We start from the raw sequence: 144,179 nt of genomic DNA, 5'->3' as shown, positions 1-144,179 counted from the left end.
CATACACATAACACATACACACTGAAGTGGAACAATCTAGCATTCCTACACTGCTGCTGATATTGGTGTGATTAGAGAGGAGGTGAGTAAGAAGAGTGAGGCACTAGAGGGCTGGAGAGAAATGGAGGTGTAGATCCTTTCCTAAGCCGTAATGAAAGATAGTGCTGTGTGCGCTAGCGTGTTTGCACCACTTTAACTTTAACACATCAGTGACCACGCTGGAATGAAAATTGAATGAAACACATCTGGTGCCTTAAAATGAACAGCTTCTGCTGCACACCAACAGGGCTCATCAAAATGACTTCAGATATATGTGTGGACACTGCTGAATAAGCCAAAGCATGTGTAAATTAGATGTGACAAACTTATACAAGCAAATAAGTATACAAAACACATACCCTGTGTCCAAAATCGCTCACTCATTCACTACTTCCTATATAGAGGACTATATTTATTTATTCGTCACATGCACACTTCAAGCACAGTGAAATTCATCCTCTGCATTTAACCCATCTGAAGCAGTGAACACATGCACACACTCAGAGCAGTGGGCAGCCACACACTCAGAGCAGTGGGCAGCCACACCAGAGCACCCGGGGAGCAATCAGGGGTCAGGTACCTTGCTCAAGGGCACCTCAGCCCAAGGCCACCCCACGTCAACCTAACTGTATGTCTTTGGATTGTGGGGGAAATCGGAGCACCCAGAGGAAACCCATGCAGACACGGGGAGAACATGCAAACTCCACACAGAAAGGTCCTCGCCGGCCCCTGGGCTCGAACCCAGAACCTTCTTGCTATGAGGCGACCGTGCTAACCACTACGCCACCGTGCCGCCTTAGTGAGCTCATTGGTAAAATGAAAAAACACTTTCAGACATTTGTCTGTCGTGTTGGTATTTAAGGCCTGGTCCCACTGGCCGATGGACACAAAACGTATGCAAAAAGGACACAGTGGACGAGCAAAATTTCGGAGGTGGCTCTATCCGTTTTCATCCGCTCCAGAAATGGACAAAATTGGTGAAAATTTGCGAAAACAGAACGGAAAAGAACAGACGTGGGTAGTATATAGCGGGGATGTTAAACGCATGTTCATAGGAAGCCTAGCGGATGAAAGTGGATGGAAGTGGATGACAGCTCCGAAGGGGTTACCGGTGATAACTGAGAAGCGGACGCATAGCAGAAAGAGCGGATGCATAGTGGATGAAGGGGATGCATCACGTACGCCTAACGGAAACAAAGCGGATGTTGCGCGGATGTATATCGGATGCAGACCGTTCACTGCGCATGTGGGGGGTATGAATTGCGTCTGCTCCGCGGATATAAAGGGATGCAGCACGCACGCCGTCAGCATAAAGCGGAAAGACGTGCTGGCGGCTACATCGATACATCTCTACTACTAGATGATTTTCTCCCCCTTTTTATACAAAATATCGATTGTCCGCTAGGTGTCCTTCTACATACTCTAGACATACTCCAGACATCCTAAATATACGAGATACATCCCAGATATAAACGCTTTGTCCGTTTTGAATACTTTATATACGAGATGCATACGCTTACATCCTTTCTATTTCCGTGCTACTAAGGATGAATAGACGTTTCATGTACCTTATCTTTCCTCCCTCTTTCCGTTTTCAGCTGCAGCGGATGTGAGTTGCGAGGATGCCCAGAGGATGCAGAGAGGATACAGCAGACGTTTAACGGATGATAACGGACATAGAACGTTTGTTGCTCGTATATGTCGCGGATTTACATCGTACACAGCGGAAAGTTCATCCGTTCTAAAAGTTTTGTGCAGCTCAAAACTTTTTGCGCGGATGAAATCACAGTGGACGGATGCTCGATGGATAGAGCGTATGAAGCACGTATGCAATGAGTACACAATGGATGCATAGCGTTTTCCAACGGATGGCAAAGATTTTTTTACGTTTTACATCCTCTTTGCATCCGTAAGTGCAGTGGGACAGGGCCTTTACATCATTACTGTCGCACAATTAAAACGTGCCAGATCGGGGCGCTAGTGAGCCATGGCGTGGTAGGTCGCTTCCCTCGATAGCTCTCACATGGTTTGATTAAAATGTTATTATAACCTGATATCTTCGACAATATTTCGCACAAGTGATACTTAAATATACCCTAGACGACGTTTTCACTCATTGGGATCCACGATGAAAACAAGCAAACAGTCTCAAGGCAGAAAGAAAGAGGGAGCTAATGCAGATGCCGAGCAAGCTAACACCACCTCGACAAACCATGCTACAATCCTGGAAGCTATTCAGTCATTACGCTTTGATATCCAGTCCACAAAAATGGAAATATGTCAGACTATTGACACTCGAATTGCGGAGATGGCTTCTACGATTAGGAGAGAAATGTCTGCTTTCCAAACGGAGATTCAAGCTGATATAGCAACCCTGCAGACTTCCACTGCCCAACATAGCGAAACAATCGCGGAGTTAGAGCAGTCAGCCTCACACAGTTCTGATGCTATCGTCAAACTCCAGTCAGACGTGAAACGTCTGTGTACAGAAGTTGACCGTCTTACAGACAAATGTGATGATTTGGAGGGACGTTCAAGGAGACACAATGTGAGGATTGTGGGGTTGAAAGAAGGTTCGGAAAAGGGCATGGATACTGGAACGTTTGTATCTGGGCTCCTGAAAGACACGCTGTCTTTGGAAGATCAACCGCTAGTGGATCGTGCACACAGAGTCATGCGGAGGAATGCCAGCAGCGGAAACCCGCCACCCCGCGCACTTATCGCACGACTTCACTATTACCAGGATGTTATAAAGGTGCTTAAACGAGCAGCCGACTTGAGAGAGCGTTCTTTCAATGGACAAAGTATCCATATCTTTCCTGATTTTACTCCTGATGTGGTGAGGCACAGGGCCGCGTTTAATAGAGCCAGGGAACTTCTCCGGGACCAACCAGGAGTTAGATATGGAATGCTATACCCGGCGAAGCTGAGAGTGACTTTCAATGGTACGGAGACTGTATATAAGGATGCCAGGACCGCCTGTGAATTTGCCGAGCGCCACTTCGGAAATAAGACCACAGAAAGTCAATCGCCTGATCAGGACAGCCCGGATGGTGGGACAGAAGATTAAGGGACAGTCTAGATCTGGCGTCCCATTCTCTGATGACATGGTGACTATGTGTCTACTTGTTGGTGCATATACTTGTGTAGACTAGGCTACTAATGTTTACTGTATGGTTAGAAAACATCATAATTAGTTGTGGAGCTATTTTACTTCTTACTAAGAAGTGTTAGGTTAGGGAGGTATTTGTTGGGTATGTTGTGTTTATTACTTAAATGTTTTTTTCTTTTTTCTATATGTAACTTCCCTAGAGGGGTCGCGCCTTACTATGAGGGGTTCTTTAGTATAGGCCAGACACTGAGGCCCTGTCCACATGGCAACAGATTCAGGTGACTCCGATACAATTGCTTATAGTTTAGGCTTGGCGTCCACACGGCACCGGTGTTTTGGGTGCCCAAAACGCAATCTTTTTGAGAACGGGTTCCACAGTGGAAAGATCTGGCAACGTTGGCGTTGTGAAGTCGTCTGGATGAGTAGAACGGATTTGTTTACAATGACGTCACAACCACATGACTGTCAGTGCTTCATGCCGGGTAGAAGTGTAACGAACTCGATGCGAGTTGTCAACAAATCCTATAACTTGGTTCATGAAACGCGCTTACAAAATATTTTCACTGTGAATATTTATTGTGTAATGGTGCAAAGTGAGAGAGAGAGAGAGAGAGAGAGAGAGAGACTCTGCCCTTAGGGCAGAGTCAATCCCGCCAGCAAAAATAGGGGAAAAAAAGGAGCGATCTCACCTATTCAGATGTGGGTTTAAGTCCTACAATACATTCCTCAAAAAGGGCGTAAAAGAGCAAATTAATCCATCAACGTGTAGTATTCAATTTATTCCGGACCATTAAAGACGCCGCCTTCCGCGTAGAATCATACGTCATCCTCGCCGCCATATTGGATAGGTCAAAGCGGAGAATAAAGATTCATGTGCTGCGTTTAACTGTACCAACAGGTTTACCGTCCAAATGAGATCATATAGGATTACCTTTCACAGGTGAGAAACAACAAATTAATTCCATCAACGTGTAGCATTCAATTTATTCCGGACCATTAAAGACGCCGCCTTCCGCGTAGAATCATGTGTCATCCTCGCCGCCATTTTGGAGAGGTCAAAGCGGAGAATAAAGATTAGCTGCGTTTAACTGTACCAACAGGTTTGCCGTCCAAACGAGATCACATGGGATTACCTTTCACAGGTGAGACTGGAAAAATACTTTTCATTGTATTTGGTCATTATAATGTAATTTTACGAACAGATTTTCCTGACTTTGTGGCTAATATGAAGTCTCGCGCATAATAGTTTATGCGCATGCGTCCTTACTTCTTCTATTGTTCTGGTGTCTCCGAAGGGACCGTCTTACAGCGCCCCTAGAGGTGTGGCATGTGTATTGCATCGTTTTCAGCAAGCGTTGCGTTGCCATATGGACCTGATATTTTACTGATCGTTGCCCATTTGGACGCGATATATTTTTAAATAACATCTCGTTGTCGTTGTCGTGTGGATGTAGCCTGAGTTTATGGGGTGGGAGGGATAGGGTCTTCCTTAAAAAAGAAATGGACACTTTGATTTTGTTGATGAGGCTGAAAATGTTTTTCTTTGTGTTAGAATTTCACAAGATAATGTGACACAACTGGGGAAGGGGAGACTAATTACTGTAGTTACCTGGAATGTTAAAGGTCTGAATCAGCCAGTAAAAAGGGGCAAAATTCTAGCACATCTAAAAACACTATCCAGTGACATAATATTTTTGCAAGAAACTCATCTGAATAGGAAGAGATATATTAAATTACGATGTAGATGGATTGGCCAAATGTATCATGTGACATGCGCAGTAAGAGCTAGAGGTTTAGCCATTTTATTTAGAAAAGGTACTTCATTCACCCACAAAACCACTATTGCTGATAGAGATGGTAGGTTTCTTATATTAGTAGGTGAATTATACTCACTCCCAATCACTCTGGTTAATATTTACGGACCCAACTTTGACTCACCTTCTTTTTTTAGACATGTTTTTTCTCAGATTCCTGATATCTCTCATACTAATCTGCTTATAGCAGGTGACCTGAATTTGGTTCTAGACCAGGGGTGGGCAATTATTTTTTCCATGGGGCCACACGAGAAACAGAAAATTTTGTGGAGGGCCGGACCAAAAGGATGAACTAAATTCTGCACAATATTAATTATATTTCTTTATATAAAGCAGTGAATAACATTGTTTTTACAAGCTGCTAAGACTGGTAAGAGTATGGAAAAAACGAGGTTGCCTTACAATAAATGTCATTTATTCAATCAAATTTCCCAAAACAATGGTTAACAAAATGTGAACGTTTGTACCATTTTTTTTTCAGTCACATTCACCCCAAAACACAATAAAGACATCACAATATTGTCTTTCTACTCCAAATATCGAGCAAGATACATCATATTATAATAATGATGCCCACATTTGTAGTCTAATCACCTCATTTGGTGTTTTTCAGTTTTTCGGATCTGCTCTCCGCAAACTAAACACACGGCTTTATCTCTGACTTCAGTAAATAAATACTTAGCAGTCCATGTTTTGTTGAAAGCCCTGCATTCGGCATCTACCTTTCTTCTTTTTGCGGACATTTTGGGGGCTAAAGTCTTCTTGTGACCTGCTCGCAACAACGTCGATTCGGTGTAGGTATCAGATCTACAGATCGGCTCGGGCTCCGGCGCCTGCTGGTGACGTCACACTATGTGATTGGCTGGACCGTTTGAAGGATGATGTACAAGTCTGTGGTTGGTCTGGACAAATTACGGAAGTAGTTATCGCGGGATTAGGTTTCGTGGAATTTCATGTCATGTTCATGTCGCGCGCATTGCGTTTTTGTTGAACACAACTTCAAAATAAAAGCAATGCACATTCAGTCCATGCATGAGGTAAAATTAGAAAATATGTTTATTTTGTAATTTCTAATTAACCTTACGCGGGCCGGTCAGAATGAACCAAAGGGCCGGATGCGGCCCGCGGGCCGGAAAATGCCCAGGTCTGTTCTAGACCCATATTTGGATCGCTCATCAAGTCGTAGAGCACCATCTTCAAAATCAAGCATATTTTAAAAGAATTTTTGAGAAATTCAAATATTTTTGATGTATGGCGAATCTTTCATCCACAAGAGAGGGCTTATTCTTTCCACTCTAATGTTCACAATGTGTATACACGAATTGATTATTGCCTGGCAGACTCTAAATTAATATCACTAATAAATAAGGTTACATATCATGATATAATTATTTCAGATCATGCTCCCGTCTCACTTTCTTTAAAGCTTAACGACCTACCTAAGCGTGATAAGATGTGGCGACTTGACCCACAACTTTTGAAGGAGCCTGAGGTTTGTGCATATATTGGGTCACAAATTACTTTCTTTCTTGAAATGAATGATTTACCTGAAACATCCCCATCTATATTGTGGGAAACACTAAAGGCTTATGTTAGAGGATGCATAGTATCTTTTCTGGCTGAAAGAAAGAGAAAGAGACGGACTGAACTGGTTGAGCTTGAAAAACAAATTAACCAAATGGACAGAGAAAATGCTATACGCCCTTCCAATGACACATACAAGAAAATACTTTCACTGCGGTACAGATACAATCAGATACTCTCAGACTGTATAACCAGGGCCTTTTTGTTCACACAACAAAAGTATTTTGAATTTGGGGAAAAGCCTCATAAATTGCTTGCTAGACAACTTAGGAAGATGGAGAGTGATCGCACGATAACTCAAGTGAAATCAGAACAGGGAGATATATTGGTTTCTTACAAAGATATTAATCAAAGGTTTCAAAATTTTTATGAGGAGTTATACTCTTCTAGTACAGCAGTAGATTGTTCTATTATAGACAAATTCTTGGACAGCTGTGACCTTCCCGCTTTAGAACAACAAGACCAGGATTTCCTTAATGCAGACCTTTCCATTTCAGAAATACAGGACACAATTAAATTATTGAAAAATAGTAAGACTCCAGGGCCCGATGGATTTCCAAACGAGTTTTATAAACAATTTAGTGATCTTATCTCCCCTTACCTGCTAAGCATGTATACACAAGCAAAAAAAGATGGCAGTCTACCTCCCTCACTGAATGAGGCCATAGTAACAGTATTACCCAAAAAAGGGAAGGACCCAGTGGACGTGAGCAACTATTGAGGTATTTCACTCACGTGACCAAGTCATGTGACGCTGCCATTTTGGACGGCACGGCTCGAATCGGTTTGAATGCGAGGAAGGCGACAAACGAAAAACATAAAAGAAAAAGGAGCGAGATGCAGAAAACACCTTCACTATCCAGCGACGTAGGGCATTTACAGGGCGAGCAGAGGGAGAGGTATTTGCAAAAATTGAGGTTAGCAGGCTTAGAGAACGACGTTTACCTGCTTCCACCAGGATTGTTCACTGACGTACGGAAGTACACGAAGCCCTCGTCTTTACCTGACTTCGGCCCACATGATCTGTATACCTATGTCGTTAAAAACCCATCGCCATACACAGGTATTGATCTGAAAGCGTATAAGAGTTTGGATGCCTACAAATATTTTGTGTCAGGCTGGGTAACATGCCTACATCAGCGGGTCGTCCCTGGAGCCGGTGGTCGCCATCTGATTACAGCTAAGGTTTGTTCACATTTTCATTTACTTTCGGTCCTCAGGATAAACAAAATGTTATTAAATGTCATTGAAATAACTTCTTAGTCTGTTGAGACATGGCCCGTTATAAATTTGCTGTTACCAGGCAATGACCAAGAACTGTATTATTAGGGTCGGTGTAGTTGTAGCAGTGTATTAGCAACTAGCTGTTAGCACTAGCTAATGTCAACAACATAGTAGCTGGTATGTTACTGTAGCAATGTTTACGTTCAGTCATTTGGATGACTGTTAAAACCTTTCAGTCTCAAGTTTTTCCTTTACTGGATTTACTAGTTTACTGAGCTAGCGCGCTCGGCCAAGCCGGGAGCCATCGCGCGCTCTCCGGCCGAGCCGGGAGCCATCGCGCGCTCTCCGGCCGAGCCGGGAGCCATTGTGTGCTAGCTCAGTAAACTAGTAAATCCAGTAAAGGAAAAACTTGAGACTGAAAGGTTTTAACAGTCATCCAAATGACTGAACGTAAATATTGCTACAGTAACATACCAGCTACTATGTTGTTGACATTAGCTAACTTGCCGTCCAAAATGGTGGACACCGGGGCGTCACGTGACCCTGTGACGTCAGGTGAAATACCTCAATAGACCCATCTCACTTTTGACATCTGACCAAAAGATACTAGCTAAAGCCCTGTCTCTCAGACTTAATTCTTTAATTAGTAAACTTGTTCATCCTGATCAGACAGGTTTTATACCAAAAAGACACTCCTTTTTTAATCTCAGACGCCTCTTTAACATAATTTACTCCCAGAAAAAGAATTCTCCTGACTTAGTTATTCTGTCATTAGATGCACAGAAAGCATTTGATCAATTATTGTGGCCTTATCTATTTTCTGTGCTAGAAAGATATAACATTGGCAGTGGTTTTAAAAAGTGGTTGATGGTTTTGTATGACAGACCTAGTGCCAGAATTTTAACTAATGGCATTCTTTCTCCACCTTTTCTATTACACAGAGGTACTAGGCAAGGTTGTGCCTTATCACCTTTACTCTTTGCCCTGGCCATTGAACCTTTGGCACAAAGAATCAGGTCTGAGGCCCGCATACAGGGATACAATGTCAATAACACATTAAATAAGATTTCCCTTTATGCAGATTATATATGTGTCAGAAAACAGAATCCAGGGACACATGTCCGCCCGGGAGGATTTTGAGTTATTGACAGATTCAGGAAGTACAGTTTCTAAGCTTTCCAATGATGCCTTCCATGTGGAGATCTGACAATATTTGAAGAATGTGTGGCCTTTTGAAAGTGTATATTTCTTAAAACAGGAAAGGGAGAAAATCGCCCTCAAAGTTTTCCATCTCAGCTACTCTGGGTGTAGGGCGGGCACATAATGGTGCTCATTTGCATGACATTAAGGAAAGCCCTACCCCCTACTAGCTAGCACGATGCTACTTTCATGTAAACAAAGATCACCACGTCAATTTTCCTTCCATGCAAAGTATGCCCAACACAATTATGAAGTACAAAAATAAGTCCTAAAGTATACTTTAACGTTTTGTGGTTGAAAAATTACTCACACCGTAAGAAAGAAAGATAGCACGATGATGACACAACTAACACAACACTAGTTTCATGTAAAGCCTCGGTCACAACTAGCCGTATGTGCTCCTACGGCCGGTCTACATGCAAAAAACGCAAGAAACACACGAGAGCGCACATTAAACGCACGAGAGCGCACGTGTGACGTGCTGATTTTTGAGCCGCAGACCGGCCACAGAGGTTCTTTGTCATGTCAAACAAACTCTACGGGCGCTTACGTTTTTTTCAGGTTGCAAGACAAACTTACAGCCAATGTGCGTCTTTCTCCGTGAACAAAAAAAAAAAGCAGCGATTTGGGAAACGCCAAAAATTGCACGGCCAAAAAATCGTACGTCCGGTTGTGACCTAGGCTTAACCAAACCACAACACTCTCCGTTACATGCAAAAATAACCACACAGCCTTAGATTAATAAACTTACCCCATCAGAAAGAGAAACGGCGCCTTGCACACACCAATGCCTCCGATGGAATGTAATCCTAGAACAGTCCGTGTATCATCTGATCATTCAAGTATTCCATTCAATCTGGAAAACGAGGTTGCGGGGTTTTTTTGCTAGAAATGGTGATCTCTGATGTAAATACCGTGTGTCTGTTTGCTTCGCGGTGTTATCAGCTCCTCTGCGCTCTGTTTAGTAACTCATTCCATAGTGAAATTACACGCCTGTATGCAGGTTAAGTAGCCATGCGCTCAGCTCATATCATACAGCTGATTCACGAAAAAAAAACAAAAGACTTAAATCATCATGTGAATGGCCCATATGGTAATTTACCCACACCCCCCAGCAGGCTACAGTCCTGACAAAAATGAGACAATTTGCAACAAAAAATTTATGCTTTTCCAACAAAACAATCTATTATCTGAAATACTGATTGCATTCTTCAAGATCTCAACTTGCACATGATGGAAAAAAACAAAAATCACAAATTTCGAAAAAAAAATGCTTCTTTTGCAATTATCTCGGATTCGTTTCGGCCGACATGTGTCCCTGGATTCGGTGAGGGGTCACATATTATTGTATGTGACTAAACCTTTGTCTTCAATACCAATTATACTAGATCTGATATCTCGTTTTGGAAATTTCTCTGGTTACAGGATCAATTGGTCGAAGAGTGAATTAATGCCAGTAAAAACACATGATCTTTCAGCCTTACAGGGGTTCCCTTTTAAAATATCACTGCAAGAATTCACATATTTAGGTATCAGAATTACCAAGGACTTTCAGTCACTGTACAAGTGCAATTTCCCTCCATTAATATCTAAGCTGCAGAATAACATTGAATTTTGGAAATCACTTCCTCTTTCACTAGCAGGAAGAATTAATGCGATAAAAATGGTCTTTCTCCCTCAAATTTTATATCTCTTTCAAAATATCCCAATTTTCCTCCCTAAGAAAGTCTTTAAACAGCTCGATGCACTTATAACTCCATTTTTGTGGGATTACAAGACACCTAGAATAAAAAGAACACATCTTTGTAGATCTAAGACAGATGGTGGGATGGGCCTCCCTGATTTCTTTACATATTACCAGGCCTGTGCTTTCCGCATTATGATAATGTGGTTGGATCACACTTTTACAGATCCAACCTGGATTGTAATGGAAAGAGCAGACTGTGCTCCTTATGATATTGGCACATTGGTATTAGCGCCAACAAAAATTCAGAAGTCTTGCTATAATCTCATCTCATCTCATTATCTCTAGCCGCTTTATCCTTCTACAGGGTCGCAGGCAAGCTGGAGCCTATCCCAGCTGACTACAGGCGAAAGGCGGGGTACACCCTGGACAAGTCACCAGGTCATCACAGGGCTGACACATAGACACAGACAACCATTCACACTCACATTCACACCTACGCTCAATTTAGAGTCACCAGTTAACCTAACCTGCATGTCTTTGGACTGTGGGGGAAACCGGAGCACCCGGAGGAAACCCACGCGGACACGGGGAGAACATGCAAACTCCACACAGAAAGGCCCTCGCCGGCCATGGGGCTCGAACCCAGGACCTTCTTGCTGTGAGGCAACAGCGCCACTACACCACTGTGCCGCCCTTGCTATAATCATAACTGTATAATCTACAATGGCATTCGCATATGGCAGCAGATTAAGTCAAGGTTCAACGCTAAATCTCTGTCCTTCTCTTTACCTATAGCTAAAAACCCATCTTTTCCCCCATCCTGTACGGACTCTGCCTTCTCACAATGGAGAGAGCTGGGTATTCTGAACATTGGAAACCTTTTCGTAGATAAAAATTTTGCCTCTTTCAGTCAACTTCAAAATCATTATGGTCTACATAAAAATAATGTTTTTAGATACCTACAAGTAAGAGACTATGTGAAGAAACATGTACCTAAATTAGATGGTGTAGAACCCACAACTTTGGATGTGTTGTTTATATTTCGAGGCGGAGCTGGACATCTCATTTCTACACTTTATTCTGCATTATTAAGCAGGTCTGTACCATCTACCCAGGGGATTAAAATTCTCTGGGAACAAGAATTTGGGGAGGGAATAAGTGAGGAACTCTGGGATGATGCTTTGGAAAACATACATAAATGCTCAGCTAGCTCAAGACACTGTTTGATTCAGTTCAAGATAATCCATAGACTGCACCTCTCAAAAACAAAACTACACAGGATATTCTCAGAAATCTCCCCACTGTGTGATAGATGTATGGCGGATGAAGCCTCTTTGCTTCACAGTTACTTTCTTTGCCCTAAGCGGTTACCATTCTGGGTCCAGATATTTAAATCAATATCAGATATGCTAGAGATCTCACTGGAGCCAGATCCAATTTTGGTGGTGCTAGGAGTATCAGATAAGTTTAATTCACTCCCAGAATTCCAGCAAAAATTGTTATCATACATGTTAATTAGGGGCGACACGGTGGTGTAGTGGTTAGCGCTGTCGCCTCACAGCAAGAAGGTCCGGGTTCGAGCCCCGGGGCCGGCGAGGGCCTTTCTGTGTGGAGTTTGCATGTTCTCCCCGTGTCCACGTGGGTTTCCTCCGGGTGCTCCGGTTTCCCCCACAGTCCAAAGACATGCAGGTTAGGTTAACTGGTGACTCTAAATTGACCGTAGGTGTGAATGTGAGTGTGAATGGTTGTCTGTGTCTATGTGTCAGCCCTGTGATGACCTGGCGACTTGTCCAGGGTGTACCCCGCCTTTCGCCCATAGTCAGCTGGGATAGGCTCCAGCTTGCCTGCGACCCTGTAGAAGGATAAAGCGGCTAGAGATAATGAGATGAGAGACATGTTAATTATAGCTAAGAAACTAATTTTACAATTTTGGAAGAAAAGTGAGACCCCTTCTGCTAAAATGTGGCTAGACGAAATGATCCGACTGTTGCATCTAGAAAGGATACGGTATGTGTTATCAAACAGACTGGAGAAATTCGAGAAGATTTGGTATCCCCTTCTCCAGCACATTCATTGATTCTGTCAAGATTTTGTTTTGTTAATTCATATTGATATCTGATTGCCTCAACAGTGTAATAGATCAGGAAGTCCCGGGGTGGGTTGGGTGTTTGTGTGAGGGTGGGGAGGGGTGGGGTGGTGTGTGGGTGGTGTGGGGTGGGAAGGGTGGGTTGTGTTATTTGTTATCTGTTGTTATATGTGGGTTAGTCTGTTTGTTGTCTTCTACTTAAAAACAAAACTTTGAATGTGTATAAATGTGTAATATATTTTTGAAATACTATTCACAATAAAAAAAGATTTGAAACAAAACGTGCCAGATCAGTCGGCTGGTGGGTTTTCAAAATAATAAATACATGCATGTATTTTTTGTGATAAATCCATATTATACTGAGTGTATTTCCCACATGAATCAATACAAAGTACCTGCATCTTTCAGTTTTTTTTAAATCAAGGCTAAATACTTCTTTCTTTGCCGCTGCCTTTTACGGTATTAAATCAAATTTGAGACTTTTAATTTGAGTTCTTTCAGCGCATATTGCTTTGGTTAGTGACTATCGGTTGTACACTACTTGTCATGATGCATTGTGGGATACTTTGAGTGCACTATATAGGATGTAAATAATCCTCACTAAGGTTTCGGACAGCACTACAAAATGGCGTCTTCACTCTATAGTGCCCTATATAGTGAGTAGGGAGCGATTTTGGACACAGGGATAGACTTATATCTCATCTCATTATCTCTAGCCGCTTTATCCTTCTACAGGGTCGCAGGCAAGCTGGAGCCTATCCCAGCTGACTACAGGCGAAAGGCGGGGTACACCCTGGACAAGTCGCCAGGTCATCACAGGGCTGACACATAGACACAGACAACCATTCACACTCACATTCACACCTACGCTCAATTTAGAGTCACCAGTTAACCTAACCTGCATGTCTTTGGACTGTGGGAGAAACCGGAGCACCCGGAGGAAACCCACGCGGACACGGGGAGAACATGCAAACTCCGCACAGAAAGGCCCTCGCCGGCCACGGGGCTCGAACCCAGGACCTTCTTGCTGTGAGGTGACAGCGCTAACCACTACACCACCGTGCCGCCTGGGATAGACTTATGTCAAAGAAAATTTGGCTGGGTGAAGAAAAGGTGGGCTTCTGTTGCGTTGGCTTAAGGTGGGCTTTTGGAGGTGGGGTACAATCCGTGATTTATACTGATCACACCATTTGACTCATTGTTACACTACACTTTAAAAATGTGGAAGTGCTGTTCGGTTTCCAGGCACCCTTTTTGTAACATTTGATCTTAACTAGATAGAAGAGACATGAAAGAATGTCACCCTTCTAGTGTTTCAAAGGCCATCAACAGTATAATGACAGAATGTGAATATGTATGAACACCTGATCCAGCTGCGTCTCAGAATTGTGTTGAATATAATATTCTCTTTCTCTCTCTGTATCATGACATTCTGACTGTGTAGTCTGTAAAAACCCATCAGATAAATTCTATGAGAGTCAAAAAAGACCAAATATGATTTTTCTAGGAAAAAAAAGACTTTACTACAAGAAAACCACATAGATTATTTTTATTTATTTTAATGGAGACTATAATCTAACCTTGCGGGCGGCACGGTGGTGTAGTGGTTAGCGCTGTCGCCTCACAGCAAGAAGGTCCGGGTTCGAGCCCCGGGGCCGGCGAGGGCCTTTCTGTGTGGAGTTTGCATGTTCTCCCCGTGTCCACGTGGGTTTCCTCCGGGTGCTCCGGTTTCCCCCACAGTCCAAAGACATGCAGGTTAGGTTAACTGGTGACTCTAAATTGACCGTAGGTGTGAATGTGAGTGTGAATGGTTGTCTGTGTCTATGTGTCAGCCCTGTGATGACCTGGCGACTTGTCCAGGGTGTACCCCGCCTTTCGCCCGTAGTCAGCTGGGATAGGCTCCAGCTTGCCTGCGACCCTGTAGAAGGATAAAGCGGCTAGAGATAATGAGATGAGATGAGATAATCTAACCTTGCCTTAGCTATTTTCTTATAAACATAATGTCAGGTAAAAAGCCATTCTATGAAATGTATTCTATCTGTAGATATCTGAAACCTTGCTAAGTGTGCAGTTTTATTATGATTTGATCGTCTTTTTGAGAAAAACACTGTAATTCATTTCAGTTTAATTATCTATCATGTCATAGTGATTTTATGATCAGATACCAGCTGACAAACTGCCAAGAGAAGAACACTAAAGTCCAGGGTCCGGTTGTTCAAAATCTGGTTATTTTAACGGCAGGTTTATCTGTAAGGCTACTATCACACTGTCTCGTATCTTGCCATGTAAGTGGTGTGGGGGTCAAATGCCAAGAAATGAGGCGTATTTTGTCCAAAATTAAAGTCCTGTGATGTACACAGTGTTTGTGTGGCGTTCCTGTGGAGTATCTGGGGGTTTTATGGGGTTCAAGGGATGTAAAGTTATGGTGTACTGAGGCATATGAGTGGCGTATGATGCGTTGCCATGGCATAACTGTTTCGTTGCTTTTCTTGGTGTGGCATTTCGTTCTTACGTGTGACATTGCTTCTGCATACCTGCGGAGTATCTGCGGTGTTCACAGGTGGGTATAAAAGGGGCCCCATGCTGCGTTCATTGTCATTCATCACAGTCAAGAAAGCATCATGCCAGTGAAGAAGTCAGGACCCAAGAAGGGCAAGGGAAGAAGGAAGACATGAGCCGCATCCAGCCAGCCCCAGAGCCACCTTCATCAGACTTGTCAACTAAAGCGTTCGCATGGCATAATAGGTGTCCGAGCAACATTCCCACTGCATCACTACTGCGTAGCTTTTGTTTTTACGGCATACACATTACGTATGTGTGACATATCAAAGCTGCTATGTATGTGCTATGGATGTTTAAATGTGGACTTAAAAATACATCACGCCCTGGCATACAAGGAGATCGTGTTATGCATTCTAGAGTGTTAGCTACATAAGCTGGTGATGCTGTGACATTGCTTTCTTATTGCCACATATCCTGATATGCCATACATACGCAAGGCTGAAACACCAATGTGTGAACCAAGCATAACCATCTGTTAAAATTTTAACCTGCCGTTAGTTAACCAGCCATTAAAAAATCGTTTCTTGAAGCTAATTTAACCATACCATGAGCAAAACAATTAGTTTAGCCCTAACCAGTTGGTTATGACATCACACTGTGTCAAAATCAAGCCCACAATGCCACACCCACCTTTGCGACAAGATGGCTAATTTTACATCTGCTTCACTCGACTGTTCTTCCATGAAGAATGAAAGAAGAGAAACAAGAACTTTTCTCCGGATGAAGAAAATTTGATACAGGTAATGGTGGAGGAGAATCATAAAATCCTCACTTCTGAACACAGCAGCAATGTAACCAATAAGAAGAGAGCAGCTTTATGTATGTTGTCATGAGGCCATGTAATGTATTGATTGGACTTGGACAAAAGGGCATTTGTCACTTCATTAACCACTCTGCTAACAGTTCCTTTCTCGATGCCCATTGTATCGCCGATGACTTGGAAAAAATTGCCGCTTGCATAAAATCTAAGGGCACTGAGCTCCTCAACGGACAATGCATGGCTTCTTTGCGTTGGGCGTTCCAAATCTTCTCGCAGCAAATCAAAAATGGAGAGATCCTCTATCAAATCAGTACCAATGTCAAAGTTCTGTGTCATTGTATCAAAGTAACTCATTTGGTCCTTGTCTGAATTGTTTTGGACGGCGTGCATTAACAATCGGGAACATGCCAGCAGCGTTCCCCTGAAAGATGAATGCTATTTTGATGTTTGCATAACCACTTGGTTAAAAGCTAATTGAGGCTGGGAGGTGTGTTGACTTTAACCACTTGGTTAACTTTTAATGGAGTTTTGAACAACAGTTTAATGGTAGGCTATATTTAACATAATGTTAGATAGTGATTTCACCATTGGTTAAAAGATAACCATGTTTTGAACAACTGGACCCAGATAACACCTGGCACTAGCATGCATCAACCTGGGTGATCCGAATATACCTGGACAGCAGTAAGGACAGGTCTGAACAGGGTCCAGTGTGTCTTGTAGATACATTGTGATCCGATCACTCAAACCACCTCTGATGCATATGTAGTGCACCTGTAGTCTGAGCCAAAAACTCCCTTAAGAGTAGGGTTTGTACATCAATAAAAAATAATAATAAATTGCAGACAATTATCAATATATATATATCAGCATTTTTCAGATAGACATAAATAGGTGTAAATAAATACATGAAACCTTAATTACCGTATCTAAATTGTGAAGGCTTATCAGTGTTCAGTGTCATATCAGGAAGCACCACTAGATGGAGTTGTATTAGTCTGCCAATTGTAAATTTACATACACCAAAACCACATGCAGCACAAAACATGGGCGATTGCTCTAAGACAACGAGGGAGGCTCAGCCTCCTCTAAAAATGACGAACATCGTGTAGGATGAATTGCGCTAGGCTTATGTTATAGCCGACCTTATAACATTGCAATTTCAGATCCAGAATCATAGAAATATGTGCTCAACCCACTACAGTGCGAAATCATTCCCTTATAACTTTAATGTGTGTGTGAGTTTTTCCCCCTCGTGACAGCGCGATGCAGCGCAGCCTCAGTGGACTTCAATGGCATTTGGGAGCTCTGTGCTTTTCAATCTCAAAATGCAAGACGATTATTGGACAAATACTGTGAAAACGCCCGCCCACGGAGTCTCACGGACTCCCAGCCTCAATGGACTTCAATGGCATTTGGGAGCGATGCGCTTTTCAATCTCAAAATGCAAGACGGTTATTGGACAAATACTGAGAAAATGCCCGCCTACGGACTCCCAGCCTCACATGGGAGGGACATGGCAAAGCTTTCCGCGAAGAGACTGGTGATTGGTGAAAGCGGCCGGATATTTTCTTTGATTGACAGCGCGTTTCAACTATAGACAGGCAGCGGTGAATTTCAGTTCAGTCCCATGCGGATTCGCAAGTGCTGTGGTGTATTGTAAGAGATCGGCTTACATTTCGATTTCATTCATTACATACGGTTTCTACCAACTTTTTTAGTTTGTATATATTTTCATTGTAAATAAAGTGTAAATATAGTGTTGTCAAGTTTGCTATCTTAGTTCCAGAAATTTCGTTTATTTGAGTGACTGAACTTGAACTTGAGGGGGCTAGTCAGCTAGCAAGAAAGCTGTGCACGGATGCCAAGCATTGCTGATTTAATTTTGGCGAAGCCATTTGCCAGTCTTCCTTTCGAGGAAAAAATTAAAATTAAAGAGCAGGGTAGACCAACGCCTCAAATTGACTTGGTGAAAAAGGTAGGGAATAATACTCATTCCTTTCAGCTCTCCTGGTACGAGAAAGTGAATTGGCTAACAGCAAGTGACCCACATCAACAACAGTAAATAGGCTACTTTAGTAATATGTCATGGATGGACCAAAAATATAGAATCTATTTAAAATGTTTATGCTGAGTATATTATATTGGAATATATATTTTTCTGGATATGAATTAAACACAGCTACAATTTGGAAAACATTTTTAAACAAAAACACAGCCGAGAACATTTCACACTACAGATCTGGATTAAAAGTGAAGGGTTATCAAAATTGTCAATAAAATATTTCTCAGTCAAAATAAGTAAAATATAGGGAAAGTGTCATTGAATGAAATGTGTGGCACCCAGCTCTACTGCTGAGGTTCCTGACAAAGAGCTGTTTTCAATAATTATCAATTTTTAAACAACATGCCACAATTTTAAAATATAAAATATTAAAATATACCCCTCCCCCCCAACACCACCATCATGTATATTGGACAGTAGGCTAATGGGCCAAAAGAACCTGTTATTTCACAGTTTGTGACGCTGCCAACAATCAGCCAGATCAGAGGCAAGAATATGGGCAAAACTGATGTTTTTTCTTTTAAAATCTGGAAATATCGTAACCTACCAGCCTCCCCTGTTTGAAAGACTACCAGCCGCCACTGGCACAAAAGTAGGTGCAAAAGAGGTGAGCAAGGTAACTTAATAATAACTGTACAAGGCCTATAGGGGCCTTTCACTGATGTCACATGGTGTCCACCATATTGCCAGGCAAAAAAGAAGCACTGGCACGACAGTTAATAATGAAAATCAAGACGACTGCAGTCAGTACAATCTCTCTGAAATGATGAAAAATTTATATTATACCAGCAGATCACATTACATCCAAAAGCTGGAACATGCAGGCATCACAGATCCATATAATTTACCCAGCACATGGTTAGCACTGTTGCCTCACAGCAAGAAGGTTCTGGGTTCAAGCCCAGCAGCCAATAGGGGCCTTTATGTGTGGAGTTTTCATGTTCTCCCCGTGTCTGCGTGGGTTTCCTCCGGGTGCTCCGGTTTCCCCCACAGTTCAAAGACATGCGGTTAACATGGGGCAGCCTTTGGCTGAAGTGCCCTTGAGTAACTGCTCCCCGGGGACTGTAGCATAGCTGCCCACTGCTCTGGGTATGTGTGTGTGCTCATTGCTCACTTGTGTGCATGTGCATCTGTTCATAGCTTCTGGTGGGTTAAATGCAGAGGATGCATTTCACTGTGCTTGAGTGTACATGCAACAAAAATAAAGGCTTATTCTTCTTAATTTACCCACAAATGTATTTATTCCCCTTCAAAAGTGGACAGCAAACCAGCTACCAGATTTGGGACACGACGGCATCCTGAACTATTTAGTATTTGGGACTTCTCGATAAACTGGAGACATAATAAAGGCATACAAAAGTACAGATGCCTACCAGTATTTCGAGGCAGGTTTTATGCCGGAATGTTAAGGGAAATTCCTGATAAAGGAAAATGCCTTATTATGACAAAGGTAAGTTCAAATATGGAGTTCTAAGAGTAATAAACAAGCCAGGGCCTAGCTCTAGCATATTTTATGATGTTTAGCTGAATCTACATTATCGGTACATAACAAACATGTTGCTAGTCCAGCCAAGCATTCGATCTAATAAAATATAATGTGACCATGCAAACTAATAAAAGCTTTACTATCTAAACCACATTTCTGTCCACATTTCTGTTACGCCAACTTACAGACTTGTTGAATGGTAACTTGAGGATACCAAGGTGAGATCTAGATCTATGGGATTTTTATAACTGAATAGCCTTGAGCTAGAAAAAATGTGAGGAGAAATAACAGGTGCACAGAGCTTTCATACGAAGCGGATATAAAATGTTCTCCATACACACGGGAATGCTTTGTTGGCATCCAGGCTTTCCGCTTAACTGCAGCTTGCCATTTTGCTCGTCTTTCTGGGTTTGCCTGGAAGCAGTGAAAAGTTAAACCAGGCTTATCTCCACATCTGTTATTACATCCAAAAGCACTACAGGTCTCTGGCATTGTTTTTTTTTGTTTTTTAGATGTAACTTTTAAAAGTTTCTGTACAGTGGTGCTTGACATTTTGTGAACCCTTTAGAATTTTCTATATTTCTGCATAAATATGACCTAAAACATCATCAGATTTCACACAAGTCCTAAAAGTAGATAAAGAGAACCCAGTTAAACAAATGAGACAAAAATATTATACTTGGTCATTTATTTATTTATTGAGAAAATGATCCAATATTACATATCTGTGAGTGGCAAAAGTATGTGAACCTCTAGGATTATCAGTTAATTTGAAGGTGAATAACGGGATGACAATCAGGTGTGAGTGGGCACCCTCAGGGTATTATGGCACGAACAAAGGAGATTTCTGAGGACCTCAGAAAAAGCGTTGTTGATGCTCATCAGGCTGTAAAAGGTTACAAAGCCATCTCTAAAGAGTTTGGACTCCACCAATCCACAGTCAGACAGATTGTGTACAAATGGAGGAAATTCAAGACCATTGTTACCCTCCCCAGGAGTGGTCGACTAACAAAGATCACTCCAAGAGCACGGCATGTAATAGTCAGCGAGGTCACAAAGGACCCCAGGGTAACTTCTAAGCAACTGAAGGCCTCTCTCAAATTGGCTAATGTCAATGTTCATGAGTCCACCATCAGGAGAACACTGAATAGCAATGTTGTGCATGGCAGGGTTGCAAGGAGAAAGCCATTGCTCTACAAAAAGAGCATTGCTGCTCATTTGCAGTTTGCTAAAGATCACGTGGACAAGCCAGAAGGCTATTGGAAAAATGTTTTGTGGACGGATGAGACCAAAATAGAACTTTTGGTTTAAATGAGAAGCGTTATGTTTGGAGAAAGGAAAACACTGTATTCCAACATAAGAACTTTATCCCATCTGTGAAACATGGTGGTGGTAGTATCATGGTTTGGGCCTGTTTTGCTGCATCTGGGCCAGGATGGCTTGCCATCAGTGATGGAACAATGAATTCTGAATTATACCAGCAAATTCTAAAGGAAAATGTCAGGACATCTGTCCATGAACTGAATCTCAAGAGAAGGTGGGTCATGCAGCAAGACAACGACCCTAAGGGCACAAGCCGTTCTACCAAAGAATGGTTAAAGAAGAATAAAGTGAATGTTTTGGAATGGCCAAATCAAAGTCCTGACCTTAATCCAATCGAAATGTTATGGAAGGACCTGAAGTGAGCAATTCATATGAGGAAACCCACCAACATCCCAGAGTTGAAGCTGTTCTGTATGGAGGAACGGGCTAAAATTCCTCCAAGCCGGTGTGCAGGACTGATCAACAGTTACCGCAAACGTTTAGTTGCAGTTATTGCTGCACAAGGGGGTCACACCAGATACTGAAAGCAAAGGTTCACATACTTTTGCCACTCACAGATATGTAATATTGGATCATTTTCCTCAATAAATAAATGACCAAGTGTAATTTTTTGTCTCATTTGTTTAACTGGGATCGCTTTATCTACTTTTAGGACTTGTGTGAAAATCTGATGATGTTTTAGGTCACATTTATGCAGAAATATAGAAAATTCTAAAGGGTTCACAAACTTTCAAGCACCACTGTGTTCTTGCCACTCACAGATATGTAATATTGGATCATTTTCCTCAATAAATAAATGACCAAGTGCAATATTTTTGTCTCATTTGTTTAACTGGGTTCTCTTTATCTACTTTTATGACTTGTGTGAAAATCTGATGATGTTTTATGTCATATTTATGCAGAAATATAGAAAATTCTCAAGGCTTCACAAACTTTCAAGCACCACTGTAGATGTTTACTGAATTGGGCTTACAATCACTCGTGTACACTTGTGGCGGTTGTTGTCCAACACAAAGCTTGGCCGGCAATACGGCCGTATAAACAAATTTGCAGTTGCAATAATGTCTGAGAAAGGCCCCTATAGATTTTATATCACCCCTGTTTGTCTCTGAAAGCTATTATTCCCAACTACAGATGGCCAAATGAATGAATTGGAAAGCACACATATTATGCATATAATTTAAATGTTTTAATACAGGAATGCCTCATATTGATAAAATAATGTGGCAATAAATAATCAATATATGGATATTTTATGACCTCCATACTGATGAGCCCCAGACAGCAACAAAGGACTGCCTAATGGACTGCATCATTGCCCTTGCCAGAAAACATTGTGAGACTGTTTGGAAATCATGCTGATTGGTATAGATCTTCACTGCTAGGCTAATGGATAAAGGTGATGCTATAACAGCAGTGATGAAAGCAGCTGTTTTTTGTAGCTTCTTTCATCATCTCATCTTTTTTGCTAACAGACCACATGATCGAAACATCTGAAACAGCCGTATAGGTACACGAGATAGGATTTGCAGGACATTTCAGCCTGAAAACAAATGCAGCGGTAGACTGATATACTGTAATAAATGTTTGTGACACCCTTCCTCCAGTGGAAATGATGCATGAAATCTTATCACTAGAGATAGTGGTCACTGGAGAGGCTTTCAAAATGCCAAGTGTGTTTCAGCTCTTCACTTGTGATCGGATCACTAAAGGCGGATGTTGATACCAGATGTGAACAGCACCTTACCCTCTCACACCAAATGATGAAATGTTTAAATGACCTAATAAAAAGAGATGAATAACAAGAAATTTTACTTCACAGAACAGATACAACTATAAGCCTAGTGTTTAAATGCAGAAAGTGACTTTTACTTCAGGTGATGAGAGAGAAACTGATGTGTTTGATGCTGATAACCAAAGTGAGAACTCATTTCCGATTTTCCTATCCATACATTCTCAATACCAGTTTTCTGTCAGGGGAAGCTGGAGCCAATCCCAACTGCCTTTGGGTGAGAAGCGAGGTACACCCTGGGCAAGTCACCAATCTATCACAGGGCTACCTAAGACAACTGACCATTCACACTGACATTCACAACCTGTGGGCAATTCAGAATAGCCTGTTGACCTAATCCACATGCCTTTGGACTGTGGGAGGAAACTGGAGCAACTGGAGGAAACCCAAACGGGCACTGAAAAAACATGCAAACTCCACACAGAAAGGCCCCAGCCAGGTACAAGTTTCAAACCCAGAACCTTTTTGATATGAGTTGACAGTGCAAACCACTGTACCATGTAGAGCTTTCCCAGTTTGCCACACATATTGGAAAAGATGGTCATTGTGCATGTATTGACATGGATTACATTACATTACATATATTTAGCAGGCACTCTTATCCAGAGCGATGTCCAAGAAGGGGGTACATGACATGACACACTGCAGGTTAAGGGTTAAGGGCCTTGCTCAAGGGCCCAACAGTGGCAGCTTGTCAGTAGTGAGGCTTGAACCCATGACCTTCTGATCAGTAACACAGCCTTAAAGCTAGACGGCCTTTTGATTTCATAAAATCTGTGAAATTTAGTTCCCTCTGAAATTTGGTCATTGTGATATATCTCAAATAAAGGCCATTCGATGGCTGGGAAGTTATTTAATTTAATTATGAGGGGATTCCTGAGCAAATAATGTGCATGAAATCGCTCGCTTCGCACAGTCAAGCAGACAGAGGAAGTCCATGTGCGCATGTACAGATTTAGCTTATTCTTCTTCTTTTGGGTTTTACGGCAGCTGGCATCCACGGTGTTGCATTACTGCCATCTACAGGTTTACCTTTGACTGTGCACTGACAGTTCCATCATTCTGTCGCTAAACAAATAGCTGATCACACGGAGGTGCTCGCTGAGCGCCAATATTTATTAGTTTGGTCCTGTGTTTCCTTTCCTTTGCATATAACATTATGTCTTTTCTTCTCACTTTCCGTTACTGTCGTCAGTCTTTCATGTTTCACTTGCACACTCACGTCCTCCATTTTTCTCTCCTGTTTCAAATTTATATCCCACAATACCTTGTGCGAACGAGTAAAGCCCACCATTTATTTATTTTTTATTTATCTCATGTTTTACCAGGGTGGCACGGTGGTGTAGTGGTTAGCGCTGTCGCCTCACAGCAAGAAGGTCCTGGGTTCGAGCCCCAGGGCCGGCGAGGGCCTTTCTGTGTGGAGTTTGCATGTTCTCCCCATGTCCGCGTGGGTTCCCTCCGGGTGCTCCGGTTTCCCCCACAGTCCAAAGACATGCAGGTTAGGTTAACTGGTGACTCTAAATTGACCGTAGGTGTGAGTGTGAATGGTTGTCTGTGTCTATGTGTCAGCCCTGTGATGACCTGGCGACTTGTCCAGGGTGTACCCCGCCTTTCGCCCGTAGTCAGCTGGGATAGGCTCCAGCTTGCCTGCGACCCTGTAGAAGGATAAAGCGGCTAGAGATAATGAGATGAGATGTTTTACCAGGAAGGTCCCATTGAGATACAACATCTCGTCTTCCAGGGAGTCCTGGCCAAGATAGCAACTTAAAAGTTTTATACAAGAAATACAGACTAACATAAACCAAAACACTAGGACAAAACAGTCAACAATCACACATAGAACACAGAGTAAAAAAAAAAAAAGAGAAATGAGACACAAGTAGTATAAAATGAAGAAGCAGTAGCCTTAATTAAAAACAATGACACTCTTCTGTAAGTACTGACTTTAAACAATTTTTAAAAAATGCAATAGAGGGTATTGTCACAAGATTTAGTGTATTTTGTAGCTCATTCCAAGCACATGGTGTATATGCACAGAAGGCTGTTTTACCAAGTTCTGTTCGTGACATTGGAATTTGAAAAAGTATTTTCTCTGATGCACGAGTGCTATAAGTGTAAGTACGCCATACAAGCAGACGAGATATATAGAATGGCAACTTACCTAAGATAGCTTTTGCAACAAATATTAAAATATGACTTTTCCTTCTTATAGACAGAGATATCCACTGAACCATATGATAAAGGTTACAGTGATGCGTCCTTGCGTTTGCCCCTGTTATGAAGCGCAGGGCAGAATGGTACACCACATCCAACTTTTTCAGAAGGGATGTGCCAGCATGCATATATATCACCATAGTCTATAACTGCCATAAAAGTACTTTGAACTAGTTTCTTTCTGGCTGCAAAAGGAAAAAAAATTTTCAAACGAAAATAAAAACCTAACTTTGGCCTTAGCTTTTTTAAGAGACTATCTATGTGGGTGCCAAAGGACAATTTGTCGTCAAGCCATATACCTAGGTATTTGTAACAGGTAACCCTCTCTAGATGACTGCCATCTAGTGTTGATGCATGATGTTGTATCTTGTATTGGGTCATGGCGAAGCAGGAAAAAATAGCAGAGAATTTAGGGCCACGTTCTATTAAAAAAGAACCTAATAAAATTGGAAGTCTGTAATTCAAATTCAGTAGCTTTCAGTCCACTAATCAAAAATAATTGAGTGTCGGGGAAAATTCTTTTTATGACCCACACTTGAAAAATCTGAAAGGCAGTCTGTCTTTAACCATTGAGCCACTACTGTCCTATAACACACAGATTCCAACATATAGAATACATAGAACACAGCATACTTTTAGATCAAGTTTTCATTTTAGTAGAAGAGCTTGAATAGAATATAATGCAAGAAATAATAAGGCTAATCATTTTTTCTTCTCACTGTTTCATAATTAAAGCTATCAAAGTGCTTAAGGAATACCTTAGCCTTTTGCACTCCTTTTCTTTGTGTAAGCACAACTGATATCTGCCAGCAGGGGCTGGGATTAGTGGAGAAGCAGTTTTCTCTTTCAGAGCCCATAAAGCATTGAAGGTGTTACTGTAATACAGAAACACACCCCTCTCCCTTCTGCAGCCACCTCCAATCTGCCTTACACTCCACTCAGATAGTCTACTCTGGAAGTCTTCGAGACTGTTTCACTTGATGGATTAGGCCATCAGTAAGAAATAATTAAGAATGTGCCGCAGGCTTGTCGGACCGAATACAGCATCAGTTGGGGAGCAAGGGTCAACTCCTCAAAGCCACATCTTTCTGTTACACTCTCTTAAAGTGTAATAGAACTATATCCATTTACCGAAGTCTAAACACAAGGTCAGGGGGTAATGGGCTTTGGGTGGAGTGTAGTAAGCAGTCACAGATAGCATTGTATACCCTCTACCCTCTAAAGCCTTTATTCCCTCGAGATATACTTGAGCAATAACCGTGTCACTGTTAATAAAATTCCTATTGTATACATATCACAAATAAGCTCACCAAAAAAAAGTCTAAATTTAGGCTTTCACTTGTTCATTTTTAACTGTTCTGGTTCATGATCTCCATACAACACAAGTCTACACTCCCTGTGTCCAAAACCACTCACTCATTCACTACTCCCTACTCCCTATATCGGGAATTACTATATAGAGGACTGTAGATTAGATTAGATAAAACTTTATTGATCCCTTTGGGCGGGTTCCCTCAAGGAAATTAAGATTCCAGCAGCATCATTACAGATAAACAGAGAAAATAAATAGAGAAAACTTGTAGATAAATTAAAATAAATTATTTACATATACAAATATAAAAAGAATAAGATATGGGGAAGGGGGGAAGGAGGGGGGAAAAGGAGAAGGGGGGTGGCGGCAGGAGAGATATTGCACTTTATATTGCACATTATATTGCACATTGTCCGGTATTGCTTATTGTTAGGCTAGGCTACTTCTCCTTCCCATCCTCTGGCCTCCGGTTACCCCTCCCCCCCCCCCCCCCCCCCCCCCAGAGAGGAGTTGTACAGTCTGATGGTGTGAGGGACAAAGGAGTTTTTGAGTCTGTTTGTCCTGCACTTCGGAAGGAGCATTCTGTCACTGAACAGGCTCGTCTGGTTGCTGATGACGGTGTGCAGAGGGTAACTGGCATCATCCATGATGTTCAATAGTTTGTCCATAGTCCTCTTCTCTGCCACCATCACCAGAGAGTCCAGCTTCATGCTGACCACAGAGCTGGCCCGCCTGATCAGTTTGTCCAGCCTGGATGTGTCCTTCTTGGATGTGCTGCCCCCCCAGCACACCGCGGTGTAAAACAGGACACTGGCGACCACAGACTGATAGAACATCCACAGGAGTTTCCTGCAGATGTTAAAGGACCGCAGCCTCCTAAGGAAGTATAGCCTGCTCTGTCCCTTCCTGTATAAGTGTTTGGTGTTGCAAGTCCAGTCCAGCTTGCTGTCCAGCCACAGCCCGAGGTACTTGTAGGAATCCACAGCCTCCACCTCAACTCCCTCGAGCAGAACTGGTCGTGACCTTGGTCTGGACCTCCCAAAGTCAATGACCAGCTCCTTGGTCTTTGAGGTGTTGAGCTGCAGATGGTTCCTGTTGCACCACACAGCAAAGTCCCTCACCAGGCTCCTATACTCCTCCTCTCTGTTGTCACTGATACACCCAACGATGGCTGTGTCATTGGCAAACTTCTGAATGTGACACAGCTCTGAGTTGTAGTAGAAGTCCGCGGTGTACAGGGTGAAGAGAAGAGGGGCCAGCACCATGCCCTGGGGTGCTCCGGTGCTGCTAATCACAGTGTCAGATGTGATGTCCTTCAGCCTGACGTACTGCAGCCTGTCAGTGAGGTAGCTGGAGATCCAGGTGACCAGGCAGGGGTCCACTTACATCCTGTTCAGTTTGTGAAGCAATAGGGGCTGGATGGTGTTGAAGGCACTCGAGAAGTCCAAAAAGAAGATCCTCACTGTGCCATATCCCTTATCCAGATGCAAGTGAGCTCGGTGTAGCAGCTAGAGGATGGCATCTTCAACACCGACACCTGCCCGGTACGCAAACTGCAGACAGTCCTGGGCATGTTGTACCTGGGGTCTGAGGAGGCTGAGGAAGAGCTGCTCCAATGTCTTCATCAGATGTGAAGTGAGTGCCACCGGTCGGAAGTTGTTCAGCTCGCTGGGCCGATTTTTTTTTGGGAACTGAAATGATACATGATGTCTTCCAGAGGGTTGGCACTCTCCCCAGCTGCAGGCTGAGGTTGAAGATGCATTGGAGTGGTTCACCCAGTTCAGCAGCACAGGTCTTCAGTAGGCGGGGGGACACCTTTTCCGGGCCTGCTGCTTTCCTGGGGTGAAGCTTCCTCAGTTGACCTCTGACCTGGTCTGCAGTAATGCATGGAGGAGTCTGTGTTGAGGTGGGGGAGGAGGGGGCTGCTGTGATGACTGGGGGAGGTGTGTTGAGGGAAGAAGGAGAGATGGCTGCAGTGAGGGAGAGGGTGGGGGGGACGTGGGCTGGTTGAACTGATTGAAAAAGTCATTCAACTCATTTGCCCTCTCCACTGTCCCCTCAATGACTCTGGTCTTTGTATTGTGGCCTGTGATGGTTTTCACACCTTCCCAGACCTCCCTCATGCTGTTCTCCTTCAGCTTCTGCTCCACCTTTTTCCTGTAGCTGTCCTTAGCTTCCCTCATGCAGTGTTTTACCTCCTGCTGTGCTGCTTTTATCGCCTCCCTATCCCTGCTCCTGAAGGTGGCCTTCTTCCTGTTGAGGACAGCTTTGACTTCCTGTGTTACCCATGGCTTGTTATTAGGGTAACACCATACAGTCTTAGCGGGGGAGACCACATCTGCACAGAAGTTGAGGTAATCCGTCAGACAGTGTGTCAGCCCCTCTATGTCCTCACAGTGTGGGCTAAGCAGCACATCCCAGTCCATGATGTCATAACAGTCCCTGAGGGCATCTTCCATTTCAGGGGACCACCTCCTGATGGAGCTAGTTGTTGCAGGCTGCCTTTGAACTGGGGGGTGTACTTGGGCTGTAGAAGAACCAGGTTGTGGTCAGACTTCCCTAGTGGGGGGAGGGGTGTGACTCTGTATGCATCCCTCACATTAGCATACAGCAAGTCAATTGTCCTGTTGTTCCTTGTTGGACAATCCACAGCCTGGTAAAAAGCAGCCAAAGTAGAGTCCAAAGTAACATGATTAAAGTCCCCAGAAATGATGATAAATGCCTCAGGGTGCTGTGTCTGCAGCCTTGCTGTGACAGAGTGAATCCCCTCACATGCAGCAGCTGCGCCTGCCCTCGGAGGGATGTAAACACAGATGGTGATCACATGACTGAACTCCCTTGGCAGATAATATGGCCGCAGGCTAACAGCTAGCAGCTCCAAGTCTGGGCAACATAAGACTGTCTTTACGGAGATATGTCCCGGGTTACACCAGCGATTGTTCACATAAATGATGATTCCCCCAACTTTGCTTTTCCCGCATGTGTTAGTGTCTCTGTCGGTTCTCACAGCAGTGAATCCCCGCAGGTCCATGTTAGCATCCGGTATGAGGTGTGTTAGCCATGTCTCCGTAAAGATAAATAAGCTGCTCTCCCGGTAAATCCGCTGGTTGTTCAGAGCAGAAAGCTCGTCAACTTTATTTGGCAGCGAGTTCACATTCCCCATGATAACGGAGGGAATGGATGGTTTGTAGCACTGCCGGTTGTCCGCTAGCTTAGCCTTTAGCTTAGCTCCAGCTTTGCAGCCCCTGGGTTTCCTCCTCAGCTCGGCCGGGATGGGGTGTCGTATCCTGGCTCGTCCCATTGTTTTCAGGGCCAGCAGCTCTTCTCTCGAATAAGAGAGAAAACTGGCTCCTAGTTGCATGTTAAAGTTAAATATATCCATGTTATATAGTAAAACACACTATGTCTTCGTAAGAAGAGCAGAAAAGTAAAAAAGGTGGAAAAAAAAGAGGTTTAAAGAGCTAAAAACTACAGAGCTACCGGAGAGGCAACCGTCTCACACAGCGCCCATACGTGAGAAATATATAGTGAGCTCGTTGATAAAATGAAAAAACACTTTTGGACACGGCGGCACAGTGGTGTAGTGGTTAGCGCTGTCGCCTCACAGCAAGAAGGTCCGGGTTCGAGCCCTGTGGCTGGCAAGGGCCTTTCTGTGCGGAGTTTGCATGTTCTCCCCGTGTCCGCGTGGGTTTCCTCCGGGTGCTCCGGTTTCCCCCACAGTCCAAAGACATGCAGGTTAGGTTAACTGGTGACTCTAAATTGACCGTAGGTGTGAATGTGAGTGTGAATGGTTGTCTGTGTCTATGTGTCAGCCCTGTGATGACCTGGCGACTTGTCCAGGGTGTACCCCGCCTTTCGCCCGTAGTCAGCTGGGATAGGCTCCAGCTTGCCTGCAACCCTGTAGAACAGGATAAAGCGGCTAGAGATAATGAGATGAGATGAGACTTTTGGACACTACTCCGTCGCGCTGTTATTTATATCATAACTGTTGCATGATTAAAACGTGCCAGATCAGTTGGCCGGTGGGTTTTCAAAATAATAAATACATGCATGTGAGGGCGGCACGGTGGTGTAGTGGTTAGCGCTGTCGCCTCACAGCAAGAAAGTCCTGGGTTCGAGCCCCGGGGCTGGTGAGGGCCTTTCTGTATGGAGTTTGCATGTTCTCCCCGTGTCCGCGTGGGTTTCCTCCGGGTGCTCCGGTTTCCCCCACAGTCCAAAGACATGCAGGTTAGGTTAACTGGTGACTCTAAATTGACCGTAGGTGTGAATGTGAGTGTGAATGGTTGTCTGTGTCTATGTGTCAGCTCTGTGATGACCTGGCGACTTGTCCAGGGTGTACCCCGCCTTTCGCCTGTAGTCAGCTGGGATAGGCTCCAGCTTGCCTGTGACCCTGTAGAACAGGATAAAGCGGCTACAGATAATGAGATGAGACATGCATGTGATAAAATTTTTGTAATAAATCCATATTATATTGAGCATATTTCCCACATTAATAAATACAAAGTACTTTGTTTCTGCTGCATCTTTCAGTTCTTTTAAATCAAGGTTGAATACTTTCTTTTTTACCACTGTCATTTATTAAATCAAATTTGAGGCTTTTGATTTGATTTCTTTCAGCGCGACCACAATGCATGATGGGATATATTGCTTGGTTAGTGACCATCGGTTGTACACTACTTTTCGTGATGCACTGTGGAATACTTTGAATGCACTATGTAGGGTGTAATAATGCTCACTATACATTCGGACAGCACTACAAAATGGCGAACTCACTACAACCCTGGTTCCAAAAAAGTTGGGACAAAGTACAAATTGTAAATAAAAACGGAATGCAATGATGTGGAAGTTTCAAAATTCCATATTTTATTCAGAATAGAACATAGATGACATATCAAATGTTTAAACTGAGAAAATGTATCATTTAAAGAGAAAAATTAGGTGATTTTAAATTTCATGACAACACATCTCAAAAAAGTTGGGACAAGGCCATGTTTACCACTGTGAGACATCCCCTTTTCTCTTTACAACAGTCTGTAAACTGTAAACGTAAACGTCTGTAAACGTCTGTAAACGTCTGGGGACTGAGGAGACAAGTTGCTCAAGTTTAGGGATAGGAATGTTAACCCATTCTTGTCTAATGTAGGATTCTAGTTGCTCAACTGTGTTAGATCTTTTTTGTCGTATCTTCCGTTTTATGATGCGCCAAATGTTTTCTATGGGTGAAAGATCTGGACTGCAGGCTGGCCAGTTCAGTACCCGGACCCTTCTTCTACGCAGCCATGATGCTGTAATTGATGCCGTATGTGGTCTGGCATTGTCATGTTGGAAAATGCAAGGTCTTCCCTGAAAGAGACATCGTCTGGATGGGAGCATATGTTGCTCTAGAACCTGGATATACCTTTCAGCATTGATGGTGTCTTTCCAGATGTGTAAGCTGCCCATGCCACATGCACTAATGCAACTCCATACCATCAGAGATGCAGGCTTCTGAACTGAGCACTGATAACAACTTAGGCCATCCTTCTCCTCTTTAGTCCGAATGACACGGCGTCCCTGATTTCCATAAAGAACTTCAAATTTTGATTCGTCTGACCACAGAACAGTTTTCCACTTTGCCACAGTCCATTTTAAATGAGCCTTGGCCCAGAGAAGACGTCTGCACTTCTGGATCGTGTTTAAATACGGCTTCTTCTTTGAACTATAGAGTTTTAGCTGGCAATGGTGGATGGCACGGTGAATTGTGTTCACAGATAATGTTCTCTGGAAATATTCCTGAGCCCATTTTGTGATTTCCAATACAGAAGCATGCCTGTATGTGATGCAGTGCCGTCTAAGGGCCCGAAGATCACAGGCACCCAGTATGGTTTTCTGGCCTTGACCCTTACGCACAGAGATTCTTCCAGATTCTCTGAATCTTTTGATGATATTATGCACTGTAGATGATGATATGTTCAAACTCTTTGCAATTTTACACTGTCGAACTCCTTTCTGATATTGCTCCACTATTTGTCGGCGCAGAATTAGGGGGATTGGTGATCCTCTTCCCATCTTTACTTCTGAGAGCTGCTGCCACTCCAAGATGCTCTTTTTATACCCAGTCATGTTAATGACCTATTGCCAATTGACCTAATAAGTTGCAATTTGGTCCTCCAGCTGTTCCTTTTTTGTACCTTTAACTTTTCCAGCCTCTTATTGCCCCTGTCCCAACTTTTTTGAGATGTGTTGCCGTCATGAAATTTCAAATGAGCCAATATTTGGCATGAAATTTCAAAATGTCTCACTTTCGACATTTGATGTTGTCTATGTTCTATTGTGAATACAATATCAGTTTTTGAGATTTGTAAATTATTGCATTCCATTTTTATTTACAATTTGTACTTTGTCCCAACTTTTTTGGAATCAGGGTTGTATATAGTTCACTATATAGTGAATAGGGAGCGATTTCGGACACAGGGACTGACTAACATAAAGTGCATCATGTTGACTGCAATTTTTGTTTGAGATCGGGGTAACCTTTCACAAAGGTTCGACATCAAGCCTCAGAAGAAGTATAAAGGAATATATAGTGTTACCATAAATAAGTAAGTGCTACTATATATTTTAAAGTTAAAGCAATTTGACATTGAGATTTAGGTGAAAGACATCTGGCCCCAACATTCACCAGATGTCTCACCAGTTAGACCTATAATTAACTTTGCCACTGCGTGAAACGTGCACATACTCATCTCATCTCATTATCTCTAGCCGCTTTATCCTGTTCTACAGGGTCGCAGGCAAGCTGGAGCCTATCCCAGCTGACTATGGGCGAAAGGCGGGGTACACCCTGGACAAGTCGCCAGGTCATCACAGGGCTGACACACAGACAACCATTCACACTCACATTCACACCTACGGTCAATTTAGAGTCACCAGTTAACCTAACCTGCATGTCTTTGGACTGTGGGGGAAACCGGAGCACCCGGAGGAAACCCACGCGGACACGGGGAGAACATGCAAACTCCGCACAGAAAGGCCCTCGCCGGCCACGGGGCTCGAACCCGGACCTTCTTGCTGTGAGGCGACAGCGCTAACCACTACACCACCAATACTACTGAAACTCTATGAAAGGAGCCTTTAAATATGTCAGAATATCAATAAAGCTGAGCGTATCATTTTTTAGATTAATTTTTAATATAAGAAAAATACAGCTCTACTGTCATCAGTGCACAAATTTATCATTGTTTACAAATAGAAAAATCACAACAGTATGTTAAGGTCTTTCCACATCCAGAGTACCATGAATACACAAAGCAAAAGTGCAAAAAACAAAATAATAATTTAAGAATTTAACACAGCATTAATATTCACATTAAACGTGATGGTATCATGTGAGCATTCCACCAAAAATTAAAAATCACATGACAATGGAGTGGACAAGTGATGATGAGCTGGTGTTTATTCTTTTACAAAAAAAGGTGTGTAGATGACAATATCGTGGTTTAGTCCGGTTAATGCACGTGATATTTTTTTGTTTGGGTCCGGTTTTAAATCTGGGTTTATCACATCAAACTTAAAGGCTAGACGAACACAGCTAGCTTGTTCATTTCATGCAAATGGTGCTGAGGTGTCATGTTAGTTTGTTTTAATCATTGTGGGATACCACTGCAGTGGCGATAAGGGCCAAAATTTTGTAAGTAGACAAATCTCAGTTTGTAAGATGCATTTAATTGCTATTTACTTCATTTTCTGTATAATTTGTAAGCATTTTGTGAGATCTATTTATTATCCCATTGCATTTTCACAGGAAAACCATGTCACGTGATTTCAAGCACTCACAGTTATCAAATATTTTTGAAACTACAGGTTCTAAAGCTCATATTTCTATTGCAGTGTGTCTTACCAGATGACAGTAGGTACCATTTTTATGATGGTCTTTGGTATAACCTGACCGTGAGTAGAACTCACGGGCTCCTGATTGAGAGGCGGACACACTAACCACTACTCACGGTCACCACAAACTGTACACCCACTGTTTTCATTGCTAAGCTCCTCTTGTGTTTTGTTTTGTTTTGTTCAAGACAAAGTCTTTAACCCTCTATGGTACACATTATGTTCACAATGGGCAAAAAGATATTTGTAATTTTTTTTTTTCCTGCTTAAAAATGGACACAAACAAAATCAGTCAACATTTTTTATCATATTTGAATTTATTTATTTTTTAAAATTGTGTTGCCTCAAAGCAACATTGTACCATAAATATAAAACTTAAACTTAACATAAAACTTAACATGAATCCACAAACTTTCTACGGCAAGCTGAATTGGACTAGAACACAGGTGGCACTGCCAGTTGATGAAAGTGAGGATGAGGAGGTGTCATAGAGTGATGAGGAAGATGAGGTTATTCCTCATCCTCACAAAATTTGCTATATATGTGCAAATTTTAAATGCAGGACATGAATCCACAAACTTTCTATGGCAAGCTGAATAGAGGTGGCACTGCCAGAGGTGGCACTGAATAGAGGTGGCACTGCCAGTTGATGAAAGTGAGGATGAGGAGTAACCTCATCTTCTTCATCACTATATGACACCTTCTCATCTTCACTTTCATCAACTGGCAGTGCCACCTCTATTCAGTGCCACCTCTATTCAGCTTGCCGTAGAAAGTTTGTGGATTCATGTCCTGCATTAAAAATGTGCACATATATATTATGTGATTTGGACATTCTTACAGGTCCATTAGAAACTCTTATTCATGGAAAATGCATGTACATAATTCGAAATCTTATCTCTTCATAATTCAAACTGTATCCTGACTCAATTTGCCTGGTATGTCCTTATGTGTAGTGAAAGTTCATTATGTCTAATTATTATAACTATTCTTTAAGTTCGTTTCTTAAGACACGTATTTTTTAGGATGTTACCTCGTTTGTTGACAGTTTCGGCGAACACTTCCGCCTTCTTCAAAACAGTCACCAGATGTCGAGTGGTGACGTGCCTTATCAGCTGATGTACTCTATGGAGGCGTGAACGTCCCACCCAATTTGACAGGTAGTCCACGCCTCCTGCTGTCAGGTCGCTGCCCCAGGACTGCGCTCCAGGTGTGTGACAGCGCATATGCTCCCTCATCCCGGTTCATCATCCTCTGCACCCGCTTACGTATCTCCACTGCCTCCAAAATCCAACGCTGGTATCTATTCTCTTCAGCGTGAATGACTCTGGCCTCTTCCCAATTCATAATATGATTTTGTCGTTTGCAGTGGTCTGAAATGGCTGATTTTAAGTTTTCTTGGTTTGCTTTTTGTTTTTCGGATCTTGTGAGTCAAATTGGGTGGGACGTTCACGCCTCCATAGAGTACATCAGCTGAGAAGGCAGGTCACCACTCGACATCTGGTGACTGTTTTGAAGAAGGCGGAAGTGTTCGCCGAAACTGTCAACAAACGAGGTAACATCCTAAAAAATATGTGTCTTAAGAAACGAACTTAAAGAATGTCCTTATGTGATTCTATTATGGTACAATGTTGCCTCAGGGCAACATGCAGGTTTTTGTAATTTTCTGAGATATATATATATATATACTGTATATAAAATTCTTGAAAAATACATATTTACTTATGAATGAATGAATGAATGAATGAATGAATGAATCCTTTTTTGTCACTTAGTCACAAGTACCAGCGAAATTAGCTGTCAACCCGTCCGTACATATACATACATACAATTGACACAGGGGGAGTAGACAGGACAGGAAGACAGGGATGAAAAATACAGAGTAACATGAGGGGAGGAGAAAAAAGCAACCTCCACACTATGCACCTGTGGGGAGTACAGTGTGGGAACATTAAAAAAACCACCTCAGCACATAAGCACAAAATAACAGTACATTTTACAACATGGAAACTTGGGACTCGAGGGGGAAGGGGGAAGGGAGAGGGCAATCATGGGAGGGGGAGGGGCAGGGGCAGAGGTATAGGTAACCCAGCACAAACAAGCAGTCCGGTCCTGCAGCCAAAGACGGCGCTTACCCACTTGTCACACTGGGGATAAAAGCGGCGACTGTGGGAAGTGGGGGAAGGAATACGAGAGAGTCTGACTGCAGTGATCTTCAGGGGGAGTTGTTGTCCCAGTAATGCCCTTGGCCAAGGCAAGTGCTGGCCGAGGGAGCCGAAAGCAGATGAGATTGGAATTGTTTGGTCTTGGGACGAGTAGATGCATTCTTTTACACGACAACTCTGTTTGTCCATTCTGGTCTCCGAATCGATCCATTTTCCTTTGCAAAGCCAAAAGCTTCTCCATGATGTTATCCATGTTGCGGTTCAAGTTCTGAATAGCCACAGTCTGAGTGCTGACAGCTCTGCCCACCGCTTCAATCATGTCGGGCAGCTTTATGGGGCTTTGGACAACTGTCACCGTTTTCTGATTTCCTTGATAAACCAGGACAATGCCTAATCCAATCAGCAAAAGTCCTGTAATCATGGTTCCAAATAGGTAGATGTCTTCAATGTCCTCCACAGAAAGAACTGCCAGGCACACGACCCGCCACCTCTCCCACGCGTCCATCGTGTAGCCAGCTGCGAACGTTCCGGCAGGACAGGCTGGTTCCCCCAAACCCAGGCTTCTCGTTAAGAAAATTGTGTCAATTGCTTGAAGAGACCAGTTTATCATCTCATCATCTCTAGCCGCTTTATCCTGTTCTAAAGGGTCGCAGGCAAGCTGGAGCCTATCCCAGCTGACTACGGGCGAAAGGCGGGGTACACCCTGGACAAGTCGCCAGGTCATCACAGGGCTGACACAGACAACCATTCACACTCACACCTACGGTCAATTTAGAGTCACCAGTTAACCTAACCTGCATGTCTTTGGACTGTGGGGGAAACCGGAGCACCTGGAGGAAACCCACGTGGACAACATGCAAACTCCGCACAGAAAGGCCCTCGCCGGCCACGGGGCTCGAACCCGGACCTTCTTGCTGTGAGGCGACAGCGCTAACCACTGCACCACCGTGCCGCCCCACCAGTTTATCAATTCTATGATTTTTAGTTTGTAGAGCAGTGCGGAGAGTCTCTCAAAAGTATAGACCCCTTTCACTGACGTCACCCGAAACCGGAAGTAAACAGACCCTGCGCCATTTTGGAAGACCAACAAACTCGTGATAAGGGGATAATAACGGCAGCGGTATGTGAACCCACGAGAATAAAGTGGAGTGGCAAACGACTTAAACAAACAAATCTGAGCTGTTTTATTTATGATTTATTGGCCCAACAGTAGACTTGAAAGAAACCTGTGTAAGACTTGGCAAAAAACTGTGGATATAATGGATAAGTCTGTGCATGATCTGCGGACACTTTGCGGTAAGCAAACGCAAGAAATTCAGATTTAAAACATGCTAAATTAGCCCCAAGTTGATAACTGTATGAGGAGCAAGCCTCCCAGACTTCTACAATTTAATAATAATAATAATTTAGGATGGTTTGGGGCTTGCTCGCTGCTGCCAGGTTGGTTGTTGAGTAGCCTGACTGTTTTTTTTTTTCTTGCATGTGGTATCATTGTTGACGCGAGGTTGTTTTTTGAACATGCCAATGCGGACACGATTTCCCCTGATGAGTTATGACTTCAGACGCGATGCGTGTGTGGATGTGTGGAGTCCGTGTGATATGTGCGTAAGATAGGCTTCTCATGTGTTTGGAGATCCGCGCTCCGAGACAAGCGCAAGCACACACACCCCCAAGGGAAAAAAAGGGGGCCCCCGAAAATATCGGCATAGTTTGAACACTGAGTGTAGGCACTGGGTGTAAACAACAAATAGTTTACAATGTCTGGGTAGCAAACAGATGGCAGAATTGGTGTCAGGTCCTCCCTATGTTTCCATTCTCCCTTGCCACGAGTCTTATCATATGGGTCAAACCCATCAATCACAGCCAGTTTCTCCACATACCGTGCCCTTTCTGCAGCTGGTAATGTACTCACATAACCAGAATTATCATCCATCGTGTCACTTTACTCTCGCTCGTACTTTGTTTTATATTGTGAGTGCATGTACTTGGTCTTCCAATATGGCGCCTAACAAAATCTCGCGGCGCGGTGACGTCATGTGAAAGGGGTCTATAGACAATAGACAGACGAGACAGCAGAAGCAGGAAAGATAAGGGAAGGGAGAGACAGAGAAATGCGACCGCCTTCCGTGAGAGCACGGAGAAGAAAAAACTTATCAAAGAAGGATGGTGTTTTTTTTTGTAGAGAAGAACTGGAGGGAAATTAGTGAAAAAGACACTTTTAGTCAGAGAAAATATGGCACAGTGCAACACATACACGTGCTGAAAGATGGTCGCCTATGGATCATGTGACCATTGTTTTGCATTTTCACTGGTTAGTAGTGGGGTGTCCAGCTCTTAAGTGGTATTGACCAATATAAGGGATGTCTCATTTTCTTTAAACAAGGTATCTATGTTTCCTGAAGCCAACACGGTACCATAGAGGGTTAAAGTTGTTCTCTTTATCATTTTTGTTGCCCTTGTCAAACAGCGCTGGGTTTTGAGACACAAATTGAACGAGAGATTCCTTCAAGCCTGCAGCAGTGTGATGACATTTCCACAATCTGCACCCTAATTGGTTGAATGCATTCCTTTCACAGATGAAATATTAGAAAAATTGAACCTGCTATAATGAAAAGAATAAATGCTGCTTTTTCACACACGAACATTCACCTTTGATGTGAACGTGTTTATTTACAGGAGAGTGATTCAAAAAATATATATTTGTAGACAAAAAAATTATAATGACAAATCATACTGTATGTATAAAGACCTTAAGACTTCAGCTTTCATGAAATTTTTAGCACTGTATGCAAAGAAAGTTCAAAATTTGTACACAGTACAAATTTCCCAAATGTTCTTATGTCAGTTTAAATGACTTGGTTCTTATTTAGTTGAGTTTTAATGTACAGGGTGTTTCAAAAAAATTGATATAATTTAACAATCTAATAACTTTGCCAATTCTCGTTCAATTTTAACAGCATGTCTGGAAACAGGTCAAAAATTTATCTTTAATTTTTTTTTTTGTTTTATCTTTTTAGGTATAGAAATGCCATTCACTGGAAAAGAAAAGGTATGTTGAGTGTTAGAGTACGCTCAAATACAGTCGAACAAGACTGTGCAGCGTGCATTTATGAGAGAATTCTCTAAAAATGCACCAACTGCAATGCAGATTTGGACATGGTACAAAAAGTTCAAAGAGGAAGGCTGTCTGTGTGTGCAGGGCAAAAGGATCTGGACGACCACCAGCATCGGAAGAGACGGTCGAGCGAGCGGGTTCGCGAATATTGAAAATTTGTGAAATCGTTTATGGAATCCACATACCTTTGAATTTCTCGTTCAAATTTTGAGGAATAAATCTTATATTGCTCAACATTAAGCATGTTCAGTTTCATTTGCCTAGACTACATAGTTTCTGAGATATTTACATCTCAAATAATATCAATTTTTTTTTTTTGAAACACTCTGTATTTTATATGCTTTGGGGATATCTTTACATCTAAGGCTACGTTCACACTGCAGGCTGAAGTGACTCAAATCCGATCTTTTCACCCATATGTGACCTGTATCCGATCTTTTATTGACAATATGAACGACACAGATCCGATTTTTTCAAATCCGACCCAGGCCGTTTGGATATGTGGTCCTAATTCCGATTCCTATCCGCTCTTTTCATATGCGACTTCAGTCTGAACCGCCAGGTCGCATTCATCCGACTTACACATCATCAACAAGCCACAAACGTCACTATTCTGCGCTGAAGTAGGCGGCGGGTCTCTCAAAAAAAGTTACAACAACATGGCGCATAATCACAGGCGCAGATAGAGGGTGGGACTCGTCCCACCCAGATTTAAATTCACCTCGCTCGGTCCCCCCCACTTATAGGGAGGAAAAAACGTCTATGCTGTCTTTCTTTGCATAAGGCAAACCTCACGGAAAAATCAAGACTAATTACCATTCGGTTTATTGAGGTGCACGGCAGTGTATACATAGTTGCAACAACTCACATAAAACAAAACAAAGACTGATATTCGGTTGGTTGAGCTGCGCAGACTGCACAGGTTGCGAGCTCGAGCTTGGTTGCTATGGTAACCCACAACAAGTTTGACAGGCATATCGGGGTTGGGGTTGGTTTGCTGGCAGCTTTGTCCCCCCCAGTTTTTTGTCCCCCCCAGTTCAAAAAACGTATCTGCGCCCCTGCGCATGACATCAATGCGAGGGACGCTTCGGGCTGTGAAGGTTCTGAATCTTCTCAATGGAAGGACGCAGAGGTTAGGGAGCTGATTTCCATTTGGGGGGATACAGCTATTCAAGCTAGATTGGATGGGTCATACCGCAACCGGGCGGTTTTACTTCCGTAAACACTGGCCATGCTCACTGCGTGTGACGTCGTCGTATCCTGCAGTGCGCATGCGGAACACTTTTAGGTCGCTTTTCGTTCATACTGAGGATCACATACAAGTCGCATATATTTGTTAATATGAACGACCTCACAAAAAAATCGGATTTCACAAAAAAATCGGAATTGAGCATTAAGCCTTGCAGTGTGAACGTAGCGTAAGAATACTCCGACTATGGAAAACACATCTAGACAAAGAATTTGAAAAGCTGCCTCACATTTACTATATTCTACCTTTCAGTCCAGATTATAAACAGCTATGTTCAAATACTGTATTGCTCTATTGTATTGATTTGTAGAGATGTGCAATAAGTAGCAATAAACAGTGGTGCAATCGCTCAGGCTTTGTACTAGATAGACACAGTATGTGCCCACTCGAAGCACTCCTTCTTATTTTTAGCCTTCTATCAGCAAGCAACACTGCTTCATTTCTGCCCTACAATGACAACCGGGAGTGAGACACATCACCGACTTCGAAAAACATGCCTGTTCTTTTGGAAATCTCTCCTTCTGTCAAGCAAGGCTATCATATCTCGCTCCTGCTCTTCCCCCGTGGCACTGTGTACCTACTGATAACACTCAAACTGGCCTTCGCTCGTTCCTCCTGTGGTCAGAGGAATAAAAATAAATAAATAAATAAATAAATAAATAAGAACTAAATAAAAAATAAGACCATTTCAAGTCACACTTACATACATATCAGCCATGAAACACTGATATGGAGATTATACCTCTTCAGAACAGAACTGTAGAAAGCTGCCTTTTAAATGACAGAGGTGGCGAGAGATGCTCATGCTAGCGAGTGCAGTAATGGATGTGAGAGCTTTGGGATAGAGGAGTGTTAGCATGGATGATGGAGCAGAGCACAATCCTCCACCTACTGTATGTTTCACACCTACTGCACAGGGACCATCTTTCAAGCTCTGGAGATAAAACCTCGCCTCTGCTTTATGCAGCTCAACGAATACACACACACACACACACACACACACACACACAGAGAGAGAGAAACAGACAGGTTGGAGCAGTTATAATAAATTCCGGTTTTAATGACCAGATTTGATATTATTATTAATATCAATATATATTACAGAATGCCATTTTGGACACATTTTAAAATCCTTTCAGTTTGAAACCACACAGCTATGACGAACACTGTCAGTCATCTTTTGTGATCTCTGAAGTGGAACCAATGCGCCAGAGCAATGAAATGAAATCCCCTTTGAACACAAGCCTATTTTCAGTTACATAAAGCAATGTTAGACTTTTGATAGAAAATATTTCCATTTACAATTCTTCTAAATCCAGAAGGATTTTTTATTACAGCTTGACATATTTTTCTGGACAAGCCTCATGCCAGTGTAGACAGATTCAATTTACTGGGTATGAGATGGATTATTTATTTATTTGTTTGTTTGATTAGAATGTAAATGGTTGTTCTAAAATACAGACAGTAGGCGAGAGCAGGGAGACTTGGGACAAGTTTTCAGATTTGTAGATTGTGTGAAATTCTTTGTAGGTTGCGTCACATTCATATTGCATGAGAGAGGATTTACTGTACCCTCTTGTCACATATACTGGCCTTCAGGCTTCGTGTTTTCTGTCATTATTTTTTGCAGGGAGACGTTAAGGGGAGATATGGGATATCATGTTGGGAGACTTGGGACATAGTGGGGAGACATTGAAGAAAATACCTAACCCTACATGTTTAATTTATATTTCTTATCAAAAGTCGTATCATATGAACTGTATGAACACACAATGCTGGTACAGCGATAGAAAAATGTGGCAGATCACAGAATCCAGGGACACATGTTGGCCCGGGGGCATTTTGAGTTATTGACAGATTCAGAAAGTACAGTTTCTAAGCTTTCCAATGATGCCTTCCATGTGGAGATCTGACAATATTTGAAGAATGTGTGGCCTTTTGAAAGTGTATACTTCTTAAAACAGAAAAGGGAGAAAATCGCCCTCAAAGTTTTCCATCTCAGCTACTCTGGGTGTAGGGCGGGCACATAATGGTGCTCATTTGCATGACATTAAGGAAACCTCTACCCCCTACTAGCTAGCACGATACTACTTTCATGTAAACAAAGATCACCACGTCAATTTTCCTTCCATGCAAAGTATGCCCAACACAATTATGAAGTACAAAAATAAGTCCTAAAGTATACTTTAACGTTTTGTGGTTGAAAAATTACTCACACTGTAAGAAAGAAAGAGAGCACGATGATGACACAACTAACACAACGCTAGTTTCATGTAAAGCCTCGGTCACAACCGGCCGTATGTGCTCCTACGGCCGGTCTACACGCAAAAAACGCAAGAAACACACGGAGAGCGCGCATGAAACGCACGAGAGCACGCGTGTGAAAAGCACGAGAGCGCGCGTGTGATGTGCTGATTTTCGAGCCGCAGACCGGCCGCAGAGGTTCTTTGTCATGTCAAACAAACTCTACGGGCGCTTACATTTTTTTCAGGTTGCAAGACAAACTTACGGCCAACGTGCGTCTTTCTCCGTGAACAAAAGAAAAAACCGCAGCGATTTGGGAAACGCCAAAAATCACATGGCCAAAAAATCGTACGTCCGGTTGTGACCTAGGCTTAACCAAACCACAACACACTCCGTTACATGCAAAAATAACCACACAGCCTTAGATTAATAAACTCACCCCATCAGAAAGAGAAACGGCGCCTTGCACACACCAATGCCTCCGATGGAATGTAATCCTAGAACGGTCCATGTATCATCCGATCATTCAAGTATTCCATTCAATCTGGAAAACGAGGTTGCGGGGGTTTTTTGCTAGAAATGGTGATCTCCGATGTAAATACCGTGCGTCTGTTTGCTTCGCGGTGTTTGCTCCTCTGCGCTCTGTTTAGTAACTCATTCCATAGTGAAATCACACGCCTGTATGCAGGTTAAGTAGCCATGCGCTCAGCTCGTATCATACAGCTGATTCACGGAAAAAAAAACAAACGACTTAAATCATCATGTGAATGGCCCATATGGTAATTTACCCACACCCCCCAGCAGGCTACAGTCCTGACAAAAACGAGACAATTTGCAACAAAAAATGTATGCTTTTCCAACAAAACAATCTATTATCTGAAATACTGATTGCATTCTTCAAGATCTCAACTTGCACATGATGGAAAAAAAACAAAAATCACAAATTTGGAAAAAAAAAAATGCTTCTTTTGCAATTATCTCGGATTCGTTTCGGCCGACATGTGTCCCTGGATTCGGTGAGGGGTCACAAATGTCAGTTTACCCAAAACCTGACGAGACAAAACAGTTCCATTCTCAAGAAGAAATGAAATAAGCTTCATCCTCAGGTACACGCCCACATTTTTAACCAAAATTTTTTAACCAATTTTATATTTGTAAACCAAAAGAAAAAAAACCTGCAACATGAACTGTCCCAACTCTCCCCATCTGGCCATTTTGGGGGGGAAAAAATCCTTAAATGTTTTTTCTTCAGAATATAAGTTAAATAAATATTACTATATCTGGCAACTCTAGGCTACATACTTTAATTCCTAACAAATCCCAAATTCACCAGTGTACATTACACCATAGAATGGAGGTGGAGGCAAAGTAGAAAATGCAAGTTTTGGTTGACAAAAATATTGAACTGCACAGACCTTGCTGCAGTGTCCAACTTCATGGCTCCAAAGGGAGTAGGGGAAGCCATGATCTAATGGTTAGAGAAGCAGCTTTGGGACCAAAAGGTTGCTGGTTCAATTTCCTGGACCAGCAAGAATGGCTAAAGTGCCCTTGAGCAAGGCACCTAACCCCCAACTGCTTCCCAGGCTGCTCTGGGTATGTTGTATGTCACTGTATTGAATAAGAGCATCTGCTAAAAGCCTGTAATGTAATGTAATGAAGTAGGTTACTCTCAGGGACAACATCATTGGTTGAAATTAATTCATGGGAATACAAACAGTCCCAAGTCTCCCCACTCAGCCTACAGTTTTAGATAATGCAGACAAGAAAGTAATATCTAATACTTTTAGACCTGATATTTGGTGGCAAGCAAATAGCCAAGCAAGGAGGACCATTTTCCCAGGAGGAATGTACTTGTCAATCAACATGGCTGTGTTAAATCAGCAGCAGAACAGCTCTAACAGGAGCACAGTAGTCCTTCATTACTTTTCCTCAGAGGGATCCCACAGGTTACCATTCTCACATCACTTTGATAAATGATTAACGATTTGTCTCAATCACTTGCATCTTGGGAAATTGTACAAGGCTAAAGTAAACCTACTTTTAAGGATGATCTTCCCCTCATAAACCTCGAACAAAATGCTCTTGATCCTCAGATACTTATCAGTTAGGGTAACCGATTTGTCTTTTCTTTTCTAAATGCGTACATATTGAGTTACTTTTAGATTTCTAAGAAGAATTTACAGAATAATGAATTGTTTGGGGGCGGCACGGTGGTGTAGTGGTTAGCGCTGTCGCCTCACAGCAAGAAGGTCCTGGGTTCGAGCCCCGTGGCCGGCGAGGGCCTTTCTGTGTGGAGTTTGTATGTTCTCCCCGTGTCCGCGTGGGTTTCCTCCGGGTGCTCCGGTTTCCCCCACAGTCCAAAGACATGCAGGTTAGGTTGACTGGTGACTCTAAATTGACCGCAGGTGTGAATGTGAGTGTGAATGGTTGTCTGTGTCTATGTGTCAGCCCTGTGATGACCTGGCGACTTGTCCAGGGTGTACCCCGCCTTTCGCCCGTAGTCAGCTGGGATAGGCTCCAGCTTGCCTGCGACCCTGTAGAAGGATAAAGCGGCTAGAGATAATGAGATGAGATGAGATGAGATGAGATGAACTATATAGTTTATATTATATTAATAATATAACACTATAATGTACATTGTATGATAATATTGATATGTTTCAATCAATGTGGAGAGGGGATACGTACATATTAGATTTTATATTTTTTTATCTAATTCCTTATAAGTAATTACTGTTTTTTTTTGTTTTTTTCATGTAAATTCTGTTTTATATCCCCAAACAGTTGTAAAAGCATTTCACTGTATGTCATATTGTGTGTGATTGTGTGTGTATAGATAGATAGATAGATAGATAGATAGATAGATAGATAGATAGATAGATAGATAGATAGATTAATTTGATTTGGATGCAACCAAATACAGATTTACTCAGAATGAATGTTGTGTTTTAAACAGATATGAATACAAATACAAATCATAGGTTCTTATTATTAATAATAATAATAATAAATTTATATTTGAGGGCGGCACGGTGGTGTAGTGGTAAGCGCTGTCGCCTCACAGCAAGAAGGTCCGGGTTCGAGCCCCATGGCTGACAAGGGCCTTTCTGTGCGGAGTTTGCATGTTCTCCCCGTGTCCGCGTGGGTTTCCTCTGGGTGCTCCGGTTTCCCCCACAGTCCAAAGACATGCAGGTTAGGTTAACTGGTGACTCTAAATTGACCGTAGGTGTGAATGTGAGTGTGAATAGTTGTCTGTGTCTATGTGTCAGCCCTGTGATGGCCTGGCGACTTGTCCAGGGTGTACCCCGCCTTTCGCCCGTAGTCAGCTGAGATAGGCTCCAGCTCGCCTGCGACCCTGTAGAAGGATAAAGCGGCTAGAGATAATGAGATGAGAATGAATGAAATTTATATTTGTGACCTATTGTAAAACTGAAGTGGAGTAGCTGAGTTTGAGGAATTGTAATAGCCAGAATTCACATACGCTCATGATCATAATATATATATATATATGTGTGTGTGTGTGTGTGTGTGTGTGTAAATTGTATTTTGGTAAGATAGTGCCAAACCACATTCTTCATGTATTACAACCACATGGCTCTGTAGTAAAAGAGTCCAGGTGCTAAACTGGCCTGCCTTCAGGCAAGACCTGTCTCCCATTGAAGACATATAGTGTACTATGAAGATTTATATATATATATATATATATATATATATATATATATATATATATCCATCCAAAGCTGGAGCCTATCCCAGCTGACTATGGGCGAGAGGCGGGGTACACCCTGGACAAGTCGCCAGGTCATTGCAGGGCTGACATACATATTTATCTGAACACAGATAGAGACATGAATATTTAAAGCATTGAACACATACAGATAATGCCACTGTGTTATACCTCTAACCTACGTAATATATATCATCTCTATAATTTTTTAAATCAAAATAAACATTATGTTTAATTTATTCAAAGTAATTTTATTAATTGTATAATCATTTTTTATTTATTTTATGATGTTGACTGAGGTTATCAGTTATTCACCACCTGGTATGCAATTCAGTGAATGAATTCCATGCAGATCAGGCTAACCTGTGACATTCTTAATAAACCCATTTCATGGTGGATGATCAGGGATTAGAGCTGACATAAAACACAGTTTTGCACAGACCAGAAAGTGTTGAGGGTTTTGTCAGACTTAGGAGCATTTTAAATGCTTTAAAACATCTACTGGTGGAGATTCTGGATGTTTTGGACTTGTAGTCATCACCCAGAAAGAAACATGGGATGTTTCTTACCATTTTTTGTAGATTAACTAGCTTTCTGGTAGCCTGTTCAGTGAAGAGGAAGTGTCGTTTAGGGTTTAATAGCTAACGTTATTATTTGTAGTATTCTTTCCAAGATATATTGTTCTCCTTTAATGCCAAACGAAAATGAAAAAGGCAATTACTGAAGATGAAGGAATGAGTGAATAAGAAATTCCTATATGCTACTAAAACAAGCACTACTGGCCATATAAAGTCTCCTTTCAAATATAGGATTTTTACCACTCTCATTGAGATCTGTTCATTACTGTATGAATGTATTTCATATAGTCAGTGAAACTCTTCACACATTCTCATGATAGTAATATATTACTATTTTGAGATATATTACTATTATGTTAATATATACTGTATATAAGCAAACATGACATTTTTAGCACCTTGATGAAATATCCATTGAGGGAAATGGCACGTTTTCATTACTGATTCATTAAGAAACAGCCTAATGTATGACATCGCTCAAGAATTTACAATAATGGACTTGATGTATGACTTTAATATAAAGTATACATGTTTCGGAAGGGACATACAGTATTTTAGCTTGGCCATGTATATTCAGCTGCTGCATTGCATTGTTACAAGAAATGTTATGCTGCTGAATATTATTGCTACAGTAAACTAAATCATAATAAAAGCATTAAGCATACTAAATTTTCAGAAAGCAACCAAAAATAATTGATTAGACATGAGTTTGGAACTCCTGTCTGTTGGAAATGATCTAGAAACACAAACTGTACAGTAAACATAAACACAACAGCAGAAGAGTGCATTGGATTCCATTCCTGTTCGCCAAGAACAAGAATCTGAGGCTGTCTTGGGCAGCCTCACTGAAACTAGACAGGTGAATACTGGAAAAAGGCCAGGTGATTCTTTTATTGGCTGTCAGGAGTGAAACCCAATGTGGTCTTCTACTGTAGCCCATCCACCTTGAGGTTCAAAGTTTTGTGCATACCAAGATGTTTTTCTGCACACCACAGTTGTAAAGAGGGATTATATGAGTTACTATATCCTTCCTGGCAGCTTGAATCAATCTGGCTATTTTTTTTTTTACTTCTCTTATCAAATAGATAAAAAGTTTTCCAGTCTACTTGTACATGTATCCCTGAATTGAAATATATTTCTCTCGAGCACAAATTCAAACATTTTAAACACTTCTTACACCCTAAAGTTAAAAGGACAATGAATATATTCAATAACTCAATTTATATTGCACTGAGACACATGAAATGGATACAAAATTAAAAATTCACGATCATGAAAACTCTCTTGAATATTGTCTGAGAAGACAGCATTAATGTCAAATGATATGTAAAGGTTTTGGAGCAACATGCTGCCATGCAGATGACATCTTTTTCAGGGACGGTCTTGCCAAACTGCATTCTTCATGTATTACAACAGCATGGCTCTGTAGTAAGAGTCCAGGGGCTAAACTGGTCTGCCTTCAATCAAGAACTGTCTCCTATTGAAAACATATGGCATATTATGAAGAGCAAAATATGATAGAGGAGACCCTGAACTGTTGAGCAACTGAAATTGTATATCAGGCAAGAATAGGACAACATTTTACTTTCAATACTACAGCAATTGTACTCCTCAGTTCCCAAACGTTTACAGTGTTGTAAAATGTAGAGGTGATGCAATACAGTGGCAAACATGTTGCTGACATCAAATTCAAAATAAGCATATAAATTTTTCAAAAAACAATACAATTTCTCAGTTTCAACATTTGATATGTTGTCTTTGTACTATTTTCAGTGAAATACAAGATTTCTGGTATTTTAAGCATTTTAAATGCCTCAGGTCATCATTAAAAAGTTCGGACCCAGAGAAGGCAGTGGTGTTTCTGGATATTTGCAAATCATCACATTCTGTTTTAATTTACATTTTACACAGCATCCCAACTTTTTATTTTTTGAACAGGGGTTGTATTTATTTTGTCCTAAATTAGATGTATCAGTATGCTTTCGACAGAAAATTAGTAAATAAGTATGCTTTTGACACAAAATTTGGTCTAAACCTGCATTTTTAATTATTCACTGTTTGGCCAGGGCAGAACTGTGGCATCCAACAGGTTTTCCCAGACCACCACACTATATGCACTTATTCTTTTGCACTTTGATATTAGGGTAATAATTTTGGGGCACATAATATCACAGATGGTCAGTAAATATGCATTTGAAATACATTATCAGGCCACATGTAAAATGGCTGTCCATCTTGGCTAACCATTTGTGATTGAATGGTTGGGTCAAGAACAAACTAACTCACCTAAATATACGTAGCTCATCTGATTTCTTCCATCACAAGTTTTAATGCACAGCAAAGAAAAAAAAACCTAAGGCATGTTACGGTATATATAGTTTGTTTTCTGATTAAAATCCCTAAACATACTAACACTGCTTGACCAGATTTCAGGCCATATGGGTGTAAGATTTTGCTGAACATGATAAAAAAAATTCTCCATAGAAAGTAGTACTGCACATCCCCTTAGGTATATCTGTAATTGCTTGGTTTGGTGCAAATGTGTTTGATATTTTTATCACCTCTGGACCCTGGGGTGTTTTGTATAAAGCTTCACATTTTACCTCTTAGTGAACCACATGGTGTGGTAATTAATTGCTGTAAATTAATTTTTAATGCTAATCGTCCCACCACGGTTTCTCAAGCTTTACAGAGAGCACAGCTTCAGGAGCTCAGTGGTGCCAACCAAACCAAGTTGTGGTAAAGAGGTCAAGGTGAAGAAGTTAGTCATTGTTTGCATATGGAGTTGCCCTTCAACATTACTGATTGATGATCATTTGCTCTATATCTCATTTCCTTTCACTTAAAATCTATGGCTTATTCTCAGACAACCTAAATATGTTAAAAATGGGCCTAATACCTGGGCTAGGATTCAGATCTACCATAACCCTGACCAGGATAAAATGCTTACTGAAGATGAATGAATGATGTCCATTCAACATGGTTTTTGCCTTTTCTTTCTCCAACAATTACAACCCCAAATCGGAAAAACTTGGGACGGTATGGAAAATGCAAATAAAACATTTGATTGCAGTGATTTCTAAAATTACTTTGATGTGTGTTTCGTTGCAGACAGTATAAACCAGTGGTTCTTAACTGGAACAGTCTTGGGACCCACAATTTTCCATGGTCATTAGGTCGCGATCCAATTTTTTTAGCGTTCAAGTCAATTTAATGTAATTCTCAAAATATAACCATAATATGTAATAATAACTTATTATTATTATTATTATTATTATTATTATACCTGTGTTTGCATCTGCATGGCCATTATATGCTGTATGTCTGATCAATAAACATAGGCAAAACGACGGCTTCATGCTCTCATGTGCAAGTGTCTCACCACATACTACACAGATGGGTTTCTGTACCATTTTGTCCTCAACACAACTAAATCCATATTTCAAATATTCGGGGTCGTACCGTCATTTCAACATGTTGTTCACCACTCAAATGACTAGCACGCACGTTATGTCGCACGTTATGTCGCATAAACATCTATGGCAACAGATGACGCGGAGCTGGAATCTCATCTCATCTCATTATCTCTAGCCGCTTTATCCTTCTACAGGGTCGCAGGCAAGCTGGAGCCTATCCCAGCTGACTACGGGCGAAAGGCGGGGTACACCCTGGACAAGTCGCCAGGTCATCACAGGGCTGACACATAGACACAGACAACCATTCACACTCACATTCACACCTACGGTCAATTTAGAGTCACCAGTTAACCTAACCTGCATGTCTTTGGACTGTGGGGGAAACCGGAGCACCCGGAGGAAACCCACGCGGACACGGGGAGAACATGCAAACTCCACACAGAAAGGCCCTCGCCGGCCCCGGGGCTCGAACCCAGGACCTTCTTGCTGTGAGGCGACAGCGCTAACCACTACACCACCGTGCCGCCTGGAGCTGGAATCATCTATCAAAATAAGAGTTGTAAATTGTCGCAGAAAAAAGTTGCACTTTTTTTTAGTGACTCAATGAATTAGCATTTTTTTACACCACAGCTCCGCGACCCACCCAGGACCCCTCCGCGACCCACTTTTGGGTCGCGACCCACCAGTTAAGAAACACTGGTATAAACCCATGTTTCATCTGGTCAACTTCGTTTAATTTGTTCATATTCATCCATTCCTGCGTTTCAGGCCTGCAACACATTCCAAAAAAGTTGGGACGGGGCAATTTAGGGCTAGTAATAAGGTAAAACAATTAAATAACAACATGATCTGAAACAGGTGAAGTCAACAGGTGATTGTAATCATGATTTGGTACAAAATCAGTATCCAGGAAAGGCCTAGTCTTTGAGGAGCAAAAATGGGTCTAGGATCTCCAGTTTGTCAACAAATGCGTGAGAAAAATATAGAAATGTTTAAAAACAATGTCTGTCAAAGAAGGATATGAAGAGATTTGGATATTTCACCCTTTATGGTGCATAATATCATTGAATGATTCAAAGAATCTGGAGGAATTTTGATATGTAAAAGGAAAGGACACAAACCTAAGCTCTCTGATCTCTGATCCCTCAGATGGCACTGCATCAAGATTATCATTCATGTATTGCTGATATAACCACATGGGTTTGGGATTACTTTAGCAAACCTTTGTCAAGCTCTATAATATGGAGTTACTTTACTGTGCAAAAAGGAAGCCTTATGTTAACTGTGTCCAGAAGTACCACTGACTTCTCTGGGCTCGGAGGCATCTGGGATGGACCATCACACAGTGGAAACATGTATTGTGGTAAGATGAATCAGTATTCCAGGTCTTTTTTTTTTTTGAAGAAATGGACACCGTGTGCTCCAGACCAAAGATGAAAAGGACCATTCAGACTGTTACCAGGAACAAGTCCAAAAGCCAAGGTGTGCCATGGTATGGGGTTGTGTCAGTATCCTTGTGAAAGGTAACTTACACTTTTATGATGGAGGATTAATGCAGAAAAGTACATTGAGATTTTAGAGCAACATATGCTGCCTTCAAGACATCTTTTCCAGGGAGATTTCAACAAGACAATGCAAAACCACATTCTGCGCACATTACAAAGGCGTGGCTGTGGAAGAAGAGGGTATGTTCTCTCTGTCCCCAATACATAGTTTTCACTGACGTCATGGCATTCCGGGGAACGCCCTCCAGCTGCCATCTTGTGGGGCAAACAAGACGGACCATCGTCATTACCGGCTACGTTATCTCGGACGAATTTATGAAGTTATATAGTCAGTTTTCTAAAATAAAGATCAATGTCGGCAAAATCAAGCAAACAGAAGCATATAGATGCATTAGACGACATCTCACGACAACGGTATGCAGCCAAACTGGCCTTGATTGGGGGAATTGACCCCTACGAAGTGGACAAAGATGCATTTTCAAGTGACTATGCAGGGCTGCCAAAGCCTGAAACTGCCAAAGCCTGCTCCAAAGCCTGAAACTGACTTCATCAAACTTTAAAGGCTGTCTGATATATACAACTTTATATATTCTACAGCGCGCCTTTTGGCGGATGCCGCCTTTTTCACGGCTGAATTGCGCAGATCCAATTTTTTTTTTTTAGGGGGGGCATTGGAGTGTCTGATTATAATTTCAAAGTAAATTCTGTATTAAAATTACTAAATAAGCAAATCCGTTACAGTCCATGAAACATAGGAAGTTTAAGGATGAGAAAAAAACAGTTTAAATCGGAAAGCTGCGCACATTTGCGCGAAGCTGTGCAAATGTGCGCAGCTTTCCGATTTAAACTGTTTTTTTCTCATCCTTATACTTAAACATAATTGATTGCTTATTTAAACAACTTACCACTTATAAAATGATTGGAGCAGACTTTGCTGTGTTTGGAAGGCTGATAATCCTTGCGGTTGATTCTCGCAAGCCATAGATTTCTCCTTTGTATGCTGACTTTCTTTGTTTGCTCGCCTTCGTGCTCCCGTACAGTGGGAATTCCATAAAAGCTCCGCTTGATGTCATCATCTGACCTATTACGACAGCCGTGAATACAACAGGTGTGCACCATTGCTAGCTTTAAATAGCCTGCTTGGGTTCTTTTGAAGACTTTGTACTCACGCGTTACAATGTGTGCTCAGTCACCCGTACGGTAAGCTTGACCCACAAGATGGCCGCCACTAGGGAATCCCCGACTCTGTGACGTCATGTGAAAACTATGTATAGATGACTTGCAACCACGTGATCAAAATGTGCTATGTCATGAGCGTCCGCCATGATGGTGGATATGCAAAGCAACTAGGATGGCAGCCCCTGAAAGCTTGTCTGTAAACAATGCTGAATTTTCTCAGTATTACCATGATTTGAACGGTCGAGCAAAGATTCGATACAAAGAGAAGATAGATATGTGTGGTTTTGACCCATATTATTTAAAAAGTTAGACTTTTCTGAAGATAAGACACTTCTACTGACCCTCAAGTACCCAGATACCATGTTCTATCTGGTTTGGCTGCCAAAGAATCAAATCCGACCTTGGACGAAACATAGCCTATTTTCTGAGTGGGTGCCCAGTCTGGATTGTTTCTATTGTATAATTTTGCTGGCGCTCCTTGGAGCGAAATGGTAATACACATGTTAAAATTATAACAACAACTGAGTTAACCACGACAAAAGAACGCTCATTTTATAGCAACATTCTAGCAATACACAATAAAATTCTTCCATGATATTGCCAAGAAAGCTTTTGAATCTCACCTGAGATAAAATGAATACTGCAAACACGAGCTGTTTTGGTTTTAGCCTCTGTTAGATCAGCCCTGCTAATGTTGTTTGTCTGCGCTTGTTTCCTCTCTGTACTAAGCCTCAGAGTTTCCTCGCCCTCTTTCCGAATCACGGACGAAATTCTAAAAAATCAGAACGTGCCACGGTCACGAGTACTGTTGTGACCACAACCATATACAGCACAAAGATACGGCAGAGCTAAAAGAACACTTAAAGCAGTGGGAAAACAAAGAGAGTTGCGCACGCGTGACTATGTTTTATATGGAATGTCACTTGGCCCCAGACGTCCAGGTTTCTATTTTGTGTGCACTTAATGTGTTCAGTCCTTCAAGATCTCTGAAGTTTTGTGAGAATTAACGGTAATATTATAAAATGGGGGGCGGCACGGTGGTGTCGTGGTTAGCACCGTCACCTCACAGCAAGAAGGTCCGGATTCGAGCCCCGTGGCCGGCGAGGGCCTTTCTGTGCGGAGTTTGCATGTTCTCCCCGTGTCCGCGTGGGTTTCCTCCGGGTGCTCCGGTTTCCCCCACAGTCCAAAGACATGCAGGTTAGGTTAACTGGTGACTCTAAATTGAGCGTAGGTGTGAATGTGAGTGTGAATAGTTGTCTGTGTCTATGTGTCAGCCCTGTGATGACCTGGCGACTTGTCCAGGGTGTACCCCGCCTTTCGCCCGTAGTCAGCTGGGATAGGCTCCAGCTCGCCTGCGACCCTGTAGAACAGGATAAAGCGGCTAGAGATGATGAGATGAGATTATAAAATGGTAAATGCTTTACCATTTACAACTTTTTTTTTTAAATGTGTTGATTTTGGGGGGAAAAACATTCATGAGGCAAAACATCAGATAATGTGCTGTTGTATTGTTTTGAGTGAAGTACAGGTCAAAGATTATTCAAAATCATTGTTTTCAGTTTTAATATCAATTTTAACACACCCTCCCAACTTTTTCCGATTTGGGGTTGTAACACTTTCATTCACTTATCTTCAGTAATTGTTTTATCCTGGATCCTGGGCCAATCACAGGAAGAGTGACACTGCACACACTCATTCACACCTAGGTGCAATTTAGCATAGCTAGTCCACCTACCTGCATGTTTTTAGACAATGCAAGGAAACCTAGACGATCAGGATGAAACCCTTACAGACACAGGGAGAACATACAGTACTGTGCAAAAATCTTAGGCACATGCAGTGAAATGCTGTAGAGCAAAGATGCCTTCAAAAATAATTAAATTAAATTAAATTAAATTAAATGTTTCTACATTTTAAAAAAATACCATAAATATCTGTAAGCAGTAATGCATGAAAAAATCAGTGTTTCATGTGACAACGCTTTGCTTAAAAAAAAAAAATTGCAGTCTCAGGTACAATGAGTGCAGTTTTATAAGGAAATGAGCTGTAGGTTTTACTGAACATCTTACAGAACCAGCCAGTTCTTCTGGACACTTTGACTGTCACACTTGCTTCTTAATTTTCCACCAAAACCCAGTAGCCTTCATTATGTTTTTGCCTGAAAAGTGGTCTGTTATGTAATATGCTGCTTTCTTTTCCTGACATACAAATGTTTTTCTGTAACATTTAATTTTGTGCTGGAAAACTAATATTTGGAAATCTAGAGGGTTTTTGTACTGGTTCCATAATGTAGAAGTCATAAAATAAGTAAAGTATGTACTAAATAATAATAATAATAATAATAATAATAATAATAATAATAATAATAATGTGCCCTAGACTTTTGCACAATACTGTAAGCACTGACACTAAACTGAACTTAGGATCGATTCTGGGACCCTATGATACTTCTAGCCATGACATCAGATGTGCATACTCGGTTAGAAAACTGGAATGCACTATAAAACCAGTGTGTATCTACTGACCCCATGTGCCTTAGGCATGAAACAGCAGCAGGGGGGACTCAATAACAAGTGTTTCCAACATGCTGAATGAAGCTTAGGTTGGAGTTGTAATTAAACATCACATAACTGTCCTGTATCACTACTGAGATACAATCCTCTGACTTTTTTTTTAATGAGCAGCATAAATTTACAGTGGTGCTTGAAAGTTTGTGAACCCTTTAGAATTTTCTATATTTCTGCATAAATATGACCTAAAACATCATCAGATTTTCACACAAGTCCTCAAAGTAGATAAAGAGAACCCAGTTAAACAAATGAGACAAAAATATTATACTTGGTCATTTATTTATTGAGGAAAATGATCCAATATTACATATCTGTGAGTGGCAAAAGTATGTGAATTTTAAGGTGAAATTAGAGTCAGGTGTTTTCAATCAATGGGATGACAAATCAGGTGTGAGTGGGCACCCTGTTTTATTTAAAGAACAGGGATCTATCAAAGTCTGAGCTTCACAACACATGTTTGTGGAAGTGTATCATGGCACGAACAAAGGAGATTTCTGAGGACCTCAGAAAAAGCGTTGTTGATGCTCATCAGGCTGGAAAAGGTTATAAAACCATCTCTAAAGAGTTTGGACTCCACCAATCCACAGTCAGACAGATTCTGTACAAATGGAGGAAATTCAAGACCATTGTTACCCTCCCCAGGAGTGGTCGACCAACAAAGATCACTCCAAGAGCAAGGCATGTAATAGTCGGCGAGGTCACAAAGGACCCCAGGGTAACTTCTAAGCAACTGAAGGCCTCTCTCACATTGGCTAATATTAATGTTCATGAGTCCACCATCAGGAGAACACTGAATAGCAATGTTGTGCATGGCAGGGTTGCAAGGAGAAAGCCACTGCTCTCCAAAAAGAACATTGCTGCTCATCTGCAGTTTGCTAAAGATCATGTGGACAGGCCAGAAGGCTATTGGAAAAATGTTTTGTGGACTGATGAGACCAAAATAGAACTTTGTGGTTTAAATGAGAAGCATTATGTTTGGAGAAAGGAAAAACACTGCATTCCAGCATAAGAACCTTATCCCATCTGTGAAACATGGTGGTGGTAGTATCATGGTTTGGGCCTGTTTTGCTGCATCTGGGCCAGGACGGCTTGCCATCATTGATGGAACAATGAATTCTGAATTATACCAGCGAATTCTAAAGGAAAATGTCAAGACATCTGTCCATGAACTGAATCTCAAGAGAAGGTGGGTCATGCAGCAAGATAAAAACCCTAAACACACAAGTCGTTCTACCAAAGAATGGTTAAAGAAGAATAAAGTTAATGTTTTGGAATGGCCAAGTCAAAGTCCTGACCTTAATCCAATCAAAATGTTGTGGAAGGACCTGAAGCGAGCAGTTCATGCGAGGAAACCCACCAACATCCCAGAGAAGCTGTTCTGTGCAGAGGAATGGGCTAAAATTCCTCCAAGCCGGTGTGCAGGACTGATCAACAATTACCGGAAATGCTTAGTTGCAGTTATTGCTGCACAAGGGGGTCACACCAGATACTGAAAGCAAAGGCTCACATTCTTTTGCCACTCACAGATAATATTGGATCATTTTCCTCAGTAAATAAATGACCAAGTATAATATTTTTGTCTCATTTGTTTAACTGGGTTCTCTTTATCTACTTTTAGGACTTGTGTGAAAATCTGATGATGTTTTAGGTCATATTTATGCAGAAATATAGAAAATTCTAAAGGGTTCACAAACTTTCAAGCACCACTGTATATTTATGTGAAACAGTTTGTGTACCTTTTTAATCTGGATTTACAGAAATTACATCAAGAAAAATGCATTTTTTATTTAGAGAAGCTGTTGTGTACGAACTGAAACCTGACTCCAGAGTACCACAGGGCAGCAATAATATGTATGTACAATCACAATGAAACATAGTGCAATGGCCAAAAACACAGTCAAATACAAACAACAAGGCCAAAGGGTCATCCAAGAGTAGTCAAGGGGCAGCCATGGCCTGAGGTTGGGCTGAAGTACCCTTGAACAAGGGCACCTAACCCACAACTGCTTCCCGGGTGCTGTACCATTGCTGCCCACTGCTCTGGGTATATGTGTGTGTGTTCACTGCTTCAGATGGGTTAAATGCAGAGTTTAATTTCACGGTGTGCTCAAGTTTGTGCTTGAATATACATGTGACAAATAAAGGCTTCTTGGCTTGGCTTCAAATACACAAGTTAACAAATATGTCCAACAAACTATAAGACAGAGAGCATAAAACTGGCTAAGAACTTACTCAACACAGATAATGGGCAAGACTTTGCAAGTTCATTCATTTCAGTTGCTTAAATACTCCTAAACCAGGAAGTGATGCAGAAATACTTGGCAGAGGTAGTGTTAGTATTCCAGTGAAGTAAAGTCAGAACAAAATGTGCTACATAAATCCAGATTAACAGGCTGTGAACTCATAAGCTTCAGTGAATATACCCAACACATGATATATTGAAATCTTCTTGGGTTATAGATATGTGAAGAGGAAAAAAAGTTTCAATAAGCCTGGGCCCACTGAAACCGGTTGGTTATTGGATGACCGACTTGGAATCTGATATGGTCTTCTGTTGTTGTAGCTCATTCACCTCAAGGTTCAGCGTTGTGTATTCGAAGATGCTTTTCTGCTCACCATGGTTGTAAAGTGTGGTTATTTGAATTAATATAGCTTACCTACACTGTCAGAAATAGAGGTATAGGAGTCCATTTCTGTCCCCCAAGGTACAATTTACACTAGTGTACCTGCCAGGGCTCATTACTGGACCCCAAGGTAACTAATTGTACCTTTTTAGGTCCAAAAAGGTACGTACATGTTCCCATGCAGTATATAAAGGGTACAAATGAGTATCTTACACTGCAAAAAATTGAAAACTGAATTTGAGGAGAAAATTACTTAATACTAGTGAAATTATCTTTCTGCATGGACAGATATTTTTTCTTGATAAGACATCTTAGAATCAGTTGGTTGTAATCTAGAACTAGGTTTAATAATCTCAGAATCGGTGTCTTGTATTCTTCTAATAGCAAATGCTAGATTGTTTCAACTATTTTCAAAATATTTTAACTTGCTAAGATATCATTTTTTTTGCAGTGTCAAGGGTACTGCACCAGTGACAAGCCATTGTACCCCTAAAGGCACAGTCAGGTACTTTTATTTTCTCAGAGTGTATCAGCTCAGACCAGTCTTTGATACTAACTGAGATTGAGATGCTGACCTCTTCTGCTCCTCAGACCTACCTGATCCATCCTGATGCCCTACATCTGGCTGGAGTCTCATCATATTGCTCCTGTGGAGGACGGCCCCATATGCACAGTCAAAAGTCGCACTTGGAAGATGCTCTGGACACGGGCGCAGATAGAGGGGGGGACGGGGGGGATTCGTCCCACCCAGATTTAAATTCACCTCGTTCGGTCCCCCCCACTTATAGGGAGGAAAAAACGTCTATGCTGTCTTTCTTTGCATAAGGCAAACCTCATGGAAAAATCAAAAGACTAATTACCATTCGGTTTATTGAGGTGCACGGCAGTGTATACATAGTTGCAACAACTCACATAAAACAAAGACTGATATTCGGTTGGTTGAGCTGTGCAGACTGCACAGGTTGCGAGCTCGAGCTTGGTTGCTATGGAAACCCACAACAAGTTTGACAGGCATATCGGGGTTGGGGTTGGTTTGCTGGCAGCTTTGTCCCCCCCAGTTTTTTGTCCCCCCCAGTTCAAAAAACGTATCTGCGCCCCTGGCTCTGGACACTTACTTTTATGGCTGAGGACTACAGTTGACTTGCTAACTTTAGGACTGCAGTTGTCATGAACAGTTTTGTACTCAAGTTTCCATCAATGAAGAGTTTATAACATCAACAAAACAGACTTCATGTTAAAACTACAGGGTTAGTCAAAATTATGTTAACACTAATGGATTATTTTTCTCCTGCAGATAGATGTACCCCATGGGTGACAGATTAAATTTTACTGCTGCTCGCTGGTTTTCGTGTGTTGAACACGATGTCGAACAGGTTGAGACCATCCTGTAAATCATCTTGCACATATGATGTATGCTTTGTGAATAAATGGTTTCTACCATTTAAGTGTTAACATCATTTTGACTAACCCTGTATAATGAATTTCCTGGTTACACAGTTATACTTTGTGACTACATAGGACACTGTTATAGAAGCAAGTTATTTATAATCATGTCTGTTATCACCCAATGAGGATGGGTTCCCTTTAGAGTCTGGTTCCTCTCGAGGATTCTTCCTCATGTCGTCTGAGGGAGCCTTGCCACCATCACCCCAAGCTTGCTCATTGGGGTCGGATTAGGGATAAAATTAGTTCATGTTTAATGTCTTTAAAGTTCTGTAAAGCTGCTTTGCGACAATGTCTATTGTTAAAAGCGCTATACAAATAAACTTGACCTGACTAACTTTAACGCCAGCTCTTGCCTTGTATATGCATGATTGGCTGATTGGATTAATGCAAGAATGTGTAGGTTGCTCTGTGTGTATACCCTTTACCAATTTGACCACAGAATTTTTGCATTTGCTCAATTAAAAACAAGACAGGCTTTCTGCTAACGAGAGAAACTAATAAACAAACCTCCTCATCTTTTCCATGCTCATACAGGGTTTTGCCACCCTGTTGTTTTTCTAGTCATTGAACTACTGTGATGAAAAAAATATAATGATTAAGTCAAGCATGACTGCTGCTTTATTTTCTGCTTATAAACTGTCTCCGGGGAACAGTGAACCGAGACCTCCGAAGACACAAACATTCATTAAAACCTAAGAACTAAATCATTTAAATTAACACTGAAATGAAGAAATGACAATTGTGATAAAGATTAATAATTGTAAATAACTACAATTGTAAATCATAACATTAATGGTAGTGAATACAGGCAGTAATTGGAGTTTAAGATGCAGACTATTTCCCCTTGCGTTTACTGACCGATTAACTAATTATATTTATGCTTCTGAGACCTTGTTGGTGTACCGTTAAGGAGATAGTTCATCTTTTCTCATGTACAGTGTGTTTTAATCATCCTCTAGCTCTTCATCAGTGTTTGGTTCTGGGAAGCCATGGCCTAATGGTTAGAGAAGCAACTTTGGGATCAAAAGGGCACTGGTTTGATTCCCTGGACCAGCAGTAATGGCTGAAGTGCCCTTGAGCAAGACACCTAACCCCCAACTGCTCCCCAGGCTGCCCTGGATATGTTGTATGTCACTCTAGATAAGAGCATCTGCTAAATGCCATTAATGTGATGATAACTTGATGCTTTGTGCAAGACATTTGTTAGCCTACAGGCTGTTTCTCAAGCCAGAAATGATGTTAGAAAGTGTTTAAAATCAAGCTGACTGATGCAGTTGTATCAGCATAACAGAGAGAGGTTATGGTGATTGTTGCTCCAGAAATTAAAGTCCACAAAAAACACCAGGTGAGTTGCTTTAAGAAATACAAGCTAAACTGATTTCAGTAGAGAGGTCTTTACTCTTGTACAGATTATGTTAAAGACAAGAGAATTCATGAACAAGCACATTTATGATTGAATATATTGTTCAGTCATTAGCAAATGTAAATAAAATTCTAACTCAACACACCATCCATCCATCCATCCATCCATCCAATCAGGACCGTAGTGGAAGCTGGAGCCAATCCCAGCCAGCTTTATGCAAGAGGCAGGGTACACCCTGGGCAGGTCGCCAAATCTATCGTAGTGCTAACACAGATGAACAACCATTCACACTCACAATTCAACACACAAATAAAAAATTATCCCTTCAAAACAAAGGCAAATTATGTCATAATGGAGTCTGTTGTGAAGTACAGGCAACGGTGGTGAAGCATGAAATCAAATCTGCATATGTAAAATGACACATGCCATTAAAACTGTCAAAATGTAAAGTTTACACTTCACAGTAGGCCTATTTAAGATTTTTTTTTCTCCCCAGGGTGACCATTTTCAATTTTTTTTTTTCCTATGGCATCCCTAATAAACAAAGTTAACCTAAAAAAAATGGAATCAAATGCAACTGGACTTGGTTTTAAGTCTTTGAAGACGTTTCACTTCTCATCCAAGAGGCTTCTTCTTCAGTTCACTTCATCAGTTCACAATCACTCACTACGTTTACATGCACATAGACAGAATCGAATTTCTGCCGTTGCTCGACTGAAATCGAAGTTCAAAATGCCATGTATACACCTTAATTCGGCTGAAATTGAACCGAACTTGATTTCTCAGAATCGAGCTACACGACCTAGTTTATGCGATTTCTGCCGAGTTATTTTGCGCATGTATACCCTATCGAGCTAGTTGTCGAGCTACTTCCGGAAGTGACGAGTGACGAGACCACAAGTGGGAAACACAACAGCCTCGGTCGGCATGACAACGAATCATGACAATGGCATGAATCTTTTCTTTTTGTGGCATTGTTTGCACTGTTAAAATTTAGCTCACTTACTGTATCACCAAATACATCTGTACAGCTGTTGCATAGCTGTGAATTGTGTACATAAACAAGTCATTGTATTTGTGTGTGTGTATATATATATGTCCAACATCTGAAGAATGTCAATAAAAACAAAACAACTGAACTTTTTGTGTGTTTATTAAGACATAAGTTAAATTGTAAGCAAAAAAAAAATTTTTTTTTGTAAGCAAAAAATGGACTTTAGAAAAATATTATTGTGCAAAATAAGTTGTCTTACAAAACAGTGGTCTGCGCCGGACAGTTTGTAGCCATAGTCTGTCAGAGCAAGCCTAACAGCTTGAACACGGAACTCTAGTGTTGCCAGATTGGGGGTTTTAAGTGCATTTTAGCGGATTTGAACATGTTTTGGGCTGGAAAACATCAGCAGTATCTGGCAACACTATAGCTCTTCTTCATGACGACAACCGGAAGTGTACCAACACGATGGGGCGTGTAGCGCCACGTGTGGCTCGGGTGCACAATGCACCTTGCACAATAGCCCGATTTCACTTGTGCATGTAGGATTGGATTTCTCTGGCACCCCTACTGGGACCCTTTGCTTGATTACCAACAGCAGCTCGATTTGGACGTGCATGTAAACGTAGTGACCGTCTGATTAGACTGGGCTAGTCTGACCAGCTTGTGCGAGTATCCAGGTATTTAACCTCTGTGGAGTCGTTCTCAAGGCCACTGATGCCGTTGTTTCTTTAGTGCTCCAGGGTGTGATGAAGTCTTTGGAGTCAACTTCGTTCGTGCTCCATTCTGTTGTAACGACAGTCATTTGGGGTCGTTAAGAGCTGCCAGAAATCACGAGACCATTTGTGAATGACCGTTGTTCTTGGAGGCGAAGTTGTGAAATCTCCTGGGTAGGAATGAAAGGACAGCATTGTAAGTGGAAGTTCGGTGGTGTTGCAGACTTCCTCCTCTGTTGAGGGATGGTTTTTCCAATTTCACATAGATGGCTTCTTTTACTCCTCTTTCAAACCATGTTTTCCCTGTCCAAAATGTGTACATTGCTATCTTCAAAGGAGTGTGCCTTCTCCTTTACACTGTGTTCCAAATTATTATGCAAGTGTTTAAGAGTGGTAAGGTAAGATGTTTTTTGTTTGTCAGTTAAACTCATGAATGGTAATGTGTATCAGGGCTCTGTATATCACTGAAACCAATTGAAGACACCTGTGCTAATTAGTCTGGCAGGTGAGTCCAATTAAAGGGGAAACTACTAAAGAAGGTTGTCCCACATTATTAAGCAGGCTACCATTTTCAACCAAAATGGGCAAGAAAAAGGACCTGTCGGCTGCTGAAAAGCAACAAATAGTTGAATGTTTGGGTCAAGGCATGGCAACAATCAAAATTGCCAAGATACTTCATCGCGATCATTGCACTATCAAGAAGTATGTAGCTGATTCAGAGCACACACGTGTGCGTGCTGATAATGGAAAATCCAGGACTCTTTCCTACAGGCAAATACGTTGGATCAAAAGAGCAGCTGTAAAAATGCCCTGTCATAGCAGCAGACAAGTTTTTGAAGCTGCTGGTGCCTCCAACGTGCCCCGAACAAGATGCAGGGTCCTCCAGGGGTTTGCAGCGGTGCGCAAGCCATCGTTTCGACCTCCCCTATCCATTGGACACAAGCAGAAACGGCTCCAGTGGGCCAGGCAATACATGAAGACTGACTTCAAAACTGTTCTGTTCGCCGATGAATGTCGTGCAACCCTCGATGGTCCAGATGGATGGAGTGGTGGATGGTTGGTTGACGGCCACCCCATGCAAACAAGGCTACGGCGCCAACAAGGAGGTGGTGGAGTGATGTTTTGGGCTGGAATAATGGGGAGAGAGATTGTCGGCCCTTTTAGGATCCCTGACGGTGTGAAGATGACATCCATAACGTATGTGGAGTTCCTCAAAGAACACTTCCTGCCATGGTTCAAAAGGAAGAATCGTGCTTTTCGAAACAAGATCATTTTCATGCATGACAATGCACCATGTCATGCTGCAAAGAATACATCTGCATCTCTGGCTGCAATGGGCATCAAAGGAGACAAACTTATGGTGTGGCCCCCATCCTCCCCTGACCTCAACCCTATTGAGAACCTTTGGAGCATCATCAAGAGAAGTGTTTATGATGGTGGGAGGCAGTTCACATCTCAACAACAGCTCTGGGAGGCTATTCTGTCCTCATGCAAGGCACTTCCAGCAGATACTATCTAAAAACTGACAAATTCAATGGATGGAAGACTTGAGAAGGTCCTTTTCAACAAGGGGTCCCATGTTCAGATGTGACTTCACTTGTGATAATGTTTTGATTTAAATAGTGTTTGATTTCAGTTACATTTCAGTTAGTCATGACCTGCTAATGTTTCTAATTTCACACATGACCATTTTTTGTTCTTTATGACAATAAAATGTTTGGAAACTCAATTGTGCGTAATAATTTGGAACATGCATTTTGGGTGCATTTGTGTTTTTTATTTCTTAAAAATTTACTGTTATTATTGGGAGGTTCGTTCAAAAACATTTGAATTGTACTCCACTGGTTGATGACTGGAAAATCATGATGACTGCCATTATTATAGATAATTTAGGAAAATCTGAGAAAATATGATTTGCATAATAATTTGGAACACAGTGTAAGTGTAAATAGACAGCAGAGTCTTGGCCTGAAGAGTTGGCCCTCCTGTGTTGGGCCATATGTTTGTTTAGTGGTTGTTTCAAACCTTCACTTCCAAGAACAACTGTCGCTCACAAATGGCCTCATGTGACTCGAGCAGCTCTAACAACCCCAAATGACTGTCGTTACAACAGAATGGAGCACGAACAAAGTTGACTCCAAAGATTTTTATCACAGCCTGGAGCATTGAAGAAACGATGACATCAGCGGCCTTGAGAACGACTCCACAAATAATAATAATAAAAAATTTATATAGCACCTTTTTCATACCCAAGGTCGCTTTACAATTATCGGGGGGCTGTTTACAAAAAAAAAAAAAGGCCACCAAAAGAAGGTCAGGAGGTCATTCCAGTGGTGTAGCAGCCACAGACCCACCAAAAGGCACGCAAAAATAAGTCCCACACTGCCTGCACAGCCACCATGGCGTTGCCGGGCAACATTGCTCAGAACACTGTGCCATGGATCCACAAAGCGAGCACAGAAGCACCGCCATGCAGAGTACTGATATGTCCCAAACCACCTGCACAGCCACCGCGACGCCACCGAGCAATATCGCTCGGAACACCGTGCAAAGCACCGCCGCACAGAGTGCTGAACAACCCTGATGTTAAAAGAGCAACGAACTCACTGCAGTCCATAGTGAGGAGCACAGGCATCACCCACAGTGAACCAAGGCCTGGAGGGAACCGACACCCAAAACTGGGTCTGGAGCTACACCACAATTGGCAGACAAAACACTCAAACAAAACACAAACATCAAACTACACAAACACAAAAAAGAAAAACGAAAGGGAAACTAAAATTAAATAAGCTCTGGTGAGCAGCGGCAGCCAGAATGCACATGGCGTACTCTCAACTGGAAACGGAAAACCACAGAGGTTAAATACGTGGGTACTCAGACCAGCTGGTCAGACTAGCCCAGTCTAATCAGACAAGCTGATGAAGTGAACTGAAGAAGACTTAAAACCAAGTCCAGTCGCGTTTGATTTAATATTTCTGAGGTTACTGTGACCTGGATGAATGAGAAAATTCACAGACATGTTAACTGATATTCAGTATATAATTGTCTAACGTTGACTCAAGCATACATTTTGATGAATTTCACATTAATGAACTCCAAAACGAGCGGCACGGTGGTGTAATGGTTAGCGCTGTCGCCTCACAGCAAGAAGGTCCGGGTTCGAGCCCCATGGCCGGCGAAGGCCTTTCTGTACGGAGTTTGCATGTTCTCCCCGTGTCCGCGTGGGTTTCCTCCGGGTGCTCCGGTTTCCCCCACAGTCCAAAGACATGCAAGTTAGTTTAACTGGTGACTCTAAATTGACCGTAGGTGTGAATGTGAATGGTTGTTTGTGTCTATGTGTCAGCCCTGTGATGACCTGGCGACTTGTCCAGGGTGTACCCCGCCTTTCGCCCGTAGTCAGCTGGGATAGGCTCCAGCTTGCCTGCGACCCTGTAGAAGGATAAAGCGGCTAGAGATAATGAGATGAGATGAGCTCCAAAAATTCGAAAATTTTTGTGACAATATGAGGGCTGGAAGGAGGTGTAACTTCCACAGTGTCAGTTAATACTGTAGAGCTCCAAACACCTGTGTGTTTGGACAATCAGTATCAATCGTTGTCAGTCATCGCTGTCAATCATTCCAGATTCCAATACTGACTGGTTTATCTATTATATTTATGACACAGCCAGCAAATGTATACAAACAGGGTAAGGTATATGATTGGTTAACACGAGTAACTGGTAACTCAGTGTCAAAACAAAAACCTAGTGTTCAGACATGCCAAAATATTGGCAATTAAACAAATGTGAGAATGTTGAGATTAAAAAAATGAATAAAAAGATTGTTACTTGCATCAGTAACAATCCCAGATTGATTTTTTTTTTTTGTCATTGATTACAAAGATCCTATACGGTCATTAACCCGTTCTCTAATGATTTCAGAAACAAACTGAAAAGCAGGAAGACTCCCGTAAGCCTTTGTGGCCGTTTCAGTCCGACTGCAGGGCCTTGAGGACGGACTGGGGAACTCTGCTGGCGTAAAACTGATGATCCCTCAGCGCGGCTAACACACCAGCCGAGTTCATGTGCTTCACGTCGGCATCATATCGGTAAGCATTCCCGTGCATATCCGTCAGCTTTCCTTTAGGGTCATAACAGGTGAGGTTTATTTCACACTACTTTGTTGTACACAGTGTAAAACAGTGAAATAATACGTTAAGAGAAACGCCAAGTTACCTCCGACAGCATGCAGAATGGCTTCAGTTGCACAGGTGTCCCACTTCTTACAGCCCGGACTGGCAAACACATATGCAGATGCTTTTCCCTCCACTAGCTGAATAATCTGTGAAGAAAAGGCACAGGAAGGAACACTCATCTTGTCAATACACAAGGAGGGAGTCTGTGTAAAAATAGTTTGAGATATGAATGGGTTTGTTTTTATTTGACTGAATGGAAATATTAGACTGTAGCAACACTGATCATTCCTTCTCTTTTAGCATACGTGGTACATGTAGTAATCATGTCACTCTGATCTTAACCCTTAATTCGAAACAGCGATCCCGTCGAGCACGTGTTCACCTCGCCCGTGACGGAGTAGGCGGGGTGACGTATTGTAATCAGTGCGGTTTGTTTGTGTGTCTGTCTGTTAACAATCTAGTGTCTAGACGGTTGCGCTGACTGACTTCAAATTTTCAGGGTAGGTAAGCAATGGTCCGTAGATTACCTGATTAAATTTTGGGAGTAATCAGGCCAAGGTGAAGGTCAAGGTCACTGGAAAGGTCAACCTTTCGGTCAAAATTGCATTTTCCATTATAACTCAAAAACGGTTGCCGATAGACAAATGTTTGCTATTATGAGCATATAGGAACTCCCATATGGCCTTTCATTGGCACCATGATCTTTGACCTTGAAAGGTCAAACTCAAGGTCATGGATTTTCAGAGGGCTGTAACTTTAAAATGGTTCATGATAGCCAGATGTTTACCATTATCAACATGTCAGAAGTCCCATATGGGCTTTCAGTTGCTGCCATGACCTTTGACCTTGAATGACTTTGAAATGTCAAACTCAAGGTCATACATTTTCATAGGACTATAATCTGACAGCTGATGATTGAGAAATATTACCATTATCAACATGTAGGTATAAAATAAGTGCTGCCGGGCAAGGTTTATTTTGCCTGGCAACACTTGTTTATAAAATGATTTGGGCCACAGACTGAAGCAAGCATCATCATCATCATCAGGTTGAACCTCATGGAAACAAGCAAAAAAAAAAAAAGGGGTGGACATACAGTAAGGTAGTCTGGCTAACGCGACTTCAAAGCTCTGCGAGCATTTGGTCTGGCAAAGATATTAAGCCCAACCGTTTCCCAAAGGCGTGGTTGACCCGCCTCCCTGAAATGCCTCAGTTTGCTACTGGTCGAAGCCAGAAAAGGCTGTGACGAAGCTTAAACCAATCACATCACTCTTTCCTCTGACGTATGTGACGCGACGGAAACTGCTTGAGTAACAGGAAGAAGATAAATACCTCCAGGGCTGCTCTTTGCTCCGTTTTCAATGAGAACTTCCCGTTGAATGCTTTCAATACAGCATCTACCGCTGTGTCAAAGGCTTGCTGCTGCTCCATGTTCGTAATGTTTCTAGTGAATGAAGCGCTTCCGGCATAGATTCTGTAAACAATCTATGGCTTCCGATCGCAGTTCTACTACGTCACTGCCTTGAACACGCCTCTACCCAGGGCCGTTGGAGATGCTCAAAGTTGATTGGCTCCCGATTTTTTGGGAGCTTGGAAGAGCTGTAGATGGCTTGCCTGGCCAGACTAAGCTCGCAACAGGCCCTCGTGTTGCGTCACGCTTAGGATGGGCGGGCCCAGGCTAGACATAAGGCGTCTTAAGATGATGTTCACAATTCACTTCTGGAAAGTCTGAAGTTATCTCTGGGTGTACACGTCTACTGCGAATCTGTATAGCAGTTAGAAGCAGTGCAGATGATATGGAGTTTTACACTAAACACTGTAAACCAACCGTTTTATCTTGGACTGCTTATACGAGTTATGAAAAAGAAATAATGAATCTACTACAAGATGGCTTTTGCATATGCCAGGGAGAACTGTGACTTCAGCATGTTTTTTTTTATTATGAGTATAAATCAACGTTGATAACAATGACAGGCCATTTTTTAAAGTAGTCGTCATAGTGTTGTGTAATGTATCAAATTAAAGAGCGTGAAGATCGGAATTGAAAACTTGTTTAATTTTGTAAATATGTGTAAACAAAACCCCAAAGTTATGAACATTTAAAAATCCAGTGTTTTATAAAATGCCCATTCCTGTCCGTTGCCCTGGTCACAAACCAGCAATCATTTTCCGCTGGTTTAATTTTCCATTCATGAGAAAAAACCTCCATCAGAAATTAATCGACCAAAAAGCCAAAAAAAGAGATTTAGAATTTTTCTCCACAAAAAAAAAAAAAATATGAGGAAAATCATTGATTTTTAGGAAAGATACAAAATCGTGGAAGAGTATGTGTTCGGTTTCTTCACCTCTGGCCCCCACCATCTCGAGATCAGTCCCCTCGTGTCACCCAGATGTCTGGGGGTGAGTCGCAGAAAAAAAGAAAGGAACCCCACAATCTTTAGTTCGCAATCTTTATTCGCAAGTCCCCCCTGAGACGAGAGTATACAGGGGTTTTATACGTGTGTATGTGAGTGAAACCTTGGATCAATCATGACAATTTTAAACAAAGAATATGTTTAGTCTAACAAAGAAGTGTCTTCTCCACTGGACGAAGGTCAGGTTACACAGGAATAGTTTAAAATCACTGTTATAGTATAAGTAATACTATGTATTTACATATGTAATATATAATATATAAAGGATCTTAAAAAGCTCTAAAATATTAAAATCATAAAGTCTTAACACCTTGTGCAGCAATAAGGCTAATATAAATCTATAAAACTATAAAACTAACATGAATCACTTAATGCAGCTTTAAATCTAACATTAAATTATTTCAATTTCAAATTCAACACTGAAGAGACTGGTTAAATCTAACAATCCTAAATCACGTGTAGCTATAAAACTAACTTAAATCATGGCTTTAAATCTAACTTTTAATCCCAAATACACGTTGGATATGCAGCTGTGGGTGTGTGTGGGTGTGTCTGACATCATTGCAGACCTTGGTGCTGTTCAGACAATAATCTGATCAATAATACACATTTCATATCAAAATAAGCAGAATGTTCTGATGATATGATAGCAATGTTTAGACAGAATGGAATTTTTAAACAATGTTTAAGAAGGCTGAGACAGAAGGTCATTTTAACTGAACAGAATAAATCCTTATAATTTTGTCACAAAATAAATTACTGCCTTCTTGGTCAAGAATAAATACTTACAATTATTTATCCTAACAAAGGAATAAAACCTTACAATATGGAGGCGTACAGCTATTTTGTATGTAGCTGGGTAAAGGACCTCAGTATCAAGTCGCTGCCAAATGAATCCTGTATTGTTTTTGCCTGGGTAAATTTTTTTTAAAGCTTTTCGTTCGCGTCTTTACAATGAAGCGCTGCAAGTTGAAGTGTAAACAAACAACAGTTGGCTTGATTCTCACTTGTGTTGGCTCTTATCTCTCAGGTAAATCATTCACAAAGATCATCAGAAACCCCTTTAAAGACCTGGATCTAATGGCCCTTTTCCACTACCCTTTTTCAGCTCACTTCAGCCCGACACGGCTCGCGTTTCGACTATCTAAGAACAGCACGACTCAGCTCGCTTCAGCCCTGCTCAGCCCCCAAAACTCGCACGGTTTTGGAGTGGGGCTGAAGCGAGCCAAACCGAGCTGAGTGAGGCTGGGGGCGTGAGCAGACACTCCCCTGTGCACTGATTGGTGAGGAGGAGTGTCCTCACACGCCCCGCGAGCACGCTGGGATCTGTAAACACCGCAAACCCGGAAGAAGAAGAATTACAAATTACGAGAATTATGAAGCCTTATGCGCCTCGCCTCATCTATACACTCTTGCCAGTATCTGTCCGCGTTGTCGGTGACAACAAGCCACAGCACCAAGACCAGCAATTGCTGGTTAACACTAACGACTCCATGTCCTCCATGTTTATTGTTTACTCTCCGGGTTGTGAGACTACCGCTTAAAAGGTCACTGATGTCACTGTTTGCGCCGCCTAACGACATCACCTGACGTCCACCCACTTTCGCTAACTCCACCCAATGTGTCCACCCACTTCCAGCCAGCACGGTTCAGCGCGGTTGTAGTCGAAATGCAACGCCAACAGCCCCACTCAGCTCGACTCAGCCCAACTCAGCACGGCACGGCTCAGCCCGACTCAGCCGCGTTGGTAGTGGAAAAGCGGCATTAGTTAAACAAGACGGAGAAGTGATCACGGCGCATTGTAACTGTACGGCTGGGGAAGAATTTTGTCGCGACCTTCATGCATATGGACTTTGTGAGCAGGAAACAAAGGAACAGCTGGGGACTTTAGCGCTTCGTGACTTAAAAAAAAAAAAAAGTACCATAAAATAACACAAAGCAAGAAAAGTACACTAAGGCCATAGCTGAGAGGGAAATACAAACCTTTCACCAAGTGATCCCTGCAGACTCGGGCATGCTTCGACTCGGCTCCCTTCGATTTCAGTGAGAGGTTCAAAAGCCACCTTTCTTGACGTCTTTTTGTGAAATCCTGTGTTCATTCACCCTTTTTTATTAGTTCACGGGGAACCCTGAAGAAACTTTTATCAGTTTCATGGTTTGATCGATTCAAACCTAAAAACAATGCAAGCGTGAGGCATTTTTCATGCGAGTAATGCACCTTCTCTGTACAAACGCTTTGTCAACTGAGCTTTGGTCGACCACCAGCTATAGTTTTGTATAACTACTGAGGCGGATGTGACGTCACGTGAAACCCAAGAATTTGCTTGTGCTGTTCATTTAAAAATTTGCAAGAGTATAAGCCAATGCTGACATCCTCACTGTATGAAAAATCAACTCTCTGCCAATTAGGTTAGACAAAAAATTCGGAGAAGCAGCATGGTTTAGGATGATTTGTGTCTTGTGATATGATGTGCCAGTCAGCATCACCTGTGCTAATGGTATAAATACGTTAGGAAGGTAATAATAAAAGTCTCGTCACACACCTTATTCCCAGCTCCTCCTACTCTGATGACATCATGTGGATCCATGGCCTGGACAGTATCAGTAACGAGTTTATTGCTATGAGAGCGAGTGGTGGTGATGATGCGTTTCCCCTCTGGGACTTCCTGTAGCTGAAACCCGAAGGCTCCTAAACCCAACATTCCCCAGACAGTTCGGCCCAAAGTGGCACCCGCACCCTCCTGAAATTTCACATTGAACATGTGCATTACTAAGCCTGAAAACAGCATTACATACACCAGGTCTGAACGTTTCCTCTGTCAGAGACACCATACAAACTCAGTTCCTGATCAAGTACAGGGAAAAAAAAACAAAAAAAAAAACTGAGAACATTGAGCACACGGCAAGAATTTATGCTAGATAGATCATCGACTTGTCACAGTTATAATAATACAACCCCAAATCAGAAAAAGTAGGAATGGTTATGGAAAATGCAAATTAAAAAAAAAAAAAAAAGCAAAAAAAAAAAGCAGTGATTTCTAAATTTATTTTGACTTTTATTTCATTGCAGACAATATAAACCCAAGATATTTCATGTTATGTCTGGTCAACTTCATTTCAATTGTTAATATACATCCATTCCTGTGTTTCAGGCCTGCAATGCATTCCAAAAAAAAGTTGGGACGGAGCAATTTAAGGCTAATAATGCAGGGATGAGAGTGCATGTTGAGAAAAAAAAAATCTGAAAAGTAGCGGGGGGCCAGCCCACAGGTCCCCAGTGGGGTCCAGGGGCAACGTCTCGGTGAGGGACCAGGGGGCGAAGCTGATGGATTTTGCCGATTTAAACACCCAAAACCCATTAATTTTAGCAATGAAATATATGTATTTTCCTCGAAGTTGATATCCCAATTCAACATGCCATCAACTGAAACTTTTATATCATGACAAGTGTTCTTTCTTAAATATCATATCCCACCTTGTTTGACTTTTTCAGCATGTTCAGTGCAACCTTTTAGGTTTTGGAACAATAGACCCATAAATCAGGGATGAGAATTAAAAATATTTTAAAAGTCTGAAAAAACCAGGGCGGGGCCCAGGGGGGGCAGGGCCCGGGGGGGCAGGGCCCATGGGGCTAATGATTTTTGGCTATTTTTTTTTTTTACCCCAAAACCATTAATTTTATCAGCAAAAATTTGCAATTTATTTGGAAATAAATTCCCCTTCTTGGTGGACTCCCAGGTGAAAATGATTAATATGGTACAAGAGACTTGTTTTTAATCAATTCACATTTGATGATTTCAAAAAATCAATGCACCTTTTAATATAAACGAGCTCTACAGTATTATATTTCTGAATTTTAGCTATTCATGTCTTTGAATACTCTAATCCTTTACAATGAAGTGCAAACCAGAAAAAAGTTCTGTCATATAATTCTCTTAAGCTTTCCTCTGATGTTATCATGGTAGCAGGAAGTCTTGCAATATTAAGCAGGCAACATTCAACATCACTCATCACTTCCCTTTCAACTGTTGTGTGTACGAACTAGGATTTATCTGGACAGGATGTTGTGTAATGTAATACAGATACCATATGGCCAATTTGAAGATCGAGATGGTGATTTTGAATTAAAGAACAGGCAGGTACAATGGGCATTACATATTGGACATTTTTTTTAAAATCAAAAACTACAAATGGGCGGCACGGTGGTGTAGTGGTTAGCGCTGTCGCCTCACAGCAAGAAGGTCCGGGTTCGAGCCCCGTGGCCGGCGAGGGCCTTTCTGTGTGGAGTTTGCATGTTCTCCCTGTGTCCGCGTGGGTTTCCTCTGGGTGCTCCGGTTTCCCCCACAGTCCAAAGACATGCAGGTTAGGTTAACTGGTGACTCTAAATTGAGCGTAGGTGTGAGTGTGAGTGTGAATGGTTGTCTGTGTCTATGTGTCAGCCCTGTGATGACCTGGCGACTTGTCCAGGGTGTACCCCGCCTTTCGCCCGTAGTCAGCTGGGATAGGCTCCAGCTTGCCTGCAACCCTGTAGAACAGGATAAAGCAGCTAGAGATAATGAGATGAGATGAAAAACTACAAGTCCATCTCGGCCTAAAAAATTTGGGCAGACGCTCCCGTGCGGCACATGCCAGCAATTCCGTCCCCCTATGAAATGAGCAATAAGTAGGAGAGTTATACATGCTATCATACTTAAAATTTCATCAGAAATATAGATATGATACTATGATTCTCCCCAACATGCTACATTAGATAAGCTAACCCCATTTATAAAAGATACACACTTATATATGACATGTAATTGATATATATTTTTTGGGGCGCGCACTCTCTCTCTGCCATGCCGATCCTGTAGGCTGCACTGACTCAACTGAAAACTCCGGTCCTCGAGAAAAGAGATAAAAGCCCACCCACACTGAAAGCTGATTGGCTTATTTTGCTGAGTAACCCAATCAAGATGCTCTTTGTCTGGCATGCGCTACATGAACAGGCACACAGGCAGTGTTGCCAGATTGGGTGGTTTTAAGTGCATTTTGGCGGGTTTTGAACATATTTTGGGCTGGAAAACGTCAGCAGTATCTGGCAACTCTGCACACAGTCTCCCTCGTGCGCGCACATTCTAAGATGCATGATGCAGACCTTAATGTTGCGCACACACGCTCTTGCTCGCTTCTATCAATATGCAGGAGACTCCCGGAACTTCCGGGAGACTTGGGATGTCTGCGTTATAAGGTGACCACAGATCGTTAAATCATACCCCCCCAAAAAAAATTTCTCAACGGATTTACATCGATCTCAAAAACGATCATTTTGGTCTGAAAAAGTCGGAAATCCGCCAATCGGCGGAGAATTCTCATCCCTGATAATGAGGTAAAACAATTAAATAACGATACGATTTGAAACAAGTGAGGTCAACAGGTGACTGTCATCATGATTTGGAACAAAATCAGTATCCAGAAAAGGCTGAGTCTTTCAGGAGCAAATATGGGTCAAAGATCTCCAGCTTGTCAACAAAAGTCAGTGCCCTTGACAAAGGTAACTTACGCTTCTGTGATGGCAGCATTAATGCAGAAAAGTACATTAAGACTTTGGAGCAACATATACTGCCTTCAAGATGACAGCTTTTCCAGGGAGATTTCAACACAACAATGCAAAACCACATTCTACACGTTACAACGACATGGCTGTGGAAGAAGAGGGTGTCCCCTTTGTCCGCAATAGAGAATGTGTGACGAATTTTGAAATGAAAAAAAAAATGACAACCACAACCCTGTACTGTTGCACATCTAAGACCTGTTTGCAGGAAGAATGGGACGAAATAACATCTGAAACGCTTCATCACTTGGTGTCTTCAGTCCCGAAACATCTTAAGTGTTGTGAGAAGGAATGGCAACATTATAAAGTGATAAATGCTTTACTGTCCCAACATTTTTTGAAATGTGTTGCAAGAATCAAAACTGAAACAAGAAGACAGAGTCATCTATATCCCCCGCCCTATATACTAACTATATACCAAGTTTCAAGATATTATTTGTCACATTTTTCAAGTTCTGCTGCAGGAAACCAACCCTACCTCTTTACACTGACCTCAGCAGCCCATGGCATAAACCCACCGGACCTTTGGCCCAGGTGAGCTAAAAATTTAAATCTCACATTTCTTAGTATCAAAAGGCACATATACATGACTTAATCAACACATATACCAACTTTCAAGACCATACCACTCATAGTTTTCAAGTTCTGCTCCGGAAACAAAACCTACCCCTAAGACTAACCTGAGAGACTAAGTCTGAAATTGTTTCCATGGAAACATGAAAAATTAAAATTTCTCAGTATGAAAAGGCACATCTACATCACCTCGTTAACATGTATACCAAGTTTCAAATCCGTATCCTGAATAGCTTTGGATATTCAGTGGATATAAAAAGTGTACACACCCTGTTAAAATGATTGTTTTTTTTTCTGATGTATAAAAAAATGAGACCACGATAAATAATTTAAAAACTTTTCCCACCTTTAATGTGACCTATAACCTGTACAATTCAATTGAAAAACAAACAAATCTGTTAGGAGGAAAAACATAAAATTAAAAAACGTACAATAAGCTGGTTGCATAAGTGTGCACACCTTAAACTAATAGTTTGTTGAAGCACCTTTTGATTTAATTACAGCATTCAGTCTTTTTGGGTTCACACCTGCCATCAATTAAAATGACTCTGATTAACCCCAAATAAAGTTCAGACATTTACTCAGTTGCATCCTCCAGTAAAAGCCAGTGTTCACAGAGAGCTTACAAAGCATCAAAGGGATCTCATTGTTGAAAGGTATCAGTCAGGAGAAGGGGACAAAAACATTTCCACGGCATTAGATATACCATGGAGCACAGTGAAGACCGTCATCAAGAAGTGGAGAAAATATGGGACAACAGTGACATTACAGAGAACTGGACATCCCTCCAAAATTGATGAAAAGACAAGATGAAAACTGGTCAGGGAGGCTGCCGAGAGGCCTACAGCAACACTGAAGGAGCTGCAGGAATTTCTGGCAAGTACTGGTTGTGTACTACATGTGACCACAATCTCCCGTATTCTCCATATGTCTGGACTATGAGGTAGGGTCAAAGAAAAACGTGTGTTTTTTTGCAGAAAAATACATTAACTCTCCCAAAAACATGTGGGGAAAATGCATTATGGTCTGATGAAACCAAGGTTGAACTTTTTGGCCACAATTCCAAAAGGTATGTTTGGCACAAAAACAACACTGTGCATCACCAAAAGAACCCCATACCCACGGTGAAGCATGGTGGTGGCAGGATCATGTTTGGGGGTTGTTTTTCTTCAGCTGGAACAGGGGCTTTAGTCAGGGTTGAGGGAATTATGAACAGTTCTAAATACCAGTCAATTTTGGCCCCAAACCTTCAGGTGTCTGCTAGAAAGCTGAAGAGGAATTTAAATCTTTCAGCACAACAATGACCCCAAAAAAGTTTTGGAACGGCCCAGCCAGAGCCCAGACCTAAATCCAATTGAAAATCTGTGGGGTGACCTGAAGAGGGCTGTGCACAAAAGACGCCCTCGCAATCTGACAGATTTGGAACGCTTCTGCAAGGAAGAGTGGGCAAATATTGCCAAATCTAGATGTGGCAGGCTGATAGACTCCAACCCAAAAAGACTGAATGCTGTAATTAAATCAAAAGGTGCTTCAACAAAGTATTAGTTTAAGGGTGTGCACACTTACGCAACCAGCTTATTGTACATTTTTTACTTTTTATTAGTGCTGTCAAAGTTAATGCGATAATAACGCGTTAACGCGATCTCAATTTAACGCGATTAAAAAAATAGTGCCGTTAACGCAAATTCTAATTTGGCCCTGAGAGTCACCCGTAGTTCCTGTTGAGGCTTGTCGCGTGCTGCTTCAATAAGAGTACGTGTGAGTGATGGAGAAAGGCATAGACATATAAACCTCCTCGCCGCCATATTTGATGGGGCAAAGTGGAGATTCTTCAGCCGTCTCTGGTATAGCGTCTAGATAGTAGCCGAGAATAAAGATGCCTCATTCATGTGCTGCGTTTAACTGTACCAACAGGTTTACCGTCCAAACGAGATCACATGGGATTACCTTTCACAGTTGAGACTGGAAAAATACTTTTCAATACTGTTCCTTCAGTCTTCAGTTTCCCAGCTCATCTCCACCGGGGGGGGTGTAGAGTTATAAGCAGTGAGAATTAGAGAATACAGTGCCACACTATGATGAACGTTTTTGAACGTATGATGAATGTTTTTATTTTTGTTATCTGTTTTTTTCTTCTTTTATGGCAAATACTTCTCTTCAAAAGAAACTAATGAAGAGTAAAATAAAACTTTTTTATTTTCACAGTGATATGCACTTTATTTTTCATCCCTTGGTTTTCTCATCTAATATGGAAGTTATGGATGTCAGTGGCTGTGACAAGACGTGTTATGCTCTGCAATAAAAAAAACAAAAAACAAACAAACAAACAAAAAAAAAAAACATTGGTACAAAGCAAGCCCATTCACTTTTTTATGCTGATAAGAGAATTACAATGGTTTTTCATGTGACAAATGTGCGATTAAATTGCGATTAATCGCGAATTAACTATGACAGTCACGACATTAATCGCGATTAAATATTTTAATCGCTTGACAGCACTACTTTTTATGTTTTTCCCCCTAACAGATTTGTTTGTTTTTCAATTGAACTGTACAGGTTATAGGTCACATTAAAGATGAGAAAAGTTTTGAAATTATTCATCATGGTCTAAATTTTTTTTTTTAAACATCAGAAAAAAACCTCATTTTAACGGGGTGTGTACACTTTTTATATCCACTGTATGCTCCGGAAACGAACACTGCTCTAAAGTCAAAATCTATTTTTTAATGTAAATATTTAACACGTACTTTTTAAAAAAAAGTATTTTTAGAAAAATACAGTTTCTATATAATAAGTGGTTATTTAAAAAAAATAAAAAATAAAAAACCCACATAAAACTTCATGAGGTAAAATATCAAATAACGTGCTGCAAGTTCAACATATCATCCCAACTTTTTCTGATTTCGGGTTGTCATAATAATAATAATAATAATAAAAATAATAATAATAATCAACAACAATAAAAACAACAACAAAGAGACAACAATAAAGAATGCATGAGACAATAATGGATGGCTATAGGGACGGCTACAAACCGTTTGCTGTATTTTGTATTGACTTATGAATGTTTTGGCCAATATAAAGCAGTTGTACTGTAGTGTGTGTCACAGCCTGACCTGGTAGTTGTAGAAAGGCTGATTGATCACTCCAGCAATTGCTTTTCCTTTATAAGCAATGCCTATCAGCACGGTCACATGATCCAGGAGCCCTGAGAACACAAACACACATCTCGCTGATAATAAACCGCACATGAAAAGTTCTTCTTTCTTAAAGGTAGACTGCCTTTCAGAGTTTAAGTGTAGGTCATAAAAAGAATTTTCCCCGACACCTAATTATTTTTGTTTAGTGGACCAAAAGCTACTGAATTCAAATCACAGGCTTCAAATTTTATTAATTTTTTTTAAATAGAACAATTAATGAATTTATCTCCATGTGGTCCTAAATTCTGCACTAGGGGTCGACCAATAATCGGCCTGGCCGATATATCGGGCCGATATTCTGCATTTTTAGGGTTATCGGTATCGGCCATAATTTCCACCGATATGCCAATAACATGCCTTTTTGCAGCCATTTCGTTCCTAACGCGACTGTCACTGCACGTCCTCTCCTGCACTCGCCTCTCTGAGTTCAAGAACACGGTCCCGCCCACCACAACATCTGATTTGTTTGGCACAAGAGATATAGCCAATCGACACGCGCAGCTAAACACTCTGAACTGTTTCAAGGCGCCCGTATCAAGGTAAGGACACGCTGCTTTTCCCGCAATAAGTCACAAACACACAAGTTGCAAAAGCACAACATCATTATATGTTTACATTCTTCATCTACTACTCGTTAAAATTGTCCATTTGCATCTGTGTAGCCAGGCAAACTTAGCTTACGGAAGGAAGCACTTGAATGAGCCTACAACCAACTAGTCTCGCTGAAACAGCATAACGTAGGCTGCAGTCATTTTTAAATCCCCGTCTGGAAACGTTGTGAATGTGTCAGTAGTTCTACTCGAACAGTAGAATGACAGCCATACAGAGAGGTGGTCAAGGGAAGACGAAATAAAACGTAGTGTTTGTGTTCTGTAGGCTAGCGCAAGCCTACTGGCTATTTGTTACGGTGATGAGTAAACTTCATGACGTGACTCGTGCTCAAAAAGCGCATTGCACTTGTATATGTTAGGTAACTTTATAAAGCGCTATTTGAACATTTAAACAAGCCAGGTGTGACTAGTATTTATAATTCTTGCGCAAGTGATTCTCCTCGCTAGCGCTTCTGATTCGGAAAGCGATATACTCTTAAAGGAGCAGCCGCTCCTAATAGGGAGTGATCGCCTACTTTATGTTTGATTTTACTTTTTAAAAAATGCTGCAGGCAGCTCCCTACACTTGATTTGTTATTTAAAAACTACTTGAAGTTGGTAAGTCTTACTTGGTTCTTAGTGTAAAAGAATCCAGAGTGTATTTTCATTTATTTTCCACTGAAAATGGTGAGCTGTAATATAGTAGGGAGTGATTTTTTTTTATTGGTGAATATTTATTTTATTATTATTTTATTTCTCATTTTATTCTAACTAATGTTTGACTTTATTGTACAAATGCTGCTGGCATCTCCCTGCACAAAATTTCATGTTCAATTTTACAATTAAACATACAGTTCATGGATATGAAGGTCTGTGTCAGTGTGTGCTATGTTTAATTTCATGTGAATTATAATGTTTACATTTATCGGTTGCACATATCGGTTATCGGCATCCCAATTCCATAATTATTGGTATCGGCCCTGAAAAAAACATATCAGTCGATCCCTATTCTGCACTATTTTTTCCTGCTTCACCATGACCCAATTCAAGATACTATGTCATGCATCACGTGGTGGGCTTTCCCCGTTCACGCAAGGCGTTGTGGGATACAAATTTGAAAGAGGAGAGAAAAATGGAGGACGCGAGTGTGCGAATGAAACGTGAAAGACCAACTACAGTAACGGAAAGCGAGAAGAAAAGACGTTATATTATATACGAAGGAAAGGAAAGGAAATGCAGGACCAAACTAATAAATATTGGCACTCAGCGAGCACCTCGGTGTGATCAGTTGTTCGTTTAGCGGCAGAATGATGGAACTGTCAGTGCACGCTCAAAGGGAAACCTGTAGATGGCAGTAATGCAACACTGTGGATGCCAGCTGCTGTAAAACCCAAAAGAAGAAGAAGGTAAACCTGCGCATGCACACACGGACTTCCTCTGTCTGCTTGACTGCGCGAAGTGAGCAATTTCATGCACATTATTTGCTTGAATCCCCTCAAATTAATTAACTTCCCAGCCACAGAATGGCCTGATATTTTGTGAGATATTATAGAAATAAACATATATCACACTGACCACATTTCAGAGGGAAATAAATTTCACCGATTTTATGAAATCGAAAGGCCGTCTAGCTTTAAAATATATACACTATATTATCATTCGGAGTCAGAAGTGGTAATGGTTGATTTCTATAGAAATCGGATTTTAGGTGAAAAGCCCAAACTCGTGCTGTTTTTGTGAAGTTTATTGGTGATACTTCAAATAAAGGACAATATAGTTGTTATAGTTGAAAAGATGAGACTCTTACAGCACTTAAATCGCTTTCAAGCAACTGAATAATTACCAACACTGAAACTCTGAAAAGGGTTATATTCAGTCAGGCAGAATGACAATTTCTGTCAAAAAAAAAAAAGGAATGCAATCTAACATTTATGTGATAAAAATGCATAGTATATCACTACTGCCAAAACTTATTCTGTCTATGCCAGTATAACATTTTAAAAGGTCTAGTTTAGGCCGGTGCAATATAACAATATCATCCAGACACTTTATTACATTGCCATGGTATCGACTGACATTTATCACATTATATTATACTGTATTACCAGAGTATGCAAGTGTTAGAGAATAAAGGTTAATGTTCACGTAATTGGGTGGCATGGTGGTGTAGTGGTTAGCGCTGTCGCCTCACAGCAAGAAGGTCCGGGTTCAAGCCCCGTGGCCGGCGAGGGCCTTTCTGTGCGGAGTTTGCATGTTCTCCCCGTGTCCGCGTGGGTTTCCTCCGGGTGCTCCGGTTTCCCCCACAGTCCAAAGACATGCAGGTTAGGTTAACTGGTGACTCTAAATTGAGCGTAGGTGTGAATGAGTGTGAATGGTTGTCTGTGTCTATGGTGGTGTTTATATTAGACCGTATCCGTCTCGTTTTCGTCGCGGATGCACTGTCCGTGCACATTAAAACGCCGGGAAACGACTCCACAGGCGGAACAGCTTGAATCCGCCAGGGCCCACGTATTCAACCCAGTTCGTATCTGATCCGGTGCTGTGTAAACATTGAGGAACGAGGAAACGCTGTGCTGAGTTCTAGCTGACATAGTCATTGGACAACGTCACTGTGACATCCACCTTGCTGACTGGCGTTGGGATCTCACACACAGCGGCTCAGTCCTGAATCACTGCTCATGCGCTTCACTCGCGCGCTCTGTGAGCTGCGCAGGGCCGGAGTGCGCACCCTCCAGAGGGCACTCGCTGTTCAGGGCGGAGTGATTTGGAGCGCAGGAGGAAGCGCTGAGCCGCACTGAGGTTTATTTACACATTTCAACTTATTTACCTCCTTCAGGCGCTTAAACTCAGTGAGAACATGAACATCACAGCCAGGTGTGTTTATCTGCTGGAGAAGGTGTTCGCTTGCCATCCTTCCACTTGCAAGTGGTGAGTGACTTGCGCATGCCCGATATGCACTGGGATCATGTGACGTGCCATCTAATTAGTCATGTGATTAGCGTATCCGTGTATTGGCGTTGCTGTGTGCACACGAATCATTTTAAAAACGTTAATCTGATGATCCGCTGATACGGTCTAATGTAAACACTACCTATGTGTCAGCCCTGTGATGACCTGGCGACTTGTCCAGGGTGTACCCCGCCTTTCGCCCGTAGTCAGCTGGGATAGGCTCCAGCTTGCCTGCGACCCTGTAGACCAGGATAAAGCGGCTAGAGATAATGAGATGAGATGAGTTTACGTAATTAAAATAGAAATACAACTTTCAGAAACAATTCAGCATTTCATTTGATTATTCTGGACTGTTTAAAAAAAAAAAAAAAAAAAAAAGTGTTCATGTTACCTTACATTGTCTTTCCTCAAAAATAAAGGATTTTTTTTCAAATGAATGCTAAATAACTATTTGAGGCACAAAGCTCAGCCTGAAATCAGCAGAAATGTTCTTTGATAGAGGAATTTGTAAAATACACAATGAGACAGAGAGACTCGGTAATGGAGCGGATCACATTTTTAGACTTCATGTCAAAACTATAATACATATCCTGGTCACACATTTGAACTTTTTGACCATATAGGACACAATTATAGAAGTGAGTTATTTATAATCATGCTATCTGTTATCAGCCAAATGAGGTTGGGTTCCCTTTTGAATCTGGTTCCTCTCGAGGTTTCTTCCTCATGTCGTCTCAGGGAGTTTTTCCTTGCCATCGTCACCCCAGGCTTACTCATTAGGGATTAATTCATATGTTTAAAATTTATATTTTTCTGTAAAGCTGCTTTGCGACAATGTCTGTTAAATGCACTATACAAATAACAAGAAGGCTCTGAGAGCACAATATCCCCTGCTGGCAACTATGCCACAACTCTGGTAAAATGTGACCGAATTGAACGTAATTACAATATGCGTATTACCGACATATAACAAAGAGTCCTGTCAAGTTTCGTGAAATTCCTCCAAAAACTGTGAGAGGAGTTGATTTCAGAAGGTGAGTACCCTTCCTGGGACAGACAGATGGACATCGCCACGACATAATCCCCCTTCGGGCCTTTCAGCCAGCGGGGGATAAAAATTGCGAGGGAAGTTGATTTCAGAAAGCAAGCACACCTTGATGAAATTGCTAAAGTACAAGTTTGTTAATAATCAAGGGCATAACGCTGGTAAAATTTGCCCAAATTAAACGAAATTTCAATATGCGTATAACTGTCATATAACAAAGCCTTTTGCCAAGTTTGGTGAAATTCCTCCACAAATTGTGAGAGGAGTTGATTTCAGAAGAACGTACACCCTCATGAAATTGTCAAAGTACAAGTTATTTAATCAAGGGTCAAAACTCTGGTAAAATTTTCTCAAATTAAATTAAAATCGCAATCTGCGTATTACCGTCATATAACAAGGCCTTTTCCCAAGCTTCGAGAAATTCGTCCAGAAATTGAGAAAGGAGTTGATGTCAGAAGGAAAACACACCTTCATGTAATTGTGAAAGTACAAGGTTGTTAATCAAGGGCCACAACTCTGGTCAAATGTGACCGAATTTAACAAAATAACAACATGTGTACTAATGACATAACAATGCCTTTTCGTCATCTTTACAACCCCGATTCCAAAAAAGTTGGGACAAAGTACAAATTGTAAATAAAAACGGAATGCAATAATTTACAAATCTCAAAAACTGATATTGTATTCACAATAGAACATAGACAACATATCAAATGTCGAAAGTGAGACATTTTTTAAATTTCACGCCAAATATTGGCTCATTTGAAATTTCATGACAGCAACACATCTCAAAAAAGTTGGGACAGGGGCAATAAGAGGCTGGAAAAGTTAAAGGTACAAAAAAGGAACAGCTGGAGGACCAAATTGCAACTCATTAGGTCAATTGGCAATAGGTCATTAACATGACTGGGTATAAAAAGAGCATCTTGGAGTGGCAGCGGCTCTCAGAAGTAAAGATGGGAAGAGGATCACCAATCCCCCTAATTCTGCGCCGACAAATAGTGGAGCAATATCAGAAAGGAGTTCGACAGTGTAAAATTGCAAAGAGTTTGAACATATCATCATCTACAGTGCATATCATCATCAAAAGATTCAGAGAATCTGGAAGAATCTCTGTGCATAAGGGTCAAGGCTGGAAAACCATACTGGGTGCCCGTGATCTTCGGGCCCTTAGACGGCACTGCATCACATACAGGCATGCTTCTGTATTGGAAATCACAAAATGGGCTCAGGAATATTTCCAGAGAACATTATCTGTGAACACAATTCACCGTGCCATCCGCCGTTGCCAGCTAAAACTCTATAGTTCAAAGAAGCAGCCGTATCTAAACATGATCCAGAAGCGCAGACGTCTTCTCTGGGCCAAGGCTCATTTAAAATGGACTGTGGCAAAGTGGAAAACTGTTCTGTGGTCAGACGAATCAAAATTTGAAGTTCTTTATGGAAATCAGGGACGCCGTGTCATTCGGACTAAAGAGGAGAAGGACCACCCAAGTTGTTATCAGTGCTCAGTTCAGAAGCCTGCATCTCTGATGGTATGGGGTTGCATTAGTGCGTGTGGCATGGGCAGCTTACACATCTGGAAAGACACCATCAATGCTGAAAGGTATATCCAGGTTCTAGAGCAACATATGCTCCCATCCAGACGACGTCTCTTTCAGGGAAGACCTTGCATTTTCCAACATGACAATGCCAAACCACATACTGCATCAATTACAGCATCATGGCTGTGTAGAAGAAGGGTCCGGGTACTGAACTGGCCAGCCTGCAGTCCAGATCTTTCACCCATAGAAAACATTTGGCGCATCATAAAACGGAAGATATGACAAAAAAGACCTAAGACAGTTGAGCAACTAGAATCCTACATTAGACAAGAATGGGTTAACATTCCTATCCCTAAACTTGAGCAACTTGTCTCCTCAGTCCCCAGACGTTTACAGACTGTTGTAAAGAGAAAAGGGGATGTCTCACAGTGGGAAACATGGCCTTGTCCCAACTTTTTTGAGATGTGTTGTTGCCATGAAATTTAAAATCACCTAATTTTTCTCTTTAAATGATACATTTTCTCAGTTTAAACATTTGATATGTCATCTATGTTCTATTCTGAATAAAATATGGGATTCTGAAACTTCCACATCATTGCATTCCGTTTTTATTTACAATTTGTACTTTGTCCCAACTTTTTTGGAATCGGGGTTGTACATGTTTTAAACTTTACTTAACTTTTATTCTATTTTATTCTGCTGTTTTTTACTGAACTTTTACTTCATTTTATTATTTTATTTCTACTATTGTTTAATTCTTTTTTTTTCCTCTCTTCTTCCCCCTTTATTTTATGTAATTTTATTTTCTATTGTTTACTGTTTTGCTTTTACCTCTGTAAAGCACATTGAACTGCTACTGTGTATGAAATGCACTATATAAATAAACTTGCCTTGCGCCAAGTTTCATGATGTTCCTCCAAAAATTGTGAGAGGAGTCGATTTCAGAAGGAAAAAAAAAAAAAAAACACTCATGAAATTGTCAAATGATAATTTAGTTAATCAAGGGCTGTAACTCTGGTAAAATGTGACTGAATTGAACGAAATTACAATATGCGCATTACCGACATATAACAAAGAATCCTGCCAAGTTTTGTGAAATTCCTCCACAAATCGTGAGAGGAGTTGATTTCAGAAGGTGAGCACCCTGCCTGGGACGGACAGACTGACGGACGTATGTAACCCCTTGCAGGCCTTTCGGCCAGGGCAGGATAAAAACTGACTTGACAGTGATTTGTTTGAAGATTTACACCAAATTTGAGTGTGCTCCTGCTGAAAAATACATTCCTGTGACATAGGTGAGGAAGAAGTTGATTAGAGAGTGCTAAAGACAGGTTTGAAAAACAGAACAGGTTAAGGATTAGCGTACTTGTTGGAGATCTGTGGGCCTCGAGCCAATTCACACACACAACTGGCCTGTTCAATATGTGCGCAGCTGAAGTACATATACAGACAGGGAGAGCAAGAGAGAGAGAGAGAGAGAGAGAGAGAGAGAGATTGATTGATTAAAGGGGGCTAGCAGATCAGTGTAGGACATTGTGAATATGTGAAACAAAAGTCAAGGCTGCAGGGAATAGACAAATGGAGAGAGAGAAAACTGCAAGGGAGAGCAGGTGAATTAACACTTCGGTTTGGAATATAATGCCGCATTTTAAACTTTGTTAAAATTTGCAAAAAAAAAAAACTGATTACACAATGTACTATGTGATACCACAGTGCTGCTGAATTTTCCAATCTCATTGGTCAGGTTTTGATTAATTTTCCATCACAACAGCTCTGACAGCAGTGCCGCTTGCAAGCTAAATCACAGGTTTATATGAATGCGTTTTTTTTTTAAATCATTTCTGCAGAAACAGCTCATTCAAACTTGTATCGTTGATGTTCTGCATAATCTACAACTTGTAATAAACAGATTGAAAGATGTGAAACAAACATACAAGTTTTCTTATTAGTTTTCTGGAAAGAGATATTTTAACGTTGAGCAAATCTTTTGTGTCAGCATTTAGTCAGAAAGTTTTCCACTATGGGCGAGTCTTAAGGGCAAAGGACTTTATACTGGGTGGCGCGGTGGTGTAGTGGTTAGCACTGTCGCTTCACAGCAAGAAGGTTCTGGGTTTGAGTCCATTCTGTGTGGAGTTTGCATGTTCTTCCCGTGTCTGCATGGGTTTCCTCCGGGTGCTCTGGTTTCCCTGACAGTCCAAAGACATGCAGGTTAGGTTCATTGGTGGCTCTAAATTGACCGTAGGTGTGAATGGTTGTTTGTCAGCCCTGCGATGATCTGATGACTTGTCCAGGGTGTACCCCGCCTCTCACCCATAGTCAGCTGGGACTGGCTCCAGCTTGCCCTCGAACCTGCACAGGATAAGCGGCTACAGATAATGGATGGATGAATGGACTTTATAGCGTCTTGTTTCTCAATAATATGACAAGTGCATTTCTGTCTTATTATTGCTCCTCTGTAATAGGAGGAATCTGGTTCCTGGTTGTTCTTCAATATTATGTACTTGTAAATGTAGGAAGAGGAATAAAACCCTGTTTAACAATGTTACTACAGCAGCACTTCTCGTTTGTGATTTATTCCTTAGATATTCACCATGCACTACAGTATATTGTTACTGCATACAATTCAGAACGCTGACACTCCCCATACATCCTGGTAGGCTGCCTGGGCATTGATTGAAAGGTTACTGATTAAACAGTGCAGAGCAATTTTTTTTCTCCACTTACTCACTCACTTTTCGCAACTGATTTATGTTCCTGTGAATCTGGAACCAATCCTGGGAACACTGGGTGTGAGGTGGAAACACATCCTGGACGGTACACCAGTCCATCACAGGCCACCATGCGCACACACACACGCACACCGAAAGGCAACGTAAGCTTAGCCAATCCACCTGCTGGCATGTTTTTCAGGAAGTGGGAAACTGGAAAACCCGGAGGAAACCCATAGAGACCCCTACACCGCCCCCCACCCACCTGCTTTAAAGTTTTATCTTCAGCACGCTCTACACACAGAATCACGTTAAAAGTTGGCATGTGATTAAGAGCAGTCAAAATCAGAGTTATGGACTGTGCAGAGCGTACAGAGGCGTATAGGAGAGCCATGAGTTACATGATAGATGGAGATGATGGGACACCTCTTACCTTCTGTGTATTCTTTGGTGCCATCTAGAGGATCGACCCACACAACCAGCTGAGAGATAGAAATGTAAAATATTTTAAGTTCACATAAGTTAGACCAGTGTTTCTCAAACTTTCTCAGACCAAGGACCAATCCAATCAATAAATACAACCCTGATTCCAAAAAAGTTGGGACAAAGTACAAATTGTAAATAAAAACGGAATGCAATGATGTGGAAGTTTCAAAATTCCATATTTTATTCAGAATAGAACATGGATGACATATCAAATGTTTAAACTGAGAAAATGTATCATTTAAAGAGAAAAATTAGGTGATTTTAAATTTCATGACAACAACACATCTCAAAAAAGTTGGGACAAGGCCATGTTTCCCACTGTGAGACATCCCCTTTTCTCTTTACAACAGTCTGTAAACGTCTGGGGACTGAGGAGACAAGTTGCTCAAGTTTAGGGATAGGAATGTTAACCCATTCTTGTCTAATGTAGGATTCTAGTTGCTCAACTGTCTTAGGTCTTTTTTGTCGTATCTTCCGTTTTATGATGCGCCAAATGTTTTCTATGGGTGAAAGATCTGGACTGCAGGCTGGCCAGTTCAGTACCCGGACCCTTCTTCTACGCAGCCATGATGCTGTAATAGATGCAGTATGTGGTTTGGCATTGTCATGTTGGAAAATGCAAGGTCTTCCCTGAAAGAGACGTCATCTGGATAGGAGCATATGTTGCTCTAGAACCTGGATATACCTTTCAGCACTGATGGTGTCTTTCCAGATGTGTAAGCTGCCCCTGCCACACGCATTAATGCAACCCCATACCATCAGAGATGCAGGCTTCTGAACTGAGCACTGATAACAACTTGGGTCATCCTTCTCCTCTTTAGTCCAAATGATACGGCGTCCCTGATTTCCATAAAGAGCTACAAAATTTTGATTCATCTGACCACAGAACAGTTTTCCACTTTGCCACAGTCCATTTTAAATGAGCCTTGGCCCAGAGAAGACGTCTGTGCTTCTGGATCATGTTTAGATACGGTTTCTTCTCTGAACTATAGAGTTTTAGCTGGCAACGGCGGATGGCACGGTAAATTGTGTTCACAGATAATGTTCTCTGGAAATATTCCTGAGCCCATTTTGTGATTTCCAATACAGAAGCATGCCTGTATGTGATGCAGTGCCGTCTAAGGGCCCGAAGATCACGGGCACCCAGTATGGTTTTCCGGCCTTGACCCTTACGCACAGAGATTCTTCCAGATTCTCTGAATCTTTTGATGATATTATGCACTGTAGATGATGATATGTTCAAACTCTTTGCAATTTTACACTGTCGAACTCCTTTCTGATATTGCTCCACTATTTGTCGGCGCAGAATTAGGGGGATTGGTGATCCTCTTCCCATCTTTACTTCTGAGAGCCGCTGCCACTCCAAGATGCTCTTTTTATACCCAGTCATGTTAATGACCTATTGCCAATTGACCTAATGAGTTGCAATTTGGTCCTCCAGCTGTTCCTTTTTTGTACCTTTAACCTTTCCAGCCTCTTATTGCCCCTGTCCCAACTTTTTTGAGATGTGTTGCTGTCATGAAATTTCAAATGAGCCAATATTTGGCGTGAAATTTCAAAATGTCTCACTTTCGACATTTGATATGTTGTCTATGTTCTATTGTGAATACAATATCAGTTTTTGAGATTTGTAAATTATTGCATTCCGTTTTTATTTACAATTTGTACTTTGTCCCAACTTTTTTGGAATTGGGGTTGTACATTTGTGGACCACCTAACCCCCTAAATATCCCAAACATAAAACAATGAGCCTACTTCAACAGTATATTACAAATTACACACTAATGAAATGACAGTTTTACAGATAGTATCGCCAACTCACTCCACTCGTTGTTGTCCTTATCTTAATGGGTAGAATGGTGCTGCTTATTGTGATACACCAGTGAAGCAAGGGCTTAGCTAGAGACCCGTCAACCCGTCATTGTGACGGGCAGCTGCCAGTGTGTGACGGGCAAAAATTTGAAATGACAGGAATTTTTTTACATCCTTCCATCACTACTTTGTTAAGCATTTACTCTCTGATCCATCGTACATTTTTGTTTCCATGGGAACGTTATGGAGATTTGACAACTCGGTTTCGTTTTTTGATGAAGAGTAGTTACAGAAAAGGACGACTGCTGAAATGCAGATATATCACTGGTCAATTGTATCATGTGATGTTACCAGCGTCGAGTGTGTTTGCGCCAGAGAACAGCTGACTAGTCGGTTTTGTTTCAAGCTATTCCGAAGACGATAGCAGAGGATGGTGAAAATCACAAATTATTTTTGCCTCGTTGAAAGAAACTCCTTCTGTTTCACATGAGGATCCTGTACAATCACCACCATGTGAATTGACGTCAACGTAAGAGAGCGAAGTGGAACAAGAAGAGCCTCCAAAGAAAAAAAAAAAAAAACTTGACAAGAGAAGAGCACTTCAATTCCAAAGAAGAGAAAAGAGACGAGGCCGTTTATGAAACGCTGGCTGAAGAACCATTCATGGCTTGGGTATGACGAAGATGACAATGCGATGTTCTGCAAAGTTTGCTGCCAGGCAAAGCACATTGGTCCTTGGACAAATGGAGGGACTAGAAACTTCAGGTGAGCCCAAACAGATCACACTTTTCTTTACTTCAAATTTCTTTCCTGCTAAAGTTGTCATTTCATATTTAATTTCACCATTTAGCCACTACACAGTTGGCTGCTAAGTGAAACCCCAATTACAAGTTGCAGGTGTTGAGCAGTTTTATGCTAGTTAATAAATGACCATTCAAGGGGAACTGAAGTCATTTTTAAACTTGCTTTATTTCTTAATTAACGTGTTATTCAATTACGTTTTCGGTTTTAGTAACCTTATATCGTGACTTGTATTGGCAACTCATCTCATTATCTCTAGCCGCTTTATCCTGTTCTACAGGGTCGCAGGCAAGCTGGAGCCTATCCCAGCTGACTACAGGCGAAAGGCGGGGTACACCCTGGACAAGTCGCCAGGTCATCACAGGGCTGACACATAGACACAGACAACCATTCACACTCACATTCACACCTACGGTCAATTTAGAGTCACCAGTTAACCTAACCTGCATGTCTTTGGACTGTGGGGGAAACCGGAGCACCCGGAGGAAACCCACGCGGACACGGGGAGAACATGCAAACTCGGCACAGAAAGGCCCTCGCCGGCCACGGGGCTCGAACCCGGACCTTCTTGCTGTGAGGCGACAGTGCTAACCACTACACCACTGTATTGGCAACTAATTGCAATTAAATATTATACTTATCGGCCTATTCGTTTTTTAGCCATGTTGAATTTAGTGCGTTTGGTCCACGGCAGGCGTCGCTTAGCGGCGCGATCTTCACGAGACTTGTGCGAGACTTCGAAATGTGAATTGTCAGCCAGGTGTCAGTGCTGCCATTTTGAAAACTGTTTTCCAAACGAAATATTGCACAAAAAACAAGTTTAAATGACGATTACTGGTTAATGATCTAATTAACTACGATTAATGATCACCACAATCCCTCCATGTTCAGTGTAAAGTGAATCTCAGATAAAATCTCGCACTCACGAGCCCGATACTTTTCCGCCAAGTTTTCATCAAACGTTCACTTCAGGTACAACCTCCTGATCAGAAGCATTTACAGCTCTCAGACTACAGTCTGGCAGTTGGTCATTAAAAACAGTGCTTCACAAAATTCATCTCCGTTTGTGATAATGCAAACATTTGAGATACATTACATGTTTCGGTTTGCTTCGTGTTTCTCTCTCCTAGGTTTACAGTTCTGTCTTTTTACTGCTGTAACTCTTTTAGGAACTGTTTAAAGTAGGGCTGCACGATTATGGAAAAAATGATAATAACGATTATCTCATCTCATTATCTCTAGCCGCTTTATCCTTCTACAGGGTCGCAGGCAAGCTGGAGCCTATCCCAGCTGACTACAGGCGAAAGGCGGGGTACACCCTGGACAAGTGTGTATCTTTTATAAATGGGGTTAGCTTATCTAATGTAGCATGTTGGGGAGAATCATAGTATCATATCTATATTTCTGATGAAATTTTAAGTATGATAGCATGTATAACTCTCCTACTTATTGCTCATTTCATGGGGGGGGGGGATTGCTGGCATGTGCCGCGCGGGAGCGTCTGCCCAAATTTTTTAGGCCGAGATGGACTTGTAGTTTTTCATCTCATCTCATTATCTGTAGCTGCTTTATCCTGTTCTACAGGGTCGCAGGCAAGCTGGAGCCTATCCCAGCTGACTACGGGCGAAAGGCGGGGTACACCCTGGACAAGTCGCCAGGTCATCACAGGGCTGACACATAGACACAGACAACCATTCACACTCACATTCACACCTACGGTCAATTTAGAGTCACCAGTTAACCTAACCTGCATGTCTTTGGACTGTGGGGGAAACCGGAGCACCCGGAGGAAACCCACGCGGACACGGGGAGAACATGCAAACTCCGCACAGAAAGGCCCTCGCCGGCCATGGGGCTCGAACCCGGACCTTCTTGCTGTGAGGCGACAGCGCTAACCACTACACCACCGTGCCGCCATAATCACGATTATCTTGATCAAAATTGTAATCACGATTATTAATCACGATTATTCTTGATGTTAGGGAAATCACTTAAATTTTATTTCACTATATTCAAACAAACAATATGAACAGCTTTCAGTGCAGAATGAAATTTAAAAGAGAAATTCTGATTTCCAAATGACAAATAAATGAAATTTATCCAAGAAATTACCAAAGGATGAAGGAACTGAAAACTCAATTGCAACAATCACATAGCATTATACTGAGGCCTACAAGTTTTTAGCTAGAAAGACCAGCCTATCAACATGCTCTGGCTTTAAACATGAGCGAAAGCAGGTCACAACATTGCCTCCAGTGCTAAATACGCTCAATCTGTTACCTACTCTCACGCTATCACCCCTTGAAGAAGATACCGCCAGTGTTGCCAGATACTGCTGATGTTTTCCAGCCCAAAATATGTTCAAATCCGCCAAAATGCACTTAAAACCGCCTAATCTGGCAACACTGGATACCGCTGCACTGAAGCTCTGCGCACTTGGCTTGCTTGCTTATTTAGGCGGAGTAATGAAACTTTACATGCGTCGGTTCGCCCCCTAATGGTTTGGCGGAGTACTGGTCAAAAAGCGCTTGATCAGATATGCAGCAGAGCTCGCATTTTAAATGGAAATAAATCGCGATTTTCATTTAATTTAATCGTGGCAGCCAAAATCGCGATTTTCGATTAAATTCGATTAATTGTGCAGCCCTAGTTTAATTAATTGTGTTAGCCCTAGCCCTGAAGTGCCTTCAGTTTGATGGAAATAAAATTCTTTTCACGACTTTTACCTCTTCCTCCTTTAACTTGCTGTATTCAGCAGGACATTGCTTTTGTAATATTCCATCATACTGGCCCGTCTCAATCAGGTCGTCTTCTGCTGCCTCAGCTGGCAGATCCTAAAGGGATGGTACGAGGGGAAAGGTACATTCTGTTAACAGTGCAGAGATAAACACACGCAGGTTTACATGTCAGGACGGTTCAAACAAATCAGCAGAAATGATGAAGATCCCCAGATTGTTCAGTTAGAAATAATATTAGACTAAAAATAGAAGTTTTAGGATTCGGTTAATTCGTAACTCCAATTTATCTCACATTTTACACTACATGTTGACAATAACATTATAGGGGTGTTCACACGGCACATATTTGCATCGATGCTGCACCGATGTATTTTGTTGCGATATATCTTACACCGGTGTAAATTTTGTGGAGCGTTCACACGTCACAAACCTGCTTACTAGAGAGAAGCGTTTTAGCACCGGTGCAGCCCCACTTGCGTTCACACGGCAGTTTTTGCGACCGTGCTATACGATAGTAATAATGCGGAAATGAAATATGCGCATGCGTGAAAATGTACTTCCTTTTCCCGGTTGTCATGGCATCACCAAGCGTCGGGAAAACAACGTGGATGAAGACACCAGTGTTGGCAGATACTGCTGACGTTTTCCAGCCCAAGATATGTTCAAATCCGCCAAAATGCACTTAAAACCGCCCAATCTGGCAACACTGGAAGACACGCAGTTCTGTTGTTGATATTCGCCATTTTGGAAGCGCAAAATACCAGGATGCAAATTATGCAATGCCCGTATGTAATCAACTCTCCTCACGCGTAGCGAGTCTACCCTGTAGCGTTCAGACAGCCCATTTTATATCGGTGCTGCCCCGCAAACTAGCATTTACTCCGGAGTAAATTTCTTAAACCACCTCCTGAGCAGGGTTAGATTTGCACCGGTTTAAGCAGCTTTCAGGGGCTACACCGGTATAACTTTGTACCGTGTGAACGCTCTACCGGGGCAGCCCCGGTGCTACACCGGAGTAAAAGTTGCCGTGTGAACACCTCTTTTAATAACACTATAGAGGAAAATAAAACATACAAATACAGTGGATATAAAAAAAAAAAAAATAAATAAGTGTACACACCCTGTTAAAATTATTATTATTTTTTTTTTACATCAGAAAAACTTGAGACCACAATAAATAATTTCAAAACTTTCCCCACCTTTAATGTGACCTATAACCTGTACAATTCAATTGAAAAACAAACAAATCTGTTAGAGGGGGAAAAACATAAAAAATAAAAAACGTACAATAAGCTGGTTGCATAAGTGTGCACACCCTTAAACTAATACTAATGTTCTTGCTCCTCCTACTCAAGCGAGTAGGACGCGTTTTGCTTTGCTCCTGCTTGAACTCCTCTTTTCTGCTTTTTTCACTATTTCTCTATTTTTTCTTACTTGCTTTCTTTTTACTTACATTCAACAAGATAACCTAGAAGTTAGACAAAGCAACTGACACAGAAGACTGGATTATAGCAAAATGGGGAAACCAAGGAACTCTAGTAACAAATGGACTGAGCTTGAAAAAAAGCTTAATTTCTAGCCTGGAATCTATGATTAATGCCCGTCTATTAAGGATTGAAGGGAGTCCAGCAGCCGATACCGCTAAAGGAAATGCGGGGAATGTTCAGCATCTGAATGAATCGGTTGACTTCACAAAGCAAAATGTGAGTACTGACTGCTGGAAAAGACAAGGTGCTAGACCCAAAACCAAAAGGGCATTAACTTCAACTCCATTGCGGTCTGATGTCGTCAAACCTACAGTCTATGAATACCACCGGGCTGAAAACTACAGATATACAGTGGTGCTTGAAAGTTTGTGAACCCTTTAGAATTTTCTACATTTCTACATAAATATGACCTAAAACATCATCAGATTTTCACACAAGTCCTAAAAGGAGATAAAGAGAACCCAGTTAAACAAATGAGACAAAAATATTATACTTGATCATTTATTTATTGAGGAAAATTATCCAATATTACATATCTGTGAGTGGCAAAAGTATGTGAACCTCTAGGATTAGCAGTTAATTTGAAGGTGAAATTAGAGTCAGGTGTTTTCAATCAATGGGATGACAATCAGGTGGGAGTGGGCACCCTGTTTTATTTAAAGAACAGGGATCTATCAAAGTCTGATCTTCACAACATATGTTTGTGGAAGTGTATCATGGCACGAACAAAGGAGATTTCTGAGGACCTCAGAAAAAGCGTTGCTGATGCTCATCAGGCTGGAAAAGGTTACAAAACCATCTCGAAAGAGTTTGGACTCCACCAATCCACAGTCAGACAGATTGTGTACAAATGGAGGGAATTCAAGACCATTGTTACCCTCCCCAGGAGTGGTCGACCAACAAAGATCACTCCAAGAGCAAGGTGTGTAATAGTCGGTGAGGTCACAAAGGACCCCAGGGTAACTTCTAAGCAACTGAAGGCCTCTCTCACATTGGCTAATGTTAAATGTTCATGAGTCCACCATCAGGAGAACACTGAACAACAATGGTGTGCATGGCAGGGTTGCAAGGAGAAAGCCACTGCTCTCCAAAAGGAACATTGCTGCTCGTCTGCAGTTTGCTAAAGATCACGTGGACAAGCCAGAAGGCTATTGGAAAAATGTTTTGTGGACGGATGAGACCAAAATAGAACTTTTTGGTTATGTTTGGAGAAAGGAAAACACTGCATTCCAGCATAAGAACCTTATCCCATCTGTGAAACATGGTGGTGGTAGTATCATGGTTTGGGCCTGTTTTGCTGCATCTGGGCCAGGACGGCTTGCCATCATTGATGGAACAATGAATTCTGAATTATACCAGCGAATTCTAAAGGAAAATGTCAGGACATCTGTCCATGAACTGAATCTCAAGAGAAGGTGGGTCATGCAGCAAGACAACGACCCTAAGCACACAAGTCATTCTACCAAAGAATGGTTAAAGAAGAATAAAGTTAATGTTTTGGAATGGCCAAGTCAAAGTCCTGACCTTAATCCAATGGAAATGTTGTGGGAGGACCTGAAGTGAGCAGTTCATGTGAGGAAACCCACCAACATCCCAGAGTTGAAGCTGTTCTGTACGGAGGAACGGGCTAAAATTCCTCCAAGCCAGTGTGCAGGACTGATCAACAGTTACCGCAAACGTTTAGTTGCAGTTATTGCTGCACAAGGGGGTCACACCAGATACTGAAAGCAAAGGTTCACATACTTTTGCCACTCACAGATATGTAATATTGGATCATTTTCCTTCATAAATAAATGACCAAGTATCATATTTTTGTCTCATTTGTTTAACTGGGTTCTCTTTATCTACTTTTAGGACTTGTGTGAAAATCTGATGATGTTTTAGGTCATATTTATGCAGAAATATAGAAAATTCTAAAGGGTTCACAAACTTTCAAGCACCACTGTACACAGCCCATTACACTCCAGAACAGATTTCAGTGCCTTACAGACATGGAACCAGTAGTTCCTAGAAAGTGGCAGAATTTGAATAACAAAAATAAAGCTCGCAGTAGAGGTAGAAAGCAGCCGCCAACACCTGTTAATCCTACAACCCTTGTTGTGGGTGATTTCACTGTGGAAAATATTGGAGGAGAGTCCATGGTTGTGTGCTGTTTTCCTTACGCTTCCATCTCAGAGACTACAGGCAACATTTCAAAAATGCTGTCAAACTACAAACCAATTAAACGCATTATTGTGCATGTTGGAGCAAATGATGTTTTCAGGGAACAGCTCACTGTGAGGAAATCTTTCAAAGACCTTTTTTCAGCCCTAAACGGACTTGGAATGCCTTTTTTTTATCAGTGGTCCATTACCAGGATCTGTGATCGGCAATTACGGGTTTTCCCGACTGCTCAGTCTCAACACCTGGCTTGCAAAGACATGTTTTTCCTCTGGCATTAATTTTATTGACAACTTTAACCTTTTCTGGAAACACAAAGCCTTTTTCAGCCCAAATAGCACAGAACTCAGCTGGACTGGTGCCAAAGTCTTGGCAGACCATTATCAACACTCTGTCCACCATTCCATGCCGACCTTGGGTACACTCTCTGATAAGCGCTCTGTAGCTGCACTGAAAGGAGCTAACAACACTGATACGAACTCTGTTTGGGTACAAACTGAACCTCCCAGGGACATCAACAAAGGCTCAAAAACAGTACGGAAACACACTGCTGAGGTTCAAACTCAAGCAGTGAATCTGCAGGCAGAAAGAAGCGGGACTAACGCTCACTCTGATGGATTCAAGCAAAACTCCTTGTCACCAACGAAGGCAACTAAGCCCCCCAGCAACTACAGAGGATCATGCTGATTCATCTGCCCCCAATACAGTTCAGGAAAATGATCAGAGGGTGGATCTATCACCACACACATCCCCGTCACTTTCCAAGGCTAGCAACATGATATCTGAGCTAACGGGTAAGCTGGCAGAACTATCAGAAAGACAATCAGATAAACAAGCATCACCACAACCTCCTGAGACTGGCAATAGGCAATCACCAACAACAGCAGTGGATGTAACCCCAAGCCCCTCTGTATCTCCTTCACCCCCCCAGACTGTGTTTTCCTGAGAAAATGGAGAGACTATTGTCTTTAAGCCGAGTGTCTTTGGCAAGCCCAAGAGGACACTCAAATCAAGTACCGTACACAGAGCTGTCTCATGGTCAGGCCTTGTGTACCCCAAAATCTCTAATGATATATCCAACTGCCACAGCACCCAAGAAACAGAGGGCACCACCTCCCCCTGTGATTACAGATAAGACTCAAGGACCATGTGCACAGCTACAGTTCACCGGCAGCAGTGAAGACCTTCATGTTGGAACGAACTGATATAATCTGGGTCCAGATGGTAGTTTTGAAAATAAGCTGGGACCCACGACGTACTTTTCTACTCCTGTGCTAACAAGAAGGAGAGGTGTTCTTATTCATCCTATCAATGGGGTAAACTCGTCAAATCTCCTTCCAGTTCCAAAACAACCACAGAACGCTTCTGTGGAAATTATCCCCACATTCACTGTAAAACTAGCTCTTCAGAATGTAAGATCACTTAATAAGCCTTTTTTAATTAATGACTTCATCGGTACACACAAACTGGATTTTATGCTTCTTACTGAAACTTGGCTTGAACAATCAAGCAGCTCTATTACTCTTATTGAAGCAACTCCCCCACGCTTTGATTTCATGAGTGTTGGAAGAGCCAATAAACGGGGAGGAGGAATAGCAAATATATACAAGGCATGTTTTCAGTACAAACAGACAACTCTTGGTGATTTTACATCTTTTGAATACCTAAGTGCAATCCTAAAATGTTCTTCTAACATATTAGTGTTGACTATTTACAGACCACCAAGACTTTCTGCACCACTGTTCCTAGAGGAGTTTGGGGAACTGTTGTCTAATATTTGTTTAGAGTTTGACAATCTTATTATTTCTGGGGATTTTAATTTCCATGTTGATAATCCAGATAACACATATGCAAATGAATTTCTTACACTGATTGATGCCTTCAATCTAACACAACATGTACAAGGGCCAACACACTCCCATGGCCACACCCTCGACCTTGTCATCACTAAGGCTACGTTTACATTAGACCGTATCTGTCTCGTTTTCTTCGCGGATGCACTGTCCGTTTACATTAAACTGCCTGGAAACGCCGGGAAACGGGAATCAGCCAGCGTCCACGTATTCAATCCAGATCGTGTCAGCTCCGGTGCTGTGTAAACATTGAGAATACGCGGATACACTGTGCTGAGCTCTAGCTGGCATCTCATTGGACAACGTCACTGTGACATCCACCTTCCTGATTCGCTGGCGTTGGTCATGTGACACGACTGCTGAAAAACGGCGCGGACTTCCGCCTTGTATCACCTTTCATTAAAAAGAGTATAAAAGTATGAAAATACTGCAAATACTGATGCAAATACTGCCCATTGTGTAGTTATGATTGTCTTTAGGCTTGCCATCCTTCCACTTGCAAGTGGTAAGTGATATGCGCTGGGATCACACACACAGCGGCTCAGTCCCGAATCACTGCTTGTTCACTTCACTTGCGCGCTCTGTGAGCTGCGCAGGGCCGGAGTGCGCACCCTCCAGAGGGCACTCGCTGTTCAGGGCGGAGTGATTTGGAGCGCAGGATGCCTGCGGAGCCGAGCGTATCCGTGTATTGGTATTGCTGTGTGCAGGCGAATCGTGTATTGGTGTTGCTGTGTGCACACTAATCGTTTTAAAAACGTTAATCTGATGATCCGCTGATACGGTCTAATGTAAACATGGGCTAAGGGTCTTAATGTATCTACTAGTGTCATGGACCTGGGTATATCTGATCATTTCTGTGTTTTCTTTGATGTTTCCATTTCCCCTCACTTTCAAAACAAGTCTGTGACTGTAAAAAAGAAGGTAATTACCAATGGCACAGCAGCTCTTTTTGAGCAGGCACTCTCAGAACTCCCATGTCAATCTTCAGATTGTGCAGATGATCTAATGGAAATTTTTAATTCAAGAATGAATCATATTATGGATGCTATTGCTCCTTTTAAAACCAAAAGAGAGTCATAGACAAAGGAAAAGCACCTTGGAAACTAAATCCAACAGTTAAAATGTTAAAGAGGGAATGTAGAAAGTCTGAAAGAAAATGGCGTAAATCTAAACTCCAGATTCATTATCAAATCTACAAAGGGATGTTATGTAAATACAACTTAGAAATTTCTAAAGCAAGACAGTCTTTTTTTGCTGACATTATTAATAGGAATATCAACAATACCCGTGTGCTATTTTCTACAGTTGAAAAGCTAACAAACCTATCAAGACAAATGCCTTCTGAATTTCTCTCAGTTAACACATGCAACGACTTTGCATCTTTTTTCAAAGGAAAGATTGATAAAATACGTATGAATATAGCCACACAGGTGCAAACACTTCAAAATCTGGAACCATTGGATAACGAGAGAGGGGGTCGTAATACAATGTCAACATTTAGTTTAATTGATGTTGAGACTCTGAGAAAAACAGTACAAAGTCTCAGCTCCTCCACATCTGAACTGGACATTTTACCTACAGTCTTTTTCAAATCTGTTCTTCACCTAATATCAGACGAGGTACTTCAGATTATCAACACCTCCTTACGAACTGGCATGTTTCCCTCATCTCTGAAAAAAGCGGTTGTAAAACCCCTACTGAAAAAGAATAACCTGGATGTCTCAGTACTCAACAACTACAGGCCCATATCCAATTTGCCATTCGTTGGTAAAATAATTGAAAAAATTGTTTTTAATCAATTAACTGCCTTCCTGACATTAAACGGATGTTTTGATAAGTTTCAGTCAGGTTTTCGTGCCAATCATAGCACTGAAACAGCTCTTACTAAAGTCATGAATGACCTACGTCTTAATTCTGATGCTGGTAAAACATCAGTCTTGGTGCTTTTAGACTTAAGTGCTGCATTTGACACGGTAGACCATTCCATACTGTTACATCGACTGGAGCATTGGGTTGGATTTACTGGTATAGTAATCAACTGGTTAAAATCTTACCTACAACAAAGATTTTTTTATGTGGCCATTGGAGGCCACAGTTCATCACCCGTGTCCTTGAACTGTGGGGTTCCCCAGGGCTCAATCCTGGGACCATTACTATTCAACCTTTATATGCTCCCACTTGGACAAATTATTAAGAATAACTCAATAAACTTCCATAGCTATGCAGATGACACTCAGCTTTACTTAGCTATGTCACCTAATGACTATGCCCCTTTTGAGTCTCTTCATAGATGCATTGACCAAATTAACAAATGGATGTCTCAATTTTCTTCAGCTAAACGCAGATAAAACTGAAGCAATTATATTTGGCAAAAAGGAGGAAAGGCTTAGGATTGCCACTGTTCTTGAAACTAAGGGGCTTAAAGCAAAGGATACTGTCAAAAACCTTGGTGTCCTTATTGACAGCGAGCTTAACTTCAACAGTCATAGGAAAGTGGTTAAAAAGTCTGCATTCTATCACCGAAAAACATTTCTAAACTCAGGGGTCTCATGTCAAAGCATGATCTAGAAAAACTTATTCATGCTTTTATCTCCAGTAGGGTTGATTACTGCAATAGCCTTTTCACAGGTCTTCCAAAAAAGACCATCAAAGAGCTTCAACTAATCCAAAATGCAGCAGCAAGGGTTCTTACAAGAACAAAAAGGGTAGTCCATATCACTCCAATCCTAAGGTCTCTGCACTGGCTCCCAGTGAGCTATAGAATTGACTTTAAAGCATTACTTCTTCTATTTAAAACATTAAATGGGATGGGACCCAGCTACCTACTGGATATGTTTCAATTATATGCACCAACTAGGTCTCTAAGATCACAGGAGAAAAACTTGCTAGTAATACCAGCTGTCAAAACGAAGTGTGGTGAAGCAGCCTTTAGTTGCTATGCTGCTAAGCTTTGGAACCAACTTCCAGATAAGATCAAAAATGCTCCTACTGTTGTTAGTTTTAAATCCAGGCTCAAGACAAAGCTGTTTTCAGATGCTTTCACTTGATTAATTTTTACCTAAGTAATTAATTTCCTTTAACATAATTTCTTTTAATTTTGATTTTAATGATTTTACTTTATTTTAATTTCTTTTTAATCTTGGATTTTAATGATTTTACTTTTACTTTAATTCTTTGTTACTGTGATCCTCGTAGATTTTGTCTGCAGGACAATTTTATTTGGTGATCCTCATAGATTGTGTCTGCGGGACGATTTTTGGTGATCCTCGTGGAAGAGCCACGGGAAGAGCGCGCTTTATGTGATCCTCGTAGATTGTCTGCGGGACGATTTTATTTGGTGATCCTCGTAGATTTTGGCCCAATCCCAATTCTAATTTCTACCCCTACCCCTCCCCCTTCCCCTCCGCCTTCCCCTTGGCCCTTCCCCTTGACCCTTCCCCTTGAAACTGAGCTACAAGGGATAGGGCTTGAAATTCAACCCTTACGTATTGGGATAGCCCTTCAACGATCGCATACGTCATCGCGTACCTCCGTCAGCGTTTACGTTAGCAAAACGCAACCAAATGCGTCATTGGCTGCGACCAGCCGCTACAGTCAGAGCCAGAAATCTCTGCTGGCAGGGTGTGATTTGTTAACTAACACCACTGAATGGGATATCTTTGGCGCTTCGTGCACCACATCCGACAGAATGAGGTGTCAGAACACTCATGTAAACAATAAAAGCGAGAATAACAGAACAAAACATACACAGTAAAGCAACCGAAAACAATACTCACTCCCAAAGCTTTTTAGCAGCAGCTTGGATTTCAGAAATCGCTGCTCATTCTCAGCTCGAAAGCGAATCAAGCGGCGTTTCCCCTCTGGATAACAACTTAAAACACGTAAATAATGGAGAAAATACATTCATGACAATCTTTCGCCGCGGGAACCGCCATCTTTCTGAAATCCGCATGAAATCTCGCTGAAATCCGCATGGCATTGTGGGAAATCACTCAAACCCCTTCGTTCGGAGTCAGCTCCAGGAAAATCTCTGTTTGGAGGGGTACAGAAGCCCTACCCCTTCCCCTACCCCTCCGCGTTAACTGGGATTGGGATACCCCTACCCCTTCACGTGAACGTGCAAAATGGAGGGGAAGGGCCAAGGGGTTGGTCCAAGGGGTGAAATGGGATTCGGCCTTTGTCTTCGGGACGATTTTTGGTGATCCTCGTGGAAGAGCCACGGGAAGAGCGCGCTTTATGAGTTAAACCCATAATAATAATTAATCTCGAGGCTGATTCCTTTTTTGAACTTTATTTCATTTTATTATTTTATTTCTACTATTGTTTAATTCTTATTATTTTTCTTCCCCAATTATTTTATGTAATTTTATTTTCTATTGTTTACTGTTCTGCTTTTACTTCTGTAAAGCACATTGAACTGCCACTGTGTATGAAATGTGCTATATAAATAAACTTGCCTTGCCTTGTTGAAGCACCTTTTGATTTAATTACAGCATTCAGTCTTTTTGGGTTCACACCTGCCATCAATTAAATTGACTCGGATTAACGCCAAATAAAGTTCAGACATTTACTCAGTTGCGTCGTCCAGCAAAAGCCAGAGTTCACAGAGAGCTTACAAAGCATCAAAGGGATCTCATTGTTGAACGGTATCAGTTAGGGATGCACCGATACCAGTGTCGGGTATCGGGCCAATACTTCATTAAAATACTCGTACATAAATTGCCGATACCATGCACCGATACCACTCAACAGTGGACTAGGCCTATTTCACCACATCAAAATTAGGCGGATGGGATTGTCCTGCACGCAGACTTCGATCTCTAGGGGGAGACAACGAGCTGGAAACTTATGCCGCTTTTCCACTACCAACGCGGCTGAGCTGGGCTGAGCCGTGCCGTGCTGAGTTGGGCTGAGTCGAGCTGAGCGGGGCTGTTGGAGTTGCATTTCGACTACAACCGCGCTGAACCGTGCTGGCTGGAAGTGGGTGGACACATTGGGTGGAGTTAGCGAAAGTGGGTGGACGTCACGTGATGTCGTTAGGCGGCGCAAACAGTGACATCAGTGATCTTTTAAGCGGTAGTCTCACGACCCGGATAGTAAACAATAAACATGGAGTCGTTAGTGTTGCTGGTCTTGGTGCTGTGGCTTGTTGTCACCGACAACGCCAACAGATACTGGCAAGAGCGTATAGATGAGGCGAGGCGCATAAGGCTTCAGAAATTCTCGTAATTCTTCTTCTTCCGGGTTTACGGTGTTTACAGATCCCAGCGTGCTCGCGGGGTGTGTGTGGGCATGTGAGGACACTCCTCCTCACCAATCAGTGCACAGGGGAGTGTCTCCTCACGCCCCCAGCCCCGCTCGGCTCGGTTTGGCTCGCTTCAGCCCTACTCCAAAACCGTGCGAGTTTTGGGTGCTAAGCAGGGCTGAAGCGAGCTGAGTCGTGCTGCTCTAAGGTAGTCGAAATACGAGCCGTGTCGGGCTGAAGTGAGCTGAAAAAGGGTAGTGGAAAAGGGCCATTAGCTTTGGAAATTCTGTTTGCAAGCTAGTGTGAAGCTGAAAGTATCAGACCATGGACCACGTTTTTCAGTGAGAAGAGTAAGCAATGTCAGCAATTTGGGAATACTTTAAGATAAAAGACGATGACAGGAGTAAGGCAGATTGTAAGATCCGTACTGCTACGGTGTCGAGGGGCGGAAAGGAAAGTACATCGTTTAACACTAGCAATTTGATTAAACATCTGAAGACGCACCACAGTGCTAAGCACACAGAGTTCGCTAATGCTAGTGCAAGACCGCAGCAACCAACCTTAACGCAAGTCTTTCAAAACCGAGAGAAAAATGTCAAAAGACAGCTCACGGGCCATAAAAATAACAGAGGCTCTTGCTCACTTTATAGCGCTCGATGACCAGCCACTTTCGGTGGTTGATAATGCTGGATTTCGCCGTCTTCTTTGTGTGTTAGAAGCACGATATGAAATTCCCAGTCGCCCCTACATAACAGATGTAATATTGCCAAAGGTGTATGATGCCGTGAAAAAACATGTTCGGTCCCTGGGGCATGATGTTGCGGCATTAAGTTTCACAACTGATATATGGACTAGTAGTGTCTGCCCAATGTCTCTCCTCAGTTTAACAGCTCAGTGGATAGATGATGCGTTTACGCTTCACCACATCACTTTACAAGCTAAGCCATTTCAGGGCTCTCACACTCGCCAAGCAATAGCTAATATATTCGAAGACATGCTACAGATCTGGGGCATCTCAAAAAGCTCCGTCCACGTTGTGCTCAGAGATAACGCAAAAAACATGATTAAGGCTATGGCTGATGCTGGACTTCCTAGCCTGTCATGTACTGCTCACACTCTTCAGCTGGTGGTTCACGAGGGCCTCGTCACAGAGAAGTGTCGCGGATGCTGTGGCAGTGGGTCGCAGAATAGTCGGGCATTTCAAACATTCTGCTTTAGCCTACTCCCGCCTCGAAGACATCCGGTTACAGATCAGTCAGCCCACAAAGCGTCTCCAGCAAGACGTACAAACTCGCTGGAATAGCACGTTTTATATGATCCAGTCCCTGGTCGAACAGAAACGGGCGCTTGGAATATATACGTCTGAATACGATCTCCCTAACAATCTCACGGCTAACCAGTGGACACTGTTGGAGAAGATGGCGTTTGTTATGGGTCCATTTGAGGAGTTGACGCGCAAAGTTAGCTCTTCGGATGCTATGGCAGAAGACGTGATTCCTGCGATCACTATGCTGCTAATATTTCTATCTCGAGAGACCGAGAAGGACCATGGCATCAAAACTATGAAGGGAACGTAAGCTGCAGCTGTCAAGAAGCGATTTGCCGATGTGGAAGGAAATCCTCTCTACAGCCTCGCAACTTTACTCGATCCGAGGTAGGCCAATGTGCACATGTTTGAGTAAGTGAGTGAGAGATGAACGCTTAATAGGATTCCATGCAACTTGGATGTGATTTGTTGTGGAATTGGCAAACGGTCACATATTGACTCTATATTTTGTCTGTTTAGGTATAAATGTGTGTTTTTTGTTCAAACACCAACACTGCTGCAAATGCCAAGGAGATGCTGATGATTGAGCTGCAGAGGCTGACTGCAGAGGATGACAAGCAGGAGGATCACAACCAGCATGAGCCACCTACCAGAAAGCCACGCCGGGAACAGGCCAGCAGCAGTTTAGACAGTATATTTGATGAAATTGTTAATGAGCAAGCATCAGCAGCACTGACCCCAGCCGCTGTAGGTTTTACTGCACAATTAGAGACATACCTTGGAGAGGCCCCGTTGGCCCGTGAGGACAAACCTCTGCAATACTGGGAGGTTAATAAAGTGCGGTTCCCTGCTCTGGCCAAAATGGCACGCAGATACCTCTCAGCACCATGCAGCAGCGTTGACGGTGAACGGCTGTTTAGCTCAGTGTCTCGTATTGTGAATGAAAGCAGAAACAGACTATCACCTGATCATGCAGAGATGATTCTGTTCATCCAAAAAAACCTGCCTCTCACTTTCCCCAAAAATACAGCCTAGTCCAGAGGCTGCAAAACTGTGTGGTGATGGTCATTTGACAACACTGTGTTCATATCTTTAACTAAAACACAGAAATAGTGTCACATGTAAAGTGAAGCCTCGGTCACAACCGGCCGTACGTGCTCCTACGGCCGGTCTACATGCAAAAAACGCAAGAAACGCACGGACGGCGCGTGTGACATGCCGATTTTCAAGCCGTAGACTGGCCGCAGAGGTTCTTTGTCATGTCCAACAAACTCTACGGGCGCTTACGTTTTTTTCCAGGTTGCAAGACAAACTTACGGCCAACGTGCGTCTTTCTCCATGAACCAAAAAAAACCCCAAACAAAAACAGCAATTTGGGAAACGCCAAAAAAAAAATATATATCGCACGGCCAAAAAATCGTATGTCAGGTTGTGACCTAGGCTTGATGGTTTGCTTGAAAGCAGGAGACTGTTTTGACACTTTGTTTTGAAATGTGCTAACTGAGTAATAGATGTGCTCACTTTGTTTAGTTGGCTGTGTTAACTAGGCCGATGCAGCACATATTTTCCTTTTCTGGTTATATTTACAATTTGTCTAATGCAGACTTGGGCATTTTACGTCCCACGGGCCGCATCCGGCCCTTTGGTTCATTCTGACCGGCCCGCGTAAGGTTAATTAGAAATTACAAAATAAACGTATTTTCTAATTTTACCTCATGCATGGACTGAATGTGCATTGCTTTTATTTTGAAGTTGTGTTCAACAAAAACTCAATGCGCGCGACATGAAATTCCACGAAACCTAATCCCGCGATAACTACTTCCGTAATTTGTCCAGACCAACCACAAACTTGTACGTCATCCTTCAAACGATCCAGCCAATCACATAGTATGACGTCACCAGCAGGCGCCGGAGCCCGAGCCGATCTGTAGATCTGATACCTACACCGAATCGACGTTTTCAGCGATGACGTTTAACAAATCCAGGTATAGATCCTCTCTCACCGATAATCGTCTGTCAGCTGTGCTTCGCATCTCCACCTCAGACATTCAACCTGACTCTGATGCACTCGTTAAAGACCAACAGAGACGAGATTTCTCTCACTGAACAAATAAAAAACTGAAAAACACCAAATGAGGCGATTAGACTACAAATGTGGGCATCATTATTATAATATGATGTCTCTTGCTTGATATTTGGAGTAGAAAGACAATATTGTGATGTCTTTATTGTGTTTTGGGGTGAATGTGACTGAAAAAAAAAAGGTACAAACGTTCACGTTTTGTTAACCATTGTTTTGGGAAATTTGATTGAATAAATGACATTTTTTGTAAGGCAACCTCGTTTTTTTCCATACTCTTACCAGTCTTAGTAAAAGCAATATGTTATTTACTGCTTTATATAAAGAAATACAATTAATATTATGCAGAATTTAGTTCAGCCTTTTGGTCCGGCCCTCCACAAAATTTTCTGTTTCTCATGTGGCCCCATGGAAAAAATAATTGCCCACCCCTGGTCTAATGTGATGACATTGACTTATTGAAGGCTTTGTTAAAAGTCAGAATGATCTGTTTATTTTTGGCTTGGAATAGCCTTCTGTTAATACTTTTTTGTATTTTAGCCTCATAATAGGCTTGTCATAATCTGCTGAAGAGAAAAATAAAACCTGCCTCCAAATTATTTGCTTTTTCATGGAAACCCAATCTAAGAAATATCAGTATCGGTACCGGCAAGTACACATACAAAAGTACTCATACTCGTATCGGTTTGTAAAAAAGTGGTATCGGTGCATCCCTAGTATCAGTCAGGAGAAGGGTACAAAAACATTTCCACAGCATTAGATATACCATGGAGCACAGTGAAGACAGGCATCAAGACGTGGAGAAAATATGGGACAACAGTGACATTATGGAGAACTGGACGTCCCTCCAAAATTGATGAAAAGACAAGATGAAAACTGGTCAGGGAGGCTGCCGAGAGGCCTACAGCAACACTGAAGGAGCTGCAGGAATTTCTGGCAAGTACTGGTTGTGTATTACATGTGACAACAATCTCCCGTATTCTCCATATGTCTGGACTATGAGGTACGGTCAAAGAAAAACATCCAGGGCCAGCTAAATTTTGCAAAAAAAAAATAAATAATAAAACCATCAACTCTCCCAAAATCATGTGGGCAAAATGCATTATGGTCTGATGAAACCATGGTTGAGCTTTTTGGCCACAATTCCAAAAGGTATGTTTTTGAACCAAACAACACTGCGCATCACCAAAAGAACACCATACCCGCGGTGAAGCATGGTGGTGGCAGCGTCATGTTTGGGGGTTGTTCTTCTTCAGCTGGAACAGGGGCTTTAGTCAGGGTGGAGGGAAGTATGAACAGTTCTAAATACCAGTCAATTTTGGCCCAAAACCTTCAGGTGTCTGCTAGAAAGCTGAAGAGGAATTTCATCTTTCGGCATGACAATGATCCCAAAAATGTTTTGGAACGGCCCAGCCAGAGCCCAGACCTAAATCCAATTGAAAATCTGTGGGGTGACCTGAAGACGGCTGTGCACAAGAGACACCCTCGCAATCTGACAGATTTGGAGCGCTTTTGCAAGGAAGAGTGGACAAATATTGCCAAGTCTAGATGTGGCAGGCTGACAGACTCCGACCCAAAAAGACTGAATGCTGTGATTAAATCAAAAGGTGCTTCAACAAACTATTAGTTTAAGGGTGTGCACACTTATGCAACCAGCTTATTGTACATTTTTTATTTTTTATGCTTTCCCCCCCCAACAGATTTGTTTGTTTTTCAATTGAACTGTACAGGTTATAGGTCACATTAAAGGTGAGAAAAGTTTTGAAATTATTCATCATGGTCTCTTTTTTACATCAGAAAAACCGATCATTTTAACAGGGTGTGGACACTTTTTATATCCACTGTACATTTAGATAGATTTATTTAGATAGATTTGTGTTTTAGAAAATTCATAAACTGACATGAACTACATTCACAACATTTAAAATGTTTAATCAACATATAAAATACATCAACAGAATATAGCTAGGCAGTATAATGATATCAATATTGTGATAACATCAACTGTGAGCTACTGCTCACTTACGTATTCCCCCGCTTTCGCTCATATCAGAATGCAAGCAATCGAAGGAATAGGACACTTATTATGAATGTTGACTTCAAAAAAATAATTAACCCTGAAACACGTAAGTAAAGAGCAGTGTGCTCCCCAGGGATTTCAAATACAGTGGTGCTTGAAAGTTTGTGAACCTTTTAGAATTTTCTATATTTCTGCATAAATATGACCTAAAACATCATCAGATTTTCACACAAGTCCTAAAAGTAGATAAAGAGAACCCAGTTAAACAAATGAGACAAAAATATTATACTTGATCATTTATTTATTGAGGAAAATGATCCAGTATTACATATCTGTGAGTGGCAAAAGTATGTGAACCTCTAGGATTAGCAGTTAATTTGAAGGTGAAATTAGAGTCAGGTGTTTTCAATCAATGGGATGACAATCAGGTGGGAGTGGGCACCCTGTTTTATTTAAAAAGAACAGGGATCTATCAAAGTCTGATCTTCACAACACATGTTTGTGGAAGTGTATCATGGCATGAACAAAGGAGATTTCTGAGGACCTCAGAGAAAGCATGGTTGATGCTCATCAGGCTGGAAAAGGTTACAAAACCATCTCTAAAGAGTTTGGACTCCACCAATCCACAGTCAGGCAGGTTGTGTACAAATGGAGGAAATTCAAGACCATTGTTACCCTCCCCAGGAGTGGTCGACCAACAAAGATCACTCCAAGAGCAAGGCGTGTAATAGTCGGCGAGGTCACAAAGGACCCCAGGGTAACTTCTAAGCAACTGAAGGCCTCTCTCACATTGGCTAATGTTAATGTTCATGAGTCCACCATCAGGAGAACACTGAACAACAATCGTGTGCATGGCAGGGTTGCAAAGAGAAAGCCACTGCTCTCCAAAAAGAACATTGCTACTCATCTGCAGTTTGCTAAAGATCACGTGGACAAGCCAGAAGCCTACTGGAAAAATGTTTTGTGGATGGATGAGACCAAAATAGAACTTTTTGGTTTAAATGAGAAATGTTATGTTTGGAGAAAGGAAAACACTGCATTCCAGCGTAAGAACCTTATCCCATCTGTGAAACATGGTGGTGGTAGTATCATGGTTTGGGCCTGTTTTGCTGCATCTGGACCAGGACGGCTTGCCATCATTGATGGAACAATGAATTCTGAATTATACCAGCGAATTCTAAAGGAAAATGTCAAGACATCTGTCCATGAACTGAATCTCAAGAGAAGGTGGGTCATGCAGCAAGACAACGACCCTAAGCACACAAGTTGTTCTACCAAAGAATGGTTAAAGAAGAATGAAGTTAATGTTTTGGAATGGCCAAGTCAAAGTCCTGACCTTAATCCAATCGAAATGTTGTGGAAGGACCTGAAGTGAGCAGTTCATGTGAGGAAACCCACCAACATCCCAGAGTTGAAGCTGTTCTGTACGGAGGAACGGGCTAAAATTCCTCCAAGCCGGTGTGCAGGACTGATCGACAGTTACCAGCAACGTTTAGTTGCAGTTATTGCTGCACAAGGGGGTCACACCAGATACTGAAAGCAAAGGTTCACATACTTTTGCCACTCACAGATATGTAATATTGGATCATTTTCCTCAATAAATAAATAACCAAGTATAATATTTTTGTCTCATTTGTTTAACTGGGTTCTCTTTATCTACTTTTAGGACTTGTGTGAAAATCTGATGATGTTTTAGGTCATAATTATACAGAAATATAGAAAATTCTAAAGGGTTCACAAACTTTCAAGCACCACTGTAGCATCCTGGTAAACCGTCATTCTGAAATAGCATTTTGCTTCTTGAAATAGCGTCAAAATCCACCCTGTGTGTTTCATAAATACATTCAGTCGGTAAACTGTGCAACAGACCTGAAAACGGTATACACGGTAGAGAACCCCAAGCTGAAGTTTGGTACCAAGTACCAGGTGGCTATGATTTGTGGTTGGTGAGAAAATGTGTGTTTCAAACAGACGGAGATATGGACAGATGGACGGGCAGAGGTTTTTAAAAAAAAAAAAAAAAAAAGGGGCCAAAACCCAGTATACCCCCCACCCCTACCCTCCTTCGAAGCAGGGGTATAAATAATAAAGCTACACTTTTCTGAAATACTGCAGGTAATCATCAGAATTTTACCTATAACAGTCACAAACTCTAATTGGAAGCACCACTAATTTTTCACTACATTCTTTTTTATTACATACTTTCTCAGTATTTTGCACGACATGTTTCCAGGGTTTCACTGTACTCACTTTCTGTAATGTTACTTCGAGGTCTTAGATGAACACCATTTCATACTGCAGTATATTTGTATATGACTAGGAATGAGAAGAAAGCTCTGTAATCCCAAAGTAATCTAATTTTGTCAGTAACTGATTTTACAGCGCTGATCTTATTGCTCCACTTTGCCCAATACACAGAGACGAGAGCTGTGTCTGAAATCACGCACTCGTTCACTACCCCATCTAGGGAATTCTATATAGAGGACTATATCATGAGCTCATTGGTAAAGTTTAAAAAAAAAAAAAAAACCACACACTTTCGGACACTACTCCACCACACTGTTATTTACGTTATTACTGTCGCACAATTAAAACGTGCCAGATGAGTCGGCTGGTGGGTTTTTAAAATAGTAAATACATGCTTGTGATAAATCCATATTATGCTCCATGTATTTCCCACATTAATAAATACAAAGTACTTTGTGTCTGCTGCATCTTTCAGTTCTTTTTAAATCAAGGCTGAATACTTTTCTTCTTTGCTGCTGCCTTTTATTAAATCAAATTTGAGGCTTTTGATTAATTCCTCGCTCTGCACTCTAACTTTCATTCTTGTATTTTATCTGTCTTATTCTATTTTACCTTTTTTTTTTTAATTCTCTTACTGTTTTTAACTGTACTCGAATGTCTGTTTATAAGGGTGTTTCTTCCTCCAGCCGTTCACCCCAAGGCCATTATTAAAAAATGTTCTGTTTCCGGTCCACCGGCCGGGTGAGTGCCGTTTGTGCAGTTGAAATTTTTTTTTTAACGCCGTTTTTTTGACATTTTTTTTAAAAAGATATTTTTTGGGCTTTTTTCATCTTTATTGGATAGGACAGTGTAGAGACAGGAAATGAGCAGGAGAGAGAGAGACGGGGAGGGATCGGGAAATGACCTCGGGTCGGAAGCAAACCCGGGTCCCCGGATTTATGGTGTGGCGCCTTATCCACCTGAGCCACAACGTCCCCAGGTTTTGACATTTTTTTCGGGTTCATAAATCTAAAATCGAACTTGACATTTCCGCATTCCCAGGGCTTTCCGCTAAGGCTCATACTAGCCAGCCATGACAAATAAGTAGCCGGGGGGGAGTAAACACAAAAACTCCTGTGCACGCAGTTCCCAGGATTAAATGTATTTTCCACAGACCATTTATTTATTCACTTTACTCAAATACAAAGTAAAATGGCAGTAAATCTTCTTTCTTTTCTTGCGTATTGCATCATGAGGCGTTCCTGGCTTGTAAATCTCTTATTTTCGGTGCATGACACATTCACGCAGCTGAGCATGCTATGAATTAACAACGACAACGGTCTGCAGTGGGGCGACGCAATTACACACTCAGCCAACATTTCTCCATTTGTGTATGAAAATACACTCCAACCACTCAGTTTGGGTTCATTTACAACCAACGGTGTCTTTTGATGCCAGCACGTAATTGAACGAAAGAAGACTGGTTTACCGGAGACAAAATAAGCGTCATCTCTGCTTCTGTTCCCTCCGACACACTACTGCCTCCGCCGAGTGCGCGCACACTCTGAACTGAATCAGCTCTGCGCATGCGCCGTGCGGCACAAAAAAATGGCAGCCACCATGAAGGAAGGAGATCCGGAGTTTTCAAACATTTGCTTAAGTGTGAAATCGCAAAATGGTATTCTAGCGAACAACAAAATAGTAAAGATTCAGAAAAACAAATCATTCAGTGATCATTTTAATAGTGTAATTTCATCCGAACTAGGCCTAATGCTCGATTTAGAACTACAAAAAGTCTGTGTGTCGGACATTTTAAGTACCTTTGTAAAAGTTTTGCAAATGTTGCAGTCAGCACTTAAAATGCTAACAAAGTTTTTGTACAAGTTTCAGTTGATTAAACCGTCATAATTTATTAAATGTGTCTGCTTTTGTAATGAAAAAGTACTGAAAGAAAAAGCAAACACAGCATTGCGATTTCTTATCCATCCATAAAAAAAAAAAATCCCTCCCTCCCTCCCGAAAATTTTTTTGCTCACCCGGTGGACAGGAAACGGATTTTTTTTTAAGGATGGCCCAACACACTTTTTCTTTCAGCGCAACTGCAATGCATGATGGTATATATTGCTTGGTTAGTGCCCATCGGTTGTACACTACTTTTCACGATGCACTGTGGGATACTATGAGTCCACTATACAGGGTGTAATAATTCTCACTATACATTCGGACAGCACTCCAAAATGGCGAACTCACTCTGTGGTCCACTAGATAGCGAGCAGTGAGTGATTTCGGATGCAGGGCAGCTCTTTTTCATCATACAGCTTAACTGAAATCTTTGCTTCACAACAGCTAGCTTTCTGTTCATAATGGAAACCCATTTGCCATCGCAAAGTAACACGCCATTACAGTAAAGCTGTGTAAATGTTTCAACCTGTTTGTTACACTTGTTTGTTGTTAATGAGCATTTGCATTATGTATTAAGCTCTTTCTCGACACAACTGAAGTAAAAACTTTTAGTTTCAGCATTTCATGGACAGCCATGGCTGAAAGGTTAAAGAAGCAGCCTTGGGCCCAAAGGGGTGTCGGTTCAATTCCCCGAACTGGCAGGAAAATCCATGGCTGAAGTGCACTTGAGCAAGGCACCTAACCCCTAACTGCACCCCAGGCCCTGGGCATGTGTGGTGTTCATTGTATGTCGCTCTGGATAAGTGTGTCTGCAAAATGCCTGTAATGTAACACGTATCAAACAAACACACACCTCCTCGCCAATGATGGTGATTTTAGGGAAGCTCTTCAAGAGAGAAGCACATATACTCTTCTGAGCGAGTCGGTCCGCCAGTGTCTGTAGGTCGTTAACCCCTGTCTGAGACAGGAAAACACAGCGTGAGTAATGTCAAAGATCAGAATTCAGTCAGAAACATACAGTATGAATGTATACACTTAAAATCTACAGCAAAATACACATGTTGCAGGTAAAATCCCTTCTCAGGTTAAACCTGTATTCAATCTAGGCTGAATTGGTGAATCACATTTTACCCAGGTTAAATATATAGACAGCATTCAATCTAGGATAAATTTATAATTTTTGTATGTTTTGAGACCGTTATCTTCTGTTAGGGTTAGTCTTATTTTAGGGTTTGGGTTAGTTTTATTTTAGGATTTGGGTTAGATTCATTTTAGGGTTTGGGTTCAGGTCTGGTTTAGGGTTAGGGTTACTGTTAGGTTTAGGGTTATGGTTAAGGTTATGCTTAGGGTTATGGTTAAGGTTATGATTAGGGTTAAGCTTAGGGTTATGGTTAAGGTTATGATTAGGGTTAAGCTTAGGGTTATGGTTAAGGTTATGATTAGGGTTAAGCTTAGGGTTAAGGATAGGGTTGTGGTTAAGGTTCGCTTGCACAATGCATGCGCAAAATAGTAACAGTAGCGTGGGGCCTGGTATAGACAGCATTCAATCTAGGTTAAATTTATAATTTTTGTATGCTTTGAGACAGCTTTTGTTAGGGTTAGTTTTATTTTAGGGTTTGGGTTAGCTTTTTGTTAGGGTTAGCTTCATTTTAGGCTTTGGGTTAGTTTTATTTTAGGGTTAGTTTTATTTTAGGATTTGGGTTAGAATCATTTTAGGGTTTGGGTTCAGGTCTGGTTTAGGGTCAGGGTTAATGTTAGGGCTACTGTTAGGTTTAGGGTTATGGTTACGATTAGGATTAAGCTTAGGGTTATGGTTAAGGTTATGATTAGGGTTAAGCTTAGGGTTATGGTTAAGGTTATGATTAGGGTTAAGCTTAGGGTTAAGGATAGGGTTGTGGTTAAGGTTCGCTTGCACAATGCATGCGCAAAATAGTAACAGTAGCATGGGGCCTGGTATAGACAGCATTCAATCTAGGTTAAATTTATAATTTTTGTATGTTTTGAGACGGGCGGCATGGTGGTGTAGTGGTTAGCGCTGTCGCCTCACAGCAAGGTCCGGGTTTGAGCCCCGTGGCCGGCGAGGGCCTTTCTGTGTGGAGTTTGCATGTTCTCCCCGTGTCCGCGTGGGTTTCCTCCGGGTGCTCCGGTTTCCCCCACAGTCCAAAGACATGCAGGTTAGGTTAACTGGTGGCTCTAAATTGACCGTAGGTGTGAATGTGAGTGTGAATGGTTGTCTGTGTCTATGTGTCAGCCCTGTGATGACCTGGCGACTTGTCCAGGGTGTACCCCACCTTCCGCCCGTAGTCAGCTGGGATAGGCTCCAGCTTGCCTGCGACCCTGTAGAACAGGATAAAGCGGCTACAGATAATGAGATGAGATGTTTTGAGACAGCTTTTGTTAGGGTTAGTTTTATTTTAGGGTTTGGGTTAGCTTTTTGTAAGGATTAGCTTCATTTTAGGGTTTGGGTTAGTTTTATTTTAGGGTTAGTTTTATTTTAGGGTTAGTTTTATTTTAGGATTTGGGTTAGATTCATTTTAGGGTTTGGGTTCAGATCTGGTTTAGGGTTGGGGTTAATGTTAGGGTTAAGGTTACTGTTAGGTTTAGGGTTACGGTTACAATTAGGATTAAGCTTAGGGTTAAGGATAGGGTTAGGGTTAAGGTTCGCTTGCACAATGCATGCGCAAAATAGTAACGGTAGAGTGGGGCCTGGTACCCTCTAAAGATATTGGCAGAGGCAAATCTGGGACCAAATGTTAGTAATAATACAAAGAAGTATGGGAGAATTTGCAGCGTTAATCTGTGTAGTGGTAAACACTGTGGACTACAGAGCTGGAGGGTGCGAGTTCAAATCCTGGTGAGTACAATAAAAATTATTTATTTCAGTGTGATTTGAGAAGGTGCAACATCAAGGAAAGGGAGTCCAGGTAATGAGGACCAGAGAGGGGAGGTTAGTGGAGAGAGAGTGTGCGCGTGTGAGAGAAGATGACAATTTCTATTTCAACCACCCCCTGACCAAATTATTTCTTTTAGAAAAATACTTAGTCACCAAAATAGTACTATAACATGAGAAATAAATACCAAAATTTTAAAGATCTGATGTGCTTCAGTGTGGAAATACAGAGGCCAAACCGCTCCAAAGCACAAACGAAAATTTGTTTTACAGTTTTCAGCAAGCCATAAACTGACAAATATGCAACTGTGGATTTTCTTTTATAGTAGTGAAAGTCATCTCGTAGCTAAGAACAACTCTTGAAAATTTCATGCATCGAGCATGAATAGTTTAAAAGTAAGGACTTATTGAACTTAGCATCTTTTTCTGTACCACTCGTTTTTACAGTAAAATCAGTGTCACACCCCCCATTTTTAAAGCCCCAATATCTCAAAAAATAATAATAAAGATATAAGGCTGAAATTTTGTACGGTGTTTACTGGGAATAATAACATTAGTTTGTGAAAGTATGAAGCAAACTGGAGATGGTCAGTCGGGAGGCCTCCAGTGATTTTATAATGGATCTGATCCGTATATATAGTCATGTGAAAAAGAAAGTACACCCTCTTCCAGTTACATAGTTTTACCAATCAAGACATAAAAAAAAAAAAAATCATCTAATCCTTACCAGGCCCTAAAATTATGCAAATCTAACAGCAGGTGTAAAGCAACACAACAAAATTCCACCGTGTCATTATTTATTTAACAAAAATTAAGTGAAAATGCACAATCCATGTGTAAAAAAGTAAGTACACCCCATGATTCAATAACTTCTAGAACCACTTTTTGCAGCAATAACTTGAAGCAATAATTTTCTGTATGATTTTATCAGTCTCTCACATCGTTGTGCAGGAATTCTGGCCCACTCTTCTTTACAACATTGCTTCAGTTCATTCACGTTTGATGGCATTTGTTTATGCATACCTCTCTTAAGGTCCCGCCACAGCATTTCAATTGGGTTGAGGTCTGGACTTTGACTTGGTCATTCCAACACCTTGATTCGTTTCTTTTTCAGCCATTCTGCTGGTCATCTGAGGTTGTATTTGCATAATTTTAAGACCTGGTAAGGACCAGATGATTTTTTATTATGTCCTGACACTTAAAACCTAGACTTGAAAGAGGGTGTACTTTCTTTTTCACATGACTGTAATCATCTTACTGACGGCTGCTGAGACTGCAAAGGATAGTGTGAATATTTTCGTCAATTTTTATATCACCTACAGTATTAGTGGTATGTTACAAAAAAGCAGAGGATTAAAAGAAAGCAGAAAAAGACAGTGGGCGGCACGGTGGTGTAGCGGTTAGCGCTGTCGCCTCACAGCAAGAAGGTCCGGGTTCGAGCCCCGGGGCCGGCGAGGGCCTTTCTGTGCGGAGTTTGCATGTTCTCCCCATGTCCGCGTGGGTTTCCTCCGGGTGCTCCGGTTTCCCCCACAGTCCAAAGACATGCAGGTTAGGTTAACTGGTGACTCTAAATTGAGCGTAGGTGTGAATGTGAGTGTGAATGGTTGTCTGTGTCTATGTGTCAGCCCTGTGATGACCTGGCGACTTGTCCAGGGTGTACCCCGCCTTTCACCCGTAGTCAGCTGGGATAGGCTCCAGTTTGCCTGCGACCCTGTAGAACAGGATAAAGCGGCTACAGATAATGAGATGAGATGAGATGAGAAAAAGACAGTTCACAAAAAAGTCCTTCATTTTGTGTGTGTATAAAGTTAACCTGAAGCTATGGACCCTTTTCACGTGACGTCACGACAAATGCGGCCGCCATTTTGGACATGTACTACCAGTAGTCTACTACAGCCAACAACAAGGAACGACGGCGAAGCATCGAAAGGAACATAGCCATCAAAGAAAGTTTTTACTTTCAGCAAGACTTCCATCATGCCATTATACACGGAGTGCAGAATTATTAGGCAAGTTGTATTTTTGAGGATTAGTTTTATTATTGAACAACAACTATGTTCTCAATCAAACAAAAAGACTCAAATATCAAAGCTGAATATGTATGGAAGTTAGAGTGGGGTGTTTTTAGTTTTGGCCATTTTAGGAGAATATGTATGTATTCAGGTAACTTTCACTGTGCAGAATTATTAGGCAACTTAATAAAAACCAAATATGTAGCCATTTCACTTATTTATTTTCACCAGGTACACTGATATGACAACTCCAGATTTGCAAATAAACATATGACATTCAAACACAAAACAAAAACAAATCAGTGACCAATATAGCCACCCTTCTTCATGAGGACACTCAAAAGCCTTCCATCCATAGATTCTGTCAATTTCTTTATCTGTTCACGACCAACATTGTGTGCAGCAGCAACCACGGCCTCCCAGACGCTGTTCAGAGAGGTGTACTGTTTTCCCTCTTTGTAGACCTCACGTTTTATAATGGACCACAGGTTCTCTATGGGGTTTAGGTCAGGTGAACAAGGGGGCCAAGTCATTATTTTTTCACCTTTCAGGCCTTTACTGGCTAGCCACGCAGTGGAGTATTTGGACGCATGAGATGGAGCGTTATCCTGCATGAAAATCATGTTCTTCTTGAAAGATGCTGACTTTTTCCTATACCACTGCTTGAAGAAGGTTTCTTCCAGGAACTGGCAGTAGGTCTGGGAGTTGAGTTTGAGTCCATCCTCAACTCGAAAAGGTCCAACAAGCTCGTCTTTGATGATACCAGCCCATAGCAGTACTCCACCTCCACCTTGCTGGCGTCTGAGTCGGAGTGGAGCTCTGTGCCCATTACTGATCCAGCCACAGGCCCATCCATCTGGCCCATCAAGAGTCACTCTCATCTCATCAGACCACAGCACCTTAGAAAAATCAGTCTTAAGATATTTCTTGGCCCAGTCTTGACGTTTTATCTTGTGTGCCTTACTCAGTGGTGGTCGTTTTTCAGCCTTCCTTACCTTGGCCATGTCCCTCAGTATTGCACACCTTGTACTCTTTGACACTCCAGGAATGTTGCAACTCTGGAATATGGCAGAACTGGATGCTAATGGCTGCTTGTTAGCTTCACGCTTGATTTTCCGCAGATCATGTGCAGTTATTTTGCGCCTTTTTTTCCCCCGCACGCTTCTTTCGACCCTGTTGACTATTTGCAATGAAACGCTTGATTGTTCGGTGATCACGTTTCAACATCTTCGCAATTTCAAGAGTGCTGCATCTGTCTGCAAGACATCTCACAATTTTAGACTTTTCAAAGTCTGTCAGATCTCTCTTCTGACCCATTTTGCCAGAGGAAAAGAGGTTGCCTAATAATTATGCACACCTGATATAGGGTGTTGATGTCATTAGACCACACCCCCTCTCATTACACAGATGCACAGCACCTGATATACTTAATTGGTAGTAGGCTTTCAACCCTAAACAGCTTGGAGTGGGACAACATGCATTAAAAGGATGTTGTGGTCAAAATACTCACTTGCCTAATAATTCTGCACTCAGTGTATTGTTGTGCACCTGGATGTAGTAACCATCAACACACAAGGCAAGATTTATCATTTTATCGGATCCCGACAGATGCTGACCGACGGAGAAGATGGATGGTCTCTAAAATATTGGCAAAATGATGTTTATTGACATAGCAATCGTGTGTAACGGGAAGCATTTGCATATCCGAAGTGTTGTGTTTACATCAAAGATAAAATAAACCGATACGACAACGACTGCTGCTGCCAGGTTGGGGACACAAACTAGTAGAAAGGAAGTGTGCCAACAGTGCCAACACACTTCCTTTGTGGTCGATTCTGCTTTAAGGTAAGATGCATTTAATTATTCGTCTGCTGTGGGTTTGGAATCGGTAGCCTGACCGATTCGTTCATGTTTGTGGTGCCGTTTGTTTGTTGACGCGTGTTGAAATGGAAGATTGGTTGTTGACATGATTTCCAGTGATGCTTTGGTGCTGCTGTGGATCAGATGTGTTGAGTAGCCTGACTGTTTTTTTTTTTCTTGCGTGTGGTATCATTGTTGACGCGAGGTTGTTTTTTGAACATGCCAATGCGGACACGATTTCCCCTGATGAGTTATGACTTCAGACGCGATGCGTGTGTGGAGGTGTGGAGTCCGTGTGATATGTGCGTAAGATAGGCTTCTCATGTGTTTGGAGATCCGCGCTCTGAGACAGGCGCAAGCACCCCCCCCAAGGGAAAAAAAGGGACCCCCGAAAATATCGGCATAGTTCGAACACTGGGTTGGAGAAAGTAATGGCAAATAGTGAGTGCACAAACCATAGAAGGTAAACTGTACACAGCGCCAGGGCAGTGTGATGGTATGTCTACTTTTAGATTGTGTTAGCTCATCAATGAACACACTCGTCACTCGACGAGTTTCACGTCTTTACGACGGATACTTAAATGCGCGTTAGGTATTATTGTTGCAGTCTAAGCAGTCATTGTAGCAGCTAGATGAGCGAGAACCGAAAGGGTCTGTGCCATAAACCGTTATTTCTTCATGTCCAAAATGGCGGTCGCGTTTACGAAGGTCACGTGAGTGAAAAGGGTCTATAGAAGGTGAAACGGGTCACTTTGAATAATTATTGCTGAGTGAACTCCTGTTAGGAAAACCTGAGCAACACAAAATAACGTGAGGCCGATCACGGTGTCCTCTTCATACATCAAGTACTGTGGTTTGCATTTTGCTGAGGCTCTTTTTTTCTTCCTTCAGCCACTGCACTGTTTCTGGCCGGTTGGTGGAAACCCAGTGCTGCAGCACTTGTACCACTGCTCCTATTAAGTCTGTGTATTCTACTCGAGTTGTGTGCAAGTAGTGCTGGAGTCAAGCGACAGTTATACGAATGACAAAGATCCACTGACAGTAGTGTGAGATGGAAGCTCACCTTCTCAACGATTCCCAGTTCTCCACTGTGCAACACTTTCCTGACAATCGATCCTGCTTTCTCAGCGACAGAGTAGGCTGAAGCCAGCAGTCGCATGATCACCACTGTATTGCCTGCCATTGCTGCCATAAACACAGATATAAAGTGACTTTAGTACTTGAACTTATTAACTAAACTTAGAATTCATGTCTGTGAGAAGTCCATAGTCATCGTGAGCTGTTCAGTGAGCTGTTGGATTGGTGCCACATTACTCTGGCCAGTTGTTTGCTTTATAGGTTTCTTTATCTTCCTCTCATACACACACCTACACCTTCCGGGGATTAATGATGGAGGTTTTGTGGTGATGCAGGTCTTGAGCAAATATAATGTTTAATAAAAGACTTTTCCCCCACAGGCACTGACTTGTCAGTTTCATTACCATATCCACCCACCCATAAGCCGGCCTATCTATCATGAGTGTGGTAAAAGTTAAGAGGTGCACGTAAAGTTTCTAGAGAAACAGGTTAGTCTTAGGCACCCAATTTTTTTAATACAAACTTTGTTATAGATTTATATTTTATGACTTCTACATTGCCCTGTGATGACCTGGCGACTTGTCCAGGGTGTACCCCGCCTTTCGCCCGTAGTCAGCTGGGATAGGCTCCAGCTTGCCTGCGACCCTGTAGAACAGGATAAAGCGACTAGGGATAATGAGATGAGATGAGAATGAGACTTCTACATTACCCAGTCAGAAAATTAAATGTTACAGGGGAAAACAAAAAAGTTTGTATCTGAGCAGCATATTACATCAGAGAACACTTTTCAGATTAAAAAAGAAAACCTAATGAAGGCTACTGGGTTTTGGTGCAAAATTAAGACGCGAGTGTGACGGTCAAAGTGTCCAGAAGAACTGCGGCTGGTTCTGTAAGATGCTCAGTAAAACCTACAGCGCATTCATTGTACCCGAGACTACTTGAGCGGCAGCTACAATTAGGGGTCGACCGATAATCGGCCTGGCCGATATATCGGGCCGATATTCTGCATTTTTAGGGTTATCGGTATCGGCCATAATTTCCACCGATATGCCGATAACATGCCTTTTTGCAGCCATTTCGTTCCTAACGCGACTGTCACTGCACGTCCTTTCCTGCACTCGCCTCTCTGAGTTCAAGAACACGGTCCCACCCACCACAACATCTGATTTGTTTGGCACAAGGGATACAGCCAATCAACACGTGTAGCTAAACGCTGTGAACTGTTTCAAGGCGGCCGTACGGGCACTCGGGCAGAAGCAGATCCCACTTCAAGGTAAGGACACGCTGCTTTTGCCGCAATAAGTCACAAACGCACAAGTTGCAAAAGCACAACATCATTATATGTTTACATTCTTCATCTACTACTCGTTAAAACTGTCCATTTGCATCTGTGTAGCCAGGCAAACTTAGCTTACGGAAGGAAGCACTTGAATTAGCCTACAACCAACTAGTCTCGCTGAAACTACATGTAATGTAGTAAGCAGTCCCCAGCATAACGTAGGCTGCAGTCATTTTTAAATCCCCGTCTGGAAACGTTGTGAATGTGTCAGTAGTTCTACTCGAACAGTAGAATGACAGCCATACAGAGAGGTGGTTAAGGGAAGACGAAATAAAACGTAGTGTTTGTGTTCTGTAGGCTAGCGCAAGCCTACTGGCTATTTGTTACGGTGATGAGTAAACTTCATGACGTGACTCGTGCTCAAAAAGCGCATTGCACTTGTATATGTTAGGGAACTTTATAAAGCGCTATTTGAACATTTAAACAAGCCAGGTGTGATATGGTGCTAGTAGGCTGTGTATAACTGTACCAGGGTTTTTTCTAGAAAAATTTACTATGAGGGCGCTCACCATGGCGAGGGAGTGAATGGTGCCGGTTGTCCCCCCCCCGCCGTGCAAAGCCTTTGAAAAATGCTCCAATGGGACATTCTGAGGCTATCTGAGAGGGAAATTGTAACAAATTGTCTGTCAACATTGAAAAAGAAAGAAGTAATCTTCTTCTGCCCCGGACAGTCTTTGGCTTTCTTCCGCTTCGTGTCGCGGGATGACAGCTTTAAATGCCCGAGTGTCAACAAACACAACTCGTGAACTACTTCTGTCAAAAGCTCCCGCGCCGGTGGGTGAAAGGTCAGTCAATCTCGAGAAACCTCGCTCTACAAGTCAGCTGACCTTGTATGTAACCCATGTCAAATCTCGCGAGAGCAGCCGCGACAAGTAAACAACTAAACAACATGGCGCCTCGGTCTGGAAAACGCCAATTCGGATTGTTTTTGCACCGTCTGGCGGCGTATCTACTATGATTGGAATATTTTTGGAGCAATTATAACGTATTTGATGATCAGACACATTGTCACGTGGTGTTGCTGGGATGTTTTCACGGAGTCGGTAAGGGGGCGCACGCCGAGAGTAAGAGGGCGCAGCGCCCCTGTTCCCCCGTTTAGACGAAAGCCTGCTGTAGGGAGTTTGTCAGGATGCTTGTTGTGGGCTCAGTAATTAATTGTGTCGTGGATGCACACTTGCTTGGATAAATGGTAATGAACGAAATACATCAATTAAATTCGACTTAAATGTTCTTATGCTACTTCACATTGCACTGTAATGTACTCCACTAGTATTTATAATTCTTGCGCAAGTGATTCTCCTCGCTAGCACTTCCGATTCGGAAAGCGATATACTCTTAAAGGAGCAGAGCCGTAGATGGTTACTTGTTAAGTTGTTACATAATAGGGAGTGATCGCCTACTTTATGTTTGATTTTATTTTTTAAAAAATGCTGCAGGCAGCTCCCTACACTTGATTTGTTATTTAAAAACTACTTGAAGTTGGTAAGTCTTACTTAGTTCTTAGTGTAAAAGAATCCAGAGTGTATTTTCATTTATTTTCCACGGAAAATGGTGAGCTGTAATATAGTAGGGAGTGATTTTTTTTTTTTTATTGGTGAATATTTATTTTATTATTATTTTATTTCTCATTTTATTCTAACTAATGTTTGACTTTATTGTACAAATGCTGCTGGCATCTCCCTGCACAAAATTTCATGTTCAATTTTACAATTAAACATACATTTCATGGATATGAAGGTCTGTGTCAGTGTGTGCTATGTTTAATTTCATGTGAATTATAAATGTTGACATTTATCGGTTGCACATATCGGTTATCGGCATCCCAATTCCATAATAATCAGTATCGGTATCGGCCCTGAAAAAAACATATCGGTCGATCCCTAGCTACAATTATCAACAGTCCGTAATTATCGACACCTTTTCAGATTTACCAATTAAAAAAAAAAAAGTTTACAAAGGTGAGTTTCAGTTACAACAGTTATTATTGGTTAATTAATCAACCCCCCCCTCGCCCTTTGATCTTGTCGTCTGATGACACAGCTCGTTACCTGAGATGAAATTTTTTTTAGCACGATCAGTAGGGTGCATCAGTTGCCCCCTAAAAATGAAAAGTTCCTCCGATCATGATGTATTTTTGTTTTTATGTTACTTTTGGTAAGAAAACACACTGGGTGAAATATTTTGACAAAATTCAAAAGTTTATTGGTGGCACCAGGAGCTCAAAGTTATGGAAAAAGCTGCTATTTTATGACTTTTATGACAAAATTTCAATCACTTTTCATGAAACATTATGGCACCTTATAGAGTATACCAAATATCTTAGATACACATTTTTAGTACATATTCTAAATATATTATCAAGCACAGTTTGAGTTTTAGCTGTTCATTGAATCATTGTTCAACTACTTTTAAACAATACAAATGTATTATGAATCACATTAATGCTTCTCAATCCCTTGCAAAGGTTCTTAACATGATCTCTGGCTCACAAGAAATCAATAAATGGAGTCCAACATTGTGATTCAAACCTTACGCGAAAACATAAAATAAGAGTTTTTTGGCAAAAAATGAACCTCATGGTGCCACCATTAGACTTTTGAATATGGTCAAAACATTTTACAGGATGTCTTTATTGGTGAAAAGGAACACCCAAACAAAAATGCATCAGATTTTATGAAAGTGAGGGCAACTGATGCACCCTACTGTACAATCACTGTGGAAATGAGAAAAAGGGATATTTCCTCGCTGAGAAGTAGGCTATAAATACAACCCCGATTCCAAAAAAGTTGGGACAAAGTACAAATTGTAAATAAAAACAGAATGCAATAATTTACAAATCTCAAACACTGATATTGTATTCACAATAGAACATAGACAACATATCAAATGTCGAAAGTGAGACATTTTGAAATTTCATGTCAAATATTGGCTCATTTGAAATTTCATGACAGCAACACATCTCAAAAAAGTTGGGACAGGGGCAATAAGAGGCTGGAAAGGTTAAAGGTACAAAAAAGGAACAGCTGGAGGACCAAATTGCAACTCATTAGGTCAATTGGCAATAGGTCATTAACATGACTGGGTATAAAAAGAGCATCTTGGAGTGGCAGCGGCTCTCAGAAGTAAAGATGGGAAGAGGATCACCAATCCCCCTAATTCTGCACCGACAAATAGTGGAGCAATATCAGAAAGGAGTTCGACAGTGTAAAATTGCAAAGAGTTTGAACATATCATCATCTACAGTGCATAATATCATCAAAAGATTCAGAGAATCTGGAAGAATCTCTGTGCGTAAGGGTCAAGGCCGGAAAACAGGCATGCTTCTGTATTGGAAATCACAAAATGGGCTCAGGAATATTTCCAGAGAACATTATCTATGAACACAATTCACCGTGCCATCCGCCGTTGCCAGCTAAAACTCTATAGTTCAAAGAAGAAGCCGTATCTAAACATGATCCAGAAGCGCAGACGTCTTCTCTGGGCCAAGGCTCATTTAAAATGGACTGTGGCAAAGTGGAAAACTGTTCTGTGGTCAGACGAATCAAAATTTGAAGTTCTTTATGGAAATCAGGGACGCCGTGTCATTCGGATTAAAGAGGAGAAGGACGACCCGAGTTGTTATCAGCGCTCAGTTCAGAAGCCTGCATCTCTGATGGTATGGGGTTGCATTAGTGCGTGTGGCATGGGCAGCTTACACATCTGGAAAGACACCATCAATGCTGAAAGGTATATCCAGGTTCTAGAGCAACATATGCTCCCATCCAGACGACGTCTCTTTCAGGGAAGACCTTGCATTTTCCAACATGACAATGCCAAACCACATACTGCATCAATTACAGCATCATGGCTGCGTAGAAGAAGGGTCCGGGTACTGAACTGGCCAGCCTGCAGTCCAGATCTTTCACCCATAGAAAACATTTGGCGCGTCATAAAACGGAAGATACGACAAAAAAGACCCAAGACAGTTGAGCAACTAGAATCCTACATTAGACAAGAATGGGTTAACATTCCTATCCCTAAACTTGAGCAACTTGTCTCCTCAGTCCCCAGACGTTTACAGACTGTTGTAAAGAGAAAAGGGGATGTCTCACAGTGGTAAACATGGCCTTGTCCCAACTTTTTTGAGATGTGTTGTTGTCATGAAATTTAAAATCACCTAATTTTCCTCTTTAAATGATACATTTTCTCAGTTTAAACATTTGATATGTCATCTATGTTCTATTCTGAATAAAATATGGAATTTTGAAACTTCCACATCATTGCATTCCGTTTTTATTTACAATTTGTACTTTGTCCCAACTTTTTTGGAATCGGGGTTGTAGTATAATACCATGGATGGCAGGCTAATGTGGCCTACCGGCGCGCTGTCCAGTAATCGTTACCTATATCCACTAGGGAGGGCGGTTTAATTATTCTTCAAAAGGGCTCTTATTTAGTATTACGATGAAAGTAGGAATTTATCATAACTACCAGGATAAATCGTTTGGGCGCGAGTCTTGTTGAGGTCCGGGGTCACCGCGATCAGAGTCGTCCGAGTCGCTGTCCAGTTCCGAGGCCGCCCAGTCAAACCAGTGAGCCACATTCACCGATTGCTTCGCAACGGCCATAGGTTCATACATATATGGTTTCACCTCTCGAATGTGGAGAGTTCCTACTTCAAAATCGCTATCAGACATTTTACACAACCTCTCACGACCAAAGTCCGTACACGCGTGCTCAGTTCGCAAGTAAACACAGAACTGCTCCCAGTCTGTTTGGCTTAAATGACGTCATGACGACGGTCCCCTGGCGGTGAAAGTGCGCATAAGTGAGATGTAAACAAACCTTCGGAAATTGGGCAAAACAGTATATTTTAAACCGTTTTATTCAATTTTAGGGTGCAAATTAGACACAAGGAAGACTGACTTCGCTTTATGGGTCGTTCTTTGAGACAATAAAGTTGATATTCTACGTTTCACCTCCGACCGTTGCCTATGACCTTTAAACATGATCAGTTCATTTGTTTACAGACATTAGAATTACTTCCTCATTTACATAAACACCGACATATTTATATAAAAGATATTTTGTACTAAATATAAGTCTATGTAAAACAAATTTTAAATAAAAACTATGTTTTGTTAACTTAATACCACATACCGATTATTTTTTGTGGCTACTGCCTCATACAGAGGCGGTAGCCACCATGTCATTGTGCTGTAAGAATCGCGTACTGCGCATGCACATACGCATAACAATTACAATCACCATAATGGTGAATTGTGATACAAACATTTGATCTCGCATTATCAAAAGGTACACAAGAACAAGTATAAGAATGTAAAAATAGCAAAACTTCGTAACCAATCAGCACTTATCCTGACCAAGTTCGATTACCCATTCTACTTCTTGATAAACTTTGGAACTAATCAGAACTAGAAATGAAATAAGAAAAACCTTTTTTTTTAGCTTTTTGGCAGATATTTGGGCTAAGACAATTCATGAACAAGTGCTTTCTTCCATCCATCCATCATCTGTAGCCGCTTTATCCTGTTCTACAGGGTCGCAGGCAAGCTGGAGCCTATCCCAGCTGACTACGGGCGAAAGGCGGGGTACACCCTGGACAAGTTGCCAGGTCATCACAGGGCTGACACATAGACACAGACAACCATTCACACTCACATTCACACCTACGGTCAATTTAGAGTCACCAGTTAACCTAACCTGCATGTCTTTGGACTGTGGGGGAAACCGGAGCACCCGGAGGAAACCCACGCGGACAACATGCAAACTCCGCACAGAAAGGCCCTCGCCGGCCGCTGGACTCGAACCCAGGAATTTAGGCTAAGACAATTCATGAACAAGTGCTTTCTTCCATCCATCATCTGTAGCAGCTTATCCTGTCTTACAGGGTCGCAGGCAAGCTGGAGCCTATTCCAGCTGACTATGGGTGAGAGGCGGGGTACACCCTGGACGAATCGCCAGGTCATCGCAGGGTTAGGGTTAGGGTTGAACCCAGGACCTTCTTGCTGTGAGGCGACAGTGCTAACCACTACACCACCATGCCACCCCAAGTGCTTTCTTACTATTTTGAAGATAGATAGTTCACAGCACTGTATTTTGAACAAAGCCCTGATGATGCTCACAGCTTGGTGATGATTGCAAGAGATGAGGTGAGTATAACTGAGAACATGTATATATTAGGGTGCATCAGTTGCCCCCTAAAAATGAAAAGTTCCTCCGATCATGATGTATTTTTGTTTTTATGTTCCTTTTGGTAAGAAAACACACTGGGTGAAATATTTTGACAAAATTCAAAAAGTTTATTGGTGGCACCAGGAGCTCAAAGTTATGGAAAAAGCTGCTATTTTATGACTTTTATGACAAAATTTCGATCACTTTTCATGAAACATTATGGCACCTTATAGAGTATACCAAATATCTTAGATACACATTTTTAGTACATATTCTAAATATATTATCAAGCACAGTTTGAGTTTTAGCTGTTCATTGAATCATTGTTCAACTACTTTTAAACAATACAAATGTATTATGAATCACATTAATGCTTCTCAATCCCTTGCAAAGGTTCTTAACATGATCTCTGGCTCACAAGAAATCAATAAATGGAGTCCAACATTGTGATTCAAACCTTACGCGAAAACATAATCTGGTTCGCATTGCCGGCAGTAAGTCAGACCTGTTCCCAGTGCATGTTGGACTCCGGCAGGGCTGCCCTTTGTCACCGGTTCTGTTCATAATTTTTATGGACGGAATTTCTAGGCGCAGCCAGGGGCCGGAAGGAATCCTGTTTGGGAACCACAGGATTTCATCTCTGCTTTTTGCGGATGATGTTGTCCTGTTGGCTTCTTCAAACCAGGACCTTCAGCATGCACTGGGGCGGTTTGCAGTCGAGTGTGAAGCGGCTGGGATGAGAATCAGCACCTCCAAGTCCGAGGCCATGGTTCTCGACCGGAAAAGGGTGGCTTGTCCTCTCCAGGTTGGTGGAGAAGTCCTGCCTCAAGTGGAGGAGTTTAAGTATCTCGGGATCTTGTTCACGAGTGAGGGAAGGATGGAGCGCGAGATCGACAGGTGGATCGGTGCAGCCTCCGCAGAGATGCGGTCGCTTTACCGGTCCGTTGTGGTGAAGAAGGAGCTGAGCCAAAAGGCGAAGCTCTCAATTTACCGGTCGATCTACGTTCCGACTCTCACCTATGGTCATGAGCTTTGGGTAATGAACAAAAGAACAAGATCGCGGATACAAGCGGCCGAAATGAGTTTCCTTCGCAGGGTGGCTGGGCGCTCCCTTAGAGATAGGGTGAGAAGCACAGTCACTCGGGAGGAGCTCGGGGTAGAGCCGCTGCTCCTCCACATCGAGAGGAATCAGCTGAGGTGGCTCGGGCATCTTTTTCGGATGCCTCCTGGACGCCTCCCTGGGGAGGTGTTCCAGGCATGTCACCCCGGGAGGAGGCCCCGGGGAAGACCCAGGACATGCTGGAGGGACTATGTCTCTCGGCTGGCCTGGGAACGCCTCGGTGTTCTTCCCAAGGAGCTGGCCGAGGTGTCTGGGGAAAGGGAAGTTTGGGCTTCCCTGCTTAGACTGCTGCCTCCGCGACCCGGTCCCGGATAAAGCGGAAGAAGACGAGACGAGACGAGGCGAAAACATAAAATAAGCGTTTTTTGGCAAAAAATGAACCTCATGGTGCCACCATTAGACTTTTAAATATGGTCAAAAAATTTTACAGGATGTCTTTATTGGTGAAAAGGAACACCCGAACAAAAATGCATCAGATTTTATGAAAGTGAGGGCAACTGATGCACCCTAGTATATATGCTATATTTACTGTATCAGAAAGCAATTTTATTTATAAGTAAGTAATTGGGAATATTATATATCACGTTTATTATTATTATCTTACTTATATATTATTATATTATATATTACTTATAACTAAGTAATTGGGAATCAACTATTTTTTTTTTGTTCCAGTGGAAGTTTGAGTAATTATTCATGCACAATTTACGAAATGTTCTACTTTTGCAATGGCCAAAAAATCGTTAAGGTGTCGATAATTGTAGCCGCCGCTCTTTTTCAATGTTGAAACATTTCATTTCATTATTTTAAGCCATTTTTTGTCCACAGCAGTTCTTTACATGTGCCTAAGACTTCTGCATAGTACTGTATGCCACACTACAGATAAAGAAAACAGAACTTGTCAGTTACATAAACATATACAGACATTTTAACACTGATGATCATTCAAAAACTCTCTGAACAAATTACACAGAACGTACATCAGTACATTTAAAAAGAAAGCATCAGCTCACCAACTCTATGCTCAATCTCTCTGTATCGAACAGGAGTCCAAAGTGCAATTTATGATAATAAACCGGAGACAGGAACAGATGTAGACTGACGCCGAAAAAGCGGCGTTGCTTTCAGATGTTTTATCTACCTGTATTTGGACCACTTCCGCATTCATAAGGCGGGACTTATAACACCTGTCCAATCGAAATAAAATGCTTTGGTACGCTAGCCAATCATATTCCAAGACAGTTTGTAATACTAGCAAATCATAGAACAGCAGCCGGGGATCGTCCAAGAACAACATGGCCTTAGTGCGTGAAGGGTTAAGGCAAAATGTAACCATGAAAGCAACACGTTTTAAAGGTCATAGGTAAGGGTCGGAGGTGAAATATAGAATATCAACTTTATTGTCTAGAAGAACGACCCAAAAAGCGAATTCAATCTTCCTGGTGTCTAATTTGCACCCTAAAATTGAATAAAATGCTTAAAATATCGTCGTGACGTCATTTAAGCCAAACAGACTGGGAGCAGCTTTGTGTTCAGTTGCGAACCGAGCACACGTTTAGGAGGTTCATTTATTTAACCACTTTCTAAAGATACTTTTTTTTTTTGCTGGAGAGAAACATACAGGGCTAATTTTCAACAATTCAATAATAACGTTTTTTTTTTCGCGGTCCAAATCCTGCGCTCTGATTGGCTGGCGAGCCAATCAGAGCCAGTTACGGATCCCGGTTACGGACCTCTGGCGACTCGCTTGTTCACAACAACAACAAACAATTTTTGTAGCAATTTTTGTCAACATTTATCTAAGATTTATTTATAAGATTTTTATCAAAAATCCTAAATTTTTGCCAGCATTTCTCAGGAGAATAGCATTAATTTTACATCATGGATAGTGATAATGACAGTCTTCACAGCGAAAGCGAGTTTTACTACCCTGAGGAAGAAGAAATAAAAGAAAACCTTTCAGGAGAAAGCTAAAAACCTGTAACTTGCTAACGCCGAGCAAAAACATGGCTGAATCCTGAATGACTCCGATTTGTATAAATAGGGGACTACATACTGTAGGTGGCAAAATGTAGTTTTTTTTCCTGCCATGGAAGTGCACTTGTATGCCGAGGAGGAAGCAATTTGCATTACAGCCGTGAATAAGGATTCAAAATGGCGGCTCACCTCGGCTCGGTTTTCCCTTTCGGGCGCTCTCATTTTCTGTTAGAATTTGGTAAAGAAAAAATATATTATTTACCAGCTTAAGGTCGGTCCGTATGGTGAAATACCGTGACCTCGGCCTTGAATACTGACCTCGGCCCAGAGAGCCTCGCTCAGTACTTTCAAGACCTCGGTCACGGTATTTTACGATACGGACTTCCCAGCTGGTAAATAACATATATATACCAGGACATTTAATGGGGTTTCCCACTGATGCACACAGGGGCACACACACATAATACCAATAATAGAACGTGGATTCGTTTATATTGCAAATATAATTTATTGCTAATATTAATACAAGCATTATACTATTTATAGCCTACTCTAAACATACACACAAACATTAATCATGTTAATCAATAGCATGCTAGCAGGTAGCCACTGCAAATCAACTTCAACTTAGTGGCCACTTTATGAGGAACACTTGTGTAAAAACATGCACAGACAGATACACTGAGCATGTCAGCCATTGTCATGTTAGCAGTTAGTATGTTAGCTGTGACTAATCAACTTCATGGCCACATTATTAGGAACACATGTGTCTGTATAAACACGCACATACATTTAGCATGCAAATGGCATGTGAACCATTAGCATGTTAGCATGTTGACTGCTTGCTTTTGTGCTCGAATTGTGTTGGAACATCGTCAGGTTTGAGCTTTCTCTGTCCGACACTGACACCTAAACTCTCCAACAGATGGGGATTCTTCAAAAATGAATCCTTCTACTTTATTAATTGATAAAGCGTATTTAAACGCATCACATCATCTCTAGCCGCTTTATCCTTCTACAGGGTCGCAGGCAAGCTGGAGCCTATCCCAGCTGACTACGGGTGAAAGGCGGGGTACACCCTGGACAAGTCGCCAGGTCATCACAGGGCTGACACATAGACACAGACAACCATTCACACTCACATTCACACCTACGGTCAATTTAGAGTCACCAGTTAACCTAACCTGCATGTCTTTGGACTGTGGGGGAAACCGGAGCACCCGGAGGAAACCCACGCGGACACGGGGAGAACATGCAAACTCCGCACAGAAAGGCCCTCGCCGGCCACGGGGCTCGAACCCGGACCTTCTTGCTGTGAGGCGACAGCGCTAACCACTACACCACCGTGCCGCCGATTTAGTTATCTCTCCAGAAAAATGCCATGTCATCTAACCTTACTCTGTCTTACAGTTGTACTCACTAGGCAGGCTTTCCTTTTCTTTTCCGCTGGCTTTTCGCTCGCGGGAGAGCCAAGTCCGCCATATTTGCCCACGCTGACTTGTTTTGGTTAAAAGTAGGTCAAACATGCTCCATGGTGGTCACGTGATAATGTTGCTCACTTACTTTGGCAATCTCTAGAATCATAAAATGCGGGACGCTTTTTCCTCTCAGCAAAACATTTACACACAGGATACATGGTGTGTGCAGCAGCAAAACGTTACAAAACTTCAACAGCTATAGAATATTTTGCCCAGAATTCAACTTTCCAGTCAGCACCTTTAATTTTAGTTCCTCTGACTAAAAAAAAAAAATCACTGGTTTACATGAGACTGGCTAAAGTCACCATTTTCTTATTTTGGTTTTCCATAACCAGTCTAAGAGTTGCATGCTCTCACCTGTAGATGGAGCCATTAAGCGCAATAATTATTACAAGTAATATTAGAGTTGCTTCATAGTACACAGCATGCAACACTTTAAAGGTCATAGGCAACGGTCGGAGATGAAACGTAGAATATCAACTTTATTGTCTAGAAGAACGACCCAAAAAGCGAATTCAATCTTCCTAGTGTCTAATTTGCACCCTAAAATTGAATAAAATGCTTAAAATATACTGTTTTGCTCAATTTCCGAAGGTTTGTTTAATTTCTAACTTATGCGCACTTTCACCGCCAGGGGACCGTCGTCATGACGTCATTTAAGCCAAACGGACTGGGAGCAGCTCTGTGTTTACTTGCGAACTGAGCACACGTGTACAGACTTTGGTCGTGAAAGGTTGTGTAAAATGTCTGAAAGCGATAGCGATTTTGAAGTAGGAACTCTCCAAATGAAATATCGAGAGGTGAAACCATATATGTATGAACCTTTGGCCGTTGCGAAGCAATCGGTGAATGTGGCTCACTGGTTTGACCGTGCGGCCTCGGAATCGGACAGCGACTCGGCTTGCCCATGAGCTTTAATATACTGTCCTAAAAAGCTGGATGAAACAAATAATAAGCGATTGCTTCGTATGACATATGCATAGAATGAATGAATGAATTTGTACCATCAAATGGAGGCACCAGTTCTACTCATCTGCAGAAAAACTGCAATAATTCTTTAACACTGACTGAAATGATGCCTCCATTTGATGGTACAAATTAGAATCAAGAAATGACAACCATCATGCTATTAACTGCTCACTAGAATTACAAAATTAGCCATGTTTTCCCCCAAAAGGGAAAACTGTTTTTTTTTTTAATAATATAAAACCCCGATTCCAAAAAAGTTGGGACAAAGTACAAATTGTAAATAAAAACGGAATGCAATAAGTTACAAATCTCAAAAACTGATATTGCATTCACAATAGAACATAGACAACATATCAAATGTCGAAAGTGAGACATTTTGAAATTTCATGCCAAATATTGGCTCATTTGAAATTTCATGACAGCAACACATCTCAAAAAAGTTGGGACAGGGGCAATAAGAGGCTGGAAAAGTTAAAGGTACAAAAAAGGAACAGCTGGAGGACCAAATTGCAACTCATTAGGTCAATTGGCAATAGGTCATTAACATGACTGGGTATAAAAAGAGCATCTTGGAGTGGCAGCGGCTCTCAGAAGTAAAGATGGGAAGAGGATCACCAATCCCCCTAATTCTGCACCGACAAATAGTGGAGCAATATCAGAAAGGAGTTCGACAGTGTAAAATTGCAAAGAGTTTGAACATATCATCATCTACAGTGCATAATATCATCAAAAGATTCAGAGAATCTGGAAGAATCTCTGTGCGTAAGGGTCAAGGCCCGAAAACCATACTGGGTGCCCGTGATCTTTGGACCCTTAGACGGCACTGCATCACATACAGGCATGCTTCTGTATTGGAAATCACAAAATGGGCTCAGGAATATTTCCAGAGAACATTATCTATGAACACAGTTCACCATGCCATCCGCCGTTGCCAGCTAAAACTCTATAGTTCAAAGAAGAAGTCCAGAAGCGCAGACGTCTTCTCTGGGCCAAGGCTCATTTAAAATGGACTGTGGCAAAGTGGAAAACTGTTCTGTGGTCAGACGAATCAAAATTTGAAGTTCTTTATGGAAATCAGGGACACCGTGTCATCCGGACTAAAGAGGAGAAGGACGACCCAAGTTGTTATCAGCGCTCAGTTCAGAAGCCTGCATCTCTGATGGTATGGGGTTGCATTAGTGCGTGTGGCATGGGCAGCTTACACATCTGGAAAGACACCATCAATGCTGAAAGGTATATCCAGGTTCTAGAGCAACATATGCTCCCATCCAGACGACGTCTCTTTCAGGGAAGACCTTGCATTTTCCAACATGACAATGCCAAACCACATACTGCATCAATTACAGCATCATGGCTGCGTAGAAGAAGGGTCCGGGTACTGAACTGGCCAGCCTGCAGTCCAGATCTTTCACCCATAGAAAACATTTGGCGCATCATAAAACGGAAGATACGACAAAAAAGACCTAAGACAGTTGAGCAACTAGAATCCTACATTAGACAAGAATGGGTTAACATTCCTATCCCTAAACTTGAGCAACTTGTCTCCTCAGTCCCCAGATGTTTACAGACTGTTGTAAAGAGAAAAGGGGATGTCTCACAGTGGTAAACATGGCCTTGTCCCAACTTTTTTGAGATGTGTTGTTGTCATGAAATTTAAAATCACCTAATTTTTCTCTTTAAATGATACATTTTCTCAGTTTAAACATTTGATATGTCATCTATGTTCTATTCTGAATAAAATATGGAATTTTGAAACTTCCACATCACTGCATTCCATTTTTATTTACAATTTGTACTCTGTCCCAACTTTTTTGGAATCGGGGTTGTATCTGTCTTTTTTCACGATTATGATTATTGTCAGACTTTCAATAAACAAAAATCAAATGGATTAAACTTTAAAGGAAATGAGAGTGGAGTTTTAGACATGATTGATAAGATTTGTTTTGTGGTTGGTAGGGTGATTTTTAAAAATCAACTAATTAATTAAAACAAGACGGCCTTTCGGTTTCATAAAATCGGTGAAATTTAGTTCCCTCTGAAATGTGTTCATTGTGATATATGTTTATTTCTGTAAATATCCAGCCATTCTGTGGCTGGGAAGTTATTTAATTTGAAAGGATTAAAGCAAATAATGTGCATGAAATCGCTCGCTTTGCGCAGTCAAGCAGACAGAGGAAGTCCGTGTGCGCATGCGCAGGTTTACCTTCTTCTTTTGGGTTTTATGGCAGCTGGCATCCACAGTGTTGCATTACTGCCATCTACAGGTTTACCTTTGAGCGTGCACTGACAGTTCCATCATTCTGTCGCTAAACGAACAGCTGATCATACCGAGGTGCTCACTGAGTGCCAATATTTATTAGTTTGGTCCTGCGTTTCCTTTCCGTTGTGTATAAAATAATGTCTTTTCTTCTCGCTTTCTTTCCGTTACTGTAGTCGGTCTTTCACGTTTCATTCACACACTCACGTCCTCCATGTTTCTCTCCTGTTTCAAATTTGTATCCCACAATGCCTTGCGTGAACAGGGAAAGCCCACCACGTGATGCATGATGTAGTATCTTGAATTGGATCATGGTGAATCAGGAAAAAAACAGTGGAGAATTTAGGGACACATGGTCCTAAATTCATTAATTGTTTTATTTAAAAAAAAAACCTAATAAAATTGGAAATCTGTGATTTGAATTCAGTAGCTTTCAGTCCACTAAACAAAAAATAATTGGGTGTTGGGGAAAATTCTTTTTATGACCTACACCTGAAAAATCTGAAAGGCAGTCTACCATTAATGAATGAATGAATGAATGAATGTTCTATGCATATGCCATGCTAAGCAAGTGTTTATTATTTGTTTCATCCAACTTTTTGGGACAGTCTTCATATCACAATTGAGTTCTCAAATCTGATTGTCAGATGATCTGTCTGTTGATTAATTTCCCCGAACTGCATGGCTCATTCACAGGCTCTTGTACGTCAGATGCTGCATCTACAACAAATAAAAAGGAGCAGATCCAGACTTTGTAACCCATGATTGAAGTTTAGTTTGTGGCTAATGAACAGGCTTCCATTTTTAATTCATAAAAATTTTTAAAAACATTACTAAAATAATTATTCTGTTTCATGTACTTACATGCCATACATTATTTGAAAGGTCCTGAGCTCCATCCATCCATTATCTGTAGCCGCTTATCCTGTGCAGGGTCGCAGGCAAGCTGGAGCCTATCCCAGCTGACTACGGGCGAAAGGCGGGGTACACCCTGGACAAGTCGCCAGATCATCGCAGGGCTGATACATAGACACAGACAACCATTCACACTCACGGTCAATTTAGAGCCACCAATTAACCTAACCTGCATGTCTTTGGACTGTGGGGGAAACCGGAGCACCCAGAGAAAACCCATACAGACACAACATGCAAACTCCACACAGAAAGGCTCCTGTTGGCCACTGGGCTCGAACCTAGAACCTTCTTGCTGTGAGGCGACAGTGCTAACTACTACACCACCGTGCCACAGGTCCTGAGCTAGCATTTGCAATTTAAAACTCAACACTGTCTCCTCTCAGCTCTATTTTTTTCCTATTAGATTTTTGGCTTATAGTAGTTTCAAAAATCATAAACGTTATGTATACACTATATTACCAAAAGTATATGGACACCTGACCATCGCATTCCAAAACCATGGACATTAATATGGATTTGGCTTCCTTTGGGAGGGACTGGTCACTATTCTACCTAAAATGGCTGGTGATCCTTTAAAAACCTCTTTCAAACTTTTTCTTCATCATAGTACCAGTCAAAAGTTTGTACACCCCCCCCCCCCACTCATTCATAGGTTTTTCTGTATTTTGAATATTTTCTCCATTGTAGAACAATACTGAAGATGTTAAAACTATGAAATAACATATGGAACATGTATAGAATTATGTAGTAATGAAAAAAGGATTTAAAAAAGTTTCATATTTTAAAGTAGCCACCTTGATGACACTTCGCATACTATCAGCATTATCTTAACCAGCTTCATGAAGGAGTCACCTGGAATGCTTTTTCAGTTAACAGCTGTGCCTCATCCAAAGGTAATTATTGGGATTTCTTGCCTTCTTAATGCGTTTGAGATCAAACAATAAATCGTAAATAATAAAGATACAGTAAATAGCCCTATTCCACACCACAACTGTAGTAATCCATTTTATATCAAGAACCGCTCAACTAAGTAAAGAGAAACAACATCCATCATTACTTTAAGACATGAAGTGACTTTTAATTCATACAAATAAAAATAAAACCATTATATTGGAGGCAGGCTTGGAGTACTCAAATCTGACTCATGCCCTAATTTTAAAGACTCGTGACTTGACTTGGGCTTGAGCACTGATGACTTGGACTCGTGCATTAACTGCATTCAGACTCGTAAACTGGAGACGAGGACTCAGATTTTTTCTTTATTTTTTGTAACATGCCGTAATAATTTGGCATAAGATATTTATAGCTACATTAATTTTTATACTAATTTTGTGCAAGAGAATGCACATTCACCTGTTCACACGTCATGTTCAGGAACAAACTAACTTTAATGGCGCTAAAATGCCTGGACAGAACGCCCCTAGGATTGTCCGCTTTGCTTATAAAGGACTTCTTGTGCAGTGGAAAAAAATGCACTGCTGTGTGTTCCATATGTAGAAGAACTATCGAGGAGACGACGGGGACGACCTCGAACTTTAATCGTCGTTTGGCAAGACTCCACCCAGAGAAGGAAGTGACACACTATGTTCATTGCTCTGTTGATAGCGGGGATTGCTTGCTGACCGATGAACTAGCTAGTGTTAACCCTCTCATGTTATTTGCCCTGTTGATAGTAGGGTTTGTGTTGGACTCAGAGCAGTAGTGGACTCGACTCTGACTCGGCTCGAAATTTTCTTAATGACTTGACTCAGACTTGAACACTGGGGACTCGAGACCGGACTGGGACTCGAGGTTTAGTGACTCGACTACAACACTGATTGGAGGGTGTGTCCAGACTTTTGACTGGTATCGTACATGTCATACATGGAAGATTTGAACAAAATATGCTTCATTTTTTCGTTCATTCATAGCTGAAAGTGAGACGGCGGAGGCTGGTTTGTGTCCATTACAACGGAATACCCCGAAGAAAACAGAATGGATCAGTCAAAAGAATTTAAAATATATAAAATTTGACAAAATACCTTTAACTTCATGTTACAATTTAACATTTTTGGCCTAGGATGTTGCCGAATTATTTTTGGAATATCACTTGCAGAGAAAATGGCGACTCACTACTGGGCACAGAGGATTCTGGGAAGGATGAGCCAAGTCCCTTTAAGGCCCTGTCCACACGGCAACGGATTCAGGTGAATCTGATAAAATTGTTTATCGTTTCGGCCTGGCGTCCACACGGCACCGGCGTTTTGGGTGCCCCAAAACGAAATCTTTTGAGAACGGGTTCCAGAGTGGAAAGATCTGGCAACGGCGCCGTTGCGAAGTCGTCTGGATGAGTAGAACGGATTTGTTTACGATGACATCACAACCGGGCGGCACGGTGGTGTAGTGGTTAGCGCTGTCGCCTCACAGCAAGAAGGTCCTGGGTTCGAGCCCCGGGGCCGGCGAGGGCCTTTCTGTGTGGAGTTTGCATGTTCTCCCCGTGTCCGCGTGGGTTTCCTCTGGGTGCTCCGGTTTCCCCCACAGTCCAAAGACATGCAGGTTAGGTTAACTGGTGACTCTAAATTGACCGTAGGTGTGAATGGTTGTCTGTGTCTATGTGTCAGCCCTGTGATGACCTGGCGACTTGTCCAGGGTGTACCCCGCCTTTCGCCCATAGTCAGCTGGGATAGGCTCCAGCTTGCCTGCGACCCTGTAGAAGGATAAAGCGGCTAGAGATAATGAGATGAGATGAGACATCACAACCACGTGCTTCACACCAGGTAGAAGTGTAACGAACTCGATGCGAGTTGTCAACAAATCCTATAACTTGGTTCATGAAATGCGCTTACAAAATATTTTCACTGTGAATATTTATTGTGTAATGGTGCAAAGTGAGAGAGAGAGAGAGAGAGAGAGAGAGAGAGAGAGAATAGCCCTTAGGGCAGAGTCAATCCCGCCAGCAAAAATAGGGGGAAAAAAGGAGCGATCTCACCTCTTCAGATGTTGGTTTAAGTCCTACAATACATTCCTCAAAAAGGGCGTAGAAGAACAAAGTAATCCATCAACGTGTAGCATTCAATTTATTCCGGACCATTAAAGATGCCGCCTTCCGCATAGAATCATATGTCATCCTCACCGCCATATTGGATGGGTCAAAGCAGAGAATAAAGATGCCTCATTCATGTGCTGCGTTTAACTGTACCAATAGGTTTGCCATCCAAACGAGATCACATGGGATTACCTTTCACAGGTGAGACTGGAAAAATACTTTTCATTGTATTTGGTCATTATAACGTAATTTTACGAACAGATTTTTCTGACTGTGGCTAATATGAAGTCTTGCGCATAATCGTTTATGCGCATGCGTCCTTACTTCTTCTATTATTCTGGTGTCTCCGATGGGACCGTCTTACAGCGCCCCTAGAGGTGTGGCATGTGTATTGCATCGTTTTCAGCAAGCGTTGTGTTGCCATATGTACCTGATATTTTACTGATCCGTTGCCCATGTGGACGCGATATTTTTTTTTTTTAAATCTCGTTGCCGTTGTCATGTGGATGTAGCCCAAGTTGCTCGCTTGTTACTATCAGCTATGAAAACAGCAGTCAGTTGCCTATAAAAATAATCCCCACTCAAATTACCTACAGTTCAGAATTATAGCAACTCAGACGGTTCCTTATCTGAATTCAAATCACTATGATAAGTAGCCTAATGGTCATCGTCAGGAATGTTTTCTGGAAACTCTAAAACCTGTGTTAATGTTTTCTCAAACCAAAAACTTGTGTGTGTGTGTGTGTGTGTGTGTGTGTTCTGTTAGGAATTCATAAAGAACCCCAGCCTCAGGAAGATGGATGAAATTTTGCAGTGCGTGATGTTTGAAGAAAGAAAGTGCCGACATCAAGGCAATCATCTTTTTGAGGTTTATTGAGTGGCCAGCAGGTGGGTGTACACGGTCAGACACATCATTACAGAACACTGGCTTTGCAAATGCTTCAATGAAGAATGCAAGCAGATGACTAACATGGCTTTCATTCGTGAGCTTCTCAAGGTCAAGGTCCATTACTGAACTGAATGAGGTGCAATTTGCTTGAGTCCTTATGCAATATCCATGACTCAGAAGTCGAAACTGATGTCTATTGGACTCAGTGCGTTTACATGCACATAGAGAAAATCGAATTTCTGCCGTAGCTCGACTGAAATCGAAGTTCTAAATGCCATGGAAACACCTTAGCTCGGCTGAAATCGAACCGAACTGGATTTCTCGTAATCGAACTACGCGACCTAGATTATGCGATTGTAGCCGAGCTACTTAGTGCATGTAAACCCTATCGAGCTACGTAGTCGAGCTACTTACTTCAGCACTGCCCCTTCCGGAAGTGACGAGTGACGAGACCACAAGCGGGAAACACAACAGCCTCGGTCGGCATGACAACAGTAGTAGTAGCGAGCAGCAGAAGAGGTCAGGAGGAACAAGGAGAACGAACACGGAACTGATAACTTTGTTTATACTCTTGAATAGCTCTTCTTCATGACGACAACCGGAAGTGTACCAACACGATGGGGCGTGTAGCGCCACCTGCAGGGATGTGATTTGGGGCTGGTGAAATTATCTGAAAATTTTAGCCGGGGGTCTGGGGGCCATAGGCCCCTAGCTGGTCCAGGGCAGCGCCCTGGTGGGGGGACAAGGGGGGCAAAGCCCCCCGAATCTCCTGGGTTCTGAGGTTTTCTGACTTAAAAATTGTACTAAAATGGCAAGCAAACACACAAGAAAAAAACTTGTCATGATTAACAAATTCAAGCCAATTTAATGGTCAACATGCAACTCTGACACACACACTCTCGCTTATCTGTGAAGATACTCAGTCGTCCAGGTACATAGTAATCTGTGGTTGGTAGAAGAGAGCAACTGGACTTGCTTGAAAAGTCTTGAAGACGTTTCGCCTCTCGTCCGAAAGGCATCATCAGTTCTGTCTGTCTAATAGGGAGTATCAAGTATTTATCCTCTCATGGATCATAATAGAATCCAAATCAGAATGCTGATGGCTGCATTGAAGGTGGCTGATAGATGTCATAGACCCCCACCTCTGTTCAGTGATGGTCGTTCCAGGCTGACAAAATTGAACGATCCTCTCTGGCTAAGATGTCCGCCAGTCTTCTGGAAGTCCTCCCACACTCCCGCACCAGTCGAAGGGCACTCATCCCAAAGTGTGCAGAAACATATCTGTGAAGATACTCAGTCGTCCAGGTACATAGTAATCTGTGGTTGGCAGAAGAGAGCAACTGGACTTGCTTGAAAAGTCTTGAAGACGTTTCGCCTCTCGTCTGAAAGGCATCATCAGTTCTGTCTGTCTAATAGGGAGTATCAAGTATTTATCCTCTCATGGATCATAATAGAATCCAAATCAGAATGCTGATGGCTGCATTGAAGGTGGCTGATAGATGTCATAGACCCCCACCTCTGTTCAGTGATGGTCGTTCCAGGCTGACAAAATTGAACGATCCTCTCTGGCTAAGATGTCCGCCAGTCTTTCAAGCAAGTCCAGTTGCTCTCTTCTGCCAACCACAGATTACTATGTACCTGGACGACTGAGTATCTTCACAGATATGTTTCTGCACACTTTGGGATGAGTGCCCTTCGACTGGTGCGGGAGTGTGGGAGGACTTCCAGAAGACTGGCGGACATCTTAGCCAGAGAGGATCGTTCAATTTTGTCAGCCTGGAACGACCATCACTGAACAGAGGTGGGGGTCTATGACATCTATCAGCCACCTTCAATGCAGCCATCAGCATTCTGATTTGGATTCTATTATGATCCATGAGAGGATAAATACTTGATACTCCCTATTAGACAGACAGAACTGATGATGCCTTTCGGACGAGAGGCGAAACGTCTTCAAGACTTTTCAAGCAAGTCCAGTTGCTCTCTTCTGCCAACCACAGAACACACTCTCGCTCACTCTCACACTCTCTCTCTCTCTCACACTCTCTCACACACTCACTCTCTCTCTCACACTCACTCTCTCTCACACTCACTCTCTCTCTCACACTCACTCTCTCTCTCACACTCACTCACACACACACACTCTCTCTCTCTCTCTCACCCCCCCCCCAAAGAACCAGCGCGGGCAGGGCGCGCTAGCCCCGCGCCTCGGTATGTAATTTGCCCCGAGGCGAGCCGCGGCGCTCCGCTTAGGTTTCGTTTCTATCCCGGGCTCCAGTCCGACTTTGCACGCTCGTAGCTCGGGCAGGGGAG

The 144,179-nt window shown here is 41.8% G+C and overlaps 1 protein-coding gene across 3 annotated transcripts; it reads right to left on the bottom strand.

The window, feature by feature from the left end:
- Positions 1 to 61,325: 61,325 nt before the first annotated feature.
- On the bottom strand, positions 61,326 to 131,492 carry bpnt1 (bisphosphate nucleotidase 1). Of its 3 annotated transcripts, XM_060917904.1 has the most exons (10): positions 131,370 to 131,492; positions 121,710 to 121,831; positions 114,738 to 114,842; positions 93,633 to 93,740; positions 88,241 to 88,289; positions 86,466 to 86,531; positions 78,888 to 78,979; positions 72,149 to 72,346; positions 67,232 to 67,337; positions 61,326 to 67,136 (listed from the first exon to the last, which is right to left on the bottom strand). In XM_060917904.1, exons 2-10 carry the CDS (start codon positions 121,827 to 121,829, stop codon positions 66,985 to 66,987), a joined length of 996 nt encoding a protein of 331 aa, XP_060773887.1. In that variant the 5' UTR covers positions 121,830 to 121,831; positions 131,370 to 131,492; the 3' UTR covers positions 61,326 to 66,984. The 3 variants fall into 3 exon arrangements, with proteins under 3 accessions (XP_060773887.1, XP_060773889.1, XP_060773888.1); XM_060917906.1 differs by lacking the exon at positions 72,149 to 72,346; XM_060917905.1 differs by lacking the exon at positions 86,466 to 86,531.
- Between the last annotated feature and the right edge of the window lie 12,687 nt (positions 131,493 to 144,179).

Source organism: Neoarius graeffei, chromosome 3 (assembly GCF_027579695.1).
Source record: "Neoarius graeffei isolate fNeoGra1 chromosome 3, fNeoGra1.pri, whole genome shotgun sequence".
Taxonomy (NCBI): domain Eukaryota; kingdom Metazoa; phylum Chordata; class Actinopteri; order Siluriformes; family Ariidae; genus Neoarius; species Neoarius graeffei.
This window is presented reverse-complemented; position numbering and strand designations above follow the sequence as displayed.

Coding starts and splice junctions, on each gene's coding strand:
- bpnt1 (XM_060917904.1), bottom strand. CDS start 121,829: ATGGCAGGCAATACAGTGGTGATCATGCGACTGCTGGCTTCAGCCTAC. Junction 93,741..114,737: donor TCACCATCATTGGCGAGGAG/GTGTGTGTTTGT, acceptor CCATCCCTTTAG/GATCTGCCAGCTGAGGCAGC. Junction 67,137..67,231: donor CATTCTGCATGCTGTCGGAG/GTAACTTGGCGT, acceptor ATGACCCTAAAG/GAAAGCTGACGGATATGCAC.